At 36.2% G+C, this 121,896-nt stretch overlaps 1 protein-coding gene across 6 annotated transcripts; it reads right to left on the reverse strand.

Annotated features, from left to right (window-relative positions):
- Window positions 1-14,284: 14,284 nt before the first annotated feature.
- Window positions 14,285-120,887, reverse strand: WDR72 (WD repeat domain 72). 6 transcript variants are annotated; one of them, XM_048956871.1, is made up of 20 exons: window positions 120,551-120,886; window positions 110,528-110,689; window positions 109,444-109,550; window positions 106,689-106,767; window positions 104,239-104,410; window positions 103,629-103,705; window positions 102,157-102,276; window positions 100,274-100,419; window positions 99,816-99,912; window positions 98,134-98,275; window positions 97,427-97,669; window positions 96,651-96,871; window positions 95,530-95,725; window positions 81,977-82,179; window positions 66,472-67,292; window positions 62,257-62,348; window positions 59,431-59,513; window positions 53,268-53,379; window positions 20,194-20,292; window positions 14,285-14,863 (listed from the first exon to the last, which is right to left on the reverse strand). In XM_048956871.1, exons 2-20 carry the CDS (start codon window positions 110,678-110,680, stop codon window positions 14,808-14,810), a joined length of 3,219 nt encoding a protein of 1,072 aa, XP_048812828.1. In that variant the 5' UTR covers window positions 110,681-110,689; window positions 120,551-120,886; the 3' UTR covers window positions 14,285-14,807. The 6 variants fall into 6 exon arrangements, 5 of the variants coding, with proteins under 5 accessions (XP_048812828.1, XP_048812831.1, XP_048812829.1 ...); XR_007379198.1 differs by lacking the exon at window positions 53,268-53,379; XM_048956874.1 differs by having other exon boundaries at window positions 14,285-20,292; window positions 109,464-109,550; window positions 110,528-110,601; window positions 120,551-120,887.
- Between the last annotated feature and the right edge of the window lie 1,009 nt (window positions 120,888-121,896).

Raw genomic sequence — 121,896 nt, forward strand, 5'->3', positions numbered from 1 at the left:
TCAGATGCAGGCTCTAACATATTTAAATACTCCTCTATTGATCAACTGCTGCCATGATCCAGCACAGATGATAGTATAGATGATTAGAGGAAACTGCCTGCTCTAGTTTGCTCACTGATACCTCTTGTCTTTTTAAAGGCTGTATGGAAAGCCTGAGCCACAGCTTGAAATCAGCAGTTGAGTCAGATTAACACACAAGCCTGCCTTACAAAAAGCGCTCAGTCCATGGAAAGATTTAGATAACCACAGAAACATGTACTAAAATATGTGGGAAATATGTTAAAATCCTGGACCTTACTGCCCAAATCTAAAATAAGTGATTTAGGGAGCTTAAAAAAATCTCTATCCCTTCACAAAAGCAACTGGTTAAAGATTGCCCAGGGCTGTTTGCCCAGCTAGAGGATAAAGGTATAAACTTTATTCCATAGAAGATGATAGGACTAATCTAAGAAAAATGCAGAAATGAGAGATCTTAAAATGTTACTTAGGTGTTTCAGATTAGTACATGATTCAAGTTGGAGAGCTCTACAGACAAGTTACAAGTATACACTGCTTCAACCCAAAAGGTCTGTGAATGGATTTTCTAGAGCTAAATGGATGCCCCTTTTATTTGTAAGCTATTTTGGATATCCATTAGAAAGCTGACCAAGAAACACTGGCTTCTTGCATTTAGTTCAGGACTGATCAAACAGAGAGAAAGCGTGTGTGAGGAATGATAAAGTGTCTCATTACAGTACTGCACAGATCAGGGCCAGTTATCAGAGGAGAATCACTCTTCTGTTAGAGATGAGGTTTTCAAGTGAGCAATTCTGTGTCAGTAGTTCCCAGTGTTTTGTTCTGCCCAGCTCATGGAGAGCACTGGGGAAAGCACCTCTTGTATCACCTGGTGAGTGAGTGCAGGTATGTGGCTGAATGGGATGTTGGTTCAGATACTTGGAAAGAAGATGTGGGAGAACAGATCTAGATGCTTAGCTGAGCTTTTATAGGTAAGAAGATACAGAAAATTGATGTATACTTCCAGAAAGTGTCCAGTATTCCATTTGGCAACACAGCAGAGAGAGAGCGGTGCAAGGATGTGCCAGGAATGTGACGTTCCCGCCCTGAACATAAGACCTCCAAAACAGTCAATATTGCTGTAGATGAATAAGCATAGCTTTTGTGCATTTCAGTAACTCTGAGAGCTGAATGCCTTATTTCTTGGGTTTCTTTGAAAATCTCAACTAGAGATGAGAAAAACTAAGGTGAAAGCAAAGAACAAATACATATAAACTGCTCTGTGTGTTTTGTGTGAAAGCTTGGAATGTCATCACCTATCATCATTATTACTGTTCTTTGTCAGCTAGCAGAGGAAAGTAAGAAATTGTCCTTGTCCAGTTTTCTTCAGAATCAAACTTGCTTCAGACCTTAAATAAACAGCCTTCTCTGAGAACAGGGGCATGTGGTATTATCATTACGTTATCAGATATGTACCTTTTTCTGAACTGCACACAAGACTGTTGGAAGAAAGTCTGAATATTTTTAAACCTGCATTCCTGTGCTAAATAAGACTAAATCTGTAGTTTAAGATAACCTACACGTATATTATGAGATCACATTAACTGTTTCTGAAATTAGTTGGTATCATACTAGATTAAAAGACCTTTCCAGTGTTAGTGCTAACCAATCTAACTATATTTACTCACAATAAGTTTTGAAGAGAATACTGCATCTGCTTTAGACTCAGGACTCACTTTATAGTTGACCCTCTCTTTGGCAGGACCTGAATGTTTCAGCAGTTGCTTCTGAGTATCGTGAATCAAATTGCAGAATTCATACTGCAGCAGTGTAAAGCACTATGGAAAAAGGAATACATTTCTGCATCAAAGCCAGCAGTTGAAGGACAGTATTACTAGTTTTTGGTAAATAACAGAAGCTGAAAAATGGCTTCTTCAGACAAACAGCTTGAATATATAGCCAAAAATTCTTGGCTGCAATTATTTATTCAGCTGTTCTATAAACTTAGCAAATGAATTTTGACAGATATAGCAATGGTATTTTTCACATTAAAAATACAAAATAATGAAAAGATAGAATGTGTTGAGGGTGGGAAACTTCTTTCTTAATTCTTTTGGTAAGTGGGAATGAAGCACTGCAGGTAAAGCTTCACCACTAAGAGTGACTTGAGCTAGCACTCATCAATATCTCTAAATTACTAGGAAGAATCTAGCTAATCATTATTTTCTTACACCTTCTGGCAACCTTGTAAAGATTGGTATGAGTTAATATAAATCCCATATAGATCCACAAACTGTCCTTTGACTACCGGAACTTTGTGGGAAACTAATGTAATAACCAACCAACAGGTTACAATACAAAACATTTGTTGAAGGCACCTTGGTATCTGAGTGTGACTGACAACATGATGAATGGTGATTGCTGGGCTAGCTTTGAACAAGCATTCTTATTCTGGCAAAGTCAAACAGACCTTGCAGAGGAAGTTATGGAATTTGCTTTTTGTTAAGGCAACTCAGAGATCAAAATCTATATGCCAAATCTTTAAAACTCCAATCCAGTCTCACGAGTAGGTGACTCTTCTCAATTCTGTCCTTTCAGAGATCAAAATAAAGAATCTCTTTGGAGATCTCATGTAATTGCTGCATGATAGCTAGCTAAAGACACCTGATACACCTGTGCTCACAACAGCATTGACTGGCAAGAAAGCCCAGGGCAGCATACGGAGGACAGCATGCCACCCTGTCCTATCTGCCAGGCAAACTGCAAAATATTCTGTCCAGCACTGACAAAAGGGAAATTTACTGGGTGTACTTGGCAGATTTTTTGCAGAGCCCTTCAAAGCAGGCAGATAGTAGTAAATGTAGACTTTCTACAAGTGAATTTGAATGCCTGTGTTGAATTTCACCACCTATGTTTAAAGATTTATTAGTCAAACTGTCCCTGTGCTCATCACAGGCTGTATACATCATAGCATTCATTCACAGATACAAACCAGTCTCAAATATAAAGTGGGAAAAGTAAGGATGGAATTGGGTAAAATATGCAGGAACCTATTCTATCCCCCTATGGCCTGAAATTTGCTCAAGGTATTATACAAGTGATTAGCAACTGTCTGTCAACTAAAGGATAAAGCTTGACAATTTAAGGAGGATATGGCTTTTACTGAAGTTGTGGTGGTCAGATGTTAAGTGATTATAAAAAGAGTTATGAATTTCTGCCTCTGATTTTGAAGACAGGGAAAACAAATGGCCAGGTTCTACTAGATTTCCTTTGTTACCATATTAGCTGAGACCTGCCTTGTTTCAAGTGTGCAGATAAATATATCAGTTGTATGTTCTGGTTTGACTGTCAGGATCAAAATCAGACTAATTTTTCTTTAAAATGTCTTTAAGAGATCTAAATGTTTATGTAAAAGTTTGGAAGCTTTATGAGGCTATATTATTGATTATGAAAAGACATGGACTAATACAAATAAAAATCGTGCATAAAAGATACATACAGTGGAAAGAGTTAAGTATTCTGTCTGCAGTCCTGTAACTAACATTTCACGATGTAACTGAAATCTTCACATTCTGTTTTAAAATAGGACTCAATACAGGATGTATAATAACTGATACATCAAAGTACATATCTATGTGTGTACGTGTTTGTGTATGTATACATACACAGGACTCAATTTGAAATCATCTGTAATCAGTGAGTGCATTTCAGTGGACATACAGCAAATACTATCAATACATATATACAACATTCAATTTAATGACTTTAAAATGCTATTAAATGATTTAATTTAGGTATTTTGCATCCTAACATATATTCCAGAAAACCAATACGAGTCATGAGCATATATCTTTTTGTTCCTCTGGCAGTAGAATATTTTGTATTTGTGCAAAAGACATATTTAAAGAAACTTGCTACAGTAAATTACAATCACTTGAGATTTTCCCTTTTATTTCTACATACTTACCAAATATAAACTGTAAGTTAACATGCAAAACTTTCTCATCTTTCTCATATTTATGTAACAATATTAAGAATAAAATCTATCAGTATCTCTACATAATGACTCTAAATCCACTATGAGATATTCTGAGTGGCATCTTAAGAAATCATAGTGTGAGTACACCATTAGAGTTTGTCTTGCACACAAATACAAAACGTTCTATGTTAGGATATAAAATATCTGCTATCAGACATGCTAAATTATATAACTTGACAGAGTTTAAAATGCATTAAAAGTTAACGTTGCAAATTTATATTAATATATAAAATCTATTATGTATATTATTTATATAATGTATATAAATATGTGTACTTATTTTGTCTACGTTTATGTACAGAATGAGAACTCAATTTATTTACCTGCATTTGTTCTAGTAAAGAAATACAATAGTCAGTATCTTCTTCAGAAAAACCTCTGTTGCTTTCTTTCCTTGCCTGTAACTGGAAGAGCAGAAACCATCACACTCTCAGTGGTAAAGCAGTTCTATCTATTTAGCTATTTTTTTCCTCAGCCCTGTAGAGGCAATGTGCAATGTTCTCCCAGGCTTAAAAGAGAAAGAACTTACTGAGTCCCATGCTGCCGAAGAACAGACAAGACCATAGAAGTGATAACATGTAAGATAAAATAGTAACCCAGCAGCGGGTTGAACCCATTTGTACCTACATTTTTTTTTAATGTCACTCATTACAGACATAAACTAAGTTGGAGGGATCAGATCTGTACCAACAGCAGGAACTAAGCTCTCCAAAATTCAGTATCCCCTGCCTTGGCTTCCTCCCAACCTGCTATGAGATGAAAATGTAATAGGAAACTGTCACAAGAACATGCATTTTCAGCTCCACAATTTAATTAATATGTGTAGAGCACTTTCAAGATGACTCACACAGCATTCCCTATGTTTCTCTTGAAGGCAATAAGATCCACTTATAAAAGAGGATCTGAGTTTTATCACTTCCAGAAATGCACAACTACTACACTTAATGTATGCTTCATGTACACGCTTTTGCTACATATATACGTAATAGCAAAATAAGTGGGCCTACATTGGCTGCCTGGCAGAAAGCCAACTGGCAGTGGAAGACCTGAAGGAAAAGTTGAGTGAAAAACGCTTTTGCCTTCCAGCAGAGCAAGGACATATGTGTTCAAGCATTTTCTAGGTGTTCTCATAGGGACCGTGCTATTTCCTACAGGTCACAAACATGGAGTGTCTCTTTAATTTATCATAGATAAGATAGTTCCTATACCTGAGAACTTTCCCTTGCTCTATTTTACTACTACAGATACAGCATCTAAATCTAGCCACCTTCTCTGATGGAACAGGCATACCCAATCCTAGAAGTACTATGTATACTACAAATGCTATAGTACTAAGATAGTGAAAGAACAGATTTACTTCATGGAACACAGCAGATTAGTACTTATTTTCACACAGTTAAGCTCAAATAGACCCACACTGTGAAAGAAGCCTGGTCTTGAATTAGTAGTGCCCACCTTTTTTGCTACAAATTGTAATCATCCTGTTTTCATTATGACTCACTTTCTAAGGATAACTACAGGCCCTACAGACTTACTTTCATCATCAGTACTGAATTCATTAGTAGTATTTTATTCAATAGTCATTGCTGGTTTTAGTTGAGATAAGCAAGGCCAAACTGGCCAGTATGCTTGGAGCTGCTGGTCTCATCATAAGTACAGCATTGTGAGAAAAAAAAGAGAACAGGAATGTGTGTGTGCTGGCAAGGAAGCACATGAGGGCAGAGGGAGTGAATCAGCTGCTGGTTTTTGCTCCAGATGCCAAACCAAAGCTTTAACTGCTGGCTGTCACTGAGGATTCTATGATAACTTTCACAAGAACAGTTCAATGCATTTCACTCAGTTGTCATTTCTTTCAAAAACACTCTTGTGCAATGGTGTTTGTGTGGAATAGAAGTTGAATTTCACTGTGGAGATAGTTACATTTCAGTGGTGGGTGAAGTGATCCCAGCAGACTTTGTAAAGCACTTTGGGATTCTTACAGATGAAAGGTGCTTTACAAATGTCAGGTATTGTTATACACCACTTAGGAGAAATGTTCCCATTTATTCCCCTGAATTTACTGTTGAACGTTTTGAGATAATCGCCATTGCTGATAATAACAGTAAGAATAGAACACTGAAAGCTGCAGACTGACTGTGTAGATTTTTCTGTATTCTGCTTGTCTGTAATAGGAGGTTGCATACTGATAAGAAATTTTTTGACAGTGCAATTACGGAGAACTAGCAATTTTTCACATTATGTGGTCAAGGTGCAACTGTCTTATTTACATGGCTGCGCCATTTTCAGCCCAGGGTTATTGAAAAGATTCAGCAAAAGGTAAAGTGCTTTCATGATGATATTCAAATCAGGATAGCCCTCTATTATGGCCATTTGTTTTATTGTATTATCTCTCAATATTTGTCTAAGTTCTGTTCACTCATTTCATCAATAGTCTATTCAAATGCAAGACAGATTTCTAGCAATGCTTATCCAAGCACCTGTTAGAATTTCTTGGAGAGATTTCACTGCTTATCTTACCACAGGTACATATAGTTTTACTTTTTTACTTTATTTAGCATAACAGAATTCATAACATGGTCCAATACTGACTATAGTAGGAATGTGAAAGGCTGTTTTGCCAGGTAGATTAGTAAGCTGAAGTTGCTTATGTTCTCTTTTATATCACTTACTGCTATGCTTTAGCAAACCAAATGGTCCTTTTAACACTGGAAAACTATCCTATGCCAGCAGTTCTCTCAACTGTATAATACCTGAACATAAAGACTAACATTTCCTCTTCATCATCTGCTTCCCGAGTCTCGTATTTCTACCTTCCAGTTGGTTTATCTCACTAACCTCTGGCTCTGTCCCTTTCTCATCATCTTCTCCTGAACACTGGGGAGAGAAAGAAGTAAAGTCTGTATTAACCCACTAGTTGATGCTGACAAACTGGTACCTAGGAGCCCTGTTGGAGGTAGTTTTTGGCTGAGTAAAAGTGGGTGGAAGACAGAATGCCCAATAAGAAATCATGTCATCTAATGTGGGACTCATTTTTTCAATACCTTGCAAAAAATGTATGTGCAAGGGAGTCGAATCTATCTCTAAGGAAGTCATACAAGCCTCCCTCTTGTTTTAAGTATGTTTTAATATCTTTAGAGAAAATGTATAAGTGTTAAAATGCGTAGGACTACCTTCTGTCCTAGCTAGCTAACAAGGACACTTTCCTGGCTAATCCAAAAAGTCTAGCTCCAGGGGAAAGTGTTAAATGCTTAAGAAAATCTTAAGTGTTGCTGAGGTCCATTTTATTGTTCCATTTCCTTTTCAAGAATTCTGAGAGTGAGCTCAGTGCAGTGGAGAACTTTGCCCACTGCACTTGTGTACAGGATTGTGGTTACGGCTATATGTATCCTACGTAAATTCCCATAAATCCTTTCTTCCTAGAGTACTGACCTATCTTTTGCCTTCAGCAGCTCTGGTCAAAATTACCATAAAAGATCAGAGTGCAGCTTGGAGGTCACTGTGACCATAATTTGGCCATGCTAGTATATTTACTCTTGTTAATAGAGTTTAATTCTTCCTATTCTTCCTTATTGCTGCTTTCACCTTGTTCTCTCCCTATGGAAGTTTAACCCCTGAGTGTCCTTGAAGGAAGAAAAAACTCAGAATTCTGGGAACAGTGTGATAGATTTGTCACACACAGAAGGAAGAAAGAAGCACACACAGATCTACAGATTTAGGCACAGAGGAGTAACAGAAGTTGATATGGTTTTGTGGGCTAACCAACAATCTGTGTAAAGGACTTAAATAAAAAGAAGGCACTTTTTAGTAAGAAAACTAAAGAAACCAGTGAAGCAATCAGAGTTAGTCAGATATGTGATTTAAGACGCAAGGAAAGGACTTTCTGAAACCTCTTGCAAAAGGAATTTTAAAGATAAAAATTTCCTAATGTCCAGACTTAGCACAGCAAAAACTAAATGCATGAAATGTCTTTCAAATACCAACACTTCAAGTGATGTAATATTCTTGAGTGTTTAGTTGAATAAGCAAGTAAGCATAAGAAGACTCATGTTCCTGATATGATAGATGGTGGATTCGCCTAACTCTTCCCAGAGATTTCTTTATGGAAACCACCAAAGAACCTCTGTAATTTAATCACCAGCCACTGCAATTGGCTGACTGCCTGTTAATTGCTCAGATGATTCCCAAATTGTCAGACCAACAGTCCATCCAGTGATTCATTGGGCTGTCACTCTATATAATGAAAGCAACAAATATAAGAAGCAGTGGCTAGAATGAATCTTCCCTTGTAATGTCATCCCCAATTTTTTCTCAGGATCCAATCCATTAAAATTGTTCAACCTCTTTAGAAGTTAAAAATCTCATTGTTGCTTGTCTCACACTCCTAAAGAGCAGTTTTAAGTTATACTCCAAGGTGATTCTGCAAAAAAGTCACCAAGGAAATGCATGCTTTGATGGATAAGCCTAAAAAGTTTGGGCAGGGATTTATCAACGTTTTATTGAGTAATTTTTGTTTTATATTTTACTGACAATATGCAGTGACCACCCATCCACCCTTTCAAAACAGCAAGGTTGTGCCTTGTCACTATTTCTATTCTGCAAAGTACAGATACACAACTTTTTTTGCAGTCAGTGTTTAAAAAGTATTTCCTAACACAAGGAACTAACATCCTCACACTTTTTTTCTTTTTTTGTGATAATTTTTCCTCTGTGCCCTATCAGTGAATACTTCCAGTCACACATGTAACAACTGCTTTTACTTCCCAGGGCCTAAGGATGATCCCACAAAGCCTCCCTGAGGTTTCAGCCGATGCTGCAAAGAGACAGAGGCTGTAAAGACAAATTTGATTCTGGGTTTCTGCTTTGTGGCTTCTCTTTCAAAACCTCTCTGTACTTCTTAGGCAAAGCAAATGTCAGAGCGCAGACAATTCTGTACAATTAGAGATATTTGTACCTCAAAATGTACTCTTTCAGGATATTCTTGATATTTTTATGAGGTACTACAATTAGCAGAGCCTACAGCACAAAATCCTACATTGTGCATTCCACTACCTTTCTCTGCATTTCCCATGAACAAGAATGCTCTGACAACACCACCTGCTAGCTGCTTCTCATTCTGCAGGGAAACCTATATATCTTGGCAACTCTTAACATTTTTGGATCTTCAGAAACGTTGCATATACTAAACCTAACACAGTAAAAAAAAAATAGTAGCAATTTAATTTACAGAAAGAAAATGTCATAATGGACAAAGAACAAACTGTGACATCTATATTCGCAGGCAGATAAAATACCTTGCCTTTTAAAAATTGACTTCATGATGTTACAGGCTTGTTTAAGAGTACATGTAACTAACCTGATATCCATCTTAAAAATAATCTTACTTTCAGTTCATTTATGACAATAATATTCTTAAGCATGGAGATATGGAATAAGCTCACTGGTGTGAATTTCAAGGCTTGAGTGCTGCTGCCATCTACATGGCAGGAAGACTATAAACCGAAACAAACAACAATACGTTTGCTGCATTTTACTTGGCACACTGTTTGCCAGTGTGGCTATAGAAAATCAAGTTATGAAACTGGACAGAATATTTGATTGCCTTAAGTTTCTGTGTGGGAAATTTGTAGTGACTTAAGAGTTCTCCAGATCCATATTAGTAAGAAGTTTACAAATTATTTATATAAAATCTGAGAATAAATAGGAAAAATACAATTATTTTACTAATTCTGGATACTGTTAATATTTTTCTGCTGAGTATTAAGCTTCCAAATGCTAAAAATAAATACAAAAATAATTCTCTCAGTTGCTGTAAAAATGGAGGGAGTGATGTACTTAATTAAACGACATATATTACTCGAGTGATGGTACTTTTCCTGGCTATCTTACTGAGTATATTGCCAGAGGAAGAAAAAATAGCTTTTAGCCCTACATTGCGAGACACTTAACGGGAAATCAGGCTGCAAAGCTCTGCTCTTTAGCTAAAGTTTCTAGAACTACATAAAAAGATAAGTGCAATTAAATTAGTACTGTGTAACAATTTCATCATGTATACAGTCCACCCTAAAAGAAAACAGCAGGTATTTAGATATCCTAACTTTTAATATTGTTTAAGAACTTGTGCTGCTTCACTTTGGCAGGTATATTTGTACTTACTGATCATACTGTAGCCAGGACTCCCATATTCATCAGAAGGTGGAGAAGGCAGTGTTTACACGAGGTACCTTTGTCCTGCAGCACAGCTCCTGGTCACCCTTTAGACTATCCAGCAGCTGCCATTCGAGAGATAAACTTCCCATGGTCCTCGATTAGACAATTCTGAGTTATTATTTTTTTTTACTTTGGTTGCATCCATAGATCCATCTCAATCCATCTCAAATAATATTGTTGAAGGATCTGTAATAATAATTACTTGGGGATCAGTGGATTCAAATCATAAATCAATGGAGTCTGTAGTAATACTACCAAGAACTCTGCCAAGCACTTCATACTGGCTTTTCCATGAGTGAGGGAAAAGGTAAAGATCAATCCTCTAAATTCCTCTGCATGCTTATATCATACAAGAATGGCCTGTAAAAATCAACAGAAATATCTGAAACACGAGGAGCAGGACTTTTTCCTCATAGAACTAACATCTATTAGCTGTTCAGTGTTGGCACAGTGACTTTGAGATTTATGCTCTAGCTCATTCCCCTAGCTTGCTTTCAGAAAACATACTCTTTCCAAAGGAGTAAAAATCTGAAGTGATGCTCTTCGTTACACCCTTTCCCATTTTGTTTCCAGAATTTTCAACACCTTTAGCTCAGTCAGATATGCAAAATCATTTCCGTTTATAGATTCCTGGTGCTTTTTGGAGCTTGTGGCTCTGTTACACAGTGGTCTTATTGAAGAGTTTCACTCTCTTCTCTCTGAATCTCGTATAAGTATTTCAAGTTCTATGCAATGTACTTTAAGGGCATTTTCCACTGTACTGGGGAAGAGCCTTGTTTAATAAAATACAAAAAAAAAAAAAAAATACAACCCAGGAATGGAAGTACATGAGATTTCAAAATGTAATGGCTTGTATTTAGAGCTATAAATGAATGGTTCAGTATTTAGGGATGTTTTCAGGCAGAAATCTCCATCAGTGATCATTTAACAAGTATGAATCATTTGGAAAACTCAAAATCCATCAGATTAAAGAGATGTCAATGACTTTAGGCTTGGGCTTATAATAAAGAATCAGTGGATTCTTATTTTTTTTTTAACATAACATATTATAAGCATAACTATAGATATAGCATATATAGCTTATATATAAATATAACTAAACGATTTGAAAGCCAAATGTCTATCTTCAATAAACACCCTTTCATAAAGCATACTAAAGCTCCAATTTGTGCTGAGATAATATTGGTGTAATTGTGGCTTGCCACCAACTTACATGATATCTCACCCATCCTCCTGGCCTGAGCTGCTTGTTACTCCTCTGTTCCATACACTGAGACCGGTGTTCGTGTTGACACAGCCTAGTCATATGAGTGCAAACATAAGTAAGGAGACATAAAAACATAGGCTGAAGTGGGGAGAAGCTGCTCTGTTTAGTGGTAGGATGTCCTAATGTTGCTTAAAACACTACGAATTGATCATTTGACTTAAAAGACCCTATGACTTCCGGAGGAAGCAAAAAGTAAAGCCTTGCTCCCCAAGCAGTGTAGGCTTTCATTAAACTTTTATCCCATACCTAAAATTTGGATGGGTATTCTAAAATATTATTATGTGACTTCTTTTGGTAGGAGTCTTCCTATGTAACACAACAGAGAGATACATTCATAATTACCTTGCAACTTTGTTGTAAAATCAATCTCCATAACAGTGAACAGAATGGTACATCAGAGTGCATTAGAACATAAATATTTCTTCAGTTATTATGGCTCATGAGAAACAATAATTGCAGGGGGTTAGTATATATTTTTCTACAGAGATCTAAAATCATCACTTTGTTACACAAAGATTTTTCGAAGCAAGAGTTCATCCTGAGCACATACTGTATAGCTCTTGCTTGAAAGCATCCAGAGCACACTGGAAATAGGTTCATTTTACTGGGACATAAATGTACCTAATAGGAAGAATTCTTGTCTTCCTGTGGTGGCTTAACAACCGATAGGCAGCTCAGCACCGCCACACCTCTCTCACTCCCCCTCCTTAGAAACACAGGGGGAGAAAATACAATGAAAGGAAAGAAAAGCTTGTGGGTTGAGATAAGGAGCAGTTTAATGAAAAGGGAAAAAAAACGCAAAGGTCATGTGGAAGCAAAAGGAGAAAAATTATTCATCCAGTTCTTGGAAAGCAAGGCCTAAGTACACTCAAAAAGGCCAACGCTTTCACAGAGTTCCCCCTTTCACCTTCTTTCAGCCAGATTTTATTGCTGAGCATTACATCATACAGTATGGAATATCCTTCGGTGAGTTTAGTTCAGCTGTCCTGGCTCTTTTTCTCCCCACCTTCAGCCCATCCCCAGCCTGCTGGCCTTTGGGGCAGCAGACCTGGAGACACAAGTCCAGAGCACAGCTAACTCCATCCTAACCAGACACAGTACACGTACCTCGCTGATACCGCAATTGTAATTAGCGCAAAGCACACATAAGCACGTAGCAAACACCAATCGTCATCGCACAACCTGTTCCAAGGGCTGTCTGTATTGGCAGTCTGCTGATGTGCACTGCTTTAATGAATTAAAGACAAGCAATCAAATATTGTGCTGCACAAATGTAATCGCTGCCACAGCAATACTGGGTGTTGTGGACAAAGCCAGTTCCTTGAGCTGTGACACCTTTTTGAACACACAGTTATTTTTAAGAATACCTCGTAGAAATGGCTTTAGGAGATTTGCTGCTCTTGTACTAAGAACATGCAAGTCAGTAGATACTGATAAAGCAATAACGTTGGTAGAGAAGGGAGATGGATGTTTCTGTGCGAGTGGAAGATTACTTAAGCAAAATAGTGATGACTGTTGATGAGGGTGTGTGGTGAAGAAGATAGCAAGGTTCAAGCTTTTGGTACATTTGGTTTACTGTCTGCAGATTTTTTGTAGTAAGTTCCTGTAATCATACTTTATTTTAATAACTTTAATTCTCACTTTCTTGATATTTTGATCTTTGATTTTAGCATAAAGTTTGAGATGGGGGTTTATGTCAGCTGAAGGTTTGTACTGCTCTTGGCTGTGTAGAACTTGCATTATGCAAGTATAAATATGTCAGTGAAATTACTACAGACATCCAGCATGATAAATGAAAGACTGAAGCCATACCACTCCATGTCTAGATTGTTTAGTCACCATAAATCAAATATAAGCCTGTATAAACAAAAGGCATGGTTTATCTATGAAGATGACTCCTAAGAATAAGGAAAGCTTATGGTGTGATTTTTGGGTGGTCCTGTATGGATCCAGGAGTTGGATTCAATGATCCTTACGAATCCCTTCTATCTCAGGACATTCTGTGATTCTATGAAAGCTCCTCCTGAAACATACCAAATATGTAAAACACATTGACTTTTCTATAAAAGATGTCATTTTATGCATGGTATACATAATTCCAAAGAAAGAAAATTAAATATCTTTATCTGCCCTGGGCTTCAACCTATTTTAATTGCTGTATTTTCAGTGGAATGAAATTCAAATACTATTTCTTACGATGTTGCAGTCAAATTCAAGCCATAGTAATAACAGCAACCTGGTTTGGTCACACCTACAGCCATGACATTTCCCCACAGAGAGGACAAGGATTCATTGCCAGAGGATCTTGTTGCACTAAAGAAATCCAATTTTCTAGATAAGGCAGATTATGGCTAACATAACAGGAAGCATAATATCAGGCTATGATTTCCACCATCATACAAATCCAAACAATGCCATCTTCAAGTCTCTTTGACTTCATTAGCCCTCCTACTATTGATAATACAGAAAGCAAATGTGCTGCTCAGAGAAGCAGACCAGCAGAAATCCCTCAGAACTCTATGTGATATATGAGTCTCATGAACTGCAAATATTTTCCAAACACAATCTTTTTTTTTTTAAAGGACAAAGATGTGTATCTTCTTTTCCCCATGAGCACAAACAGCAATTCCACAAAGTGCATCAGTTGAGAACTCAGATTGGCTTCTCCCATCTTCATACCAGAGCACCTTTATTCAGATTATACTGCTGGCAGTATAAAAGGAAAGTTCACACGCTAGACATGACCAGACTTAAAATCAATTTCCCATGCAGACCTGTGAGCACAAAGTTGTTTATATTTTATTGTTTCTAAGTATTCCAGTGCATTTTCCTTTAAATTATAATAAAAAAAAATCTCTATTTTTTCAAATTAGCCAAATGATTTCTATTAGTGTCAAAATGCTATTGGCAATAAAAGTGAGAAGAAAGGAGAGAAAAAAATAAGTTTGATTATTTAAATTAGTTGCATTCAAAAGAATATTCAAACTGAAGCAAGTCTACAGTCAATCAGTACTTGGACTCACTGCTGTAGCTAATGAAAAACATCTAAAATAAGGACTCAATATTTTCTATGTTAGAAATATCAAATTAAATTGAATAACTGTAAATCTATTAGTGAGAGAAGTATCAATTGAATTCAGTAAATCAGCAGAGAGCAGCTGACATTATGGAAGATATTTCTTCTGAAAATGAAGGTATAAAATAATAACCACAGTAAACCACCCCATGTCCATTCCACCTTTATCTTATGTGTTGGCTGCTCTTGTGCATCTTCGTATTCTTTCAGCTAAGTGGGGTCTTCTAACACACCTTACAGGAGCACACCTTAGATATCCAGGGATGTGCCTTCATGTCATCTGGAAAAGAAAGAAACATATTTTGTTAAAAAAAAAAAAAAAAGTTATTTGAAAATCTTTTTGTAGATTTAGAATCTATATTTTTGTAATGAAATTAAGACTCAGCATCAGCACAGTGGTGTTAAAAAACCAAGAAATCGACATCCAGAAGATTTCTATTCTTTTCACATCATAATTGCAATTTACATGAGGAAATATGGAATCCAAAGTAGCTTAAGAGAATGCATAGCCTTCCTCAGAGTTTTTCTGTGAAACAGTCCTCCTCTCGTCTTCTTCACCTTTTCGTTTTGAATGAAACACTTTCTAATAGAAACACAAAAAATAATTTCAGTTTATATCTAATAGAGGATTTGCATTTCCTATGGAAAAAGCATTTTCAAATTTTATATATATATATATTTCAACAGAAACAATTCAGTGTTAGCTGTAAACAGTAGTAGTAAGAAGCTTTATTAATAAGGCATTAATAGCTAAATTTGTAAGGAGTAATCTCAGTCATCAGTTTTTAGCTTCATGACTTTCTCCCATTTCATTCATATATATTTCTGTATTTACAACCTGAATTTAAAGTATTAAATTAGAAGCACTGCTTATATACATTCAGCACTCTTTATGAGTACATGAAACACGCTGTTCTTTCCCAGCCTAATGGCTATCTTCTCAGTTTGTCCTATTGTCTGTCATCTATCTGCCTATCTATGTCTTAGACATAAAGAGAGACACATTTTCCTGTTGTCAACTATATAATCTTCTGGTTTTACAGTTTCATTTACAAGGTCAAACCAAACCAAACAAACAAATACTAGCAATGCTGAATGATGATGGGACACAGCAACACATTCAATACAGTGAAATTCTTATGGGCCAAATTTCTGCAATTATCTCCAGACACTAACATTTCATACTCAGCTAATTAGTATCTGATCTTGTTATGTCTCCACATTTTCATTTCTATTTCTTGCAGTTCAGCCTCTAAAAGATTGTACTTTGGGAGCAGTCAAAGATCTCTCCCATCTCTGTGTCAAGGTCTACCTAGGACATGCAACTATGGCAGACTGTGAAAACTGTTTGTATTTTCACTGTTATCTGTCATATGATCAGAATCACATTCTGTCCTGAAAGAAGAAGGAAAAAATTAATATCTACAATGTTATTGCAGTGAAGATATCACAGAGAGCAATCACGAGCTGCAGAAGGGACCAGCTGACTCAGCCAAACTTCCTGCCTAATGAAGGCCATACATACATTCTTACTGTTTACACGGTTTTCATCCAAAAGATAGAAAATATTTAATTCCAATCTACAGCTTTCAGTTGTTGCTTTGTTTTGCTTGATCAAGCTGAATTTTCCTCCATTACCAAAGAAAGCAACAACCTATTGCTTGATCTACTGCAATATCCCTGTTGGGGAAAAAAGAGGTAAGGGGCATCTGTGCCTATATTGTTCCTTCTGACTTCCACTCAAATCTATTTTTTTAATCTCATGAGTGCTATGCTTGCAGAAGCTTCTTTAATGGGACTGCAGCACATATGAAAACTAAAACATCTGCAATTGTGTAAACTCCTGCTATGTCCCTCTCAGATTCAGACTGACAAAATTCAGAGCACTTTCAATACCCTTAACTCTTAAGCAATGCCCTACGAATAGGATTATCTGCCTTCTAGGGTTGTGAATTTTCCATCACTGTTTACATAAGAATATTTGGGTGAATAGCTCAGACATAGAACTCAGACATCTAAGTTTGATCAGCTTCAGATTCTTTCTCGGTTTCTGTAAGAGCAGAAAAAATGACTGCTGAAATGGAAAACAATGCTGTGAGTATTTATTTCTACTGAAGAACCATTCTAAGGTGCAGTGAATTCTTTGCAGCAGTTTAATGTGATTAAAAGTTAAGTTCTACAAAATTCTGTTGCAATTCCTATTTGATTATTATGTTCAAGGCCAGACCAGATTTTGAAAAGCCAAGGCTTTGCATATCAAACAGAAGTAGTCCTCAGCATGTAGGGAAAATGGCAGTGATAAACCTACTATTAGGCATTTGAGAGAGAAGCCCAGTATCTCCTCTGTGTGAGGGCTAAATAGACATGAGCCACTATCACAGATAATGGCAGCTTGTAGGCACATGAAGGGAGAAACTAAAATCTATTTCACTTAGACAAGAAACTGCAGCCTGACATTTACCTGTGTCCATCACACATGAAAAGTGTTTGCTGTGAATTATCCAAGAGAAAAGTGCAGGTTGAGGGGTTTCATTTCCTACCTAAGTGTAGCTTGGATCACACACTGAATACAAGAAATCACAGGTAAATCTCAGATTGGGGTCTTGGTTAGTCAGATGGTTTCCTGCCATCTGAGTATAGGCCTTTTTTTCCATGACTGCTGGAGGCCTACCTCTGGAGCAGTAAGAACATGTACTGGAATATAAAGAGTGTGAAAGTAAAATAAGGAGAGTACTCTTTATGTGATTTAGAAAATTTAGATCGCTTTGAAAATAACTTTCACTCTTATGTCAAGGTTAGAGGCTGCACTTTTCACCGGTAGAAAGCACAGTAAACAGATATGTCTACTAATGGCTATGTACTCCAGCCTCACTGATGCTGGTAGGAGATGCAACAAGGGACCGTGTCTAGAAATATTTGGAGTTCCTTTCTGGTATGCTGTTATACTTTCATCTTTTCCTCATCAGAAGAGATAATAAAGTGAAGATATTTCTTAACATCACTTTTGCACACATAATAACATATTCTAAATGCAACAGAGTCTGCAAAACAAACATAATGACAGCTCTTTAGTTAAAGTTTATAAATGATTGTCAGTTGTCCTGACACTGAATATGAGAGAGAGAGAGCTAAATTCACAGGTTTCACCAAATCAAATGCCGACCTTCCAGGCACTCTTCAATTCCAAGATCCATTTCAAAGTCAAAACACCTGAGAAACACTAGAGAAAATCTTACCCAACTGAATGCCATATTATCGTTTCAATGTTTGCTACTAAAAGTAAGTAGTAAGTTTTAAGTGAATGTAGTCTGTTATCAAATCTCTCCTTTCAAACAAGCACTTCGGTCAGAAGTGTCTTAATTTCTTATCACAGAATTTCATCCGCACAAGGAGCAATAAATAATTCATGTTCCTGGCTCTTTGTTGTGTGTCCCTGAACTGCACAGAGCTGGAAGGCTGACAGCTGTGTCAGGACAAGCACCAAAGATCTGACATGACAAGTGACTAACAAGTTTCTTTCAGTCTATAGTGAAAGAAGACAATGGCATAAAGTGCAAAAACGAAATCCTGAAACAAAATGAAACTGTTTCTTTCTCTTTACCTAAGTGTTTGCTATGAGCTTATTTCCGACCCATAACCTCTGGTCATTTTATAGTACTGCCCAACCCCCTTTACTCCTCACATTCGCCTGGCCATTTACGCCTGTCCACGGATCAATATGAGCAATTCTTGGAGAAATACGATGTCTCCATGACAACCAAGCCACAAATTCTCAGTGGAAAGCAGTGAGACCAGTAGTGAAATCTCCTGAGGTTTTCAGACCTATAAGACAAGATGTCTTAAAATGCAGGAATGGACAGAAACAAAAGCCAGAGTAATTCATTGTTTATTACCAGTTTAATGATGTCAGATGGACCGCACGGAACTCAGTTTTTAAGTTTAGATGCTTTATCAACATGTATTTTTGCTAGCCAACATTCACCTCCTGATAGTTTTTATCCTTTCCATTACTTCACATAGACATGCAGAATGTAGAATTGGTATTCAAGTTCCCATCCAAATGTGTGCACTTTCCTACGCATAATAATTTAAATCAAGGTTCAAATTAATGTTATCTTTAATGTACATTAATTCTCACCTCAACACTTTCACATCACATTGCTGAAATTCTTTTTCACCTCAGAACAGACCTTGGAACAGATCTTGGGCAACGCACACTTTCACACAGAATCATTGTAGAAACCATTATACAGATGGTTTCTGAAGGATGCACCATGCACCAGAAACAGCTTGAGGTGGTCATGGCAAAGAAATTACATGGCTTTCCTTCCCAAGTAGATTACATATTTCTTTCTAAATCTCATACTGCCTTCTGCTGTACAGCAGTGAGTTCAAGCCAACGTGGCTTTAAAATGAATACGAATTTACAATTCATTGGTTTCAATTATTCTAACGTATACTTGTGTTCATTTCTGTGGAAAAGATGAAAAAGGAATGTAGTTCAAATCAGGTATATGACGGCAGTTGAACTCCCAAGGAATCTTGGAGGAGTGGAGTGTGCTGAAATATAATCCCCCAGACAGGGGTCCTTTCTGGGTTCTGAGATGACTTAGGGGACCTGACATGGATTTCAGACTGCACCCTTTGACTGAAAATTAAATCTCAGCAGTGTTCCTTGGGGAAGGATCAGGGGACTGTTGGCAGCTGCCCCCTGTCAGCACAGGCTGCAAGATTTGGAAATCTCTTAACTAAGCTGACAGGCCACAGAGACGATGAATCAAAAATATGATACACGGATCAGCACACAAAGATGCAAGAGGGTACACAGAAACCAGATAAAGCAGGGGAGGAAAATACTGAGTGAAGAAAGATGTTTAACTCTTTCGTTAATGAGTACTATGTGCAGGTTTCATATATGGTGTATGTGGATCAAGCCCATAGACTGTAAGATTTTAATATTTAGTTGCATAGAATGTTTTAATCAGCTGTGATTGGATGTACTTCATACTTGTTTCCCCTTGGGTTTCATTTAATGAATTTCTTAGATATTCCATAACTAGGAAGATAATGATAGTACATGAAGATAAATCTTTTAGACACCAAAAATAATGCACTTTATGGATGTTCTTGTATTTAACTGAATCAATGTTAAGAGTCATTAAAATGAAATAATGGTTGTGAACTGATTTAGAGAAAAGAATCAAGCTATTTAAAACTACCAATTTGCTTTCCTCCAGAGATACAGTATTTGAATGTCCACTGCTAAGTTTAACTGCAGCATATACAGTGCTTCTAATTTTTCATAACCTCATTCTACCTTCAAAGGGTCAGACATCGCATATATATTAAATAAGAAGTGTAGTCCAAAACTAATTATAATGAACTAGTTGTGTCAGCTTTCTTTTTGGTCATAAAGACCTTATCCTTTCTAAGATCTGAATTCTTGATGAAAGAGGAAAGGATAACACTGTGACCCCTAGAGGTGACCGTTAATTTGACACTGCAGCTGCTAAAAAGGAAACAGCATTACAGTGCGCCTTTTTTACCGACCCAAAAGCTGTGTCAGATTTATCACATGATGCTTGGTAACTGCCTTGAAATGGTTCTCACCTGGATTCTCAGATTCTTCTAAGACACATCTGTCAGGTGCACCCTCTGCGTCTTGGAAGTTTGCCGAGTTTGAGCTCTTGTCATGCTTCAGCACACTAACTGGAGCAATAAAGAATAAAAACAGAGAGGGAGAGATGTAATTTATATTTAGAAACAAAAACTTCCTGATATTCTGCAGACCATTCAATGTTGAAGATGTATTTTATAAATACAAGTGATAGACTGAAATAAAACCCAAACTTAAAGTACTTATAGGCAGCCATAACACTGTTGAAAAGTCTATAGACAAGAATTCATCTGGGGAGAAGTTTGAGGCACTGGCTCAATCCTAAAATAAGAACATAATCTCATAACCATAAAAAGTGCTATCCTGTTTCATGAAAGAATGCAGCATACAATATCAAAGACTAGTTAGCTGGTTTAGTAATGGCTGGAGACAATCAGTAGGAAGAAAAAAATATGCTAAGATGAAAATATGTTGAATATAACAAGCTAGAACGTGCAATAAAATCAGTTGTAACTCAACATGCAGAAGGATACAGGTGGAAATGCAGTTTAGAGATGGTCAAATTTGATTCTTTTCATTAATTGCTAAAAATATTTTCATTTTTGAGTAGGGAAATATTTTCATGGAAATAATTATTTGTCAATATACAACCTGTAGCCTTCTTAGCTTTCAAACAAATTCCACGTAGGTTTTCCTGAAAAGCTTAGGGGTATTTCTCTTGACAGTGTTCATTTCTTTCTCTTCTGCTTTTATGAACCCAGAGCTACATTACAGAAAAGCAGACTAAGGACTAAATCTCAAATATTCAGTGCCCTTGAAACTCTCATTTCTTAAGGAAACAGTGGTGACTGGCATTAAGAAAGACATTTTTTCTAATATCTTTAAAAGTAAGCAAAGTCCTAGACTTCAAGCTAGACCACGTGGATGAGGATCACAATGGCTACAATTCCAGTTTTGTCCTGTATTCAAAACAAGAAATTTATTCCCTTTTTGCATTTGATGGACTTTTTTTTTTTTTTTATCAGATGAATATTTGCTGAACAATTAATTTCAGAACCCATTTAAATTTTCCAAAAATTTGAGTGAATTAAAAAAGCCTCAGTGTACTATTCAGATAGGAAGATGTCAAAATACACGTATTCCACTTTGTTATTTTGTACATTCCTTTGGTTTGCAGCTATTGACCCCAGGTCATCAAAACTTCCCATAATTCTCAACTCTGACATTTACCCAGAATCCATGTGAATCAATCATGCTTCAGCATGACTGTGGAGGCAGATCCTTGAAAATGCAACATTACAACATAATAAAATAATAAAATCTATGACACTGTACATTTCATCTGGAAAAAAAAAAAAGCAAATTAGAAAAAGTTAAAAAGTAGATTTTGCTAAGAATAGCTGCCAGAGATGATAAGTACACAGCATACAAACTGCCTAGGAATAACAGGAACACAGGTTACATTTCTAACATTACAAGAAATGACAGTGGACTTGGATCAGTGGTCAACCTCTCCACATAAGGAAGAATATTAGTTCATGACTCTGCCATGGAAGTGTTGACAATACAACCTGCATTAGGAAAACCGACACTGAAGAATAACTTACAATAAATATGTTCTTTTCCATGAAAAACTATGATGTGCAGGAAAAAAATGTCTTCAAAGATTTTTGTGTTTTCCTCGGATTTTTACAACATCTAAACAATTTTCCATACCATCTGAAGGCTGGCATTCCCACTTCAAAAACAAAAACTGGAAACCACGAGTTTGCAAATTATATTTAGACATTTGTTTTGTTCCCAATTTATTACAACGCTTTTTCTAAAACAGTTCATTCTATCAAGTACTCAGCTCTGTTGTGCTGAGTGATAGATTGAGCCATTACAGCAGCATGAATTTATAAGACAGAACTCTTCTGAAGCAGAGCAATAAGAAAATTTCCACCAGAGAACTTTGTGGTAAAAGGGCGAAAACAAAGCATACAGCAGCACCTCTAGAGAGAAGGAAAAATCACAAAATCACCTCTCTAAAAAACTAACACTGACCAAAAATTCAGAATCAGCCTTTTGAAATGGAAACCTCCCAGCTTCAGGATCAACTGTGAATAATGTTTTCATTCAGTAAATGACTCTGAGTTTCTCTTGGGTCTACTTATAAGAAGCGACATAATTTGAGCTTAGTTAAGATAAGGGGATTCCAGTGGAACAACAACAATGAAAAACTGGCTTGGTGTTTAATTTAATATGTAATGTGGTGCTGAAGCAAAATATACACCTCTGAAACAGATCTTTGATGGGGACGGACCAAACAGTATAAACTCATTATCATATATAACACATTTTTGATTCAGTTCAGCTCATTCTGTTAACTAAAAGAATTGAAATGCTTAAAGCAGGGCTACTGGGTGCACAGTTTTCTATGCATCCCCACAACCAGACTTGAAATCATATCTCTCAGCTGAGATACATGCGGAACATGCACCAAGTTTGACAAAAATGTGTCTAAAAGGTTAACAGAGTAAAGGCTTTGCCTCAGGTCTGGGCCAAACACGCAAAAGTGACATAATAGAGGGGTCTGTTAAAATACTGATGTAGGGTTGTGGAAAGAGCTTTCAGTTAAACACGACTTGGAAGTATAAGGAGCAGATAGCTGTAAATCAGAAAGTAGTGGGAAGGCTTGGAAGAGACAACGAAGAGATCTGATTTAGTTCTTTATTCTAATGCCAGAAGAAACGCCAGATAGGCTGAGAACTGGTAATGATGAGATGACAGCTGACATAGATGACATCAGGACACTATGAAGTGATGGGAGATACCAGAGAAGATGGAGTTACAGAAGCCCAAGAAGGACAGAAGTGAGATGAGAAAAAGGGATCAGGAGCAGAGCTGATATAACCTGATGTGATGGAAAACAATGATGAAACTTTCACTGATGGCAGGTAGGAAAGGAGTTACAGGAAGAGTTTAAAAGGAAGCAGAAAACAGAGATGGAAAGGGCTTTTGCAGAGACAGAAAAGCAAACCTCAATTAGCTATAGCTAAAGAAGAAAGAGCTGCTGGAGAATGGTGGTCATCAGGTGAAAATGAGGCTGGCAAGAGGACCTTTCAGAAAATCAGGCTAGGGCCACTTGTGCAAGTGAGGGAATGTATCTTAACCTTGTCACTTACCCCAGTGTACGCATATCTTCCTACATAGAACTCAGGCAGATACACTTCACAGTACTCTAGTTTATGATGTTACATAACAGTGTAGTGAGAAAGAAAGGGATTTAGGCAGATGCCTCCAGGTCTTTTTTTTTTTTTTAAACATCAAGTTACATGCTCAATTTGAAGAGGAAAGTACCTTAAAAATATCATAGAAGATGGAAGAACAAAGGGAATTGAGAAGTTAAAAATAAGAAAAGAACAGTGCGGCCCAAATAAAGCATGAAAGTTAAAAAAAAGCATTATATAATTTTTGAAAAAAAATGTTTTTAAAATTCCATTTAAATAGATATCTACTTTACTGTGTTATAGAATTTTATGCTCAAATGTCAGTAGTGGAAAGATAGCTCTGAATTTCTCATGCCCAGGACATTGGTGGAATTTCAGAACTAATGGAACCATTGACAGTACGATTTTCACTCGTTCTGAGGATACCCTGTCCTATACTGGGTTTAAATGAATCCTAACATTACTTTTGATTCCATTTGAAAGATAATTTGTGTAGCTCAAGTGATGTAAATATCTAGAGTGTAAATAAGCCCCAAATCTGCAAGTCAGAGAAAAAAGTTAAGCATCAGCCATTTCTGATAAAATGACCCCAATTATTTTTTAGCTCAGTAAGATGTAATTTAAGTTGCTACATAGATAATAGAAATTACTCTTGTTAAGTAAAGTAAATTAAAAGGAGAAATTTCACGGAGTCAAATGACATCAAACAGCATGTTAAAATGAGGTATATCTTCCTTGTACGGAATCAGTCCTGAGAACTGCAGTAATTTTTTCCTGATACATATTAATAAGCTCTTAAGAATTGTTTACTGAACTTGATTGTCTTATGTTCTAGCACTAAAAAGAAAAAGACAGGCAAAATAGGTGTAAAATTTAGAATAGCAAATGAATGCTATCACAGTGCTCAATGAAACATTCATGTAAACAGTTTCCAAATATTTCAAATGCAAAAAAGAAACCCGAACAAATTATTTCCATAAAAATATAATGGACTCATCTGTGATAAGTCTATGAAAGAACGGCCTTTATGTGAGAGTGCTGCAAAATGATAAGCTCTTCTTTGTGAATTTGTACCAATCATGGCAACAGCCAATCACTACCTTATTTCTTCATGTTATGTTTGAAGCCCTGAAAGCCTTGTTCCACTCAGAAATGAACTATCACATACCAAACTCCAAGAAACCTGTTCTTTATACCAACTTGCATAGGGCAGACATATTGGAGAAAGCTTGCAGAACACAGGTGAATCAACAAATAAACATTTCTTTCTAATAAGATGCTTTGTGTATTCATCAGAGGGATTAATAATTTGAAGACAAATTATTAAAAATAATATATAAAATTATTAAAAACAAAAAACAAACTGTTGATAAGTATTCATTTCCAAAGGGCTTTAAACCAACTCTGCTGCAATTCTGCAATGGCAGTTCCAGGATGCCCTAGGCCTACATTTACCATATTACACCCAAGGAGCTGGGCTGACAACTGGGAAATGCTTAGGGTACCATTTTAGAAAGGACGTTTCTTAGTAAAACTTCATCAGAAATGTCTCCAAAACTTCAAACGGAAACTCAGGTTCCAAAACTAGTCTTATTTTATTATTTGTTTTGTTTTATATTTCTGTCCCACAAATTTTTCCCACTCTTCCCTTAAACGTCTAGAATTTTTGCACCCTACATCCTGACTTGTTTAACATGAGAGGCTCTATGTTATACACATAGGGAAGCATCTCCTTTTGTCTGTTCGGATAAGTTCCTGATAGCTTCATGTCAACCCCCCAGCTCTGGTATGAGAAAAGGTGCACGAGCGCTGTGCATCTCCGTGACATCTGTGATTAACAGTCCTTTGTTGCTTCCTCTTTCAACAGCAAAGGATTAGTGGGCTACATTGTTTTTTTTCCCGTGTATTTTGATGCTAACCTAAAAGGAAATAATTATTTCACTAATACAAAAAATGCAAAAGGTACTCATGTGAAATAGTATGGTGAAATAGCAGGTGAAATAGTAGCAGTACTTACTACAATCAGCTAGAAGCAAGAAAATAATGAATCAACTCCAGACTGCAAGGAGCACCTTCCCTTACAGTAGGATGAGAGCAGTGCAATGGAGCAGTGTAGCAGCAGCCTGGGGCTGTCGCCTAGGTGTTACCAATGCTGAATAGAGCACACGGATGACCACACAGCTTTTGCAGGTGATACTCCTGTTCACAGAGCCTGCTATGGGGTTTGCCTTTGTTGCCACAGTGTGAACACTGTCGAATCATTCTCAGTTGGTATCCAGATCGTTTTCTGAAAAACTGTTGCCTTGCTCTTACCTCCCATCCTGTCTGTATGCAAACTAACCCAAGTCCACCTAGAAACCTTGCTTTCCAAATTGAATTCAACTTTGGTGTTTTTTTCCCAAATCATTTCTCAGGCCATATAACCACTAATTCACTCGAGGGATGAAGGACATCAGTTGTTGGTCCTTTCATAGTCTTTAGACCCATTAAAAATAAACAAACAAGAAATAAAGAAAGCATTCTACTGACTTATTTAGTCAACACCTAATTGCTGATGGCATGCCATTTTCTGATGTTTGAATGCCACACTCTCTAAGTCTCCATTATATTTAAATTTTAAAAATAGAGATTAGGAAAGTAACCCTGCAAAATGTGTAATTCTAAAGTGAATGTAGCATCACACAAGAGCTGGAACAGTTTCTGAAATAACCCAGCACGGAGCTAGTCACATTGGAAGCTAAAGTAATTTAAATCCTTGCATTAAATGCAGTAACAGGTCCAAACACTGACGTGTATTACATGCACAGCTCATTCTGCAAAAATATGAACCACGCACCCAGAGGAGCAGGATCCAACTGCTGCACTCTGTGTGCAAATGAAGTTCATTCCACTCCCTTCTTGAATTGCAACCAAATAACTTATCTCTTAGAAAAAGTCTAAAATCTGTTTGAAGATTTTTCTAGATTTTAAATTAAAACACACAAACAAAACAAAAACACACTAGAAACTCTATTTTCCATCCCTCTCTATAACTATGAGGACAGAATTACCCCAGACAGGAAAACGAAAATTTTCAGTGATTTTTTTCCCCAATATACCTTGCAATTTTATTCACCCGGAGGGACTTCCCTTCTTCTCACAACTAAAATATGGCACTGTGTAACAAATTACATTCTCAAAGGACATCCGTTTTTGTTTCATTAGTGCAATGAAACATTCATTCAATTTTAAAGCAGTTGTCTCCATCTTAGTTATGATTTACACCAGAATGTGCCCATGTATTCTATGTACTGTATATAATAAAATACCCAACTAGTTAAATTTGTCTCAGTGGGTTCTGCTACAAGAAATAAAATTATTTCCCATAAAATCCCACAAAGCGTTTATTGCAAAGCTCAGAGCATATGCTTCTGTAAAACTTCGGAGGATTATGAAAAGGAAAATGTAACCTCGAGCCATCCTTAACTCTTCTACCACTACATACTGCTTTTTCTTCTCCATATCCTCTCTAGCCAGAAAGCCCACATGTCTTTTTGACAAAACATGATGTAGGACTGAGTCGTTTAATCAGTTGATTATCATTATTAGCACCTCTTTTTTTTTAATTATTAAATACATTTTCTTCTTATAGGAATTAGGAAAGAAGGCCTCACTGCAGTTCTGGTAGTTACTAAATAAATGTCATCTCCTATCCTGTCTGTACTTCTAAAAAATATGAAGCATATTAGAATAATGGTATTGGATAGTCCATACTGTAGATATAACTGCCTATCAGTACATCAATGTCTTCTCCAAAAACAACAAACAAATTGGGAAATCCATACTTCATATTTTTAAAATTACATTATTGCTAGTTTTTTTCATGAAGATAGATTTTTTTGGTATTCAACTGTAAAATGTTTTCAATTACTTCTTTTATACACAAGAATTCTAGTTGTTGATTTCTTCAATTTTCTTTCAAAAACCAAACCAAAACAACAATGTGCAGCACTTTATGACACTCACATATCCCTCTGCATAATGTGGATCTTATCACTTGCATATCCTTTCTGTCTCTTGATCAAAGCTTTCCAAAAGGCTTAATCCACAGGGAAAAAAATATACAGAGAATCTTTATTAACCTCTTCTGTCCAGATTATTGTTATTATTTTGCATTATGGCCTTGAAGATGCATTACTGATAGGGAGGTAAAGCCAACTCAGCACAGCATGAAGCTGCTGAATGGCTGCTGTATGAAAGTGGAAGTACTTATTTCCAGGACATTTCTGTGATGCTCCCTACTGTTAAAATGTTATCTGACTTTAAAAGATTTTCAGTTCAATTGTAAGCAGTAAGTAAACTCAGGCAGTACAGTACTGTATACTGAAGAGTTTCACAAACTGGTCAAACAGGCATTATTCCAAGAAACTAATGTTGTATAGGACTGCTTCCTGGTGGCTGAGACCTCTGATTGGCAAAAGACAGCAGACTTTTCAGTCAGCAAGCTAGTTACCCATGGATGTGGCTTGAGGCTGACACACAGATTGACTGGTTCACACTAATTTACTTCACACAGATTCCATTTATCTCCTAGAAGATCCCCTGGCAGCAGCTTATAATGGCATATCCTAGGATGCCTGCCTGCATGAGTTTTTAAAGCGGCAGAGCTTGATGAATCTAAGTCCAGAAAACAGTTCACAGATTGAGGACTAGGTGCAATCAAAAAACATCAAGTAGCACAGCTGGGACTTGCTAGCTTGCTTGACTGGTTTGAGCAGCTGAGCATTAACTACGCTTGCTTTCCTGCTGGCAGCCCTGTGTCACTAGGACAAATAGGAGCACTACCTGACAAAGAAAAAGGGGGGGAAAAAAAAAGAAAAAGAAAAAAAGAGAAAAAAAAAAAGAAAAAATAATAAAAGGAAAAAGCAAAAAGAAAAAAAAAAGAAAAAAAATCAAAAGAAAGAGAAGAGGGAAGAGGATTATGGCATTACACGGAACACTATTAACAAAAGCAGGGAAAACTCATTAGAACATTTAATCTTTACGCAACTTGAGGATTATCAAGCTAAATAACATTCTAGTAAGCAAATTTTGAGGCTAGGAATCTATAAAATTTCTTTTGGTCATGCTAAAAGATGGTAAGAAAAAAAAGACCGGAAAAAATCTAAAGCTGTTGCCATTTATTTCCTATTGAAAATAAAATTATATTCAAGCTGGTAACACACGTACTGTGAATAACAGTTACCAGTACGCCGCGTTTTACAGTATAACAGTGAGATATGGGTCGATGTAATTCCTCACCTCCACAGAGAACAACAGACTTCAATAGGAGCAGGCTTATATTTTTAAAAAGACTAAAAACATAAGCTTGCACTGTAGCTCTCCAAACTCAGGTAGACAGAGGGTATTTTTAAGTCCCTGTCAGAAAGGAAACAAAATTAATATTATTGGACAGCAACATTTCACAGCAAATGTACTGTGAGAGATACAAAGCACATTTAGTACTTAGGAGGTTAAAGACTCAGCTGTAGTGCTAGTTGATGAAAAAGTAGGATTAAGGCTTTAGTATGAGTCTTGACATGATCATGTTGTCTGCCTGCTGTCTTAAGCTTTGAAAAACAGCTGGGATCATCTTCTTCTAAGCTCCAACTCAAAGATGTTTAAGCAGTTCCCAATCCAATTAAACAGAGGTAAATATAAGGAAGGGCCCTACTGAGCCCAATCATCTTATTTCTTTAATGAAAAACGGCACAATTGTAGGTTACACAACTCCTTAATCTCACTTTAAACCTAACAGACTGCTGCCTTAAAGTGCACATGGCAGGCCCAGTTAACCCAAGCATTCTGTATTGGTGTGCTTAATTTTGGTCATTATCCGTTATTATGTTACTTGTAATCCTAAAAGCCTATGATTGTGTCCAGATATTTGGCAAGGATTGTACCTGGATATGTAGGGATTCCTCTTCTAAAGAGTAATGGATTAATTGGATACTTCTGTATGAGTAGTAGTTGGTTTTGTAGTGAAACTGCTGTGCAATCTTTAATTTGTGAACACCACTTGCTTTCTCTTCTGTCCTTCAAACAAGTTGTCTTTTTGAACATTAGCCACGCTGCAGTAGGAACCTATATTCTCACCACAAACATGATGGCACTACAAAAATAACACTGCTGTTCATAGCGGACTGTTTACTAAAATCCTTGTCATAAAAATAGAAGAAAGATACAGAAATCCTGCTTTTCATATGGAATTTCATGTTCAATTGAGAAGTAGCTATTTCACACACACAGCCATGTTATAGTATTATTACCTAAGGGCTTGGTGCATTAGGCCACTTATTTTCCATCCAGTCTAAAAAATTTTGAGGTATGCATATGTAGTCATGCAATGCAGTGTAGGAAATATTTGCCAAGGTATTTTTTCAGTGATTAGACTTAATACTATAAAAGCAAAAATCCACATACGTAATCGTTCTGCATTATCCTACAAATACACAACGGGACATTCCCCAAGAATGTAAAATCAAAATCTTAAGAGGGACTACTTCACATACTGGCTCCTCATCTCTGTAGAAGCAAGAAGAAAATGTAAATGAGCAGGAGTGGACATTTTGCAGTAGCTGTTACATTATGCATGATTCCTGGCTGCACAAGATTTAATTAATGATTTTCAGTTACACGCTTAAATTTTGCAGTGAACTGGTGTTTAGGGCAGCAAACTAGCATCTGACACATTTGTATTATTTTGTGCTTGTTCCCAAACAAAAACTGCTCCAATTAACCGTCCCTTTTCTCGTATTGTTGGAAACCTGTTTTGCATAAGTGGACAATGATTCTGGCCTCTGTTACAGAAGCATGACTCTAAATTAATTCAAATAGAGTTACACTTGTGATGCAATTGAGAACAAAAGCTGGACATTGCTGATCTGTAAATTAATTATATTAATAATGAATTTTCACCATCACTATCAGCTACAAGAGGCATAAATTTGGAAAACAGATCCTTTCACTTCAAGCTCTAGAGAAATGAGAGGACAGGCAAGTAACGGTGAAAGAGTGGGTAAAAGAGAACCTCTCTTTAATACTGCATCTTAACACCATTCGCACATGTTTGACTTCATACTTCAACCATCAGCAAGAATATCTGTAAGTGGAAATAAGGGCCTGGACCCTCTGCTTTGAGATGGGTAATAAATAGGTAAAAAAGACACTATGGACACTGGCAAGGACAAAGGCATCTAAGAAGGTGACTTCCAGTATCTCTGTGGTTCAGAGGCTGTGTGAAACCACACGTGAAGAACTGAAAAGCACTGTTCTAAAAACGCAGATGATCTTTCTGTTGATACGTGAAACACAGTACAAGACTATGCTCTTACTGCAGTTAAGTTTCACAGGGAGATGAAGAGCTGACGAGTTACACGAGTACGAGCTCTTCCTAGCTCTTTTTTTTTTTCCCCAAGTATTCAGTCTCTCCAGTTTTTGAGCCCTTATTATTCTTCAGGAATGCTATCCTTCTGTTTTCTTTTTTTCTTTTCTTTCCTATGTGCGTTTGTGTGTTTGCTTGGACTTTCAGAAAAGAAACACACATTGTAGCTGGAGGCTGGCCATAAAATGGTGAAAGTTAGTGAAGTTACATTACGTTCATGGTAACTTCTTCTCTTATCATGTTAGCCAAGTCAGCGTTTAGAGTCTGATTTTTCATTCATGTCTGATAATTAGTTTCTTGTTAATTCTGAAATCAAAGGATTACCTTAGGGTCTGTACAGTGAGAACTTCTCTCTCTTGAACTTAAAATCAACATTAAAAAAAAAGAAGCAGTTATCATAGAAAATGTTAAATCAAATTGGCTCCATTGTGGAAATGTGCTCAGTAAAGAAACTATCTTTGTCTCTTAAATAAAACAAATATATCATTTCATGCAACCTCTGATTTTCTGATTCTAAAAGTGGCTGTTTTGTTGCTCAAGTGATTTTCAGCTCCTGAATTAACACCAGCAGGAGTCTGTATATAAAACTCAAAATACTGGAAATATATTTAGGTTTTCTGAAACCTAATTCTTCCATAGTGATGCTTATTTATGCACATTCCTGTGTTTTAAAGGTAAGCATACGCTGACTATTTGGAAATGATCCAGCTATCAACAAGAAATTCCATGTGGAAGTGCCCTACCTGTTCCAAATTGTAAATCCTGTTACTCTTCTCTCTTTTACTGGTTAATTTGTTTCTGCTCCTATATGCTTTCAGCCCATCTACAGAGTCAGAGGTGAATCTAGGGACAGTCACATATATCCCTCTACATATTGAAGGATAAAAACAAATTTAGTATTTCAGGAAACAGAACTGCCTGTTCAGGAGAGCTCTAAAGGTTGCACACCAGCTTGTAAGATGAGTGAAGTGGAAAAGCCAAAAGGGCTCTTGCACAAAAAAAAAGTACAAATGTGCAGCAGGACCTTGATTGCAGTTTTCAAAGACACAGTGCAATGACTGTAGCATTACTAACAGAGAACAGATAGTTCTCAAAGTGAATCACAAAACGCTCGGGGTACTGAGTTCACACCTGTGTTATCTAGATGCACTTTAACGAGAGCCCCATGGAACTGCTTTTGTTTAATTACAACCTGAATTTGGCCAAGCAAATAGTGCTTTTTATGTACCCAAATTCTGGGTACGTAAAAAAGAGAAGAACAGATACAGTGCGTAAAACAACTTTCCATAATTATGTTCAGAAGAACTTGCCATCACCAGAATATAACTGGCCCTCTAGATTCCTTCTAATCCTTTCCTAGATATAGTGAAATCAAGACCCAAATCTGAAAGAAAGCTTCAGTTTTCTTAGTCCAAAAATTTGAGAATACACAGCAGTAGCACAGCTATGTGCCCAGTTTCAATGATCATTAGTTAAATGCAAGAGTCCACGGAGGCTCTTGGACATTTCAGTCTTTGCACAACCAAATTCACGGGTAAATGACAAACGCAGGTGAACTTCTAGCTATAGACTGCTCCCAAGGCCTGATGCTTTTTACAGAAGAGAAATGCCTTGCTCTGCCGAGAGAGCTCCACTTTACATTTCTACATTTTCAGACCCCATCTCTCTCTTGTCTCTCTCAGCCCCTTCCTTGTAAGAGAAACTCAAAAACTGAAACGTCCTTGGTCTTTGCAGCACTGTTCAGCAACCACCAAAAAACATTGGTGCATTATCGACAATGTTTTTTCCCCTAAAGGCAAAACATAGCATTATACCAGACACTATGAAAAAAATCAACGCTGTCCCAGCTGGAAACAGTACATAGACGTAGGATAAAGAACAATTTAAAGGAATTCTATCAATGTGGAGAGTTAAATTCAAATTTACACATTTGGGTTCACAGTGGTATTACCATATTATATTATTATCAAACACTTTATCTCTGTTTATCTGACACTTTAGTTCCAACCACCACTTCAAGCTCTTTATACGTAAATCACGTTCCTTTAAAAGATGACGTAACAGAATCTTATGGGAACACCAGCAATAGCTCACGTTAGCTGTTCACAGAAACCGATCATGACTGGAAAGATTACTAATGATGTGTTTAAGATGAGTTTTGAATTGGGAATTGTTCCACTATGGTAAACACTGCCCAGCTATCTTGCTATCCTTAAATGAAATAATTCACACTGCAGTTCCAACTAATTTACCCTCTGTCATCTCTTTATGGGAAACAGATGTATAATACTAAACACAGCTCGTTGAAGATCCAAAAAGCCCACAATGAGAGAACACATTTTTTTCTTTAAAAGCAGGTGCATGCATGAAAAATATGTCTATGACAAAGATTAGACAAGAAAAAAAAGCAATATGTACAGTTCACCTAAAGATTTACACAATATGTAATTATAGGAACAATGATGGATCCCCAGGAAGGCATGAAAATTTGTGAGCAGATAACCATTTTCTAAAATATGAAATAAAACCTTTTCATTAACCTACTTTTATGTCTTCTATGTATTTTTCTTTTCATTTAATCCTATGAAATTTGCTCTCGACCTCTCTTGCATATACACATCCCACAAAGTATATTTCATGGACATGCAACATTCATAATACAGACAAAAAAATGACAAATGCCTTTTTTCACGTTGTAAAGTACACCAGTATATGTGCTAGGATGTTTCACAAGTGAAGGCATTTCTCAGACTCTGTGACATAGTGTGAATATTCATTGCAGCACGGCTGTACATGGCATAATCAAAGTGGTAGTAGAACCTGGAGTTAACTCACAGGCGATAGTACTTGGTGACTTCTCTGAAAGATTCAGAAAGAAAACTAACATTAATAGTTTGTTTATACTAGAAACACCTTACCTGTTTGGGAGTGTGGTACACAGCTATACAGCTAAAGCAAATGAAAATGATACACAGAAAAAAATACTTGCAAGATACAGATATTACTGATGAATGAGTGAAATGCTGTAATTCAAAATGTCCTGCACGGGACCAAGTAACAGCCTAGAAAGTTAGTCTGCATTTCAGTATCACGCATTAACTTTACTTAATTTTCTGTGAACAAACAAACCAACAAACCACATCAAGAGAGCTGTAACAGATACAAAACTGCTTTTAAAGGTAAATAATTTGATCAAAAGGACTATTACGTCATCTTATAATTCTTTCCAGAACAACAAATCTCCTAGCTCCCCATTCTTACTAGAAAACCCCTTGTTCCAACCAGCTGTAATGTATGCTTTGAATTCATACTTGTATGCAGTTGTTTTTCTTTACTGCAAGAGAGCAGCTCATAATTTCATTGAATACTGATTTATGATAGAGCTGCACCTACAAAGACAATTGACTGCAAGATATTTAGAAGACAAAAACTCTTCACAACAATGTAAGTCTCTCTCTGAATACAGAGGTTCAGGTATTCTACATATTCTTAACCCAGTGTTGAAAGTACTTCTCTTACCCCTATCCTCTAAACTGGGTTGGCCACATTTCAGGTATGTATCAATTATGATACTTCAAGAATATGTAGTTTACAGCAATTTTTAACTAACTTTAGATTTACTACAGTATTACTAGAGGAAATTCATTTCTATGAAAGCTGTATATTCACAGTACATTGTCAAAGTATTATATATTACATTAATACTTCACTGTGCTTATAAACGTTAATATAGGTTATTTGTTTATTACTATGTCAAGGTTATTCATCATATGCAGTGTCAGAAAACACACGCTGACATCTCATATCGTCTGCTTCAAGGGCAAGAACCAATGTGACCTTTGACACCTTCTTTTAAAAAGGATGAAATCATTCCACAGGAATAATGCTATACTGCACAGCTCCCTTTAGGAATCAATCTGACATATATGGTTTCCAATTTTCCATACCGTAGCATGGCTTGTTAAGCTAATTTTGGCTAATTTTCTCCTCCAAGTTTAGACCAGTATAACTTCAAAATATTTTTTCTTATTTGGATATTATTTATGCTTCCTACCTATTCAGTACAGAACGAAAATTTTGAATAATTGGTTCTTCATTTATTTCACTAGAGACAATCTTAGTTCTGCTTGAGCAGGGAAATCATGCCTACCAGTGATTTTCTGCATCTGTACTGCATCTGTAATCAGGAGATATTTTAAAACTATTTGGGGCTGTCACTGTTTTTCCTTCCAAAGTCTACTAAAATCTCCAGGAAATCCCTCTTCATTTTTATTCATGTTTCTTGCTTTACAGTTCTCTTAGTACTCCCGTTGTCAGTGGATAAACATATGTGCAACCAAAATCGGAGGTACAGCTTCTACTGAAGAATACAGTGAATATGTATATTGAAATAAAAAACGCTGGAAAGTAATCTAAAAGAATGGCAGTGATAAAAATGAGAGATTATCTGTGAGCAACAGAGCTCTGCTTTCAGCTGTTTCAGTACCACCATAGTGGAAACCAGATGCACAATTTGAAGGACGAATTTAGATGCAAAGCTACATGTGTTATGACAAGGTATACACATGGTCTTGAAGCATATGTGCATTTGTACAGGTAACTAAATGAACTTCATCAGTCTCAAAGTGAGTACATTTTAGGAGAGAGAGGGATGAGATTCACATGAATTGGTAATTATATTATCTGCACATGATACTGATTTCACTATAAAATTCAACCAAGGAGAATGCAGCATACTTTGACCTAGCTGATAAAAGGTCAGAAAGCAATTTTGAATAATAAATGAGACCTGCCGACCTCATGACCCAAGTCTGGCAGGGTCAGCAGCAGTCCTCTCACCAGATGCTGATGGCAGATATACAGACGCAGACAGCTCAACTAATGAGCTTCCTGCATAAGGGTTTCATATCCAGTGACATTTAAGTGCTACGCAGTATATAAAATAAACTTCCAGATAATCTACACCATAAAAAATTGAAGTGATACTTACAGAGAGGTGTAATACAACATTGTAATCCCCGCTACAGCAATTATTTTACTGCTTCATCTAGATTGCCTTTAGCCACAAAGTATAATACCTTACTAACATTTCCTATGAGGTCTATTCTCTTCATATGTATACAATTCCCATTTGGTGGATGTACTTAGAAGAGGCATAAGTTTGATAGTACCTCCCGTAATATGAGTCAGCAAAAATCCGCTATAAGATATATTCAGTTTTATTCCATTTAAATTTTTTATTTAGGGGTAAAAGAGAGGCCTAAAGTATGTAAGGCCAACAATGATTTTCTCCTGACCACTTCGTAAACCGTGCTAGTCAGAAAGAGTTACAAAGCAGATGACTCACGAAGAAGATAGAACACAATACTAGAATTAAATATCCATCATTAGTTTCCACTCTACAAAAGGCCTAGGATCACTATCCCATTTGGGTCTGAGCTGCACAGATTGCTATTTCCTTAGTCAGCTATGCTCCAGCTACTTGCATGAATTTGCAGCAATACTTCTACATCTTTGTGTTTGTCCTCCATTAATTAGCAGTTTCATATTAAGCTTCTAAATACCATTCTGGAAGAGGTTTTGAGATCTCATCAGCAAAGGAAAATAACTGCTTGGTTATCCCAATACCTAAGTATTTGTCTGTGGATAAAATACAGGAGCTACAAAATCCTTAGGACTTATGTCTTAAAAGTTGCTGTAAATTACTTTTCAAAAGAATGCTCCTTAGATACAGAAGTCTACATTAAAATTCTACAGAAAAGTAACTGTGGTCTGTTCAGTTCTGTATTACTGCGCGTAAGTAGTGTTTAACTTACATAGTGGCTGGTATTTAAGAACTTAGAACCTTTCAACACTGAACAGAGATGGAGAAAAACTGCTGCCTCATTTAATAGGAGAAAGGGAGGCATTATATATCATGAAGATTTTCCTCCAATCATTTTAAGATTTCCTCCAACCTTTCAGTTTAGCTGAACGTCTACATGCTCTTGGCATGCTCTTTATATTTGTCAAAACATTTGAAATTCCATATACTTCTGTGACTTTTAAAAATATTTATATTCTCTTTAAATCAACCAGCTTTTAAAATTACATTTATAAAGAAACCTTATAATTTTTCTTGCCTTTCTTTAAGCTCTATTTTAGCCATATATTTTCAGAGACAGAGTCAACGGAAAGGAACGTGACCTCCCCAAAAGGCCATACAATCAATGTATGTAATAACTTTGTAATATTTGCAGAGTTATTTACATTCTTCTTATACTCCCACAGTCTATCAGCTCATCTGAGTGCCGCTGTGCAACTTTTGACTGAAATGCAACACCTGACATTTATAGATGAAATTTACCTCCACAGTGGTGAGTGGCATACCACTAGGGAGAGAGAATCTGCATCCATCTGATCCAGGGGCTGCCAGGAGCCATTTAGATCTTTTTAATCAGTGCTGATTAAGGCAAGTCAGATGACTATCCTCAAATTTATCACTGCCTTTAAAGACCTTGTAGCAGCCAATAGCTAGGGTATCCAGCACAAGGGATTGTCTTGACCACATGTCCTCCCTTTGCACTTGTAAAGACTTTGCAAGGAGAATTAAACACTGTCTCTACATAATCTATCCCAATTTTTCACTGAACCATGTGTGTGTGTCCAGAATGCAATTCTTGGACTTCAGTTTTGCGTGCAGATACCAATTAAACTCATTGTTAGTGAACTCAGCTTTTAAATCTTACTGCATTCATTTAGGGAACCAGTAACACTAATCAGCTCCTGTACTTCCAGCCTGTATGCAATTGAAATAAAATTTGATTATAAATATATTAGATTATAAAAGTTGCTTTAAAAAATCTCCTTGTAGCTTTGCTTCATGTATTTAAGGCAGCAGCAGACTACATAAGGAAAAAAAAAATCTTACTGCATCCAGGGCATCAGGAAAAGTATTTAGGTTTACTTGATTGCTTTTCTGCCACAAAATAACACGTGTATTCCAGAGAGCCTGCTAGACTTCCTTAAAAATATTACATTCACTCTGGTTTACAACTGACATGAGTTCTATAGTGGACAACCACTGTCAAACCAACTTTAACTACTTCCATGCTGTTTCCTCATCCTACTGACGAGTGCCTTGATATTCCATCATACCTCTCTTAAAAAAAAAAAAAGAATAACTCTGGGATCTTTGGGAAATATCATAAAAGGACAAACACACAAAAATCCCTCTATCCAGACTGCTCTGTTTAATAGTCATGGAAGCACAAGTCATTCTGAAAGCCAATGAAGAGTTGTTTGCAAAAAATTCATACTTGATGAGTCCCTAGAGGCTATATGCACCAGCAGAAGCTTCTGCCCAACAAAGTGAATATTCCATTACATACATCACATAGGTTTATGCTGTTTACTGGTAAAACAACGGGAGGCAGAACAGTGCAGTCTGGAATTAGATTCACAGCCCTGAGATGCATTTCTTAAACCATATCTGAAAATATTTTTTATCAAGAGAGAGGAGGAGCTCCATAGCTACATAGCTCTGGCAAATGGTATCACCTGTAAGCAGAAATTCCATTTTGCTTTGCACAGCAGCTTTCTCTCACATATGCTATTTGAGAGCCAGGAGCCAAAAATGCACCCTACAGAGTGGGTGTCTGTATGTGATTCTCACTATGGGAAGTAGAAGTCAAAAAGGTTACTGTATTCAACTGGTAACACAATAACAGCAAATAGGCAAATATTTCTCATAGAAAATCATCCCAAGCAGGTCCTTCACAGTGAATTTGTTAACCGAATCTCCTAGCTGTGCCCTAATGTACCCCCTGGCCTTATGCAATTGTGACAACAGTTAACTCAAGGTAAGCTGCAATTTTCCTTCCTTTGCCCTCCTTTTCATGCAGCACAATGCCAACCCACAAAGAATTTTATTTTTGGTACTGCACATCTATGTCATAGAAAATGAGAATTGTCTCTATATCTGTATTGTTTACTTCACAAACCCAAAGGATGCATTTTTACTGTTACTTCTGAACTCTAAATGAGGAAAATGTAAATTAGTACTGTCCGCTAAAAATCAACATGCTTTCCAGACTGTACAATATTTATTCTTCTTAAGCAGAAATAACGTATTCCCAAGAGCAATTAACATGCCTTATCTTCTTTCTTTTTCTACTAAAACTGCTACAGAGAAAATAAGAAAATTAATGTTTCATTTGCGCATGTTTGATCTAATCTTGATCCAAATTGTAGTCTTAGTTGCTAATCTTGAGCACAATTACGCTCGAGAGGACCTACATTTGTATGCCCCAGAACAGATTTTGCATTCTGTGGCTTTTAAATTCTATTACAATGTATTTTCACAAGCCATTTTTTCCATGAGAAGATTATGAGTTGCCTTGATGCTGACCACGTATTGCAGTTTTGTAATTTGCATAAACTGGTTATTTTTTAAGTAGAACTTTAACTTTTTTATAGCAATTAAACATATTGCAATCTAGTTTTATTTCACAGTTTATCTTCGTTCCCAGCAACACATTTTATATGGTTTCTGTTAGTCAAAAAGCAAAATACTTTCTCAGTTTGGGTTTGTTTTTTTTTTTTTTTTAAGATTTTAAGGCCAAAATATAAAATGCTAAAAATGCATGAGCTACAGAAATACTTGTAAAGTTTGTATCTATATATGAAAACTCTTCTGCCTCCCCATATTTTATGCAATTGTCCTCATATCCATTCTTTAACCTTTACCAACCTTGAAGTCCGTTTTATATTGTATCAGAAGTGCAGCTCATTTGCAGACAGCTGCAACTTGAGTTTTCTTACCCTGCCCTGCCATTGACCTACAACCTGATTAGAAAGAACCACCTTCTTTCAGACTGAGAAGTTATTCATTTGCCATAATAGCTCTATTTTGGGCCTTCTCAGCAAAAACAGGCAATTGTGCCCAAATAGCACAAGGTTTTGTGATATCAGCCCCATTTTATATATGGTGACAAAAACACAAGGATATTTCACTAATGACTAGCTCACAATCAGAAAAAAGAAAATTCATAATTAAAAATAGACTTGAAACATAATTTGTAAAAAAATAAGTGTTAGAAATTGATATTTCACGTTCATATGAATTTGTTTTAATTTTATTCTTTACATTATGGACCTTGTTCATTGAATCAAATCTAGATTTCTAGTAGTCAATTATACGAAAGTCAACTTTCAAGTGTTACCATTCCTTGAGAATAAATGAAAACATGAGATAATCAGAGACTATTGGATAGCAGAAACAAAATGTTTCTGATGAAAACAATTAGTCACAAGCATTACAAGTTGAAATTCAGTTCAGTGTTAAAGAGACAGTTTAGAAGCACATGGTACATTTATCACAGCTCCACAGACAAGTTATTGAGCTGTCTGTGAAAAACAGAGCCAAACAGGAAAGCTTTCAGCAGAAAGCAGTGGTTGAGGTCCTTGATTGATAGAGTTAGATGATGCAAAGCTGTCTGATGGCCTTTCTGCAAAATAAAGTGAAGGAACTCAAGGTCTTTCATGACGATCTCTGACCACAGATGAACAGCTACTTTATTACAGCACAGATTGAGGTTGCACCTTAGTCCATATTCTGCCACTTTTGGATGCACACGGGTAACTTTTACCAACAATCCACTGTGTTTAACACGCCTGCCATCTTTAAATGGTTTTAAAAGGGACCGTAGGTTGCAGTAGTTAAAAGCTTTGCCTCCTGTCTGTGACTGAAAATAATACAATCATTTTTATCACAGGCATCTTACTGCAGAGAAAGGGCTGATTGTTCAGGAACAAGTGTCTCATTTAAAAGTAGTAGAAAAAACACCACTGTGCATAAAAGGCAGTAACAACCTGCTGTGCTTTTCTAAAATATAATCTCTCTCTACCCAATATTTTTCAAGTGTGGTTCTGTTTTACACTGACATGATGCTACTGATAGATCTCATAGACTAACTATACAGTCACCAAAAATTACACTACAGTTGCTTTTAGCAAAAATGATACGTTCATCTCTATGCTTGAGTTATATGGGGAAAATATCCTCAAAGCAAAATAGTCAATTCTGCATTTGTTAGCGATGTAAAAAATTTATAGCCAATTGCCTGCAGATCCAGGTTTCCCAGTCTCAGAAACCAATGGGTTCTGCCATTTGAGTCATGGTGTGAAGCAAACATAGGCTACAACATTTAAAATTACGCGCTTACTTAAGCCTTATATTATTGTCTGACATACACATACATAGGAGAATATATGAACATTTTCTTCACTGCTTAATTGTCTAAACCCTGCTCACTAGTACTCAGAACATCTCTCTGATTATCCTTTGCTTTGCATACCTGAATACACTTTCAGACTCTATTTTTCAAATGAAGATAACCATCATCTTGTCACTGCTGTCCAACTCTGAAGAGTCATAAAGAAGTAAAAAAACATGGGGAGACTATGCCTGTTTCACACTGTCTGATACTTCTGATTTTTGAACAGCAGAAATTTCCACAAACAATTTTCCAGAGTGTATGAGTTTGATTATCCCCTCTTTTAGCTCAAGTCCCTATCTCAAGCTCATAGCAAGCTCAGCAGAAGTTGGACTCACATCGCTCTCATTTACACTCTTTTGAAGAAAAAAAATGTATTTTCAGACATGTAAGGTTTTTCCTTAATTCTCTCTTTTTCTCTCTCTCTCTCATTGGCAAGGCCAAGGCAGCGCCACTGATATTTGGAAGACTTTCATTTATCTTTGCAGTCAGTCATATATTTCAATTTGTACTATTCTGTTAGCTCCCTTGTTTCAGTGAAGTGCAAGAGCTTAGATCAGAACACTTTATGGTAAAGCCCAAAATACTTATGCCTCCTCAGGAGATGGTTCAGCAGAAAACCAAAGTGTCAGTGGCTGCAAAAAGCAAAATTCTAATGTGGAAAGTTTGTATACGCAGACTACTCAGCTTTCTAACAATTTCTGATCACAGGTGAGGAATGAGCCTTACTGATGAGCCATCTGTTCAATACATTTCTTCACCACCTCTATCTGCCTTAGTTTTAAAGTCTGCCATAATTACTGCTCCCCTGACTGTCTTCCTCATAATAGTTTCTTCTTTCCATTACCTTGGTTTAATATTTACTTTAGAGGCTGCTGCCAGAATTGCCTCCTGTTATGGAACTTAGTCTTAGCTATCACAGGATTGACAGGAGGAAATCTGTTCTGAAATCTTGACTCGGGAGGGGCTGGTTATAAAATTTTTTTAAAATGATTTTACTATTTTTTCCTCTAATTGCACACTCCAAATCTGACAAATGTATTTATCTTGATGTTAAGTCACAGTCACCTTAGATAAGTTTATATAATAACTAGGGTACTACTATCTGGTGAAATAAGGCAAAGTTGACAGCAGAATACCTGCCAGGATTTGGCATTCAAAATAAACAGTACCTCTTATGTCAGGAAGATACTATGTAATTCTGTGAGCTGCTCAAAAACCAAAGTGCATGCAGTAGCTATGGTTTTTAAACAGAAAATACGTAGACAAGTACATTAATTAATGAAAGCATTATTACATTTTGAATGTAATAATGAGCATTTAGGTTTGAATTCACAAGCTCCTTTTTCATGGTTGTTATGGATAAAAACTTGTGTGCTCAGCTTTCAATTCAGTTACTTTAAAAGAAAAAATACCCAATTATACAATAACATATGCCAATAGTTGATTTAAACTACACTGTTTTAAACACTTTACTTGATTTGATTTGTTTGGATTTCTTCCTACCAGTGAATACAGTAACAAATCTTGCAGGGATTTATGCAAAAGGAGATCTTTAGCCTAGGATTTGCTCCTATAACATGCAAAAGACTTTCCTCACCACAGTGCAACCTGATAAAGAGGCCCTCAATTGCTTGGGCTAAATACTTGAATACACTGGTTACTATTAACAAGACAGGCGTTAGGAAAAAGATTTCCTTCTTAAAACTTCAATCTGATAGTGTGTATGTACCTACAAAACTCAAAAGAAACATCTAATGCATTTTCAATTATTTCAAAGCAACATTTCTCTTTGTTTAATACTGGGAGCACTGTTTTTATATCCTAAAATTGATCTATGAGATTGCATGGTTGCATAAGGTCAGCCTTGGAATGAAATCCCTTTAAATATAAAACACCATGTCTGCTTGAAATAACTAAAGGTGTTTTTAAAATGTGCATTGGCTTTTTCATTTCATTAAGATTTTTGGATGAATCCAGTTGCTAAATGGTTGTTCTAGTAACTGGCCTGTCATCTGGAAATGTTCTTAGATTGTTTTTCTGACACAATGTCCCTGAAAAAAAGTTGGTCAGTGTGACATAGAGAGCACAGGTTTGCCTATCACGCTGATTACTTGATGTAATAGTAAGCAAGCTTAAGTGAACTGTGTGTCTTCAATCTTTCCAATCACTTAGGGATGGGCACCAGAGGATACCATCCATCATCCATGGCCTGAAACATATGGTGCATCAGCAATCTTAGGCTGACCTAAATGATAGTAAAAGCTGCTACACTGTTCACAATAAGAAATTGTTGTTCACTGAATTACAGGTTTGTGATTAGATTGCTAACATGGCCAACTTGATGTATAAGTGAAGTGTCCAGGAAAGATATTCCCTAGGATCCTCTGAAGATTAATTTATACCCTTGAAATGCGCACCAATCACAAAATGAAAAAATACGTCAAGATATTTTTCTTGTGAACAAAAAAAAACAGTGCAGTGGTTACAGCTATTAATTTATTTTTGGCAGTTTTAGCCAACAGAATACAATAAACAAGGTCTTAAAGGTTTTTGTTTTCTTGCAAGACATTTACTACTTGATTCCGGAAAACACAGAGCACTACAAATCTATCTTTTTCTATAAGAGACAGCCTCTTCCTTAAAAAGACTGATATATTATTGCAAATATCACACAGCTGGCAAAATACTGAAAATTCTTCATTTTGTATTATTATATTCTCCTCTATTGTTTCTACAAAGCATCTATTTTTAGGACAGTCCACAAAACAGAAATCACACTGTAACGTATCTGACTGCTGATCCCAAAATTATTAATCTTGCTTCTCCATAAAGTAGATTATGCTCATAATGTTATCCTTAATCAATTTTGGAAAAACGCATCTTCACCACACGATTAAGGTTTAAACTGCAATACCAACTTTGGAGTTACAGGGATGAGCGGAGAGAGGAGGGAGGCTATTACCCCACAGCAGCTACCTTTCTTGTATCCACTCCAGGTGACTGCACTGAATTTCACCACAAATGGTGAAATACATGTTTTAAGAGACACAGTCAAAGAGTGAAGAAGATTTCAAGAGCATTGACTTGAACTGTGAACTGTATTAGAGTATAACTGAAAAAAATCAGCACACATCCATGATGACGACCATTCAAGATCTTGTATGAAAAACAGCTTACTCCAGGCTAACTTCAGAGAGAAATTACACCCTTATAAACTGCAAACTCCAGATAAATTATTTTGCAAATATGGCTATTATATGCAATTATCACAAGAAGAGATTGGAAAAAGTGATTCTCTTTGCTATACTTTTCTATCAGTGTAACACTTTACTGTCCTGATACACGTGAGGCAGATCTTCTTGCTTCTTCTGTCAGATCTGATCTCCTACTGATGCTTTAGATCTTTTTTTTCTTATGACACAAAAGTCCTTAACCCCATATGAGCCAGCTTAAAAACATCCCTAAACATGCAGCTAAATCATTAAATTTCATTACACAAAGGAAAGCACAGCTTTGCAATCATGATCACCTCACTACTCCTCAACGTAGCCTATTGCCAGTAGTACAATTTATATAATATACCATATATCATGCCTTGACATCGATAACAACGGTCACTGGTAAAATTGACTCCTTTTGAACCTTCCAAGAGGTGCTAATTAATTAACTAATTTTTTCCTGTGGCTGAAGGTGGTCTTAATTTGCTAACTTGACCAGGGGCATACCTATTTGATCTCCCTTATGTTTTTTATTAATGTTATTTTTTTTTCTGAAAATGGAGATTAAAACTAGTGCCTGCTTATATTATATGTAAATACAAAAATGTGTTGATTTTGCTAAATAAATCGTAAACCTGACCTGATATAGCAGTGGTAGAGAATAGAATGTACATACCAACTGTTAATTACTTTAAAAAAAACATCTCACAGTTTCAGATTCCTTCACCCTCCTCACTAGGCTATCTGAGCATCTTCTGGTAGTGCAGCAGGTGATGCAACTAACATCCATCATATGAGAACAATGCTGGCACTTAGTCCTTAGGGAATAAGCAATAGGTATTTCAAGTGTGACAGAAGTTTTCCAAGAGTAGGAAAAAAAATATTGTGCAGATATTTACTTTGATTTGATGCAGAATCCTTAGGTGTACTGGAAAATTTTCTGCATTTGTTATCATTTGAATCAACTTCATTTTGGTACAATACAAGAAGTGAATCTAAAATAGATTAGTGAAGCAAGATATGTGTGGACCTAACTTTACGACTTAAAATAAAAATAAAGCTTCTGTTAAAACACCTGGTGTGGAATAGGAATGAGAGCAGAAAACTTTGAACAATACAGCTATGAATTTCCCAAATCTGGAAATCTTTTTCTGCTATTTGGTTCTACATACCACCTAAACATGAAATACTATTTCTGTTATTATCTTTTATCTGCTTTGAAACAATGAAATAATCATTTTTTGAATGCAGAGCTAAAGAAAGCTTTCTATGAGGAAATAAACTGGTTCAGGTTTGACAGTATGCTCAGCAAATTAAATCTAGGATTAATCAGAAAATAATGTAGATTAACAGATTTTATGCATTAGAGGTCCTTCACACGACTGAGTGTAAGGCCACTGAAGCTGCAGATGCTTGAAAGAGATGCTAGGAAGCAACTTTTTAAAATTCAATAAAACAAAACCAGTAATACAAAGAAGAGCATAGACTGAGGTTTGCTTTATGTTATAAAAAAAGCTAAAATAAAACCAATACTACTCCAATAACAAGATTAATCAAAGCATGACATAATCCATTAATTGCACATGGCACACTAGTCTGGCTTCCTAACTGTCCTAGACAATAGAAGTCATAGCTACCTGAAATCAAAACCACTCAAACCATTTTACTCCTTACAATAAGAAACAGACAGAAAACACAGCCCAAAAAAAGTACTGCCAACTTCTTCCAAACCTTTTTCAAGCAGGGCACATAAACACAGAAAAAACTCCCCTAACCTAGGGAACTTCCCTCTTTATTTTTCTTTTCCCCTACTCCTTTCTCAGAGAAGCATCTAGCTCTCCAGTCCTTCTCGTGTAGGATTTAAGACTCTCATATATACATCCTGCTTTTCAGTTCATATTGAATCCACATGCAGTGTTTCATTACAGGCCTGAGGCTGCATTTGACTTTAAAAAAAAAAAAAAAAAAAAAAAAAAAAAAAAGATTCTGTGAACTTCTAACAGCAAAGTTAGAAGCTAATTATTTTATAGGAAGAAATTAATAAGCATTGTAAAAAGGTGAATGGAGAGCATCACCTTCAGTTCAGAAAAAATAGTGGAAAACTACTCTAAGTATTATGTTATTGATTTGTTCTGCTCTGCAGCTAGTAGCATGGAGCTAAGCTAATACTCATAATGAATGCCTATACATATATATACACTTTTTCTCCCTACTTTTCATGACAGACATATAGAAAATTCTCTACTTCACAAATATTAGCAGAGATAGCTCCAGAGGAGGAGCTGCTCTTAGAACTAAAGTATTCTGTGCACTCTTTTTTTTTTTTTTTTCCTGTTGTTTTAGTCATTATCACTGTAGTGAGTGGAATAAGGACAAATAAATCATGCTCAGTGAATTGCTTACAGTACAGACAATGGACAACTGAGAATCTGAGCCCTTAAATTCTGGATATTTTAAAGTCAATATAGTAGAAGAATAAACTTCAAAATGTAATGTAATAGAATATTTTTAAAAAGATTTTGTAGTTTCTCCATTTTTTGATTAGCTCATGTTCATAGATAACGGTGAAAAGAAATTCTGACATATAAGAAATCAAACTTTACATTGTAATCGACACACTTATTTTCCACATTATGTTCACATCTCTTACATTTCTAAGAGAGCACCAAGAGGCTTATTTGACTAAGGGCCCTGTATTCTCAGTGATAGAATTAAAAAAAGGATTCAAACTAAACAGTAAGGATAATCAAATGTGAGAAATCTGAAAACTCTTTGACGAAGAAAAATAATTTATGCAAGGACACCTTCAGAACAAGGAAGCGAGGTGTGACAAGAGGTGGATCTTCAATAAAATAACAGACGACAGAGATGGCTAGGCTTATTTCAAGACAGCTAAGGTACTACTTCATACAAGAAGTACTTGCCATTCATTTATATTGAAGCCTCAACTCAGAACCAACTTCCATGTTTTTAAGTCCTGTACTGTAGTTTGCTTTTACCAAATAAACCTTTAAATAAATTTCAGAAATAGACTAAAAATGAGCCAGTGATAATTTTGTCTACATAAGCAAACGTTTTAATTTTTAAAGCTCGAAATAGAAAGTTGTTTGAAAATTTTCCTGTTCAGTATGTAAATACTGAAAAAGCACAAAAACTATATTGTACATTTGAATTCAGAATATGCGTCATCCTTAATCCTTCCTTGACCAGTGTCCTAGAGCAATCCTATCCCTCCTAATGTTTTGGAGGAGTCTGAGATGGCGCCTGTACAATTTGATTTTGTGTAAAAATATGCACTAAATCTGATTTCTGCTACATTAAGGAGTTCTCTAGTAAAATATATGATGCATGGAATGAAATAAGCTGTAGTTCTAGAATGAGTCTTTAAGCTTGCTTCCTTTAATACTTGACCACTAATATTAAAGACTACTGGATCAAAATACAGTTTTAATTAGATATATAGGAGATGATACAGTAGTATAGATAAACCACAGGTTAGATGCTAAAATATAACATTGATTTGTATTCTTTTACTGGAAATAATTGTAACATGAACCTAGGATATAATACACTCATTTTTAATGCATATTCAGTACAGAAGAAATCTACTGCTATTACCAACCTGTACTTAAAGTCTATTCATCAAAAAAAATGCTAGATTAATTTGTTTGCTCTTTCAAAATCTAAAATGAGATTACAAATAAATCTCATTCCAATTAAGTGCTGAAAGGTTGATTATACAATCATTTCTTACTTTGCTTATTGCTAATGTGCACACACCACACTGGTCAGAGTTTTTTTTAATGACTTGAAATAATTCTAATAATTTAATGAGCTTTTGTTAAACAGATGAACTTGTTCAACACAAAGGACAAAACTTCAGTTTTGCCTACAGAACATTCTGCTCCTCCTGGCTAATAAGAAGACAGGGAAAATAAATTCCATTTTATAGATAACATATCATTTTTAGTTCAGAGTGAAAATATGCTTGTTTTCCACAAGTGAAACCCAAGAATCTTCCCTGAGCAAAGCATGTTTCAGGAGTTCACAGTTTCATCTTACTGAATAAAACATAATTCATGTAATTCTCTGACTGCTCAAATCTCTGATAATTATGAATTTTCCTCTAGGAAAAATATGTATTTACTCAGAAAGAAGTTGAAGCATTTTAAACTTCTTCCCTCACACTACTCAAAAAAGTTGACCATATTTGTTTCATTTCAACTCTTATCAAATTTTTGACTTTGACTTTTTGACTTTTTTTGCAACTCCGCATATCTTTATCTTCTTAGATTAATTTTGATTTTAGAATCTCTAAAGTATAGTCACTCTTCTGTATCAATAATCTCCAAATCATTACCCATATTCACTTTAAAAAAATCTGTAAACAATTTCCTTAAGTGAACTGTACATTACTTCCCTCTCTAACAAAACGGGTAGATTTATTACCCTTTTTCTTTGAAATGTCTCTAACTTCAGTACCTTCTTAGCTCTATTATCTCCATTTTTATCACTCTGGGTTGGTGGGCTGACCTCCTCAGATTTTGCTAGACAATGAACTGTAGAAGATGCTTAATCTCCATACCCTTGATAAATTGAACTAGTTTGAGAAAGAAGCAGGAAGTACTATTGGTTCCTCTTCATCAACAAAAATCTTTAAAGTAGTCTGCATGAGGTAAATCATCTTTGCTTCCTTCAAAAATCTGCATATCAAAAAAATATGATAAGATTTGTGAGACTCACAAATAGGTTACGAAAGCTTGCACAAATTGTTTACTTGCTTTCCTTTAGGAAATCTGCCATATTGAATGGTGCTTTTAATTTTCTTTGGCTTTCTTCCAGATGAGTTGCCTTGGTCTTTTTTTGCTTCGTGTTATTTGAATGAGCATTTACAAAAAAATAATAAACCTATGTTCCACTTCAAAATGTACACTGTTAGACTCTCAACTGTTTTCACATTTAATCTCCACTCTCAATTTGGAAGAGAAGGAGGTTATCAGTACTAGTCAATATGTATTCATCAAGGTTATGGCATCTCCTGCTCCGGAGGTATTCAAAACCCAGCTGCACTCCATCCTAATGCCACCTGCTCTAGGCAATCTGCTTTAACAAGAGAGTTGGACTCAATCTCCAAAGGTACCTTCCAATCCCAATGATTCTGTGATTGTGAATTTCTTTCAAGGAAAAATCATGCACAGACAAAGTGTCCTTTTTACTACATCTACAAACCAATCTCAATAACCTTCATCATATCAGAAATGAGATCAAATTCTATTCCTGAAAGTTTTTTTTAACTAACAGCCAATTTCTGGGATTTGATTTCCACTAGAAGACTGATAAGCTGCTGCACATACATTGCTATGTTTCTATTAAAAATATTTTTTCATATTTTATTTAGACTTTCATGTCAACTTTAGTTTCTTTCTGCCCATTATTCTTTCCCTTTTAGCTGTTTATCTCCTTTTATTTTTTTTCTGGTGACTGCTAGTTCTAAGATATTCTAACTGGACACCTTTTTCCAGATTTTGCTTGATTTCTTGATTACTGTTGGATATAGAACTAAGCAACAGCAAGAAAAACTGTTTTAAAGAATGAATATTAAATATGACACGAATTAAATCAAAACTTGAAAGCAGTATAGTAAGGGAAGTATAAAGACATCAGTCATGTTTTCAGCAGTCAGGCAATCAAAGCTGAAGTTTTCATTGAAAGTAATCTCACCGATAATCCAACTTTTTTTTGTTTAAATATACAGCCAAAAAACCTCACCTCCACTAATATGAATAAGCAGGAGACTATAGGAAGAAGACACAATGAAAGTATCAAAGATAGAAGAACAACCCTTGTCCTCATCTGCACTTTCTTGACAAAACAATAAGACTTTGCAGGCAAGCAAGAAGATTCACTTGTTATACAGACAGATTTCCTAAAAGATGTGCATGAAGGTCACATGAAAAGTTGCATGTGCCCAGACTGATTTCTGAAATTAAGATAAGTGAAAGCCTCTGCTGCAGCTCACTACACACATCTAAGTGAACAGAAGCTGTTATATCTTGGCTTGCATTGATTTATCATTAATGAGGAAATAGAATTCTTTATTTGTAGATATATAGATGAGTATTTGACAATACTTTAAATTCTAAAACTTAGACTGTGCTCTCATGCTGGTATTTATCAGAATCAGCTTGTTCTTCCTGCAAGAACTTATTTACTTAATTTATTAGTTTAAAAAGCTCCAAAATCACATATAAAAGACAAGGTTATAGATAATAGCTTTCAAATATACATACTTAAAACCCTGAAGAACTATTAGTTTCTCGAACTAAGGATTTTTAAGTGTTAACTAGAATTTACTGTAATCAAAACATAGCAGTGTAATTTTTTTACAAATCCAAGTGGCAGTTAAAATAATATACTGTATTTTGGAATAAAGCACAAGTCTTGTATTTGTTTTTAATTTTTCCAGCTTTCAGTGTTTCAGAAATATCTGCATCAAATCCTCAATTTAATATTTGATCATGAATACCAGAACACAAAAACAATTAAAACAATTTTTCTGAAATATAATTGAATCCACATTCATGTATTTATTCACATTTAACAAAAAACTGAGGCACAATGCCAGAAAAACTTTTTTGCTCTACTGCTGTCTCAGATAATATAATTTTGGATCCTTATGCATTAGAAGAAATAGGCATCCAAGGATGGCACATAGGAAAATGCTTCAGTGCATTAGCTAAAAGGAATTTACACTCCTACATGCAACACTCAACTGGAGGGGAAGGAAGCTAGTTTCTAACTTTTACCTTTGAAAGTGTTTTGAGATTTCCATTAGAAAAGAAACAATTCTGTAGAACTTCACAAGAAAAATCACTGCAGAATGCCCAGTGGGCTCAGATGAACTACAAAAGGGACTATCCCTTTTACTTGTATCCAATCAGAGGACTATTGGATGAAATGGAATGAGCCTTTCTGCCATTTTTCTAGTAGTCTAGCAAGTTTGGAACATGATCGGGTATTACTACGCATGTATGTCATAAGATCAAATACTGCAAATTAAAGACAAAAAAAGAACACCAGCAGATTCATTTCCTCTTAGTTTGGCAATGGAAAACAACATCATTAGTAGTACCATTAATATGAGTGTTTAGGAGAAAACAAGACAGGATCAGTACAATGTACTTCCTCAGAATTACAAATAAATGTCAGAAAGAAAACAAAACAGATAAAACTTCAGCTTCTCTGATGAACAGAACCAAAGTTTACCAATATACTTGGAACTTGTTCCAACTGATCACATCTCTGACATTAGAAAATTACAACTGTTTGCATTTATATTTCCTTTTAATAAAATAGGAGAACGTAGTAGGACACAGCTAATGCCCTGTGTGCAATAACCTGTAAAAACTTTAAAGATAAGAATGCCAAATCCTGAAAGTTCTATTCAACATCTTAAATAAAAATTCAGTTTACTTCAGTAGCAACGTAATGAGTAAATCAACATTAAAAAAATCTTGGGAATTTATTAATTCCAGTAAAACAGAAATTCCACGCAGTATAATGATTCAGATCTCCACTTCTACTCAAGGGGTCAGAGCATGTTCCCGGTCTTGAACTATGACTTGAACTTGAAACAATATTTAACCTTTATCTTCATGTTGCACAAGATGACTGCTACTGTGCCACTCATCTATACAGATTTAGTAAGATATAAAATGACCTATGTATCAAATGAATGAGTAAAACCAGATATAATTATGTGTCTCAGTAATTACACTGACTGGACTCAGTCCTGAGCGAGTTTTAAACAATTTCTACATATAATTACATCCCCAAACCAGTTTTATTCTAACTTACGAAAAATCCCTGAAGATTTTGTTAAATTCTTAATAAAATCAGCAAGTTTTGCAGTGCCTATCAGTAAACCATAATAGGCTAAAACAAGCTTACTTGCTTATATACTGTGATGAATATTTTGGGATATTTCAGTTACAGTGCATCTTCTCTCAGACTGTACAGCAATAAAGTGATCCAAAGCAATCTCAAGTGTAAACAAAGAATAAGTTCATACATAGAAATTACTCAAGTGTTTGCAGTTTGTTATATTCCAGCAATTCAAGTTTTAGAGAGACCATACTGTTTTGCTGCCTGAAACAAGTATTGGTTTTAGCACCCTGAAAGAAACAAATACATAACAATTTTTTTTTGTGACAGGCACACACATCCAATGAGATCATAAGTTAGTTTCCCAAGAGAGGGCTCACAATTAAGATAGGATCCGAAATACAAGCCATTTTATTTTAAGACTCAGCTAATGGATTAGGGGGAAAAAGAAGGTTTAGTTTCATAATATAAAATCTAGCTCAATCTTTTTTTTTACTATAAACATTAGCACCACTGTAAAGTTGCGGAGAGTAGGCTTCTTGTAAAATGAAATGATCTAATTGTAAAATGCATTTGATATCTCCTTGCAGAGAGGTTATTTCTAAAAGAAAAATAAAATATCCTATACTAGATTTCAAAGTTATAACGTCAAGCAATTAATTTTTAGTGCTAAGACTGATGTCATGGAAAAGAAATTTGTAAAAATTTTAATGAGGTTTTACTGTTCCTATTTCAAGCACACTGCTTCCCTTATGTATTTACAATACCAGAATTACTGTTTGTAAGAAAAATTGCACAAGCAAAGAGACTTTATCTGTTCTTCTTTAATGTTGAGAGAATAGAAGTCCTTTAACTCCCCAGCAATCATTTGAAAAAAACTATAGGCCTGCTAGCATCAGAAGTAGGTCAGTAAACTTGTCTTGCATGGTAATAATGTATTATGAACTCATTCTGCTAACTTCTTTTGAGTACTAGAAGATGTTCTGCTAAAGGAATATACCAATAAATTTTGTACTTGTATAACAAAGTTTTTAACGAATTGCAAATTCATCTGATTAGCTTTCCCAGTCTTTGGCCATGTCTGCAACTTACCATTTCCATTCTCTAATATAGCCAATGGCTCTCTGCAGGCTGCTGTCTTTCTCAAGGTTGTCACAGTCCTCTGAACTTCTGCCAACAGCACTGCTTGCATTGCCTCAATAATCTGCCATAAATGCAAATTATTATTGGATGATACTGATAATTCAATTTCACAATTTTAAACAAATACTAGACAATGTTAAGACAGTTCCAGCAGATGCCATTAGAAAGGTAACTTTTACCATTAGACAGTGATAATCACGTGGCTCAATATGAATAACCAAATGTTAACTGGATAGCAGAAAAATGATGCAAGTTATGAATTGTGACTACTCTTCACAAATTAAACATTCATTTTCCTTAGTCTCAAAATTAGAACCAACAGTCTACTGCCTCTTCAATACAAGGGGGCCATTGCAATACTTGTTACTGAAGAAAATACCTTCATTTGTATGTTTGCAACAGTGATTTATGGACTGAATAAGAACCTCCTACTCTGATGTTTTTAGAAGTGTAATGATTTAGAAAGTAACGATTAGTTTGGTCTCTGAAAAATTTTGTTAATATTTTGCTATAAGTAGTAATCTCCTATTCCTCCAGCTTAATCATGTGAATACAATTTTTTTTGCCCAATACGAAGAGTAAAATTCCCCACTAACTCCTCTTATCCAAAAGAAACTGTTGTAAATATGGACAGCCTATAAATAGCACATGATACATGTTGCACCACATACAGGCTTTAAGATAATGCAGTTTGTAAATGATATGGCAGAGTTACAATTTTTACTTGCCTTTGCTTAAGCAGAGAAGCCCAAGGAGAACTTGGGAAATTTTAAAACCTAAGGCATTTCTAAATCACATTGAAACCTTTCACAATGGACCCAGGTATTTGCATTTCCTACATTTCAGCATAGCACAGAATGGCAGCACGCGTACCTTCTTTTAATTTATTATGTCTTACAGAGAGCAGATAAAGTTTCTCACCCCCTCAGGTAGTCATTCTCAACTACAAGAGACTTACAGAAAGACAGAGAAAATATAAAGTTTCCAAGACAACTTACACCATATAAACGTGAATTTAAGTTGCATATGAAAATAAGTTAAATATAGAATATTTATAATATAAATATATTTGTTCATGTTTATATTGTGTAAATTTATGTTAATAAATTAAATGCAGACTCCCTCAAACTGCCTGGAGGAGTTTCATCTCACTAATCAAGTATAGTGAATTCACAGGCCATCCTCAGTCACAGTTCTAGCCACTCTTATAAATTGAAATCATTAAGCAGAACAAAGGCTTTTAGGTGTCCTTCATGACAAAATATCTTATTATAGACAAGAATACCCTGATCAGGTCCACAGTGTGAAATTTCACAGCAAATGAACCCAGTTCTATGTACTGTTACATAGTGTAAACCTTCATCTTGTCACAATAGTACTTTATTTTACAAGGGAAACCAAAGGCAGTTTCCATTTCCTCACATCCATAAAACACTGAGCTTTGGTGATTACAGATCCTACTTTATATCGGACTCTTACAACGTATCTATAGTAATTAAGAGACTGAAGCCCTGAGAAGTTTTCATTGTCTTAAGAAAATTGCTGACAGAACGAATATTTCTGACAAGAATCACACAAGGAAATTGTGCACATTACCTATTTCTTGTGTTTTTTGATCTGCTAAAAACATGCCACTAATTTGGATCAGATATTCATTATCTGTTCCATTGTTGTGTATGCCATCCAGGCAGCATTTGTAACATGTAATTTCCTCTAACATCTTAGAGTAGAATAAAAAACCCGCTCCAAATGGCACAACATGATATTGTGGAAGCACCTGTATGTCTCTGCAGGCAGCCTGTCTATCATTCTGTTGAATCCACATTACCACAGGGCTCGCTGTGGTTTCACGTTTGGTTTTGTTCTCTCACTGTGTTTTCCCCAGCAATCCATATACCTCATCTGACATTATCACGAAGTTTAAAAACCTCATGAAGATTTACCTGTTTTTAACATAAAGCACATTTAAGTGAACAGTTTTAGTCTTTGACATTTTCCAGTCCACTCTTAGCACCCTTCTGGATTACACGTATTGGCTATCTTGTTGGCTAATGTGTTTTTATTATCCGTGATTGTGAAAGACGACAGAAATTATGCTTCTCTAAGGTTATACCTGATGAAGTATAAATAGCATATGTCCAACTACAAACAGAGATATTCAAGGGTAAAAGGCAATTGCCTGACTATCAGGGTCTGCAGCTGCAATACCAGAGAACAATTCAGAAAGATAAGTGAAAAGTTATATTGGCTTTCCTTTCTACTCCTAATCAATTATTTCCAGGCATTACTATTCTCTTTATAATGACTGGGCTTGATGAGAAAAGGCATTAGACATCACCCCTGGTTATTGCTCAGACCATAACCTCTGCAGGGTTGAGCCTTCCAGAAGCTGCCTCCCAGATACCTCCATAACAGTCACATCTGTGAGCAAAACCCTACAGATCAAAACATCAGACTTGCAGTACCCAATTTGCTTTCCTCTAATTTAAAGCTCCTACAACAAGAACAGATAGATATATTGGGGAGGGAGGGGGGAGGTGGTGAAGGGCAGGAAGAAGAAGCTGTGACCTACCATGCACTAGCTGTAATGATTTTTTGAGCAGTTTTTGAGCGTAAATTAATTTCCTTCCTTCTAAAGCACAGTGGTATGGCTATACAGGGGATCTACTGGGCAGCAACTATCAAGAGAATTATTATTGTTTAGACGCTAATAATGTAGTCAGTTGGCTACAGGTAAAGAATCAGGTACTGTAAAAAGAAACGCATTCAGAGCTTGTTAGGGAAATCAGTGCAAACTTAAGCAACATCAGTAGAGAAGATAGATCATCTTATCAGCAAGGTTCTTGAAATGAGGTGGTCTAACGTTTTCAAGTAAAAACCTTTGTAAAATATTTCAGATTCACCCATCTTATTTTAGATATTAATAGAAATTAAGTAACTAAAATAACAAAAAAAATACAGATGTTTTGCATAAATTAATAGAAAGAGATGAGAAAGTCCAGAGTCCAAAAATCTGAACAGTTTCTATTCTGTGTCCATCTTTTCCCATAGATGAAAGAGGGAAGCTAAACCAACTACAATCCTCATGCACATGATTACTTCAGAGATTTAAATATGACATCATTAGTTTCCCTAAGGGGAAAATTACCTAGCTAAATGGCTAGAGATAGTGCAAAGTTTCTTGCAAAGAACAGGAATACCTGCTGAGGGTTGGGGGGGGGGGGGGGGGGGGGGGGAAGAGGTTGTGAACATCTAAACCAGGACCCAAATGCTATACACTGAAGCTATATAAACTGTTTTTCTGATGATGATCCTGAATTAATACAGCCAAGTTCTAACAAGATCTTATTACTTGGGTTTATATATAAGAGGACAGTTTTAAAATTAGAACTGTCTCATGACTAGGTATATCTGAACTAGTAGGAACAGATGCAGGACTCCTATTGCTGATGAAGGTATTAGTAGTTGATGTGATTAAGCAGACATTTCCATATGGGTGTGCTACACCACGGTGCCCTGACAGCATCATACATAACACAGAGGCAAACTGCTGAGGACCCATAGACTGATGTGTGCCATACAAGTATGATAGACTGCTTGCATGCTGTCATGAATTGAATCCTTGTTTATAGAAGCAAAGACAGGAGACGTTTAAACATCTATCATTTAAAGGAGCCTAGGAATAGCAAAGGAATTATTTTAAAAGAAAGTGCCTGGTGGAAAAAAAAATATCCTTATCTCTGTTAGATCCAGCAACATCAAAGAACTACTTGTGTGCTGCAGTTTGACCATTTACTAAATATTTCTTAGAAACTTTGTTTTAATGTGCATTCTTTGACATAAAAAGGTTTCATAAAGCACCAATAATATAATAATGTAGAATATAAAAATAAAATATAACCAAATAAGATAACAGAGTAGCAGATTATTTTAAATATAGAAAAAGGACAACTAAGGGCAGAAGTACATCACCGCTATCTCATTATTATGTATTTCAGGGCAAGTCATTGTGTGTGTGTGTGTGTGTGTGTGTGTGTGTGCGTGTGTGTGTATGCACACTTCTAAAAAGGCCAGCAAAATTTCAGGGCAAGGTTGGAGTGTAGCAACAAAATGCTATATTTCACTTGAAGAACAGGAAAGCGCATTAAAATCAGTTGGGGAAAATTGTTGGAAAAATATTTTAAAAATACATGCATTTTTAAAGTTTAAGACAAAGACCCTCCCTTGGCCCTTCAGTTTCAATAAGTCAGTTAGTCAGTCAAGCCATGATCAATCATTTGCAGCAGGTTCTTTCCGTTTCCTTGCTTGCACAGAACCTGTTACAGTACAGTAAGAAGATGAAGAATCAATAAATGGCAAGTCCTTTGAGTCATGTCTCAGAATCAGTATCCTCCACAAAAAAAAAAGAAAAAAAGAAAACTTTTTAAAGCAGGGTAACTTGGGCTGGATGTACATGACTGCTTAATCAGGCTGTTCAGGATTTATACGTTGGCAATGGAATTGTTGGTGTATAAAGAGAGCGTTAATAATGCCATCCAATTATCGATAAAACAATCATTTTATGTAAGCCATGGGTAGCTGAATACTCATTACTGTTGGTAACACAAATGATTTCAAATATTATATTTACAATTGCTTAAAGCAAACAAAAAACTGTGCTACAAAACTGGTTTGCAAAGATCGCTGCAGCTACAAACCACTGTCTGAATAATGTGAAAATGTGAGTAGAGCTCATAGCATGGTATTTGCAGTACTTCACAATTTCACTGGATATAAAATCTTTTCAGAAGAAAAAGATATGATGTAGCTTATTCCAAATCTTATCTTCCTGCAGACTAATCTCCTTTGGCAGATAAGACCATTAGCATTGTATAAATTGATCAGGCACTAAATTCATCGGGAGATATAAATACATAGATCTTACATAATAAGCTATGCTGCAAATGCTAGTTTCATGACTATATAACTCTACTCCATAAAGAATTTTAGCAGCTGGTCAGGCCAGCAAGGGATTAAATGGATTTCACGTGACAATTGCAGCTATAGAAACTAAGTTACTATTTTCCTTTTTTTCATTAAAAAAAGATTCCAGAAAGAAAAAAATTACTATAAGAGAAGTGGGGGCAGTTTGTGAGGGAAGAATGCTGAAATAATGTGCAAGACATGTAGACAATGGAGATATGATAAATAACCGTTAAGTTCAAGATAAAATGTTGAATTCAACTGGATATATTTACAGAAACCATTAAAATCTTTCTCTAACAGAACAGAGATCTACCACCATGGTGCCATCCCTTGTGTCAGCCCTGGAAAATATTCATTCAATTGACAACAAGCAAAGAATTGCAGTCAATTTTAAAAGTAGCATCACAAAATAGACCTTTTACAGTTATTTCCTTTTCTAGAGTAAAATCCCTTGTGGATCTTCAGTTTCCTAATTTTGAACGTTAATTGACTCATGCATTTATTTAAATGCATATTTCAAAAATTAAAAATGAATTCTACATTTCACTCTTCAGACTGCTTCATAGTTTCCTGTGAATTCTCAGGAAGAAGCAATTCACCTCTACAGACGTGGGATTTTTCACTAACACGAGCTTTCATTGACACAACTTCAACTGACCTGGAAATCTATAACTTACATTGTTTTCTAGCTCATTCCTGAGGAGTGTTCTAATGCTATATATGGGATTTTATATGCCCTTAAGAATGCATTTTCTGTTTCCTGCATAATACATTAATGTATGATGATGCCCTTATTATAGCCTTTACATCTTAAAAAGTTACATGTAGCCATCGAAGAACAGGTAATTCATCTCTAAAACACAAGATAAAATATCATTAAGCATGCTTTGCTTGATAATTACTATTCATTCAGATTAAAGAACAGCTGCTTTCCCATATTTAAATGTGTACTGAAAGGCAGGATAGTTTCATTAGTAGCATATCCCATACTGAAATTTTTACTGATTTTTGAAGATACTAATAACATGAGTTATGTGATATTTTTACCATACATTACTAACTATTGCACCGTGTGAAAGATTCCAAACACTAAGGTCAATATTACCTAAAGATTTCATTATTGTAATTAGCACAGACTGTTTCCTACCTTTATAGACTGGTCACTCCAACAACAAATGAGTTTCAGCAGTGAAGCATTCGCAAAATCAGAGGAACGGCGTCTACTCTTATCTAAAAAACATGTGCGATTTATGAACTGACAGAATACACAGTTGACAAAAAGAAGGATACTTAACATTTTGAATTTTTCACTTCAGCAACATAACAATTCAGTGAAAATAATTTCTCAGAAAACATTTTAATCTCATAACATAAGCATAAGGCATGCATACATTTATTCTCATCCAACATCATATTGGTTCATTTTGTTTACAGTGATCTAATTATTTGCAAAGAGAGCAAACCCATCATGGCTTTTAAACATACTATACTATGTACAATCTAATGGTTAATTTAGAAGAGATCTATACAACTGTGCAAATTTATACAAACCCAGGAATTTATGCTTTGTGACTAGCAAATCTTTGAGCATTTCAGTGTTCATTTTGTAGACTTGTACCAAGATCCTTCAAACAAATTAAATTTGAAGTTTATAGGATATGTTTCACATAGGACAAGGCTAAGTATAAAAGAACTGAAAATCAACCAAATCTAGAAGAATCAAAGCTATAATGCCCAGATTAGTAGGTAAAAATGTAATTCTCCTCATTTGATCCTTGTAAGTGTATGACAATAAGAAAGAGAAAACAGGCTCAGATGGAAAAACATAATTCTATTCTACTTATATTGCTCCCACTTCCAGCTTGCAGCAAATTTACCTTAATTCAATGAAAAGCATATCTACAGATTCTGCAATGCAGTATGCTCATAAAATGAGCTGTTCCACAGTTTTAAAGTTGCTTATACAAAGAAAAACAAGCAGAGCATTGACAGTTTTTTATTATTCATGCTATTATGAGGTGGTGAATCCTCTGAACTTGGAGAAGAAGCTGATGAAGAACCTAGAAATAACTATGTTTTAGTCTTTTCTACATCCAGTGCTTATTACAGGATTCTCTTCCTCAAGATCCATGAAATGATGTAACCTACAGTTTTAAAGAAAATACCTATACTTTTAAGTTGTAAGATCAGAAAATCATTTTCATACACTTCTGCAGTTTCCAATTTCTACGCATGACTTTGTTTGTCCTTCTGTATAGAACGACTAAGAATCTGTCCACCACATTTCATTATGTTCTTTCTCTTTTGTTAATACTTTTCAGATTCGGAGCATGTAACTATGGTTTTTGCTAGGTAAATTCTACAACAACTTGTATGTTTCTTTACCAATAAACAGTAAAGTCTAAGCAAAAATACACTGAATTACATTTTGTGCAGTTAATCTGCCCAATTTGCTTTTCTGCTTACGGGCAACAATATTTGTCTGTGGTGAAGGATGTCAAATAACTGCAAGCAAAACTGGAGGGCTGCTAGTTATGAAATATATTCCATATATTTGTGTATGGCTTCTATTATTATACATTGACTTTTCAGGTGCTTTCTAAAGTAAAGCACAATTTAAACTACAAGCATTTAAACATCACGTGTTCAGTCCACTTCTTCCTCATTTAGACTTCAATAGAGAAATGTCACACATTTCAGGACTTTGCTATGAGGTTCCTTGCCAGGCCTAAATCAAGCAAATTAGTTGTACGACCCTTTGAATCCAGACACTAATATCTGAATGCCAATACAATATAATGTCTTGAAAACAGGAAACTGATTTGTTTTTGGCAACTCTTAAGTGTTAAAGCAACACCAAAATTCACAAGTAACCCAAACACACAACACAACCATCCATCCACTGAGACGGTTCTTACTAGCTGATAGAAGAGCTAACCTGAAGCAACTCTATTGTAAACAAAGTGATCTTTCAACAAGCATCCCTGAGACTGAAAAAGAGTACAGGAAACAGTATCCTATCCAACATTATCTTCTGCTCTCATCCCAGCAGACTTCAGCTTTATGTAAAAATACATTGAAGGATCCTGTTCTAATGTGACTTTGTCGTTAATATTTTAGTAATCTCTACTTCTGTGCAATTTATCCATTTACTTTTTATCATCCCTTCTTTTTTCTAGCAAGTATTTTTGCTATCATCACAAGTTATATCACATAATAATTACAGCATGTCTAAGAGAGAAGAAAACATACAATAAAAGCTGATTTAGATGGGGTTTTCAAGGCTTATTTACATACCAGAAGGTCAAGCCATTACTTAAAAGTGTTCATGTTAGCAATTTAGACAGGACTTAACCTATAACAGGAACACTATCTGCTAGGTAACATATTGAGAAAAATCTACATTCCAGCTTCTATTCTTTGGTTCACTGCATGCTGTAAGAACAAATTTACAGTGGCCTGCAAGCCAAGATCAGTGAATGACTGTCTGTGGGACATTAGCATGAAGAGATTACTTTATTTTGCCTTAAGCCAAAAGTCTAAGGGCATTATTGAACAGTCAAGATAACCCTCACATTACTAAGGCACAGTTTGCTTGAAGGGTTGTATATATTGCAGGGTGGGCATGTAACAGTGCTGAGGGAGATGGGGGAGGGTAAAGATGACCATTTCATTATATTTCAGTTTTTCAGATAACTAGAAAATATCTTAAGAAATTCAGCTAATGTGTTTTGCCACACAAAATGTTTCCTTGAATACAGCATTGCTTATCAGTCTACATGCTTTTGTATGTAAAAATGATACTCGCAAAAGAAAATAACAGATTAATACAATTTCTTTATGAACATCATTAAAACTAAAGAATGTATATATATATTCATTATTGAAGATAAGCAATATATTTTAGGTGATGAATTACATGCAAAACATAACACCATAAAAAGCTAGTATTGCCATACTTCCATATACTTACTGCGTGGTAACTCTCCATAGAAACTGGGAAATGAAGATATGGCTGCTTCCACATTTTGCCATTTGCTGTGTACAGATTCTGGTTGCTGTAGGCTGAAAGAATATGAAACTTGAATAAAATCTGAACATACAAAAATTTTATGTTTGATTAAAGGTGGATATTCATAGAATCACAGAATGTCTTGGATTGGAAGGGACCTCAGGAATATCAAGTTTCAACCCCCGTCACAGGCAGGTTTGCCAGCCACTAGATCAAGTACTAGATTGGATTGCCAAGGGCCCCATCCGACCCCGCCTTGAACATCTCTAGGCACAGACTACCCACAAGCTCTTTGGGCAACTTGTTACAGCACTTGACCACCCCCTCAGTGAAAAACTTCCCTTAACATCTAATCTAAATGTTCTTACTACCTATTTCACTTACGTATGATATAATTTCTCTTCAAGAATAATTTGAATTTTTCACCCTCAACTTGCTATTGAAACAGTCAAATATCCATGAGCCCAAGACCATCATCTAGATGCAGGAACTATACGTACAACCCAAAATATTTTGATTATGACTTTTAACATGATGTAAAGAATTGCATGAAGATAAAATTTTCATGCAGTATTTGGGTCATCTTTCTATTACATAGCATAAAAGTCTAAAAGCGATAGCTTTATTTTATAGGTCTTTCAGAGTTCTAAATTTTCATTTAGAATATGGTTGTAATACTTGGGATTTTGATACAGAGCTAGAACTTAGGAGACTAACATGTATATGAATACCTTTAGGAAAACCCTTCAGTACTTGTCTCTGACTAATTCAAGAATGTAATGAAGAAAAAGAATGAAAACAGAAGAAAGCAAGGGAAAAGCCTTTCTGAACTCTTACACTATTTTAAACAATGTTCTAAATACTTTTCTATAGTGACTCTGAAGTTACAGCATTTAAAAATATTTCATCTTTAAAAATCAACTAGTAAGTTGTACTGCTACAAAAACTTCATGATACTAAACTCTGAAAACTGTCAGCTTGAGCGCTGTTATAGACACAGATATCAAAACCAAGATCTTGTGATAGCTTTTTCCTTTTTATATCCCACTTTTATAATGACATTTTTATGCAAGTTCCTTTATTTTCACAACTGTGATCAAATTGCAAAAAATTGCAGGCTCAAAAACATCTTCATGAATAATAGTTTATAGACTCATCTCCAACTTCTTCCAAAATCATGCTTTTCATACTTTTTTCTTCTTTGGATTGCAAACTGTTTGTTTTGTGAAATGCTCAAATCCTGTTGAAAGATACTATATTTTTATTTGTTTTTAAAACAGTTTAGTACTGGTTTGATAGCATGTTCAAAACATGTAATTCACTGTTCATTGTTTTCACATCCCAACAATTTTATTCATGCAGTCGGGTAGACAATATTAGACCAATATACTACATCCTGAAACTTACTGATTGAAGTCATTACCTGAAAACTTACAAAAGCTCGTCAAGAGTTCTTCAGCCCATGTTAACTGGGGATGCTTAACAGTCAAATTCATGGTTTATGCAGAAACATAAATATATACATGCTGACAAAGACAGAATTTCTGCTCAAAATAAGATTATTTTCATCCAAGAATACACAATAATATATGAACTGCATTTTTCCAGTTTTGATTCTCCAGATTAACAGAAAAGAAAATCCTTTCGCTCTCCTGTAGTAATAAAATCAGATATGCCAAAGAAATTTAAATTTTATTATTGTATTCCCTGGATCTAGGCACAGTTGTCTGTCAATGAAATAATTCTCCCTATAGACCAATGAGTATTTCATTGCCACATGCAAAGAGATACAGCATTAGCAGAAGAAAGTTAGAATCCTAAAATCGTAAACCACAAGGCCATGGTAGTATTGCAGTAGTAACATACCTGGACATTCAGCTACGCTGCTAGAAATAAATGTGCTTATCTATTAATATGAAATTGGGCAAGAATTTGAATACCAGCTACATACATACTAAGTATTTACTCACTGGCTAGTCTGTACACATTTTTTTAACCTGCTCTGAACTTAAATGTTATAAAGATTCACATTTCTTGGATTTGTACTCATGTGCCAACAGAAAATAAACTTTCACAGGATGGAATGTTATATAGCTGTGAAAATGAAAATACTGAAAAGACAGAAGAATCCTGACTAAAGAAAATGAAATTGCTTTTTATCTTCCATATTAGTAATTGAGCTAGTAAGAGTTGGGTTACTGCAGTAATAATTAGTAGATCAGGACCCTTGCAAGCTGTATAAACCATCTTACTAACTTCTTCAGTAAATGCTGCAGCAAATTAAAATTCAGTATTTAGTTGTTCCCTTGAGCATGCAGTAGTTTTAACTAAATCAACTGCTCGAGCAAGTGTGGCTACTTTGTACTTTTAGAAAGCAAATTGTAGAAAGTCACATGTTCTTAGTTTCTTTCAAACTCTTAACTAGGCAAAGTGCATTATTGTACCACAACTCAACATAAACAAAGCTCATTTCAATCTTGAATACAAAGTGAACAATGAAAGGATATATCACACAGGAAGATCTCAAGAATGAATTAACATCAACTGTGATAATTCCCTCAGAGAAATCATAGAGGAAAAAGTTAAATGAATGATGAATCTCAGTATCACATTAAATAAATAGTCCTATTCATGCTATGCTTAGAATTAGGGGACAAAAAAAGAGGGAAAGGAAACTTACGGACCACATATCAAACATTTTGTAACAGCTTTTGCAATATATAGGAAAAAAATAGTCTGAAGAAAGAGCCATGATGAGAAAAATACTTCATCATCAGCAGTACAGAGGAAAAGGCCGGGTGACTAGAGCATTTCAGGTCTGTGTTTATTCACCTCATGTAGTCTAGTTCTGATCTAGTTCCCTGAAAAAGAGTGCTATCCTTCTATATTAGGAAAAAAAAAAAGCTTCTTCTCAGTTATTTTCCAGATGTGTGAGAGACAAAGAATAAAGAAGGAAAAGCCTCTAAACTTAGTATGAGTGTGCAAGTACAGCCAGGACAAAAAGAGGAATGTTATTTCTACCCAGACTTACAGCACATGCTATTTCTGCTAAGGAGAGCAAAAGGAAAATTCAAAGCTTAAAAATACACATAAATATTAAATAACAATTTAAAAAAAAAAAAAAAAAAGCATAAGGAGAAACTCAAGAGCTCTTATTCACATGAGGTCATTTTTTTCTATACAGCTTTCATAATTTTATGGAAGAGATGTTCCAAATACAGAGTTTATGTCTGGAAAAATGTTCAAATCTAAAATGTTTCTATATTTATACATCTCTGCCAGAGCATTGTACAACAAAGTGCAAACAAATTTTGTTTGTACAAAAAGAAATTGAAGTCCAATCTGGAATCCTGGAAATATCTTTTTGTGTAACATCTTGCATTGAGTATGGAACAGCAGGCAATGTAATAAGCAAGAAGAGCAACTGAGAAATCCATGTTTGTCTTGTAGGATCTTGCATATCTCCTGAGGCATCTTGAACGCCTACAGCTTTGTGGAAGATGCACAGTCCTTTGCAGCACAAGGATCAATATTTTTTGTTCTTCCTATTGCCTCTAGGCTATAGCATCAACAACACTGAAGTTAATTGTCCCGAAAATACTAAATACAGACCAACATAGGTTTTCTGAATGACAACAGTCTGTGGACAGACAATATCCATTGCCTGATTAGTATGCTCTATTTGGCTGTGTCAAATAATGTTGAGCATGCTATTTTTTTTCCCCTTAATGCTGAAAGAAGCACTAAGTCAATTAAATTTGTTTTGAGTAACAAATGCTATTTGGGATCATTCTTACAACATGAGAATGTTACTTCAGATAGGATAACTAGGACAGATTGTTTTTGGCTCACATTTTGTTTATCTATGAAGACAGGATAAGTATATTACAGGAAGTGAAAGTCAACACAGCACAAATGTGTTAATGCGTCCAAATATGTCTTAGGAGACCTCATTACTCTCTTTAAACTCTGAGAAAAAGCATTCCCTCTGAAAGACAGGATGTGAAGTTGGATAGCTCTAATTCTTCTTCAGATGAAACAAGTTTACTCATCAGCTAAATAGAAAAACAGATATTTAACTTTCTTGCAACCTCCTTTCATTTTAAGAGCATTCTACAAAACAAAGCTCTAGAAGAAGAAAGCAATTTGCTGTTAAGGAAGAAAAGATTTTCTTACCTTTCAATTTGACTCGTATATGCTGAAGGCATGTTAAAAACTCTGTTGATTAAAAGTATTCTGCTTAATAAGAAAAAAATTATTTCAGCTCCCTTTGTTCCGTAAACATTATTCACTGCTCCATCTTTCTCACCAGTGTGCCCTTCGGTTGCGGCAAGGTACTTGTTTGATAAATCAAGCACTCTTTTTGAAAACAAGTTGCTTGAAGTGTGTTCTTCTAGCACACCACCATCAGTACATTTCCATCCCGGCAACATCAATGAGAGGTGGCTTTCATTTGACACAAGTCCAAAAGCAACCGGGCTCTGCAGCCTTAAGATATCTAATTGCCCAACACAAAGATTATCTATTTCTTTATCTACACCCCAGGGTAAGAGACATGACAAAAGCAGTTTAGCTGTATCTGTGGTGATGTTCACATCAATGTTTCCTGATGGCTGCATTTTAGTCTTTCTTGAACTCTTCATTTTTTTCTGTCTTTTTATGCCACCACTTTCTTCCAAAGTCCTAATTGTGTTAGAATCTATATTGACCTGGTTTGCACAAACAGTACCTATTTGTCCATCCACTGACAATGTGAACCCAGCAGTTTTATTTCTTTTTAATGTTAGCGCTCTTTTCTCAGTAGTACTTTTGGCTCTTTCTAGAGCATCATAGTTGTGGAATGAATTTGATGACTTCAATCCACAGAGTTGAGATGACAGCAGAATATCCACCAGTTTTTCCAGATCAAATAAGAGAACATGAAAGTTTGCGTTGTTCCATTTTGTCTTAACTGGTAAAACAGTAAAGGGCTGTTGAATAAGGCTGTTATCTGTTACCTGAAAGAAAAATATTTAGCATTCAAACAAATCCATAGTATTTTGTAGTTTTGTAGATATCAGCAAAGTTGCACAAGGAATAGGCTAAATCCATTACATCCCCCATTAAGTTCAACGTAATTGCATTCATTCACTTGCTACTTCAGAAGAAGATTTTTCTTTTAAATAGTTTATGCAAAGTGACATGCTTTTAAATATTGTAATCAGGATTCTTTAATGACTTTGAAATATAGAATACTCCAATACATTTTTATTGCAGAGATCAAAATACATACTTTTTTTGAGACACACTTCAGATGCTTTTGTAGAAAAGCAACTACTTTAGTTCACAGAAATAACTGTGACTCACTTTGCCAAGGGGAGCTTTCTGAATGTGCTAAGAGAATCACCAAGTGTTAAAGTCAAATTCTGAGATGGTGACAAAACGGCTATCAGAATCCTGATTTATTGTTAAAGAAGTACTTCTATCTTCAGGAAGCAGCAGACATGAGTCTAAACTTCATTTTGATTCCTTTACCTTTTTTCTTTAAGCATTTACAACTCATATGCTTTTATTGTCCTGCACTAGCCTATGCTCTCAGTACTGCGTTCATACTAGGGATTTCATCTTTACAATCACAGAATCAGAATCACAGAATGGACAGGGTTGGAAGGGACCTCAAGCACCATGAATCTCCAACCCCTCCGCCACATGCAGGGCCACCAACCTCCCCATTCAACACCATACCAGGCTGCCCAGGGCCCCATCCAATCTGGCCTCGAACACCTCCAAGAACGGGGCATCCATGACCTGTCTGCAGCACCTCACCACTCTCGGTAAAGAATTTCCCCTGGACAACCAGCCTAAATCTCCCCTCCCTCAGCTTAAAACCATTTCCCATAAGCAAGCACGTACAAGCAGAAACATAACAAAGGAGCAAATTTTCAGCCCAGTGAAGCTTTTGTAGAGAGACAATAGTGTCAGAGGAAAACAGGATTTTCTAGATCATTTAATTTCTATTGTGACAATCAGAAATACTCTACCAGTGCAAATTAAGAGCTGTTTCTGCTATGCGTATGAGCTGAATCTTAAAATAAACCATCAGATATTAGTTAAAAAAAAGAAAAATTGACAGCTAAATTTAGTTTGAAAATGATGTCGACCATTTTCATTCAAGAGTACTCTTTACATAACTTCTTTTACATTACGAACAAGTTTTGTAGGATTAATTGTTCCTGATCTGTTACAAGAAACAAACAAACAAACAAGAAAACCAGAAACAAAACTTTTGACCCTATTTATTCAACAAGTTATTTGACTATTTAGTTTGGAGTAATAACATGACCTGATGTTCTGTTAATTAGTGAATGATATTAAAAACAGATGAAAACACACTCTAAATACAAAACATTAAGCCTCCCTATGGAGATCCTTAGATAAACAAGGGGTTATAGGATAATGTTCATGCTTTTTTTTTTTTTCCCCCCACCATCTCTTCCCATTAAAAAAAATATAGTAGTTAAGCATTAGGATTATTTTCCATCTTTAATTATACTGCTTCCTAACACTCAGGTAAAGTACACACTGGAATTAACAAACTAGTTCTGAAATAAATAGAAGATTCATACATTTCTGTCTGTTTTATACACTTATGTTTTGTTGATTCACATTTAGAAGCTTTTAGGAAAAATCGCCACTCGAACAAGAAAATATCTTGACAATGTCAATTGGTTGAGGAATCTGGTGATGCTACTGGGCGTGAGGTCACAATAAATGTTTATTGGCAATTCGAAAGCTTATTGACATTGATCCTAAAAGCATCTACCAAGTTGTCTTAGCTCTCTGCAATAGGCATTTCATTTCAGTGAAAGCAGGTGGACATCTAAAGCTACAAACATAAAACACTATTTAGGACACATGGACAAGCTATTCTCTCTAACATAAGATGACAGAAAATGGAAGGAAGCCCATAAAAATAACTGAACTAGAGTGCTGGGAATAACATCTGATGATGGTTATTGAAAAGTAGATTAAGTTATTTACATTCTGAATGGTGTATTTGTTAAATTTCCACAAGTGTTTTACAAAACTAGATTTATTGGCTACAGATAGCTATTGTCAATTATTATTATTATTATTTTTATAATAAACACATGAAGAGTTTAATAATGGCATCAGAAAGCAGGCTAACAGCAGCAGTAACAAAGAATGGACTGCCTCTGAGCCATGTGGTCCAACTCAGAGTTCTCCCTGTTGTCATCACACAGGTCTTGCTTTTTTTTTTTTTTTTTTTTGACAATTTTTGTTCAATTTAAATAAAACATTTAAAGTTTGAAAGACAGTCCTGGGTTAATGTGATCATATTCTATATCCAAATATCAAGCTATTCAAGCCTTATTCCCCAAATGAATTTCAGATTATTACATTAAGAAGTCCTCCAATAATACAAAGGCTTCCTTCAGGTTCTGCAAGTTAAGTGACAACTCTCTGTTGTACTACTAAGCATAACCCACAGATTTTGATAATCACCAATTTCAAAGGACACTATAGAGATCTCCTCTTTTTCTAATTCACCCTTGCTAATTAAAAAAAATTATTTTTGATGTAGCCTACCTTCTGACTCCTCAGTGATGAATACACCAGCTTTCTTTTACCTACTTCCATTAGTAGCAATGAGGAAGATTACTTTCAACGGTCTTCTGAAAACTATTGTAGGGAGAAAGCTTTTCATGGTTTTAATAACTTGATCTAGATTTTAAAATCTAGCTACTGTCCTTTTCATCACTGTCAAAGTGTGTGACTCTAAAACAATTATGAACATTCAGATGCTCCACTTGACTTGTTTATAAGAGTTAGCTGAATACGCTCTCCTTCTGCATCACTAGCAATAAGTTTAAGAAATCTATCCGAAGTATATCTGTACCAGTCAAGAAAGACAAATTTATAAAAAAAAATAAACATTTTCATGAAGTGTAAAAACTGAAACACAAAGCTAAAAGTGTTTTCATTGTCATAACATAGCTAACTCATTGTTTTAAATCTAAAACTAAGAAGTAGCAAGTACTTCATTTTTATCTGAAAATGGTGTCATCGTGCATCATTCCAAAAGCACCATCAACCATTTCAGCTAAAATGTTTCCTAGTCACAAAGTATCAAACAAAGCTTTTAAAGACTTATAAAATCTTATTTTAAACATTCCCAATCCCAGTGTAAGAGTGTTGCCACCACCACCCAAACCAGCAAAACAACATTAGATGCTAAAGTTCAGTAGTGAGGCCAGATATCCCTCATTCAAAAAAAAAAAACAAAAACACAAAGCTTTTCACATCAATGACATTCATGCTAGCAATTAGAATTCAGAATATTTTGCTTCTAAGAGAAGCTTGCATTCACTGAGAGTGTTCCCTTTGAGCCTTCACCTGTGAGCTTTTAAAGAAGCATGGCTACAGACCAAAATGATACCACATTCATGAATCTCTTGAGCGTCGTTTCTGACTGAAGCACAGCTTTCCATATCTAAGAAAGAACAGGGATTCAGGAAGGCTTTGAAATGGCAAGTTATGTTCTGTGCATAGAAACTATAAGATAAGAGATCCCTCATTTGCTGCTAAAGGTATGATAGCCAGGACACAAGCCATTGCAACAAACTGAAAAATCTCTCATTTCTTTTGACATGGAATCCCTTCCTGCTCTTGGAAGATTATTCTTTTATGCTCCTCCTTCTCCCTTTACAAATCTTTACCAAATCACCTTAGCACCAGGACAGTATTTTTTTCCTGTGGGATTTGGGGGCCGCCTTCTCCATAGTCATGAAATACATCAGTGTTACCTTAAAAAAAGTTAAATGCATACACATTACAAAACTTCCACAGGAAGTAAAATTCAAATCTTATTTTATCTAGCTGCCTTTTCTCTAAAGGCACTTTCCCACTGGGATCCTCCTTAATCTAGGAACAGTATTCCACTTAAAATACACACGTCCATTAGCTGGCAGTGACTCTGTATTGTTTCAAATCCTCGTGTATATGTACTTTCTTTTGCGTTCCACTTTTCTTCACCAGAAGCACTTTTTTTTTTTATGAGTTGTGTGCTAAAAATACATTTGACAAAAATGGTCCTGACGTTCATTTTACACAAAAGAAATAAACTGGCAAGCAGACTCAAAAAATACTTAGGGGTCACTTTAATACCACTGAAAGAAATAGTTCTCAAAGTGTGAGTGGTATCAACTTCTACACAAAAGTATGCCTGAAAGTATTAAATGCAATTCTTATATCCTTTTGGTCTTCTTTATCCACTGTACATATTTTTATATCAAACATAACATACAGCTAACAAACAGGCCTGAAATTTCCCAGTGCCTTCAAAGTGAATCAATAATGTAAACGTGAGTTAGCCTGATGAGAAATATCCTTCCCTTCCTTCCTACGCTACTTCTTCTCCATCCCCCATTGCACAAGAACAGAATTTAGTTAGATTTTGGGTGCAGGTGGTAGTGATTTTTCAAAGTACTGTCAAAAGAAAGATTCATTAAAATAAGCACTGCTTCTGATTTTGGAGGAGCAAGGTATAATTTCTAAGAATCCTGATGATTTTGGTTTGGTTTTGTTGGTTTATTTTTTCTTAGCAGATTTAAATGTTGCTATTTTCACATATACACTCTTAATAGACTACTAACACTGACCCAACAAAACAGAGCATTTAAAGTCCATGATAATATCTGCATCAAAGGAACGAGAATTCCACTTTAAAGAATAAACAATCCCTTATTAAATATAAGTACTGAAAAGAAATTGCTAATTAATCAAATACCATCATCCTATTTATGTGTATTCAAGGAAGACAATCTGTAAACAAAAGTTCATATATTTCACCATTCCACACGTTTTTAAGCAAAAAAAAAACAACTAAATCATTAAAACTAATACAGTCATTACAGACAGACTGTATTTCTGAAATAGTACCAGAGTGTGAGACAAAACTATCATTACGCTCATTTCAATAGAATGAACACTACAGTGAGGAAAGATGAGGCAACAGAATTTGCCAACCAAAATTTATTGGAGGCTAAGAATTTCCTGTCTCTTGATCATGACAGTCAACAGCATGTCAACAGAAGTTCAGAACTAATTTTTCTCAGAATCATGACCCAGCACTGGTCTCTCTCCAGGCTCATAAGAAAAGCATGGAAATGTCATACAGCCGATTATAAGAAACCATCCATTCCTCCTACCCCCTCTTTTACATTTTTGGTTCATGTATCTGGAAGAAATATTTTGACTGAAGCAAGATTATTACTCATAGGGATCTTAAAAATCCACTTGTTCTGAAAGGATCGCTCTACTCTGTTCTCCATGATGTTTAGTCTCCGATAGCAGGAAGAAACAAATGTTACTGCCTTTGTGATGTCATTTGTTGTTTTTGTCATTTTAAAAACAGAATATGGAATAGCTTAATAAATGGCTTCATCTTCATAAGTCCTTTTCTCTTTGATCTTTTAAATGAGATGAATTACATATACAAGGGATGCTCTGAAAGTAACGCCTCCTATTTTATTAAGTTGGCCAACAACATCAGAGGTGGATGTTGGTGACATGGCAGTACAGGTTGAACCTCCCCACCAATATTCCATTACATGTTATTGTCACGTGACAGATGGCAGCAGAGAGGCAGTCTGACAAAATGGCACCTGACATGAAAGCATAGATAAAGCAAAACATTTTTCCTCCATGTGGAAAAAAGGCACCCATGGGCATTCATTAATGTTTCTTAACATTTCTGAAGACCAACCATTGAATGTGAGCACAGTGAGGTGATGGGTGGTGCATTTCAACAGTGGTGACAGTGAGTCACCTCCACTGGCACAGATTTTTATGAGTGCAGCATGCATGCTCTTGCTCATCACTAGTAAAAATGCATGGTTAACAGTTGAAAAAATAGTTCTAGAATTGGTTCTTCAAAATAGTATTATTGTTCTCTTTGTAACTGTTGCAGTTTTCACAAAAATAAATAGGAAGTCTAACTTTCAGAGCAAACTAGGTAGTATATATAAGAGAAACAACTATGTTCCAGGGACAGGTTTGCAGGCACAATCTTTGACAGTTTTACAAAATAGGAAATGTGGAATTCTCATGGAATTGTCTCAAAGAAAAGTACATTCTAAAAATGCACAAAATGGTTGGCACAGTGCAAATTAAAGCATTAAATTCATTTCTAAATCCTCTGAGCCCTGGGCTGCTGGAGATGGTAGTCGATAGTAGTAAAAAAAAAATTGCCTCCTTGAGATGTGCTTGGTGGACAGCAGCTTGATGATTGGCAGCACAAATAGAAGACAAACGAGAAAGCCTTCAATCTGCAGCTGATGCACAGGAAGAACATGGGGAGCTGAGTTTACAATAGAGAAAACATTACCAAGCTAATGGCACAGGCAATCATTTGACCACCATGCATCTCTGATAGCAGCAGGGCATCCATTTTCAGTTAAGTGTTAGAGTACCTTTTTGCTTTCTCTGACCACTGCAGGGGTAAAACAACCTATGCGTGAAACCCACTGACTGGTAATAAATTACTATATTGGATACTTTTTGTTTTCTTTCAGCAATGACTTTACTGTGTATTCCTGCTATCATTACCAATTAAAGTGGAGATTGCGTTAGCAAGCTATATCTAACTGTATATCAGTCCCTATGCTCCAATTGCTTTAGCAAGTATCACAGGGTCAAGAGGCTCCTTTGACCTTTATCATCTAAGTCTCTCTGACCACTCACTATTTGAAGCAATCTCAGCTGAACAGATGGACACTTTTGCAGATTCTATAAAGCTTAGAATGTAAAGATAAATGAAATTGTGTTTGGGGCTTCAAACTAGTTTATGAACATAAAATATTGCAAGCAAGTTTCACAAAAAAATCTCAGATTACAAATAGCGTTTCTTAAATTCATACTATGAATACAACACCTATCAACTACAAAATATTTGTAGCTTCAACATATAAAACTAAAGGCTTGATACAGCCTTCACAGATAGTTATCATGAAGTTACTACTAAATATATAAAGCTTAATGGTTCATTAATGAAAATTTAATCCAGCATTTTTCTGTGACTAATATATACCAAATGTTCCAACAGATCATACAGTGGAGAAATACTAAAACAGATGTTATAGAGCACTCAAATAGAGCTTGGAGTTTAATTTCAAATTTCCCTGATCTTAAGTATTCAAACAGCTCTCTAAATCAGTACACAAAATTTAAGTCACACAACACTTAAAGAGAAAGCAAAGTTCATTGTGATGTCTGAAAAACTGGTAATAAGTATAAATTATATATAAATGTTGTTCATTAATGACATTGAATAATCTTTTCAGCTAAATTGCATCAGAAATCTGCATTGATAAGTTCATAGTCTTAAGTAACAAAGGTAATGCTCTCTCAACTGGATTCATTGTGGAAAAATCATTAGACTAAATGAAATTGAGGGGTTTTTGTTTGTTTGTTTGTTTTTTTACACTGCTTTTGTTTTCAGGAAAATAATCACTTAGGAAGTAAAGTTCTGACCTGCATGTTCTGCTAGAGTGTCATTTATGTTTTATACAAATACTGCCTTAAAACATTTTTCGTTCTTTTTTCAAGCACAATCTGAATTCAATCAACAATTCAAAGCAGTCTCACTAATGATGAACTCTTTAAATATGCAGCTTTTTTTTCCTTAGCTTTGTTGAAATTGATGAGAAATCCAGGATATGGGCAAAGATGCTTTTGGTCAAAAATGCTGCAAATTATAGGTGTGCAACTAAAATGGCTAAAACATACACCATTGCTAAAAGCCTGCCCAGGGCTGAAGGATGAAAATCATCAGTTGCTCTTTCACCTCCATATTAACAGGCAAGAAGCACCCTCTATCCCAACAGAACTCCTACAGATACATACACACTCCCATGCCTACCCTGCTTAAGGATCCCTTCAATTTAGGGAATACAAACAGTTTATCACTAGAATTTTCTATGGTCTCCTAAAGCTGGCACAGACAGGCTGGAACTACCTACTCCAAAGCAATGCTGTCTTTATGCACAGAGGATCACACAAACCAGAGGCATTACTATATCGGTCAAACAGGATCCTCTTGAGAAGGACATACATAATTTTCAATATCATTTACCCTTTTAGTACCTTTAACAAAGCCTCTCAGATTTTTATTGTAGAAAGAATGTCAAAATGAACTGAGGACCCTTCCACTTCAAAATCAGACCCACCTTCTACACTGACAGTCTGTGAGCCATGAAAATTTTAGATGGTAGGAAAGTATGAGATTCTTTTTTTAAAGGAAGACATTAGTATTTGCACATTCAGTACATAAATTATGTCAGCATCTTAACATACCAATGTAGAAGTAAATTTTCTAACAAAAAATGATGCAACTCTAGAAACATAGATTTCAGAGATGGGTGGCAGTGAAAACTTCCTCAGCATTACTCTGCACTTAGGAAGGAAAGCTGTAACATGTAACATGGAATCTTACTGAAGGCAGTACTATTGCAGAGGTTTCCAAGAGGACAATATTGAAAAATACATATTGAGACATACCTGGTTTGTTGATTCATCTTTCTCAGAACTATTGAAAGAACAGAACCTGGCCATCCAAACAAATTTAGGTTTGAGGATTAAAATGTAGAAAAACAATAGAAAAACGGAAATGTATGCACAGGTGTTGCTGCTTTGTTGTCTCTGTTGTTTCAAAATTGAACCACAATTTAGTACTTAATTCTCTAACAATTAACAGAAATGAACTAGTTATCAGAAGGAAACTGGAAGACAGTGAATCTTTTCTTGCTGAGTAAAATTTGGTGTTGGTTTCAGAAGTCATTTTGCAAGGCCTAGTTCCATCATTACATTTAAACTCTCAATATATTTCTAAAAAAGTTACCACTGTTTTTAATAGACAAAGGAGTACACCTCAGCAAAGGCCTGCCTGTGTTGCTTGCTATCTGTATTTGTACAAACAAAATATGCTACAATATCACAAAGGTAGCTTTTCCTTTTATTCTGATTTGTGGCAATGAGTGGAGAAAACACCAAAATCAACGAATTCATAACTTGGTAGAGGGGTTCATCAAACTGCAGTAACTTTCAGCAATGCTGGCACGTGGTCCAAGCTATCACTCTCTCAGGATCGTGATGCCCTTTGACTGTCACCTATTTGATCTAATAATTCTGAAGTGATTCCTTCATTGTACTTATGTTGTCACATTGGTCTCATTGCATGTTTCACAGGAAACATGGTGCTGAAATGCTTTGCATCTGCATCACGGGAAATCCATATATAGACCTTTGTTTCTTTGCTCATTTTACTATTGCATTTAAATAACTTACTATCATATACACACACACATATACATATATATAAATAGCTTCTGAACACAAATCTATATATAAGGAAAAGAGATAACCTGACAGAAGAACAAAAAATTACCCTTTTCCTGTTACTGACATTCTCCCACTTGGTGTTAATAGTTTAAATTAAAGTGATCAAAAATCTGTATCTCTTATGCTACTCTAGATATCAAACTGAAATAAATGGAATACACACCTAAGGTTCCACAGTTTACAGTATCTGATTTCATATTTGAAAAGTAATATTTTGTATTTATGTTTATATCTCACTTCCATTATTCTATCAGACTTCACACTGGTAAAATTTACCTTGTGATTTTTCCAGTTTCCCAATAATTAAATTGCACTTAATAACTTACTAAAACAAACGACTGCTGTTGTTCCAGTTCACTTATGTCTTGCTTATTCTAGGCAACATAAAGTAGTTTATTATTTATCATTTCTGCACATTCTATTGCACATTGATTTAAGTAATTCTATAAAAATACTAACTTCCTACTGAGGAAATACTTTTGTTTCATAGGCATCCTGCTTACACATATTTTGTTTCAAACAATATATATGCTATCACATACGTGAATGGGAAGCTCTGCAGAACAAATATTAGGTATGTCAACATAACGAATTTAAAATGTGCTTTAGTACTGTTATAGTAACTGGTACTTCACTCCAGTTACATTTTCTTTTAACAGTTGCATAAGCCCAATGACTTCTTATGAATCTTGTGTTGAAATTTTAACTTTCTGCACCATTCTCTAATGGCTATGTGCTCAAAGATTCGTACTTTAAGGAAATGTCAAGTGAAATATATCAAGCAGTAAGTATTTCCATAAATTTTCCTATAAAAATGTATTTCTTCCCCTTCATTATCTTTCTCATCTCACATAGCTATGAAAATGATCTTAAAATTATTTTTTCTAATCTAGCTCTTCAGTAGTATAATTCAGCAGATCAAGGATTTCAATGGAATTTGACTTAGCAGTGATCGCTCAAATTGTAGAAGCCTCTCTTCTTCCTATATCTCCACATAAAGGAAGCTCTAATTACATTATTTAACCATGCACTAAAAATAGCAATCTGATAACAGATTTATATCCAAATTACTCCAACTAGCAGCTGGAAAATTTTCTAACGTGAAACGTTTGTGGAACATCAGGAAAACGGATTCCATTCAATTTTTATGTGAAGATTTAATTGTTTCACATAAAGCAAGGCATTTAAAAAAAAATTTTTGTTTTTAAATACTCAGTTTCATTTTCACGAATAACTGATTTAAAGGTATAATAACAGCTAGTTCCATACAAACACCACAAGCACACAATCTAGCATGTAGTCTATTGTAATTAAGACCAGAAGATTCAATACCTATTGCTACTGGCCAGGTATCATAGCAACCTTATGTCATTGAATACTACTGGAAAACTGTTCAGCACCAGCAAGACTATGCTTCAGGAAAATCTACAATGGCACTACAGATTGTCAACATCTGTGGGGGTTGTTACAGAAGGAACAAAAAAGAAATCCTTTAAAAAACCAGCAAAGCAACAATAACAACGAAGAAAAACAACCGAAAAATGATAGGGATATGGCAGGACCATTAAAAGTAATATCAAGAAGGAAAGACTCTCTTTGTCATTAGTTATATAACTTATGCATCAACATCCTAATATCTATCCACATAAGCTGGAGTTAAAATAACACTGCTACTGCATTGCATGCATAAATCCTCAAAATATTTTCTCTCTTTTTTTTTTTTTTACTCATTATTTATCACTAATGTTAATTTGAAATCACAACAGAATCTTAAAATAATATTTCAACTCCCAAAAATGAATTCTAGATAGTCTTCTATAAATCTGCAAAAAAAGAAAAAACAGGTTACTATGAACAAGAACCCAATATTGATTTTTCTGCGGTGCAGTAAAGCATCTCCATTCTATTTGGCTGCTGTCAAAGCCACTCTTTAACAGCTGGAGTCAAATTGCACTATTTACAGCAAGAACCCTTGTCAAGTGGACCATAAGTAGTCTAACAATACGCTATTCAAATGGCACTTTGCCGCACAAATTGCTGACTTGATGAATACCCTATGTCAATGACTAAGGCCAATATAAAAGTTTCATTTTTATGAGAGATTTTTACATTCACATACTAAGTACAGCTTTCTTGAAGAACTATTAAACTATATATTTTGGGTCTTCTGACATTGAATATAATTAAAATCTGTTTAAATATACCTAGGGTATTTGACAATACTAATATGGATCTTGCCTTAACTGCATTTGTCACACTCATCTGTTATTGGTACTCCCACTGGCACGTGCACCACAATAAGAGAATTAAAATGGTCAAAACACCATGAAATCAAAGCATTCTGCCTTTGTATCTGTGATTCACATGATGACAAATGTTTTGAAATAAAGCCTTTGAAGCTGGTCTGCTATGTGAGGATATTTTTCTTAGGATGGAAGAAAGAGACCATTGTCTTGCAGATGGATTTTTTGTCTCAAATATATTATTAATGATAAAAAAAATGCAATAAATATTAATCTTGCCTATGAAGTTCATGTGGATCACTGTACAAAGTAAGTATTTCTTACAAACATAATGCTGACCTGACAGAATAGATGGAATCCTAACATTTTCTGTTACATAAGTCATTGAAACTGAATTTTTATGCAGACTGAAGTGGAATTTGTTTGTTTTTGGTAAAATTGGAGTGTTATTATCAATTTAGCATGTTAACTTCCTATTATACAATTTGTCAGAGAAGCAAATGGATAATGAAATATTGATTGTATACATGCATATTAAAGCATCTCAGATTTTCATGATAGTTTAATCTGAGAGGACATTGTACACAATATGGCATGAAGGCATTGAACTCACTTATATCCACGGAACTTCCACTAGCTTCATGAAATCAGATTTCAAGAATATATTTAAAGATGTTAAAATGCTGTGATTCAAAAAAGTCAATACAAACACTTGGAAAAAAACTGAAAAAAGTTTCCAGATCAAGAACTATAAAAAAATGTATTTTTCTTAAGAAGCCCTTGATTTGGACTTCATAACAAAACAGCTTCAACTATAAGAAGCCACATGGTCCCTTTGTGCAGCCCATACCAGGTTTCTAGAATAACATTATGCAGACTTCCATTGTTCACTTAATTGTTATGCTCAAGTTGGCTACCTCCTGTACATTTGGCCACCAGCAACTCCCACACTAATCTACAGAATCTGGTCTAACGGGGTTGGAGGTGAGATGAAATGCTGGATGCAAATAGTGGCAGAGTTTGATGAATGCTGTTTCTCCAAGTACAGACATTTCTTTGTTAGGGAATTAGACTAACATGACTGTAAGGACAAAAAAGAGAAGGTGAAAGAAAAAAAAAAGTATGTTGTCAATCATAGGGAAGTTTAAGAGCCATCAATAATATTTTCTAAGGAGTTTTCATTAGGGCAAGATAACTAATGAACAAAGTTGAAAGATGAAAATAGAATATTTCATTGCAAATTCAGAGCAGTCAAGACACATGCCTGATCAAGAAGAGTGCTATAAATTATTACAACTCTGTCACCTCTTGTGACATTACTTCAAATTTAAAATCATGGTAATCCACAAAGTACATTAAACTCCTCACTTCACAATTTGCCAAAAACTACTTTCCCAGATTCCATGAACAGCACATTCTTTTTCTTAAACACTTTGTTAAACTCATGCAATTTGAAAATTGAAATATAATATGTACAGCCAAAACACTGCTCCAAAGTCATCTATTATAACTTTGTTATTTCTCTTTGAAAAAGCTAGAAGAAATTATTCCTTTAACTAAAGTAACAGTGAGATCAGATTCTGTGTCAATGGCCAACTAGCACACCATCTGCCCCACAACATGCTCAGCAGGATTATGCTTTAATAAGACTTTTCAGAAAATGGGATCAAAAAGAACTTTAGAAATCAGACTAAGATTAGTAAAAGGTCAAAGAGAAATATAAAGAGTTGAACAATTATAAACTCAAAGGCATATTTAAATTGTAAGGACAATTAGGAAAAAGACTAGAAGAGAAAGTTTACAATAAGGACTTGGATTAAGCCATCCCTTATCAAACTGATTTTTGGAAAATCTAGTATTTTGTTTAACGCCATTTAAAGAAGGAAAAAGCCAGAAACCATTCAGAAAGCTGTTTCCACATATGAGTCAAAATAAAGCATTTCTCATCTTCCCATGTTTATGAGAAGGTAGTTTTGATCTACATTCAATGGCTTCATCTATTTTACTGCAGGGAAAAGCCATCCTGAAAAACTAGTAACTAAGAAGGACTACATTTGAACAAGCAAAGTTGAAGTCCCATTCTTAAGATTCTTTTGTATCAAGAGTTCAGTTAAATATACTTAATTCCTGGTATACAAACTAAGTGTCAGAAACAGTACCAACCTTCGTCTTTCAGTCTGAATAAGGGTTATACATATCATATTTGAGATTGCAACAAAACCAAGGTTGTATTAAAATCTGGTTTTACATTGAGCAAACACAGCCTTTTAAAATATCTACAATAACAATTAAAAATATACATATTTAAGCAATAAATAAAAAATTACTATTGCACTTTCAACTTTATTTCTCATTTTCTAGTATCTCTTATTAGTTTTCTCGGATTTAATGGTACATTAGTAGTAGCTACAGTAAGGTGTTTCCATCTATTGCTTAAAAACAACAACAAAACACAATAGTGTAACTTTTCTATCTGTAGCAATTATTTAGTTTAATGATATCAGTGAAAAATTGTGAGAGAAAGCTAGGTATTTTTCCTGGCCAGATCACTCCTGAAGACTGATATACACATTTGTGGCCCAATATCTCACACAATGAACTTTCTTTTTTTTTTTAAGCAATAAAGTGCCAAGTTAATTGCACCAACATCAATGAAAGGCACTTTCACTCTGTTCTCCGTAGTTAACAAAACAAACACCAAGTAAAAGCTACCATTGGATAACAGAAGAAATCAGCCTCTGTAGAAGAGCAGAAAAGACATATGAGACTTTTCCCAAGACTCATCCACCTGAACTGGCACATGCAATAGCTCTGAGGGTATGACTCATAGATGCAGTCTTAATTTAGGTTTGTAAGGAGATATGCTCAAACTGTGCTCAGCAATTTGTTCTACGTAATAGTACTAAACAAATAGGAGCAAGGCTTTACAAACTTAAAATCAAGTCTACACAACACAAATGCAGGACTACACAGGGAAGGTGAAAAGTTAAAGAACTTGGATCACAATTATTTCCTCACACATTAATTTTCATTCTTACCTTATCTGAAGATTTTTCTGTCTGAGTAAGATTGTAGATCACACCACGCTTATAAGAGCTGGAGGATTTGTATTGAACATTTTTATTTCTTCTAGACTCCTGAGATACAGGATGCAGAGAATCCGCCACTAAGTATTCTGACTCTTCAATGGAAGAAAGGATTGCTTTTGCTACTTCACCTGTTTCATGCCGTTCCAGAGTGCCTAGAGAAACACAAGTTGTAATTTTTTAAGAACTACAGTCTTTCACAAAGCAATTTATATCAGTATATTTCACAGGAGTATGCAAGTCATGAAACTGCACTTACAGATCAGCCAACCAAATCCTTACTCTCTAGATCTTAGAAAAGTAGGTTCTATTTCACTGTATTAATACATTTAAAAAAAACTAAAAACTTCTTTAGATGTTACTGCAGCAAATATCTTAAACTTCAGGAAACAGGATATTCTGTATAATGTAAGAAGCTAGATGCACTTGTCAAAAGGAGAAAAGGAATTTTAGAATACGACTTGCTCAAAACTGTCATTTGTCTTCTTCCCTCAAGCCTTTGCTATGTACATAATTAACAGTGCAAACAGTAACACTTATGTAATATTTTAGTGCTGTCCTCTAGCGTTCTAAATTACAAACAGCAAGGGAAAGCTCAATTTTTTCCCTCTGAAACATTTTAAACAGTAAAAACACAAATGCAGCACAACTAGATTAAAAGCCCAGAATACAAATACAAGTTTTAAAGGATTGTTTCTTCACTTGTGTGGATATAAAGAATCTGATTCCTTTAAGCATCATATCCATATTATAAATAGACTTAAGTGCTACTTCTCTAATTAGAAGAATTTGTCTCTGTTCTTCTCCAGATATTTCCTCAGTTTTACTTTTCATTCTTACCATACTTTCCCTATTCCTCCCAGTGAGTGAATCAGAAAAAAGGTAGCATATGCTGAATGACAGCTCCTTATTTTAGACTTCTTTTATTGCAGCCAATGAAAAAGAAAAAAATCATAGGGCCTAAAACCAATTAACTTCTGACAGGTGATTTAATTCTCTTTACTTCCTTCTTGCTGTATTTTTCCACACTTCATATGATTTCCTAGGTTAGTGCAAGGGAATTAAATGCTATCAAGCCAGCCATGGGGCAGGAGGCTGACATTACTAAATAGAGCAAGATTGTTTAATTTTGTTTGAAGACAGCAGAACATCTCTTCCACGGTCCTGGACTGTTCATGGGTCAGTCAGGTAGCCTGAAAGCCACACAGATTTGCCCTGATTCCCTCTGCTTTAGGTTACATGCCCAATTAGAGTTTTCTTTCTTCTTCTTTACACATTGTACAGTGGGCTCCCAAGAATGTAATGAGGTTCAACGAGGCCAAGCGCAAGGTGTTGCACATAGATCAGAGCAGTCTCAGATATGTGGACAGACTGGGATAAGAGTCCATTGAGAGCAGCCCTGTGGAGGAAGATTTCAGTGCCCTCTCAGAGGTAAAACTCAGCATGAGGCAGCAGTGTGCACTTGCAGTCTGAAAGCCAACAGTGTCCTGGCTGTGTCAAAGCAGGGGTGGCAGCAGGGAAGGAAGGGGACTGTTTCCCTGTGCTCTGCCCTCTTGAGGCCTCTGTGTCCAGGTCTGCAGCCTTCATAACAAGAAGGATGTGGAACTGTTGAAGTAGATCTAGAGAGCCAAAGAGATGATCAGAGGGTTGAAGCATCTCCCTTTTGAAGAAAGGTAGAGAGAGCTGGGCTTCTTCAGCTTAGACTTCAGCTTTCCAGTACATGAGGAAAGCTCATAAACATGAGGAGAACTGGTTTTCTACATGGTCTAACAAAAATAGGACAAGAGGAAACAGCTTTCAACTAAAAGAGGAGAGATTTGTTAGATGTTGGGCAGAAATTCTTTACTCAAAGGTGATTGGGCATTGGCAGAGGCTCTTCAGAGGACTGTAGATGCCCCATCCTCGGAAGCATTCAGAGCCAAATTGGATTCAGAGCCTGGGCAGCCTGATCTACTGGGTGACAACTCTGCCCATGGCAAGGGGGTTGGAACCAGATCTTTAATGTTTCTTCTAACCTAGCACTCCATAATGCCTTCTCAGTCCAACCCTAGCCCTAGATATGGCCTTGCTGAAAGATTCCCCACGTATTTTTCATAACGCTCTAGAAGCAAAACATCAGTCTGAAGATTGCAGAACATTTAACTATAAACAATTGAAACAGTTATTCATGACACAAGGAAGCACGTATGTTAGTTACCAGTTCAATAAATACAGCTTTAATATTAAGTATCAAACTAATCTTGAATAGTTTTAAATCACTTCAAAAATAGTGTGGTTTTTGTATCTTCTGTAGCTTCCATGTAAATAAATGGAAACTACAAAAGATACAAAAACCACAATAACACTGTTTGACAGAACACATCAGTCACAAAACATTTCTCAACAGTCACCACTGTTATCTATGCATTTTTACCAGTGATTACTGCACAGAGCCAGCATGCCATGCTCAAAAATATCTGCATGGCCATCCAGAACATTGTTTGACTTTCATGTTATTGTCACCACTGCTGAAATGCACCACCCATCACCTCACCACGCTCACATCCACAAGTTGATCTCCAGAAACATTCAGCAAACTTTGATGAATGTCAGTGGGTGCTATTTTACTATATGAAGGAATTCAGTTTCACCCCTTTGCTTCACCTGCACTTCTGTATCAGGCACCATTTAGTCAGATTGCCTCTCTGCTGCCATCTGTCACATGCCAACAAAACGTAACAGCATACCAGTGCAAAGGTTCAACCTCTACTGCCATACCACCATCACCTGCCACTGATGTCGTGGGCCAACATAATAAAATAGGAGGCATTACTTTTGGAATAGCCCTAATGTTTTAAACAAGCTCTTATATACCATGTATTTCCTATAGGAATTAAACTGTAATTACTCATTTCCTATAAATAAATGAAATAAAACATGGGAAAGATATAAAAGTATTGAATATCTACTATATCCTGAAATGTTTTTTCTCTTAAGTTTGAATTCTTTGTAGCCTCAAGTAATACAACATGAATTTCCCTTTTCACTGCTACTCAAAAAAAAACAACCATGTAACACTGAAGTTCTAACAGTAACACCTGCTAAAAAATATTGGACTGGGATTGAGGGATCTCATACCACACGTTTGTGTGTATAAAACTTCTTTATCACAAATTATTTCTCTGAAACTCACCCATCTCTGTTAACTGTAGCATCACTTCAGTTATTTATGTGACCAAGAGCCTCTATACTCAGGGCAGAAAAAAGCAATGCAACTGACTCTTTGTCCACTACAACTCAGCTGAGTGCCATAGATTATTCTGTAATGTCACAGAGGGAAAAAAAAAAAAAAAAAAAAAAAAAAAAGATGAGGTTTGATTCCTTTTAATATCTCATTTTATTCAACTGCCTCAGGATTTGCAGCCAGAGACAGAGGTTGTTACAAAAGCGAATATTAACTGTAAGGAAAGCAACATTTCTAAGGTCTTTGAAGTCAGACCGCCTATGAGTACTTCAAAAAAAACACACACAAAAAACCCTACCAGTTGCAAAGCTTCCAACATTATAATATTTAAATATTTCAGGAGCAAAACCTACATACATAAATACACACAGGATCAAGGAAGGATTATGGAATCTGTACTAGACTTGCATGAGTAAATATGCTTGAAAGTATTAGCGTATTTAGAAATAATACAGTTATTCATTTAATATTATTTTGGCCTCTGTAAGCATGCAAACAACTTCCTGCAATGTTCAGACCACAAGACAACCAAACCCAACATAAAAATAGTTCTCTCAAGTGTAGAGAGCTTGGCTTTCTCTGCTATCTGCTTCTAGAAGTCTCACATCTTCCTGCGTTTTCTATATTGCTTTTATCTGTGCAATTCACTAAATATTAAATACTTTGAAATAACAATAAATCTGTAAGGTTTAGATTGTGATAAATAAATCCTCAGTAAATAAAAAGAATTTTCAGGGCCTGGTATTAAATTTAATAAATAATATGTAAAATCATGCCTTAGAGCTTCAAATACGCAAAAAAGGCTTTTGCTAGCTGCTGGTGAACCTGAATATACCACACCACACACAGTCAAAGGAATACAGTAGCTAAGTGGTTTATTCTAGATACAGTCTTTAGATAAATGTTCTCCAGATATGAAGGAAAAGGAAGTTGAAGAGCAAGGTGGTAGGAAAGAGTGTAAGTGACACAAGTCCCAAGCTTGTATTTTAAATAAAGAAAACCTAGAAATTTTATATTGGGAAGTATAAAATGACAATGGATGAATGAGAAAAGATAGTGTTTTCTGCATAGCAGCATCACTACTGCTGTGACCCCATAATGCACACACAAAATACAGGAAAAGTCTCTCTCAGACTGTGACCATGGCAACCAAGTCTCCTGAACAGACAAGAGTGGAGTATTTCATCCTCCTGGGCAGCTTTGGACCACTAGATGTGACTAGCTAGAGACTATTACAACATCTTATTCTTCTTCTGGACCAAGTAGTACAAATTGGGTCTCTGGGTGTTAGTGCTATCTGTGCAGTTCTCTGGATTCTGCTCTTACTGAATAATGCATTTTTGCTGGGCAGGTCATGCATATTATGCTGCTGCAAGACGAGGCTTTCACTGGCATCACATGACCTGCCATATCATCAGGCTCCACTGCTTTCTGTTCACTGTCACAGCTCAAGTATTGAAAAGACATTCTCAGTATTGCAGTGCTACTGTGACCTAGTGACTCAACTGAGTCTCATAGCATAAGTAATCTGTGTGCATGAGAAATGGTTTTAGAATTGATTTTATTCTAAAAGAACACGTAGTCAAGAATGAACCTTTTTCTTTAAATTTACTAGTGTCCAAAACAAAGAACATCTCACATTTCGGACCAAGTATCACCTGCCAAGTATTAGCTGTTTCTCAGTGTTTTATTTTCTGTCAAGATACTCCTTTCACAGAATCAATGACACTTTCCATCCTTTATCATCTTAAAAACTTCCAACCACATATTTTCTATTCTATCTGGTAGAATCAGAAAAACAAATATTGCATTCCTCACAAGATTTCTATTTATTTTAAACAAGTCTACTACTCTCCTTCAAGACCATTCCAGCACTTCACTTGGGAGGGTGGGAAAAAATCTCAATTGCTAGTTCTATTGCTAATATCACATAGCATAAATCAGATGGAACAAACTCTTCAGAAGTAAAAATATACATTCCAACCAATATCAAGCCTAATAAATACGGTCTAAAAAAAATATATGTAGATTGTTCCAAAAGTAATACCTCCTATTTATTTCCATGGAAACTACAGCAGATGCAAATAGCATAGTAACACTGCTGGATAGAGCACATTCTCAGCTACAAAACACTGCTTTCTACAGACACCACTATTAGCTATGGGTTGTTTTTGGTTTTTTTTGCCTGCTAAGAACAAGAACCTGCATGCTGCACTCAAAAATCTACATAGCTTCCAGAACATGGCTTGTCTTTTATGTTGCTGTTTTCACTGCCGACATGCACCACCCCTGCCTCAGTGTGCAGATAGCACTGCTTGGTCTCCATCTTCATTAAGCAAGACTCAACGAATGTCAATGTGTGAATTCCTCCACGCAGAAAAAAATGGCAATCTCACATCTTTGATGTGGAAGTGCCTCTGAAGCAGATGTCATTTTGTTAAACTGTCCCTCTGCTGCCATCTATCGCACAGCAACAAAATGTAACAGCATACTGACAGAAAGGTTCAATCTCTACTGCCATCCCACCAGAATCCGCCTCTGACGTTGTGGGTAATCTTCCATATAATAACATAGCAGGCATCACTTTCAGGGTAGTCTTCATGGATGGGATGGATCAAATAAAATCCAGCCTCCTCAAATCTACTTATATGTAAAAGGATATTTTTCTAGAACTTCAGCACTGAGTGTTCTGGAGGATCACGTAGAGTAATAGAGGAAAACAGACTTGGCAGACACTGCTGTGATTTTTTTTCATTTTGAGGATTTACATCACACAGCCCAACTGCTGAACATCGCTGACATTTTCAGACCTGCATTAACAAACTTGTCAGAATGTCTTTTAATCAAAGATAGTAATTGAGAACAATGCAAAGAAAGCCTCTGGAATATTATATATATAGCATAGGCTTATATAATAGGGGAAAAAAAAAGAGCAGTTATTCAAAATAATAGTTGTCTCAAGTATTCTGCTGCAGAAAAAATACTCTGATAGAAGAGCCATTAAAACTCACATTTGTTTCTTGACTCCGCTTAAGTTATCGTAAACAGCAAAGGAAAATACCCTATAACAGGAATTGCTGAAACACGGTAAATGAACTGAGATGGATTGAACGGAGGAAATGAACAGGAGATACACAGGCAGTTACTCTATTTCTACTTTGCCATGTGAAACGGAGCAAGAAAAAGAAGGCCACCCTCTCAGTGTCTAGAATTGAGGTCTTCCATAATACAGTTGAACTCTTCTAACTACAATGGCCAAGCAAGAATTGGCAGCTATCAACTGTTAAGAATTCTTTTAAGTACATATAGCTAATTCCATGCATTACTCCACTGAATATCCATGAAGTATACACGGACTCATGACGTATGAATATACGTCATCATTCTCTACCTAAACGCATGTTTTTAGCTTCCCTAGATTGAGGAACAGAAGTTTGGTTTTGAGACATACTCATCCAAGCTGCAGTACCTTTTATTATTCTGCATCTCTAAGCAGTTACTGAACAAAGACTGAAATTTAGACAACTATAAAATGTTAAAGTGCATGCTACAGACTGACACAAGGCTTACTTACTCTTGCCTGATGCCATGAAAAAGAAAAAAAAGTTCAAGCCTTACAAAATAAAAAACTCTTCAATGCATACGTATTTTCATTTTTATGAAATATGTTGAATCACCCATATTTTCAAAAGAAGGTAACTAATAGAAGTTTCCTGATCATTTGCCTTATAGAAAAGAACTTAAATCTTTGCTTGATAAGTCAGGCTCAGAGCAGAGGACATTGAGGGGTGCCATCAATACTTTCTGCGTCTTCCTCAGGATGGGGGAGTAGAGAGGGAGGTGCTGATCTGTTTTCTGACTGGCAATAGGATGAGGAAAAGACTAAAGCTGCATCAGGGGAAGTCCAAACTAGATACTAGGAATAAGTTCTTCACCAAGAAAGTAGTCAGGCACTGGGAAGAAGTTGATACATCACTTTCCAACTTACTACACCATCATTTGCACTGTTACACTTTTAGCAACGAATTTCTGCCCAGAGATGCTTTCTTAGAGAAACATTCTTTTAACCAGAATTTATTTAACATTGCACTGCAAATTCATAAACTTCTTTACTTCTGGCCAAAGAAGTCATCTTCTTTCTAGTTCATCAGCATGAACAAGGTTAAATCACTGCCTGCAAGGTGTCCCTTTCTGTAAGGATACCTCTTACACGTGAAAGAAAAGAGGGCAGATTGGAAGTGAAGATCTCAGCCCACATGGTATTTGCCTCAACTGTTAATGTTGAAGGTCAGAACACAAACTAAGAACAGAAGAGCTAAAATCACTGGAGCCTTTTTCCAAATGCTAAAAGTTCCCTTCAGGAAAGAAATAAGCTTTTCAGTCCTCAATAAACACCTAATATTGCAAAGAACACTTAATATAAGAGCCACAGTTTCATAAGGGCTATTCTTTATAGTTTCACAGTGATTGATGAAATTATGTGCAGTAGAACAGTTTTACATCATTATTAGGAAAATCAAATGACTATTTATTCTAATATCAGAAAATGTGAAGTAGTTTTTGTATAAGCAAGCAGACTTTGAGCTTATTCACAGATAAACATCTGACAAGGTGAATCTTACTATAAGTAAGTTATTTAAATACTACCATTATTTTGCTAGCCAAAAGTTTAACAAGGATTTGATAAAAAAGACTTGATTGGCTTTTCTGTCAAGTAACACCTATTGCAGAAGTTGGCCATTTACCACTTCTGAAGACCAGTGTCTTATTATCAGTTACATCAAGTTCATTGCCCTGCCCACATGAACTGCACAGAGACCAATCTGGTGCCTTCTACCTAACAAAACAATTTTACAGTTACTGCATCTTACATTCACAAGTGTAAGTAACTTGAATTTCTGACCACGAGCACAAGGCCTAGAGACAAAAATACATTAGCCAGGAGAAAGTAAACGAGTAAACAGATGTCTGAGTTTATAGTTTATATTTATAGGCTTTTTTTTGCACCCAGTAACATGGCACCATGCGGTATTTTTTTCCTGAACACATGGTGCTTCACAAAAACATTGCCAGATGCAGTTACCAAGGAATCTAAAAGTGAATTCTGTATCAGTCAGGATCTTCAAACTATGCAGAGGGCATTGGAGGAAAAAAGAAAAAAATAGTTTGACTGCTATGATCTTGACACTGGCTGTACCACAGCCTCTAGCATATGAAAAGCAACCATGGGATTTATCAGCTAGGCCATACTCATCCACTCAAATATAGCTCTGACCGATGACCTAAGGATAAAAAAAAAAAAGGAAAGAAAAAAATGAAAATGAAAAATATCAAAAGAGACTGTAAATCACTAACTTTTACAAGGACAAAAGGGTTAGAGAATTGTAATTATGGTTGCTTCTACAACTGCCCAGGCACAAACGTACAGTCAGTTATTAAGTTTACTTTGATACAGTTGTGAGAGTTTCATTAAAAATGTCCAGATTATATCCTTACAGACACTAGAAGAAACCTAAATCTTAGGGTTTTTTTTTAACAGTTTAATCAATTTGTTCTGGAGTGAGTAAAGCTGTCGGAAATACTAAGTGAGGGTCAGCTTACAAAAAGGAAAGGAAACACCACGTATTCTGCAGCTCATATAACTCTGGCAGAGCTTATCACAAACTTGGAAGATTTCTTGTTGGCACCAGATGGAAAAATGTTGGACCACAGATATCTACAAGATAACTTTGAACAGCTTTTGAAGATGTTCCAGTCTGTCTGTCAGTCAATGTGAAATAAGCTTGGTCTACAACACCATTCCATAAAGTCTTCATGCCTTAAGACACGGTCTCATAACTGAATGGAATGCTGCTGTGAAATACAGTCAGCATTGATGTCCTCCTGGTGGGAACAGGACAACTTTAAGGAAAATAATTACATAGTCTCATTACCACTTCTGTTTACTCAAAAAGACAGCTATGCAGACTTCATGTCAAATATCAGCATACAGACTCAACTTTCATTAAGCAGCAATCACAGCGTTTCACTTACCACTATATGAAGAATTAACATAATGCTGAAGTGACAGAAATGGAACAGAACAGCAAAGAAAATATCACTAAGGTTTCTTGCATGTATATGATGCAAGAGATTTCCCTTCAAACACACATCTTAGTTACGTGACTACCTACATTGCTTTTAATAACATTTTTACTCTTTCATAGCAATTTGTTTTAACATAAAAAGTGAGGGCTATTTGCTTCTCTCTTTTTAATAAAATTGCCCTGCATGTAATAAATGGTACAGAATATTGCACAAGTAAAAGATAACAGATCCATAAACAGTTTCAGATGTAAAGTTAGTCATAAACAAAATAGTCAAGCATTACGTTATAAATTTTATTTCCCAACAGCCCATATTTCAAGCAACTAGTAAAAGCAAGCTAGTAAAAAATCATAATTGCCATTAGCAGAAACAGTCTTGCTCTATAGCTATAATAACAGAACAAAAGGTCTGATTTAACTACCTTATTCTGTCTTAAACTCACAATAATCACATAGTTGAACAATAAAATAAAGCAACACTTCCAAGACAGAATAAAATATAGTAAATTACTAGAAGTTACATTCTGCAAGAATGATGGAAAAAAATCATTCTTGCAAAAAAAAAATAAAATCATCCAAGTCAAAACTAAATCTACCTCCGATAAATGAGGATTGCTTTGCTACCTCAAAACAAAGAAGATCCCTCTTCTAAGTCTGTCTACTATTTCCTTGCCCTCAGTGTGTATTAGACAAAGATGTAGCTCCATTGGCAGGTTTCCACATGATTTTTTTTAACCAAGAAAGAAAATACGATCCTGTTGTTACATCTTATACCAATTACCTTTTTAAAAAAATCTCAAATATATCAACTCCTCAGAAAAACATAAGAGCAATATAGATTACAGCTAATTTCCTTATTGAAGTGGACTTCAAGTGGTGGCTATTGGAAGAAATATTTTACACTTTAATTAGAACAAAATTTGTTATTGATTTTCATATTCATCTTCCAGCACACAAGTTTGGAACATACCCTGTGCACATGCTATATTAATATTCCATATGTATTATTAGATCAATATTTATTGTCATGGAAAATATTCTACTTTAATGGGAACTTACCATATCCATATATTAAAATGTAGGCAAAATGTTTGCCTACACAAATACTAGTTCATAGCATCTATTTCATTTTCCATATCACTAACCACACGCACGTTCAGCAGCAACATTTACACTTACAATAATTTCACTTCATTGAGTAAATCAAAAGTACTTAAAATGAGATTCAGTTCATCTTACTGGGGACTTGTAATAGTAGCAGCAAGTAATTTGTTTTCACCCCCTCTTCTTCATGCTCTCCTTGCAGTCAATGGAGAAAAGATAAGCCCTTCTACTTATTCCTAATTTCTCCTAAACATTAAAGATACAGCCTAAACTACTAGCTGCTAGTTACTAGCTTATATTTATAAGCATAAATGGATGTCCCTAGTTCAGATGAATTCCAATTGAAATTAACTATAACCTTGTTGGGCTCTATCAAAAGAGGGGTGGCCAGCAGGGACAGAGAGGTGATTGTCCCCCTCTACTCTGCTCTTGTGAGGCCCCATCTGCAGCACTGCATCCAAGTGTGGAGCCCACAGCACAGAAAAGACAGGGAGCTGTTGAAGAGGGTCCAGAGGAGAGCCACAAAGATGACCAGGGGACTGGAGCACCTCCCCTGAAGACAGGCTGAGGGAGCTGGGCTTGTTCAGCCTGGAGAAAAGAAGGCTGCGGGGTGACCTCATTGCAGCCTTTCAGTACCTAAAGGGAGCCTACAGAGAGGAGGGGAAATCAACTCTTTGAAAGGGTTGGTAACTGCAGAACAAGGGGAAATGGTTTTAAGTTGAGGGAGGGGAGATTTAGGTTGGACGTCAGGGTGAAGTGCTGGAACAGCTGCCCAGAGAGGTTGTGGATGCCCCATCCCTGGAGGTGTTCAAGGGCAGATTGGATGAGGCCCTGGGCAGCCTGATCTAGCATTAAATGGGGAGGTTGGTGGCTCTGCATGTGGAGATTCACGATCCTTGAGGTCCCTTCCAACCCCATCCATTCTGTGATTCTGTCATTTAATGCGTTTCAACATAAGCCATCCTCAAATGACTATTTGGAATAATATAGGCAACCCATCGTACTCAGATTGTTCATCATTTATGAAGCAAAAACAAAATCTTTGACAGGCTAACAAAGAGATGGATACAGGCTGCACACAAATGCTGGGTTAGATTTTAATCTGTATGACTGTTTTTCCCACCTCATAAGAGAAACAAAAGTACACTTGCTAAGAAGAGCCTTAAATTTAACTTCAGAATACTTTTTGAAAAAAGTATCAGCCATCAGTATCTCACTGAAATTTGGAAGATAAACTGTAATATATAATAAAAGCTTTCTTTTGCTTAAGGATTTGTTTTCTTAATTACCTGATAGGACAGCTCTGAAGCTAAAGTGGTATAGCTGAAAAACTATCAGGTACTAAGAGTCCCTGAATTTTTGTGAAGTCATTTGTCAAATTCAGAGTTACTGCTGACTCTACAGCAATGTAAATACTGAAATATTCATAGAGATTCCTTATTTCACATCCCCAAATTATAAGCAGATTGGCCGTTTTCCCAGTTATCCATTATCTCCAGTACAGTAACAGCGTTCAGTATTTTTTTTAAATGCAAACAGTGATGTATGAGGCTGACACAAAAATTGGGTCCTCTGCTGACTCCCATTTAGAGGCAAAGCCTCAGTCATGAAACTGCACAGTCAGAAGAGGAAGAAAAAGAACCAAACCACTTTCTGACAACAGGAACTACTAAAACTATTCCATGTTCAAATCCACAATGGAATTTGAGCACAAGGCTATTGCTAAGTGTGCTCTCCAACTATCTGGGAACTCACAGGTAAACAATTCTGCAAGTGGTACGTGCACATCTGTCTGTTCAAATACTGACAGATGAAAACTGTATTAAAAGGCTTTGCTTCTGCTGAGTTTTGTTTGATACACCATTCTCATACATTTAAACAATACTCTGTCTGCCTGGGTGACACTGAAGTATCTATACGGTTCTTGATCTAGGTCAGGCCAATTTCAAGGATCAATGCTACGACCTCTCAAGTTCTCCCATAATAAAGATTTAATTTACGTTAAAGCAAGTATATCCTGGTTGGCTTAGATGACATTTTTCAGCTACCAGTGCAGAAGTGGAATAGAAAAGAAAGTTAATATAGGCTTCTGCAGCAAATAACTGCATCCCTTATGCTCCACACATTCTTTAAAAGTAGTGATTGCAACCCTCATTCCAGCCAGTGGCAACAAGAAACAGAAAGAGTAATTTAACATACTTTTAATTGACCCATTCAGAATATGTAATATGTGAGCATCCATTTTACTTCCTGTCAAATGAGCACCATTTTCATGGCTAAAGGAGAGAGAATTCAATGCATACTGCTTTTTGCATTCTTGGTACCAGTACAATCCTATGGTACCAAGTCCCACTGATTTACAAATTATTCACTGCACTTTTGTATGATATTACCTAATCACACTGGAATAAAATTGCAACTGGCATATAATCATCTCCCTTGAAGCATTTTAACTTCTTGGGCTGCTTCAGTCATTGTATAGGATAGAAATGTGATACAGAATAACTAATGCAGAACAAGTTAAAATGACAGCAATGATAAGGACAGATGAATAAGGAAACAATAAAAGTTCCATGGTTCTTTGTCACATCTGCCAAGCTCTACTACAGTTTTAAATGCAACTGAATCTTCAATGAAGTTTAAATGACCTTTAGGGACATCTCAGACTCAAGTTTTTATATACAGCTTATTCACAGGATTTTGAAGCGCCCTTCTTAGTTGCGTATTAAACAAGGAAAACATTCTACTTCACAATTTCTCCCACCTAAATTACATACTGTTTTCACCATCAATTATAGAATAGGAAAAAAATTTAGATGGAACAGTTAGAGGCTGTTAGCATCTTCAAACACCATAATCTCTATTAAAAATGCTTGTATTTATGAATGACTGCTGAGTTCAGTTCACTGCAATACCAGCTAATCATTCAGTCATCAGAATCTGACTTAAATTTCTATATAACGAGTTAAAGGTAAGCTATTATATTAGTGACATACCTTGAACAATATAGTAATTTTAACCTCCCTAATTAATCTAAGATGTTCATAAGCATCACAGACAAAACTTCAAGTGAACAAATAACCTGATATTACCTGTTTCAATTTCCCAAACATAAACAGAATCATCTTCACACCCAACAATTAGCAGATTTCCAATGGGGTCAAATTTTATCTTCTTCACAGGAAACAGATGCTTTCTGGCATGTAAGAGACAAACTTTCTTCTGAAGGTGTAGAACTGCTACTGAGTGATCACTACACACACAGCACACTATACTATGATACTGCAACTGCAAAACAGAAGAGTTTTGTTATCAATACTGCATCAAAAGTCATGATATCATTGTCATAAGCCTGGAATTATTTAGTCATTTCTTTCCCAGAACATACTAATATTGGAAAATGTTTAATTTCAGACTACATCTCCAAGTCATTTTTAGCAGGCAAGTAAAACAGATCCCTAGATCCTCTTTTGATTTTTCAAATGTAAGAATAGTTTAAACACCAGTACTTGGCCTGTAAAAGCAGTCAAAGTTGAACATGGGAAGTTCTGTACTACCATGCAGAAGAACATCTTTACTTTAAGGGTGACAGAGCACTAAAAGTTGTCGCCCAGAGAGGCTGTAGATTCTACTTGTATGGAGCTATTCAAGACTTGTCTGGATGCCCACCTGCGAGTCCTATGGTAAGGTACCTGCCTTAGCAAGGGATTTGGACTTGATGGTTTCTTGAGGTCCCTTCTAACCCCTGTGATTCTGTCGTTCTCATAGTAATTTTTGGTGATATGAAGGAATTTACCTGATGGAAAATATCAGCCCCATAAATGAACTGGATCATCATCCAAGTAGGTAAATACAGTTTATCTAGATGCCAGAAAAATTGCTTAAGAGCCTTACAAGCATTAAGACCTTGAACTAGCCCTTTGTGAAGTATTTAAATACATACCATTTACAAAGATTTGTCAGATTGAAATACAATTTTACAATCATGATGTGAAAAAGGATGAATAGGACTGTTAAGAATTAAATCCATCACCATTTTAGCATTTTTCTGTACCACTGAAATTATAAATTAACAAAATCAACACCCTGAAGTTAAAAGCAGCTTTCAAACAAAACAATTAAGTGAATAACAACTGCAAATCAAAGATCAAGTGCCGCAGGGCAGCAGCATGTGTATTTATTATAAATTATTTATTATTATAAGTATACTTACTTTGCAGTTGTCTGGAGATCTCAATAGCTCTGTCACTGGACCAGATTGCAGACTAAATCGGTGCAAGATTTTTCCAGTAAATATATCCCAGCAGATCACAGTAGAATCCTGGCCCCCTGATAACAGCCAGCTGGGATCAAACCTTACTGAATTACCATGTGGATAAAGTAAACATGTCACTCTGCTACTATGACCATTCAAAACTTTATGAGGTAGATTACCTGAAACAACAATTAAGTTATTTATCTTCTTTAAAAGTAGAAGTTCCATATTTGACAATACATTTCATAAAACAATCAAGAGATTCAGAAGACTAATTACAGCTAAATTTTTATCTATAGAGTTTTAAGAAAGGTAACTTCCTATATGAATTAAACAATCTTGGACACATTCTCTCTAAAAAAGGAGAACAAAGGTGTACATTCAGACCTTCATCCACCAGAAAGCATCTTTTTTTATTTCTGAAGTGGAATTATCTTTCAGAGGGAAAATGACAAAGATGACTGCTGCCTCTATGATATCCCACAACTCTAATTCCAGTTGACTCCAATCCCCACATCCATCATAGGACTAGCAGTACCAAGTCGTCGGGTAGTGATTTGATAAGTCACCTACAGGGAGGCTGCAAAGACTATCATAATCTATTTTCCTCATTCAGATCCTGAGCCTCACCTCCACTTTCATCGAATGTTTAAAGGGATGACTGAAGGGAATGTTAGAAACATGAAGTCTTCCATGCATCATTCAGATAGTTAAGCAAAATTGTTAATACTTACCTTTCAAAGATGCATTTCCTAGAAATCTTGCTCTTGCAGTTTCTAGACCTAGCGTTATGAAAATTTCCCCATTTTCACATCCACACACAAGCTTATCCAGACCGGGTATGTACACAGAGGAAGTCACAACTGCATTTTCAATTCCATCTTTAGACTCACAGAGATGATCTATAATGCCCTCTGACACTGAATGGGCTTTATTGAAATTATCTTGAAGAGTCCATGTTGTTGAAATCGGGATTTCTAGAGTGTGGGGAGAAAAAGGCAGGAACATTATTTGTTTAAATCCAAAAGAAAACCAAAATGTATTTTTCATCTCGCAACCACTTCTAAACTTATCCTTCCTGCACTTTTAGGTTGGAGTTAATGGTTGTCACTCCAACATGTTACATCATCTCACTAAAATACTTTAAATATACCTGTCTATGAACACCGTAAGCAGGATCAAATAAGCAAATTTCCATGACATTTGGTAAATACATGCTTATGAGCAGATTGAAAAGAAATAGAATATTCATTCATCCGACCACATGAAACAGAAGTGTCAATTACTGGACACTCCCTGTTGGTGTGTTGCTGCTGCCTACAGAGAATCACCACACAGCGGATGGATAAACAGCAATTTTTACCATTAAGAATTTTCACAAGTTTTCATGATTTGCAGACATAACTAAAGAGTTTGCACTGAGAGCAGAGAGTTACCAAACCTTTTGGTGAACCATCAAATGTAGATGCAGGAACATCAGGAACATGCCACAAAGTGATTCTTCCTGAAGCTTCACCGGAAAAAAGAATCTTATAGAAAGGCTCCTTCCTTTCATTCATAAAGCCCATGACAAAAGGGAAACTCTGCCAAAAATAACAGTAAGTCAAACTCCTGATGTGGAAGAGGTGATAAAATAATGCAATAATGAATTTCAAATGCCAAGTTTGAGATCAGAAGACATTGGAAATATCAAAAATGAAACAATACACTCTTCCAGAAAATAAGAAAATAGGAAACTCCAGGTGTATTTCCTGGGAGACGTTTTAACTTAGAGCAGGAGTGTACTTTGGAAATTGGTGCTGCTTTTTTGTGTTTTGAAGTCATCCTGGAGTACCACATCAAGACTCCTTCTGGCTGAAATTGAACTGAAAGATGCATGCAGGAGCACAGATGCTGCATTTCAGACACAAAGAGACTTGCCAAAAACAAGCCAGAAAAAAATGCATGCTGAGTAGCATGGACTGAACAGTCATCAGCACAGTTTTCCTCTAAAGAGAAGCTTTAATTAATAGTGTCAACACAGCTAGGCTGTATGCTCCTTGAAGACATTTTAATAACATCCCCATAAGCAGGATGCGTTTTATATACAACATTGCAGTTTGGGAGTAAATTTCACAATAAGCAACTCGTTATGTAACTCAGGTTACAATCTAAAGAGATGAAAACAGACTGTCACCAAGGGAGCTGTGTCCTGTAAAACAAATCCACTATAAAAATTATTTAGGTGGTAAATATTTGAGGAAAAATATTAGAAAATGGCAGCAGACATTATTAAAAAATGCACATATTTGGGGGAAGTAAAAAAAAAAAAAAAGAGCTTCCTTCTGTAACACCCTAGCATTACTAAACCATGTATTTTGGCTATTTCTTTTTTACCGAAAGGTATCTGACCTTTTGGCATCCTTCAACGCTTATCCCACTTTTGCACGCAACAAAAACAGTTTCTTAGAGTCTCTGGCTGCCAACAAAAACAAAAGCTCACTAGAAAAAGCCTATATATTTGAGATTGTCTCTGGCCAGGAACAAGTGAAAAATAGGTCTCTATTTGAGATCTACATAAACTGCTTAAAAACCTGTTTAACTTCATTCACTGTAAGTTCTGTCAGTTTGCCCACACTGTAAGAGTTAAATGTATGACGACGACTATGAAGGCTTGATATAACAGTAATCTGTATAAGATGTCACTGACTCAAAACTGTTCAAGTCAGGACAGGCATATACTGAAACATGTATACATTTCTTACTACAACAGGAATTAAATAACCTGGTTTTCTTTGCTTGCTTTTTTTTTTTTTAAAGCAGATGTGAGAGTAAAAGATTCTAAAGCTATTTTAGAGTGCTTTTAACTTAAAGAAAACCTCTGCTTCTTTATTAAAAAGCAGGAAACACCTGTAGCTGAAAATGCAGGATTTCTTAGAAAAAATTAAATAAGCCAGAATTAAAGACAACACTGCCAACGTCTCCAACTTTATAAGTAAACACATTCATATGAAGAAATGTCTTCCTTGCAGTTTAAGTCAAAAACCCACACTTACAGCACTTAAATCTTTGTTGCAATGTTGGAAATTACGAACATACATTGAAGCAGCTTTTGAATCTCACTGTAAATCTTTATGAATTTACCTTATTTTCCTTCACATCAGTAAAGCAGAGTAAATGAGGATAAACAGTTTCTTTCAGCACCTTCGCATCTGCAGGATATGTGCTTTTGGAAAGTCCACTGCATAATTCAGAAAGAAAAGATTTAGAAAGCCTTTTTTTCTTTTTTCTTTTTTTAAAGGAAGGAGAACAGCAACATCTAAGATCCGCAAGTTAAATTAAAAGTTACCAAGCAATTACAAGCGACTTTGTGAAATCACAGCGCCAGCTGCCCAAGTTCTACATGGCTAATCTTATTCCTGTGTCCCCTGCTGTGTCAAACAAAGACTGAGAGCTGTCAAATTCAGGGTAAATCTTTGAGTGCCAAAGTGTTTTTGTTCTGGTTTTTGATCACTTGCAACATGCAGAGATTTTCCATAATAAACCTCCCAAAGTTCATCCTGTACCTGAACTTTTTGTGTGAATTTCCCATTTGAGCCCACCTGTTTAGCAGCTGGTAGATGTAACTGTAACCATCTTCTGTCCAGATGATAAGCCTGTAAGCTGCTAGTACTTCTCCACCAGCAAAGCACTGACCACTCTTACAGAACTCAGTACACAGCAAAGAGAAATCACAGTAATCATAGACCTAAGTCCCAAAAAAGAGTGAAACACAAACAAACAATATTGACACAATCAGATTAATTCAAGCTAGTTTTAGGCAAAGGAACAATAAAAAGAACATTATCTTGACTCTGTAGTTCGACTACCTCTTTTAAAGCCAAAGCAATATTTATAACTTTAAACTAGCATAATGTCAGAATCAAACCATACAACAGAAAGATAAACTGAAAAAACAAAAAAGCAAAAAACATTAAGGGCTTCTGCTATGTTAGAGGATTTTAGATAGAATTTAGTCTGTTTTGCTTTGCGTTCATTATTAATGTTTACTGGACTGTTGGGTAGAAGCAATGAATTTAGTACATAACAATGACATTGAAGATTGATACATGCAGTTAATGCTTCTGTTCTTATTCTTTATGTATTCTTTAACCAATAATCTGCTGATCTTGGCAGATTTTTCTTTGTTGAATTTTTTTTTTCACAAATTAATTGAAATTGAGGAGATTTACTTGGGAGAGTTCTTGTAAGCTTTTCTGTTTTGAAGACTAGAAATAAAACAGTAGCTTATTACCTTTGGCCTCCCCATCTTAAACAAAAACATGGCAACGCAAGATATGCTCTTTGTCTATGTTCACAGAATCACAGAATCACCCAGGTTGGAAGGGACCCCAAGGATCATGTAGTTCCAACCCCCCTGCCTAGCAGGGCCACCAAACATACACATTCAGATCAGGTTGCCCAGGACCCCGTCCAACCTGGCCTTAAACACGTCCAAGGACGGGGCATCCACAACCTCCCTGGGCAGCCCGTTCCAGGGCCTAACCACTCTCCTAGTAAAGAACTTAATGTTCCTAGTAGTCTTGAAAAGTTTGCTTAGCCACATTCTACAACTTACTCCAATAGCATGGGGAAAACTTCCAGAATGAGAATTATTATGATTTATATGGAGCACAGGACTTTTAGATTATTTGCTCAATGTTTTCATAACCATAGAAGTGAGTTGAGTCACTAAGGATACATGCGAGTCTCTCTCACGGCACGTGCTACATAACCTTCTATTTAAGCAGTAATACCATCAATATCTTTTCCTTGAGAGGTATATATTTATTTAAACAGAAGTTTAAAATAAGCCACTTATATATAATCTGCTATTTGAAGCAGCCATATAGATAAGTACACAAACACTAAAGAAACATGCATTTTGTGAAAAGCATCACAAGTTTATAAACAGGATATTACTCTCTTTTTCCATGCAAAACCTGCCCATTCTGTACAAGAAAATTATCAGTGCTTTTATACAGTTGTTTTTTTTTTTTCTAAAATAGCCCAAGAGGAAACTCAAGAATACCCTACAAAAGCGTTAGACAAAGCTGACTCAGCTCTATGAACTCCAGCTTTCCACACCTCCAGAGGCACCTGAATCAGACAATAATAGTCCAAAATCACCTTCAGAAAAATGTCACAACACCAGTTTGATCTTTAATGTACCACAGAGTGTGCTGTAATGCACCCAATGCTCTAAAACTGGGGGATACTGAAAATAATCCCCTTCCTACAGAGCCGATTTAATATCAACCTTTTAAAGCAGGAATACTTAAAATGAAAACCTCAGTAAGACAGTTAAGATAACTGAAGGGAAGAAAGCACACATCTGACAATTAGCAAGCACTAATTTTAAGGGAAGCATTTACATGTCAGAATTGATTACATCAGCTTTTCAAGGTTCTTAACAATCAAACAAATATAACGCTCAACAGCATACCTGCCAGCATATGGAAGACACAACCAGAAGGAGCCTTTCTGTGTAAGTGCAAAACCGTATTGCTCGGCAGTTCATACAGCCCAGAGACTTGGACTCCTTTTCACACACATTTTGCCTCTCCTTTGAGCAGAGAAGGAAAAAAAAGAGCTGTGATTTATTCCAGACAGCTTAACTTTCACTTTTAGAATAGAAAGAAACTATTGAAAAATCATGTAAAACAACATATATTTCCTAATTAAAAGACTGGAAGACAAGAGTTCACAAGCACTGTATAAATAAATTACATTCTGCATGGCTCAGATCTTCATCTATGATTATACTGGAGTTACTTTAATTATTGATTAAATGATTGAAAAATTACATTTTCTGCTTTGAAAGATAACTGTTGGTATCGTAACTTCCCTGAAAAGGGGTATGCTGGTTACAGAATCATTACACAGTAAGAGGGCAAACCATTCTTTCATTTCACCTCATATTAATATCAATTCAATCCAACAATATCTGTTAAAATTCTGTTCTCTAAGCATCTGCAATAACTTGATTTTTACCAACTCCGCTCTCCTCTCTTACAAAGAAAGGCCCAGGCAGTAAAATAAAGGAAGCACATGGTATGGTGCTACGTGCTGATCAGTTTGTACAGTCCCCAGAACTTCTACAGTGTAACAGTATTTTTTTCCCCTGGGAATGTTAGAAGGAAGACCCAAAACATTGCGGAACAGTCAAAAACATATCATGTGAACACTCGTACAGTATCAAACTTGACAGACTGTCCTGAGGGGCCTGATCCTATCAATTAACAAGTTGTGCAGTGGCATGCTCTGCAGTTTGTCAAATAAGGCAGTAATGTATTATGGATGCCCCAGAGAAGATTGATGACTTTTTGCCACTTTGATGACAATCCCTAGTACTTAGCTATAATGCTCTCATCTCCTTGCGAAACTAGTCCTCAGAGTTTGACTCCAACCCAGAACACCATTTTTGACTTTTAGCATCTGTGCAAGTCAAATGATTGCTGCTGAGAATACTGACAAAATTCAACAGAAACAGGCAGTCTGAAGATGGGCAAATTGAGCACTTGACATAGCAAGAGTATTTTCTAAGTGAAGACAGTACTATGAAAAATATTAAAAAATATAATCTAAAGAATCATCTTGAGAAAAGTAACAAAGATGAAGAGGGAGTACAAAGCGTGGGTTTTTAAGAGCTCATAGCCTAAGGAAAGATATGAACACTGCAATGCCATGGCAAAAACTTGCCAATAGCCCAATTAATTCTAAGTAGCAGTAGGAGGATGAGTTTTCAGTATTTTGTAGAAACTTAGAGTCTAGCGCCTTCAAAAACAGACAAAATTAATCATAGATTAAATCACAGTCATAAGATCTTCACTCATTCATATTCTGCTTCAATGTACCTTCACTTGATGTTATCTTTACGTTTATGTTATTGTTGCAATTGTCATTTCACAAACTGACCTGTATGCTGGTCAAAGATGAAGACAGGTCCCATGCTTTAAGAACTCCAGTTACAGACACAGCAACCAGTGAGTCTTCTGTGAAAAGATAACAAAAGATAATCAGTTTGAAACAGAGTCCAAACAATGCCTGAAAAAAAAAAAAAAGAAAAACCTTGGCATAGACACTGGTGTGCTACATAGCACTCAATCTGACGGATTCTACAGGGCACTGTTTAAACGAAATATGAAACAGCTCATTCACACTTAGAAATACAAAGCACGCAAGCAAACAGTGAATAATTATTTTGTCCAATCACCTATATTCCAAAGGAAGATAAAATAGCAGTTCTGTTCCATAATTTTCCTGATATTACCAAATTAATTTGTACTCATCTCCAAACAAGCTGCTTACAGTCGTAGAGGTCCTTTGTTTTTCTCTTTATGAAACAAAGAATGAAACATGACCAAGGGTATTATAGACACCTTAAGTTCAAACAATGAAACAATGTCTTACGTATAAGTGCATTGTACAACATGACTGAATATTTGTTATTCTAGTAAGATCCCACAAGTTATACAGAAATTCTTCATTAAATTCATTGGTCTGTACTAATATCTATGCTGCATACCTTGAATTCTTGCGGAGCGAACAATACACATACAATTTATCCAATCAGAAGACTGAGAAGACAAAGTGTGCAGAACATCCAAAGTCTTAGCATCAATAATAAGAACATCTTGATATTCTCCAAAACAAAGAAGCCAACCTTCACCTATCATTCGGAATGAGCAATGGTAATACTGTGCAAGTGGAGAGAAGAGAGTCAGCATAACGAGCTCAGGAAATGTGCATGCACATCATTCACATTAAGCATATCACAGAAACATACTCAACACTCTGAATTACTAAAAATATATAGTGAATTACACACATGAAACAGTAGAAAACTTTGGTAGAATTGCAAGTGTTCCACATACATTTATAACAATTTAATAGATGTTTAATTTCAGAAAAAGGGGACTTAATGCTGAAATTGCTATCTGCCCTGTCTAGCAACTAAGATTTTTGAAGTCACTAAAGATGTTGATTTTCATTGTAAATTGCTGAACAGTTTGGTAGTGATTTCTGAGAGCTCATCTCCTCCAAACATCTGATAAAACTTCATTTATCAAGAAGGACAAAGACTGGGGATAAGTTGGGTAAAAATGCAGAAGAATCATATTGAATTTCCAATTATTTTCCAGGAAGAATTTCTACTCCACAAGATATTTTCAGTATAATACTAATTGCCCTCCTGGTTCAAGAAACCCATTATTTCTCAAAAATCAAATAAAGAAAGGAAGAACACAGAGCAAAGGGCTTGATAACAGGGAGCAGAGTGACTATCTTTTTCCAGGTGTTTTATATGTTCAAGGATATTTTCTGTACTTCCAGTTTGGGTTAGATAGTTCTCAAAGTATCAGTTAACTAATTCAAGTCTGAAAATAAAGGTTCCATAAATAACTGGGAATAGGATAAGTACACAGAAATGAACAATCAGATGGAGAAATGCTCAGAAACAGGAAGAATTTGTAACTGTTACTCAAATATATAATTGGATAGTCCTCAGTGTATATAATCAATCAGTCCTCTAATGAGAAGATCCCACTTCTCTTAAGATCCCACAAATGGTTAGCAGTTGACCTTGGTGTTAAGTTTCATTGCAAATTGGAAGTATTGTTGGAACTGCTTGACATCTGCCATTTATATTAGAACTATTGATGCTGAACAAAAGGAACATACTAAGCCAGATAATGGCAACCAAAATGTTTTTAAATAATGATGCTAAAACAGTACGCACTACAACTCCCAGACAACATTCTGTATGAAGTGATACTTTTTGAACTTGTCACAGAACAAAAGAGAAAAAAGCATAAAAACACTCAAAAAAAAAACCCCACAGCCAAACAATACAAAAGAACAAAACAATTACTAGTACTTGAAGACTGTATTTTAAGAATCGTTTCTTGTCCTAGCTACAGAATTTTCTTTCTTAGGGAAGTTTTGTTCTTAGGTGCTCACATTGTCCTTTTGCCATCTTACTGTGCTAAAATCATAGACCAAAAAAGTCATTATCTAGTCACAATTGCACTACTTTTAATAGAAAAGTAACACTATTCTGAAATTATTTGCTTACTTGAAGGAGAACTAAGCTTTTGCCTCTGTTCTTCACAGAAACACACAAATTAGCAGATAATCAGCCAGGTCACATCTGCCTGCTTCTTTGTGAAAGACCTCCAAAACTATTAAAATTTAATAAAGCAATACACAACACAGATCACACCATACTTCAAATGCATAATTGAGCATTAATGTTATGTGTACTTAAACACTAAAACCATGTTTTCTATCACGTATACAGAAATACTAAGTAGAAAAACAGCTGTTTTTGTACACGTATGCATACAATAAACAGATTGTTAAGAAGCTGTTCATCTATAGTTTCTATTTTGTGATTTGGCCATAGTCTAAGAGTCACATGAGAACTCAGTGAAGTCTCAGATTGCCATCAATTTAATTTAATTCCATGGTAGAATTCTTCACTGAAGATCATCATCTTAATTAACATATGAGTTCTGAGCTCTTTTACCGGTATTTCCACAAATAAAAGCATCTCTGAATCAAACCCATGTGTTAGGCTCTAAATCATATTTTAAACACCCTCATATTCCAGTTCCAGTATATATTTGGTGTATACCTTATCCAGTCAAGGCAGATGCTTGAAATGATTTGAAGATTTAAAGCAGTTTGGCCAGTGAGAACAAGCACAACAGTAATCTACCCCCTGATTTCTGCAATGAATGAAAGCATTTTTGGTAGTGAGGCAGAGCAGTCTTGGAGGTTAGTCATTAAGGTATTTTTTAAATTTTTTATTTTCTCAGAAGGAATCTAAAAGGAAAAATAACATACAAGTAGTATTGCAACGATTTTCTATGAATTATGTTTAGAACTGCATTAAAAAAAAACAAACAAAATTAATAGAGGAAAAACTCCCCTTGTAATGAAGGGAGATATTTCATGAGAAGTTTCTATACTTACATAGATTGCTGTATGCCTATAAGGAAGCTTTGTTTTCTCAATGCACAGTCCACTAGTGACATTCCAAACACACATCTCCCTGCCAAAGATAACTTCATATTATTCTCTGTCATTTCTACTCAATTGGATGGAATAATTTTGTGCCAGCAAGTTTTTCTTTAGTGCTGTACTTAAGTGCAGTCTGGTCATTTATGTGGCTTTTTGTTACAGATTACTGGGTATGAAAACGTTGCAGTCATTAGCAGGGCATGACATACAGTATCTGTTGCTTTCTGTTTTGGTAATTACACCCTGCTACCTCGCAGCAAACCTGACTTTAAGGCCAACTCTGGTCTACAACGAATTGTAGGTATACTGCCATTATAGCTTGTCAAAGCGTCACTATAACTATCATTCGTTGGAACGACATCCTCCTGAAAATGATTCATTCAACTGAACTTAAACCACACGTTTTGAAACACATAATGCTGTCATCTGCTGCAGGCTTCAGCTCTAGGGAGGAACTGACGCTCTCAGTGAAGAAGAAACAGTGCCACCATGAGGCTGCTGCCGAAGTCTCTCGGCAACCCTAATGTCAGTTCTACTCCATAACATGTAGGAGCTGTTTCAGAAAGTCTCATCAGCTAGCTTTCCTCCTCACTGAAACATTGGTCAACATGCTACTGAACTAGAGTACAACAGAAAAAAACAACTATTTAAATGTTATAAATGAATTTTTACCTGGCTTGTAGTCATAGCTCAGCAATTAAATAATAATCTCTGCTTCAAATTTTAATTATATCCACAATTTCCCAGATTACATTCAAAGGCATTTTTAATAAGAGGAGTTTTAAACATTAGGGGAAATATTTTAATATATCAAAAATACTTAGTAACTTGTATTTTAATCTACTCATTAACTTAATTTTTTTTTCACTTTTGCAGGAGTACAATCTATATATGTACTATGTCAGATTTCATAGAGCAAAACCAATAACTTTTAGTCTTCAGTAATCATTTCAAGGCAGTGAATTACTTCTTGTTTATATCAGAATACATGGAATTTTACCACTTCACTGAAATTGCTATAATACATACAAGCACACACAAATTAGAACAGAAAACAGCTTCAGCATCAGTACGCTGCACTTAATTTACTTTGCATATAAAAAAGGAAGAAGGGGTGCAGCACATCAATAATACTGTCCTACAGCACATTCCACAGGCAGACACAGGACGAGTGAAAATTTATGAATAGCAGGGAATTGAAGGACTCACAAGCCAGAAAATAGTTCAATTCCATATCTCCTAAAGAGGAGGTTTCCTATTTGTACTTCTCAACTTCATATTGTAACCTTCCAGGGATAAGTAATAAATGTTCTGCGTTACTCAGTATAGAATTTAAGCAAGCAATAGCTCTGTAGTTTGGAAAGTAAGTATTTAAAGCAGATTGAAAACTGTTTAAACCTAGCAATATTCATTCCAAGCAAGCCCTATATGGCAGAACCTTCAGAATATGAATGTATGTATCACATCTATTGCAAAACCCTCATTTGTTTCTTAACACATTTTATCACGGCTTTTTTGGAAATAGTATCTTTTCTTCCAATATGATCTGGAAATGATATTGCACTGAGAGAGCTTCAGAATTAAGATGAAAGATTGGTTCACTTCTGAACTCTCGAACAGAATTATCAGTGAGCAATCAAAAACTGGTTCTGTAGTTCTCCCACCTTTCTTTTCTGATGAATCCTAAAAGCTTAGGTTGTCCCACTGGGCAGACAGAGGTAAATAGTTTGATTAAAACGCCCGAATCACATTGCTCAGTTAGCCTCTCTTTGCAACCTGAAGTTTGAGAGAGTTAGAGATCCTAGTAGCTGGATGGAAAGGATAAACAATGTTCTCAGTGAGAAAGTAGAACCCTCAAGGCAACAAAAATTGTAGCCTGGAGAGGGCAACAAGCGTTCATCATGGGAAGAGGTTTTAACAGAGCTGCCTTGTTAAGTGAAAAAGGTGAACCTAAGTTGAATGAGGAATATCATCAAGCTTCAAGACAAAGTCTTTTAAGAAAAGTCATTAAGGAAGTAAAAAACTAGCTCTAACTGCTTTCAAAAGCTGAAATCTTCAACAGATAGGCTTCAGATTCCAGCACAAAGGATTATAAAATAACCAAGAAATAAAAACTCTCATATGTTACTCTGGCAGTACTGCAGAAATTAGTTTAAGTAGAGTGCCAAATCACAACAAACATACAAGAAAAGATCAGGAAACTCAAGGGTCATATACCAAGACAACTGATGCAATTTAAGTAAAGACAAAGAACATTAACACCTTGTATTCAAGAGTTGTTTTTTTCTGTGCTTCCAGATGTGGTCACTGAGCAAGCACAACCTGCATCAAGTACATGAGCCTCCTTCCTGATTCAATTCTTGAGATCAAACTCAGGAAGAAAAAAGTCATCATGATATTAAAATTCTGAACCTCCCAATCCCTCCCTCCACCATCTGTTATCCTCCATCTGAATGGGGCCTGACTCTTGAATAACTCATTCTCCTGACTGTTAACTGGTTACCTGAATTTGCCAAGCTCTTCTATTGCTTAAGAGATGAATTCTTGGTTAGCCTATTGTATACAAGAAATAGTCATTATCATAATTGCTATTCTTTTTATATAATCAAGAAAGTGGATTAAAAACTTTCTGCCAAATGCAGAATTTGATCTCTGTTTGATTTACATTTCATGATTTGAAAAATAAATTGAGTATTCAGTTACCTACCCATTTTCAGTAGCACTTACTACATATGGCTGTTTCTCAAACTCTCTTGCCTTTGCCAAACAAGTTACGGAAGCAGTATGGCCAAAGAGAATTTCTTTAGATGAAATCTAGGAGAATAATACAACGGTTTAACTTAAACAGAGCACTTTATAAACTATGAAGATCAAAAAGCTAGTAAATCCTACTTGTAGACATTACCAGTAATTGACAATCTGCTTTATATTCTTATGTTCTTCAGCTATGTTTCTGAAATATACAGAGATGTGTACAGATTATGCAAGTTTGCATGCTGCCAATAGAAATTATAGTCTTTAACCACTGTAGTCTGGAAACCTCTCCTGAAAAATTTCTGGAGTGTCAAATGTTATACAGCAGGCAAAGTACAGAACCTCTCTGGCCTACACTATGCTGCAAAAGGAGAAATGGCAAGTGAAGCAGGGAATTGATATAACAAAGCACTTAAGCATATATTTAATACTGTGCGTTTAAGTAACACCTCTGACTACGATGAGCTTCATCTCATGCAAAGATCATCTTAATAGGAAAAAAGTAGCAGCATAAAAGCATAAACTAAAGTGTCATGTTCAAACTGAAATGGCACAGCAAAATCCAACAACAGAACCATCACTAAGAACACAGAATAAAATTTTGGAATTGCTTTGATTTCATTCTATTTTCAGAGAGTTGGACATGAAATAGAATAGTAGTAACTTGTCAGTAGTTTTGCAGTTTAATTATATCATAATTACAATATTTCATCTTGAAATGACAGGCCATACTCAACCACTGTATTAAAGAAAAAAGATTTCACAGTGTAAGAACTGCAGTAGTTGTATGTTCACTTACAACAATTACAGCACATAATCTCAAAATAACCCATAAGTCAGCAATCATCTATGAAAATTTTTCTGGTGTCTGTAAATTATTGGTTACTCATACAGGTGCTTTAACATCTACAACTTTGCTTCACAATGTATGGCTTATTATAGGAAACTTATCTTTAATAACTAATTTAAAAGCAAGAGCCTAGGGAATTCCACTGTAAAAGGTAAAACCTCAATTCATAAATTTGGTAGAAACAAACCTTTAATTCTGATGAAAGATCCCAGAGACATATTTGCCCCTCTTGACTTCCTGTAACAATAGTCTGCTGGTCATCTGTAATCATAATGGCAGTGATGCTGTGAGAGGGAGCAATTCTCCCCCACACTGCCACAGCTGGTATTGATACCCTCATCGCTCCCACCTGAAAACAGAAACAAGTCAAGGTGAGCTGACTGTCAGCCACATGGAACGTAGGAGAAATAATTAAAATAAACAACTACCAAATAATCAAAACAAAACCACAACAGAAAAACACACAACACACTTGAGAAAAAAAAAAACCACAACCAAGCAATTCAATCAGCATTTGAAAATGGGAGCTCAGAAAAGCTGATGAAGGAGTCTGGCTGTTGCCAATATCTCATTAACGCTTTTATTAATAGCTTGAGAAGAAAGGACAGAGAAGGGCTGCTATTTTAAATCTGTGCTGTGCCAAAAAGGACAAGTACTATTACAATATAAGCGTAGCCAGCCTTACATAACATGCCTGATCTCTGGTGGGCATATCCCACTCTGTTTTCTTGCTGACTTAGTTTGCTAGTACTACCATACTTCCCCTATCTCCCCCTACCAGGGGTGTTAATCATGCTCTGCAGCAAACTATCAGAGCACAGAAGTTGGCAGGTGAAAATGGATACCAGTAAAGAGTTTGTGGTTCCTCAAAAGGTAAAGGAGGATGAAGATAGCAGTGGCTGGAAGGAGAGAACGGGTTGAGGGTGGTCAGGAGAGCAGAACCTCCAATAGGAAGGTGTGAGGTGGAGACATAGCTGGGAAATGAATTGTTGAACACAACAGTTAATTCATCCTAAATCACATGTGCCTTGTCCCAAAGATTTATCAGCACAATAATTTCAATCACTAGTAAGAAATTGGACCTGTCCAAAATGAATACTGGTCACTACACTCTTGTGAACTAAGTATGTAAGAAAATATTCCAGCGTACGTACAAACAACAGTACTGAAGATTTCCTTTTTACAAAAAAATTCAACTTCTCCACATATAAAATTTGACATTTGTTTGTTTTAGAAACACTTCAGCCCTCTGTACTTGCTTCACTTCAATCAAAATAGTTGATAAAAATGCTATCTCAATGATCTCATAAGCATTCTACTGCATTTTTCTTGCCTTCAGGTTCCTGCATTCCAAAGTGTCTAACATCTTTCTAGAGTACTCCCAACAATGTCTTCAAAATGAAAGCCAGCAAGTAGCAGAACATTATTTGGTACTTCAATAGACAGTTCTACCTAAAGAGCTTCTATTTGTCCTGTTAAGACAAATATTCAGGGAACGTAACACACACAATTTCATCCTTTGGGTCATCTTATGTGAAAGGACTGGTTGCCAAAGAAAGGCATAGATGAGCAATACCTAGCAGTGTCTTTACATGAAGTATTCCCACAATAAAACACCACGATCTACCCGAGTCCAACTGCAAACAACTCCAGTGTGTAAAAGCTGCTTCAAGATTCCCCAGTTAAGTGGAGTACCAATACTCTACCCTATGGTGCTCTTTCATTTTTCCAGGAAACCTATACAGATGCATCAGGAGCATCTATTTATCTCCTTCCCTTTCAGTTTATTAGAAAATAATGTCAAAACATTGTTGTCTGCTTCTAGCTGTTGTCAGGAATGGAGAATGGTGTGAAATGGACTTATGCCAATCAAACAACTCCACAGAAAACCAAAATTCTCTTAAGCTTTAGTGAAGGCAATTTTGATTCCTACTAGCCCGAGAAAAATGGACAAATAACTGAAGGAGTCTCAGTGAAGAGAAGTGACTGAGCTCAGTGAAAACAGTGACTGAGACAAAGGACTGAAATGGTTGGTATGGCAGTCTATCAAGGCAGGTCAACATACCATACAATGTCAGCCAGAACATCCAAAGCAGAAGAGGAACCTCAGAAATTAATTACAAGAATTTCCTTGGTAACTCACACGTAGCATATTTTCTAATCTCGCTGTGAGTATGCATCAAAATATTTAGAGAAGTAATTGATCTCAGCTTTAGAATGACTTCTCTCAAACTTATCTTTATAAATTTCTGGATATATTAAGTATAATGCTTACTGAACAAGAGTAAACTCTTTTTCTTTTGCTTAGTGTACTGAAAAGGAAGGTGTTTTATCCAAAGTATAAAAACATATTTTTAGGTATTGGCTAGACAACAGAACTTCACTGTTATTATAATCCTTACAGAATGGTGTCTTCTGAGTTAACTATTGAGTGATAAACCAAATCCTAGCTCTTTAAAGTGTATTTTCTCCTGCATATCACATAGCCACTTGTGCCATGGGAATGTTCAGTTAGTGTAAAACACCATAGAGCAGCAGATTGCAGGTTCATACTGCATTGAATAAAAACCTTAAGTCATATTTTCATGTGAGAGAAATACAGAATCAAGATCAATACTCTTAGCACACCTAGTGCTGAGCAAGTGGTGTGTAGTGGAATTAACTACAAATTGAAAATTAAAATCCCTAGAATTTGTTGTTATTGAACAGGGCTGCTCTGAAAGTAATGCCTCCTATTTGGTTGTGTTGGCCCACAACATCAGAGGCATATGGTGGTGGTGCGGCAGCAGAGATTGAACCTTCCCACCAATATTCCATTACATTTTGTTGCTGTGACAGATGGCAGCAGAGGGGCAGTCTGATGGAACACTGAAGCGAAGGGGTGGAACTAAATACCCACCTGCAAAAGAAATAACACTTACTGACATTCATCAATGCTTGTTATATGTTCCCCTATATTCAACACTAGTGAGGCCACACCTCGAGTACTGTGTCCAGTTTTGGGCCCCTCACTGCAAGAAAGATATTGAGGCCCTGGAACGTGTTCAAAGGAGGGCAACAAAGCTGGTGAGGGGTCTGGAACACAGGGCTGATGAGGAGAGGCTGAAGGAGCTGGGAATGTTCAGCCTGGAGAAGAGGAGGCTCAGGGGAGACCTCACTGCTCTCTATAACTTCCTGAAGGGAGGTTGTAGTGAGCTGGGGGTCGGCCTCTTCTCTCATGTCATTAGTGATAGGACCAGAGGGAATGGTTTCAAGCTACGGCAGGGGAGATTCATGCTGGACATGAGGAAGTATTACTTTTCAGAAAGGGTGGTCAGGCACTGGAATGGACTGCCCAGGGAGGTGGTGGAGTCACCGAGCCTGGGGGTGTTCAAGGAAAGGCTGGATGTTGTGTTGAGGGACATGGTTTAGTGGGAGCTATTGGTAATAGGCAAACGGTTGGACTGGATGATCTTGAAGGTCTTTTCCAACCTTGGTGATTCTATGTTTATGGAGACCAACCAGTTGATGTGAGCACAGTGAGACAATAGGTGGTGCATTTCAGCAGTAGTAACAAGGATCACGAAATGCAAGCAGTGTTTCAGATGGTGATGAACAGTGGATTGACTAGAATGTGACACAGCATCAGGACGTTCCCCTCTGTCTTCCCTACCTCTGCGTGCAAAGACTTCTTGATTGTCCTTGCATTCCACAGCAATCTTTGGAACAAAAGGAGTGTTGGGAGGAAGTAAACGACCACCCCAATGACTAACAAGGGACCTACAGCGGACCATCACAGTGCTAGACAGCTAGCTGACAATGAAGGTAGCCAGATAAGGCTACATCTGTTGGGCAATCACTAGGGGTGGATAGGATGATGAATTTGGGAATGTAGTGAATATGCAATACATGTGAAAATATAACCTGTTCACAAAAGATCAAATAAAGTTCAAGACAAAGTGCTCAGCAAGTATGGTGATGAGCGGTGTCTTTTGGGATAACAAAGTGATGATTCTTCTGGACTTCCTAGAACATGGACAAACCATCAGCGGTGACTGCCGCATCATGACGCTTACTAAGCTGAAATTTTGAGCTTCCAGAGTCAGGCCAGAGAAGTAGATAAACTCTCTCTTGCAACACAGTATGGGCCAGACCCCATACGAATTTGAAGACCATGGAACACATTGCCAGTCTTGGCTGGACTATCCTATCACACACACCATATAGTCCAGATTTGGCACCAAGACAGGCCACATGGGCAGCATCTTCCTAGGAGCAACATCATGGTAGCAGCTGTGAAACAGTGGGTCACTCACGCTGCTGCACATTTTTACAAGCATGGCAAACAGGCTCTTGTTTATTGCTGATGAAAATGCATAGCTAAGGGTGGTGTTTATGTTGAAATAGTGTTTTATAGCTGAGGATGTCCTCTATCAAGTAGTACTATTGTGCTCTTCGTATCTGTTGTATTTTCCATGAAATAAATAGAAGACATTACTTTTGGAGCAATCTAAGATAATCCATTTGTACATTTTCAGACCATAACTGTTACGATTTATAAACAGATTACTCTGGACAAATCATTCTAAAATCCTTTATATGTAATTTTTCACACAAACATTTTGCACTTTCGTCCTTGTGTTGTGACTGAAGTGCAAGAGAAACAGAGGGCAAAGCATATGAACTTGCATTAATATTATTGTCCTTAAATCTTCCTCCTCTTCTTAACTTTAAGATCAAGATATTGATGTACAAGATAAAGAGTACTTTGCATAAATGTTTTGACTCTACAAATACCACAGCTGCCCTAGAAATACTGCATGCTTATTTGCACAAATGCACATATTCACACTTTGTCTGAAAATATTACTTTTATCAAAGGTATGTAGTGAAGCTGATAGCACCCAGAGCAAAATTTCTTACTTTTTAAAAGCAAGTGATTTATCAAACTATTCCTTTAAAGAGGTAAAGCATTTCCACAAAGTCAAATACTGCCCAAGGCATTTCTCGCCTGCATGTAAGCTTATCGGCACATGTTAAATTCCTCCAGCTTTGCCCATTCAAGCATGTCTGATTCACAGTGTTAACTCATAATCCAACTTTAAATCAGGTTCCTCAGTCATGTTCCCATTTCTCTCTGCTTGCAACCTAATCAACTCGTTTGTCCTGCCTTCCTGACTGCCAGAAAGTACTCCCTCATAACTGTAAAAATTTTTTTGTTCTTAGTTAAAAATATACCAGTTCATTCCATCTGTAACGTCACATCTCCACCATCCTGCCCCTACTTTTATGAACACATCTCACCAGAAGCACAACACAAGTCTCTTAACTTTGAAAATAATCACAACTTGTACAGCTTAGAGGACTTCAGCTGTACTGTTTTAACAAATGTGGACAATTTATACAGCATCAAAACTTCTCTTTGAGATGCTGAGTACCACTGTTGCTGTAGAGAAGCTGCTATGTATTTAGAAGTCCATTCAAAAACTGTAACGGAGCAGAGAGGAGGGGCTGTGATCTTGGACATCTTCTTAAGCACGTATTCACACCAAGTTCAACAGAAAGTCAAGTGTTCTGTTTTGCTCCCAGTCAAGTCCAGAGTTTACATTCAGTATTTGGCTCTGCATTTACTTACAGGCAGACCTTGCTCAAAAGCATTAAGGAAGCTTTTAATTAATATGTGGAAAAATATTAAGTATACGGAAAAATATTAAGTACAGTTACAGGAATCATTTCATTTAAAAAAAAAAAAAAACAAAACCATTCTGTGTGCAGACTTCAGAATTCATTCGCTCCAGTGCACGTCAAGGTCTTTATAACTAGGAAGTTAACTTGCCTGAGATGTAATCTCAAATTGTTCAAGCAATAAAACAATGGTTTTGGCAGAATGCTTCTTCTCATGGCTACAGAACATTCCATGATAAAAGCAACCAAACAGGAATTTATAACTTATCTGGGGAAGGAGAAAGACTGCATACATGAAATCAAAGAAAAAAATCAGGAGCCCTTTCCTGGCTTTTTACATTTACTTATTTTGCATTTCCTAAGCAACCTGCACTGTCCACATGGTCGGTTGTTGCAAAATCCAGTTACATACATAATTATCAGAACGGGCAGAAAAAAAGAATGCTGAAATTGTTATACAATTGTGGAAGAACAATGAGATGAGAAGCACTTAGCTGTTCATTTTGGGTTCAAAACTCAAATATTTGGGCAAACTGATTAACAGTAGCTATTGAAATTTTATGAAGGCAACATGCATCTTCAAGTCCATGAAATTCTGTTTGCCCAAGCATTTATAGACCTGATAGTTATATCAAACAGTGCAAGTTGCCCCTTCAATCTTCTTTAGTTTTATTATAATATTATGGCAAGAAGCTAAGTTTTAATTAGAGACTGATAGGTATTCACAACAAACCCTTAAGGATTTCTGTCTATTTTTTGCCTTTATCTATCATTTTATTAATAATAAATTGGTGTAAAAACTTTACTTAAATACTGCACTGACTTGCAGTCCCTACATTCTATATAGCTATGACAACTCTCAGATTTTTTTCTTGTCCACAATACAGACCAGGTCCAACTAAGAGGCACAAATACCAAAATATCTTTACAAGGTTTTCTCTCTACTCATGTGAATAATGCTGTATTTGCAAGCTTTCTGACATCACGTCACTGCCTGCAATGCTGCTCACAACTTTGCTATAAATTGATCTTCAGAATGGCATTGTATTTATGAATCTGAACACAACAGTATTTTGCAGTTCATGAAGCTGCAGGGTACAAGCAGGTTTTTATAGGTTTAAGCAATACAGTAAATTAGAAAAGAAAATGAAATGCTGAGAAAGAAACTTAGAATAGAAATTAGAATACAATGGAGATGAAAAGGCTCCAAGGAAGAAGACTGTTCTTTGTCCCACCTCTTCACGTTTTAATACGCTTTTCAAGAACATGAACCATCACACACCTTTCCCTCTACTTGGCTTTGGAAGCTTCCCCTCATTCTCATTCTGGAGACCCTGGCTGCCACTACACTGCTAGTTTAAGATTTAATGGGACTTCTTCTGAGACCTGCCAGGCCTCCACCTTCATCAGCCAGAGGAGTCACTGCTGAGTGACCACCAGATCTCCCCTGGGGTGTGACTGCGTTGCTTTCACAGTCCAGGGGAGCAAGAGCCTGGGACCAGGGATCAATACAACTCATTTTAACTAGCAAGAACCACCTAGTAATACCTTGTTTGTATTTCTTGAACGAGTGACACAAGAAACACTTATTTCATTCCACACAGTAATTCACCACAATCAGAAGGAGCACAGTAAGGGCAACACCATCACCCAGCTGCTGATTACATCAAAGGTTTGCAGCACAAATTCAATTTTATGATGTTAATCTCAGCCTGCCACTCAGAAATTTTCTCTGAGGGATATGATTTTTTTCTCTGGATTTCATTTTAAGAATGATTTTCTTCTTCAACAATCAATAAAGATATGTTTTCATCAAAAGACTCTATCTTGGCAGAATTCAATTGGCCATTTGAAAAGCTTTTGGTGACACAATATTAATTAAAATAGTTTATGTTGCTCCTAAACTGGAAAATGGGGCAGCAAAAACACCAGCAACTTGGAACCCTCGTGCTGTACACGCTGTTACAGGGTACAGTAGAATAACCTGCACCTCCTTGAAGTTAGCACTGCCCCATAACTTATTTTAAGCTTGCTATAAAAGCATTGTGAGACACTTTTTCCTAGCACAAAAAAAAAAACCAAAAAATTCTTGCAAGATTATAAAATCCCTTTCTTCCACCATCATTAAATGCTTCAACAACAAAAATCTTGGATGTGATAGCTGTCTACACTTTCGATAGCCATTAACGCATGTGAGCTAACAAACTTGTTTTTAAATAACATACTGCATATATGCAGTTCATTTGGAAAAAACATACAAGTGCTCAGAGACATAAAAATGTAATTGGAAAAATTATATTTGTTTTACTGTCTGCAATCTGACTATCCTAACATCCTATCTAATAGAATAGTTATCTATAAGAAAAGGTTTTGAGCAGTCCTTCAAGTGCGTGAATTCTTGGCCTCTTCTAAAATCTGAAGTGTATAAACGGTATCGCTCAAGTCTTCTGGGGAGTTACTCATTCAAATGGTGAAACGTGTCGCTAAAATGGCTTCAGGAAACTCATTCCTCCCTTCTTACAGGAAAGCGTGTGAAAGAAGACAGCCATCAGCACCTGCAGAAGTTAAGCTTTGATTTCTACAAAGCTACATCTTACTGACATAAAGACATGCTTTAACCTTAACTTTTATAAATGTTATTTGTACATTATGTTTATCTGTAAAGTTTTTTTGTTTTTAAGTGCTGCTTCCTTGTACTAGCAAACAGACAGCTTTGTGGATTTTTCCATTAATTATGAACAACTCTGCTCAGATGAATTAGTGTCTTTTAAGGCATTTAAGATTCCTACGTGCAAAGGGTCTGCTAAGGTGGTTCCACCTCCAAGTTTGTGACCTACACTCCTAGGAAAACACAGAGTAATGAACTTCAAGTCTGTGTCAAGAAATCTCACAGATAGAAGCCAAAGTCATGTATCACCTACAAGAGCTTCAATGAACTTTCATTTTTATGGAACACCGTATTCTGTAACAAACCAGCCATAACTAAGTCTACAGAATTCATTATTTACACTGCTTTAATACAGAAGAAAATCTAGCAAGGTCAAGACGTTAAACCTGAAAAACTTAAAACCCCCAAGAAAAAGGCAGCAAATATGCATCAAAGATTGAGTCATTCAGTTTGTCTTCCCTGAGCGACCTTGAAGTCACTGAAGATACATCATCAGAAGGGTGTTGGTCTGGGTTCAGCTACACTGTACTCCAGAATGTTGAAATAACAAACAAAATTGGAATCAGATGCTAGAAATAAAACATTTCACCAGCCTTTGGCTTTTATATAGTGATGCAATAATCACTAATTAGTAGTGTAAATCATCATGAAGGTTTCCCAACTGTGACTATTTGAGAACTCTTCACTTTTTCCTTTTGCTCTTCAGGTACTCTCTATCACCAAACAGGTCTGTACACAATGTTCCCTGCTGTGGGGCACACAGCTGTTTAGTGTAAACAGCCCTGAATGATTTATAATATACACACAGTCAGACCCATACAAAGACACAGTTTATTATGAAGCAAAACCAAAGTCCGAACCTGACTCAATCCTTTGCAACGCACAGATTGCACTCCTTGTTACAGTACATTTCTAATTTTAACATTTGAAGTGTTTAATGAGAAGCTTGCTCCTGTCACTCCACCAGCCTTGAAAGCAGCACAGACCTCTGGGGCAGAACCAGCTCACACAACAGCAGTTTCTGTAACGGGCATTCCTAAACTTCACATGCCCTTAACGAAGGCATTAGCAATTTGTTAGTTACAAACATATTCAGGAAACACCACTATGTTATGTAATAGAATGATAAAGGCTGGAAAGACCACTAAGATCACAGTACAGCAACCAAGCCACGCCTCTGACTGCTTGAGACCATATCTCTCAGTGCCATGTTTATTCTTCCTTGAGTGCCTCCAGGGACAGGGACTCCACCAGCAACCTGGGCAGCCTGTTCCAGCGCCCAGCCACTCTTTCTGAGTTTTTCCTAATATCCAACCTGAACCTCTCCTTAGGGCCATGCCTTCTCATCCTGTCACCGCTACCCAGGAGCGGAGGCTGAGCCCCACCGCACCACAACCTCCTTTCAGGGAGCTGCAATCCAAGCAATGACCGAAGAAAGGCCACAGGGTTCTAATTGAGCCCTCTTGATTAACTGAGTAGAATTCCTAACCAGAACCACTGCTAAGAAACAAGGTACGGAAAGTGTACGCACATATCTAGATATTTTGGAATCTGAACACCGACATCAAACATCGCGAATTAAAGTTTAAGTACAACACAGACATAGAGCCGTTGCTGACAGATACGCAGACAGGCCAAAACCAAATACAAAATAACAGTTAAAAGAAAAAGCAAGTTCCCCAGCCGGCCAGTGGAAGAAACAGGGTGGCAGAGGCTGCGCACGGCGGATCTCGCCCTGCCCATCTCGAGCCCCGCGCGGGGGCTACAGAAGCAAAGGCTCGGGCACAGCGCGCGCCTCGCCTCGCGCCGTGGGGAGGCTGCACTCCGCACTCAGCGATGCGCTGACAGGAGCCAAACTGGGCCGGCGCAACCCCCTACCTGGAGCCGCTCCGAGCACCGCCAGCGAGGGAAGCACCGAGAGGAGAGACAGGGAGCGAGGCCAGGCTACGTCCTGCTCCAGAGGGTGACACGCGGCTCTGCGCTCGCCGCCGGGCGTGGGACGGCGGTCAGAGCAGGGCTGGTCCGAACCGCCTGCAGCTCGCTCCGCCCGCAGCCCGGTCGGAACGCAGAGGTGACGCGCTCGCACGGCAGTTCTCCACCTTTATAGCTCGAGGGGAAAGGACAGTTAGCCTGAAGAAAGGAAAAGCAAAATAAGAAAATAGGAAAAACAAAAAAGAAAAAAAAAAGTGCACAGAAAATTAAAAGCTAAAAGTGAGCGACTCGAAAACAGCTCGTCTGTCCACCCGCCCCTCGCTAATGAGGCGAGGTCGCGCCCCAACCAGGGCAGGTCCGACAGGTGAGCGCCCGCCCCTCGGAGCTCCCCCAGCCGGTGATGGAGCACAGGTGATGTTTAACTACCGCACAGGGCAGAGAGGTATTGTGCTTCTGCTCGCGGCAGCAGGACGCAGGTGTTCCGTGAGGGGCGGGCGGGGCGCGGAGCGGCCGCTGTGGGCTCCCAGGGGGGCGCTGTGAGGGACCGTGATTCCAAACAGGTGTGGGGACCGCGCCTGAGGGCAGCGCGGGGCGGGGGGTACGCGCTGCTCAGCTTCGAGGGCTTAAAGGGAGCTTAGGTGGGTTGAAGCGATTAGAGAGTGAGCGAGAGGAGAGAAGCAAGTAGGTGAGTGTGGTGCTGGTTCGTGAGCTTTTCTTGTTCTATATGGCAGGCATAATGTAGCTGAGACCTGGAAGTTGTTCCTGTGAGTATCCAGTACGGGCTGGCTTCGGTGTGTGCTGTGAGTTTGTCACAGATGCTGGAAAGCTCTTAAGGAGCTGTGTAAAGGGCTACAAACAAAACTGTGGGAGCCAGTGTTACTAAAGAGTTTGTGTCTCTAGGTGTACTACTTCCTAACTTTGTTTGGTTTTACATTTATTGAAATAATACTAAAATGTACAGCGACCGCGATTGCAAACAGGTGTGGGGACCGCGCCTGAGAGCAGCGCGGGGCAGAGGGGTACGCGCTGCTCAGCTTTGAGGGCTTAAAGGGAGCACAGGTGGGTTGAAGTGAATAGCGAGTGAGTGAGAGGAGAGAGGCTTGTTTTTTAGTGCCTATAGTTTTCACATTTTAATGCAGTAACTACTGTGGTGCCTTATGTGTGCTGTTTTTATCATTGTTTTATTCAGCTCGTGTGTTTGTTAGGGATTTTTTCTGTAAGATATCAGCTCTGAGATAAAAAATGATGTTCCAAAATACACTGGTATTGTACTGGTGATTGTAGTTTTCATC

The sequence above is a fragment of the Lagopus muta genome, chromosome 10 (assembly GCF_023343835.1).
Source record: "Lagopus muta isolate bLagMut1 chromosome 10, bLagMut1 primary, whole genome shotgun sequence".
Lineage (NCBI taxonomy): Eukaryota > Metazoa > Chordata > Aves > Galliformes > Phasianidae > Lagopus > Lagopus muta.

What these genes read in the sequence shown, in the direction of transcription:
- WDR72 (XM_048956870.1), bottom strand. Translation starts at nt 110,680, where the DNA reads ATGAGGGTATCAATACCAGCTGTGGCAGTGTGGGGGAGAATTGCTCCC. An exon ending in ATCTACCAGCTGCTAAACAG is followed by an intron (nt 99,913 to 100,273) that starts GTGGGCTCAAAT and finishes TGAATTATGCAG; the next exon opens with TGGACTTTCCAAAAGCACAT. An exon ending in TGTTTGGGAAATTGAAACAG is followed by an intron (nt 82,180 to 95,529) that starts GTAATATCAGGT and finishes GTGTTTCTCTAG; the next exon opens with GCACTCTGGAACGGCATGAA.